Source organism: Schistocerca gregaria, chromosome 11 (assembly GCF_023897955.1).
Source record: "Schistocerca gregaria isolate iqSchGreg1 chromosome 11, iqSchGreg1.2, whole genome shotgun sequence".
NCBI lineage: Eukaryota > Metazoa > Arthropoda > Insecta > Orthoptera > Acrididae > Schistocerca > Schistocerca gregaria.
The window spans coordinates 38,825,227-38,969,405 of NC_064930.1; the positions used below are offsets into that span (position 1 = coordinate 38,825,227).

At 41.1% G+C, this 144,179-nt stretch overlaps 1 protein-coding gene and 1 pseudogene across 1 annotated transcript; one reads left to right on the forward strand and one right to left on the reverse strand.

The window, feature by feature from the left end:
• Window positions 1-5,782: 5,782 nt before the first annotated feature.
• On the forward strand, window positions 5,783-98,145 carry LOC126295175 (zinc finger protein 723-like). Its single transcript, XM_049987481.1, has 6 exons — window positions 5,783-5,859; window positions 8,600-8,688; window positions 35,032-35,094; window positions 41,711-41,803; window positions 81,920-81,957; window positions 92,941-98,145. The coding sequence occupies exons 2-6, from the start codon at window positions 8,617-8,619 to the stop codon at window positions 94,277-94,279; spliced, it is 1,605 nt and encodes a 534-aa protein (XP_049843438.1). The 5' UTR covers window positions 5,783-5,859; window positions 8,600-8,616; the 3' UTR covers window positions 94,280-98,145.
• A 37,178-nt stretch (window positions 98,146-135,323) lies between these two features.
• LOC126295540 (5S ribosomal RNA) lies at window positions 135,324-135,441 on the reverse strand (annotated as a pseudogene).
• Window positions 135,442-144,179: the final 8,738 nt, after the last annotated feature.

Consider the following 144,179-nt stretch of genomic DNA (forward strand, 5'->3'; position numbering starts at 1 on the left):
GATTGTTTTAGTTTTAATATGCAGAGTGCCAAAATAACTTACACGTTTCTAGTTATTATGAATTTTAGGGTGGATTACTGATTTTCTTAGTTGTTTGATGATTGGAAAAAACTAGATGTAGTGCCACCTGTAATGAAGCCTGAGGCCTAGGTTAGGGCTGGAGGTTGATCACTTCACCATGAGTTGGCGAAGCCAACAAATGTGAATGGAAGAAAATGTGGGTGTGCTGATGGGACTCATCTGCAGAGTACTAGTAGTGCAAGACCTTGAAACACTGGAATGTGACAGTGCAGTTGTGAGCTACAAAGCCAATGAAGCTCAAGACAGAAGTATGACTGAAATAAAAAACTGATGTGTACTGTAGGCTGAGATATATGTTTCACATTCCAGTAATCTACCTGCGTGTCTTATTTCCGATTTGGCCAAAAACTGTGACTAAGTGATTAAATTGTAACCTAAGAGAATAAAATACCAGCTAACTTTCTTTAGGGACCATAGAAAATTCCGAATGAGCTTCTAGATTTGCAGTTGACAGCTGGCTTTGTAAGTGCACTTTCATCCAGTGTTTTAATTAATATGTATTTACCTGTCTGCTGCCATGCAAAAAAAGACATATGCCATCTAAACAGTGATTTTTATTTTTTTGTGTCTAGTATCAGCAGGTAACTTTTGCAACTAATTTAGTAGAGACTTCAATTTGGTGCATAATTGGCACATACATCTCTCAAAAAATGAAACTTCATTTTAGATGTAAACTATACTGAGCCTAGTATGAACAGATTGTGGTATGTATTTTGCACTGCGCTTGAACATGAGTACTTTTTTAAACACTACAGAAGAAGGAAACCTATAGCTTAGTCAAGAAAAGGAAATTAGGTAAGTTGGTATAAATGTAGCTGATGTTCCAACTTTCTATTATTGGATTTTGATACTCATTAGTTAATGAATAGACATTCTTTTAAGATGTTCTCTGAGCAATCATTTTGCGAGTATGAAATGAAAACAAAATTTTTGTTAAGTGGCAAAATATACTTTAACTTTGTGAAAGGAATCTGATCTATACTTCAGCAATTACTTTCCTTATCAAGGAGTGCCAATAATTTTAGAAAACACTGAGTACAGGCACATAGATATTTACATTACTGCACAACTGTTAGTATTTTAAGATTTCTTAACTCCAGCATAATAAATTAATTTTCGTTTTTCGGTCACAAATATTAGAATGTAGTGGCAACATAAAAGTTATTAGTGCTTTCAGATGCTTAAAGCTTAATTTGAACTGACATTAGATCCCATCAGAACGAAAAACTGTTCTTATAAACACAAACGACGATTTACTACGATATATCCTAAGCATAACATTTGCTACTTCCGAAAATTCTCGAAACTGCATTTTGTTTCAAGTTGATATACATTTAAATTCCGGGTGAAAGATTTTTTGAATGAGGATGACATTGCTAAAATGGGATCAAGCTTGCTTTACTTGAATTTCTTTAAATTCTGATACATGCTTCAAGATAAAATGTTAAGCTGAGATATCATACCTTAATACAGATTAAACTATTCCAAGGCTATGAGCTCTATTTTGCTCATAATATATTTTGTAACTTAGTATTTTTGTAATATTTTTCCTATTGACATTTTCAAATACTGATGGCTGCTTTGAATAAGGTTATTTTTTCTATTGTGGTCATTATGTCTTTAGCTGTTATACAGTTATTCATAGTATTTCAACCTATCTCTACAATTGCTAAAAATATCGTCACATTAGTACAATAACTAGGTTACTCGATCTTTTTCACGTCTGAGTCATCATTATTACTCTTCCCTCTGCTATAACTAGGTATCTCTCAGGATTTACTGTTAGATCACAATACTCACTTCAACAAATATGCAAATATTATATCAGTGAGCATTTCTGTGCTACAAATAGCTATCTTTAATTGCCCAGGTGTTCCTTAATAAGAACTGTGAATGATATGATAACTGTAATGCCGGAGGCAGATATCTTGAACTACACAACTGTAATACCTGAACTTCATACAGGGAAATATTTGTTGTCTGTAAATAATGGCAACAAATTTTGTGAGTATTTTTCCCCATTCTTTATGGTTTTGTCCTGTTTATGTCATAAAGAGTGAAAAAATCGCAGGTGTTTGTTTGGTTTCAGAGCTGTCTTGTAGTACTAATTTGTTAGTTATGAGTTCCAGAGAGAAAATGTGATGGGATTTGTTCTATAGAATTTGCAGTCTCTTGCTTGTATGTATAACAATATTCTTCTGATAATACTGTAGGTTTGAAATCAAATTTCAACACTTTATTTCTCTTTTCTGTTTCCTTCATTTTCTATGGATCCAGAGAGGAAACTTTTTTTTTAATTTTGTCAAGCTGAAGAGTAAGGAAAGTTTGAAATATAGAATGCACAATATACTAGAATATGTTTCTGTTCTTCTATAAGTACTCTTGATTCTTCATGTTTCTTATGTGAGAAACCACTCATATTAGTCACTTTCCCTATAATTTCCTTGCCAGTGGCAACAATCATGACTCATATTCGCCATCAGATATCTGTCCTTCTATTTTGGAATATCAACTAACATCTGGTCATGAATCAGATGAAGAGCCACAAAAATGAACAAATGTTAATTTGAAGCAATTAAAACCAACTGATGGTAACAAAGTTCAGAGCTATTGTAGACAGCCAATGAAGGTGACATTTCTGATGTGCACCTCTTTAAAGAACAGAATTTAAAGACATAGGAGAAATGCTTTCGAGGACAAGCAACGCCATAAAAAATATAAAAACATTGATAACTCAGGGATATAAATGTTTTCAAAATCAGATACCAGTGCAAAGAATCCTACATTTCATTCAGGGAACTCCATGTTCCAGGAGCTTACATGAAAGATCCATGTTGAGACAACTGCAGAAGTAAATGTCATAAGAAGAATGTCCTTGCAGAAAGGCTGAACATTTTTAAAAATATTACAAATTAGAGATGTATAAAAAAGAGATTTTATTTGCAGTAATTCAAGCAAGATCTTTAATAAAGCTAGCACATGAGTGAACTCCTAAAGAAACTTCACTGTTATTTTCTACTTCCTATGAAGAACAGAATAAATTCAAGACTGCAAGACCATGTTTCTGAATAAACTTGGAATCTGTTAAGGTGTTGTGGTAACAGCGATGAAGAAAAGAGCAGTTGAAAACACAAGTGAAGAAGGCAGAAGAACCATCATCTAAGGAAATTTAATTGACCAGAAATTGGGGATGGTGTGAGGAATCAAGCTGGAAGTTTTTCATTGGCTCAGTCTTACTACTTTCACACTGGAAAAATAATAAAATACCTCATATTGTCACTAAAACATCACACTTTTACAAAACTGTGCATATAGACCATATTTACAGAAAGACAGTTTCAAAGGATTATAGTCTCAGTTTTCATCATCCCAAAAAACAGCAGTGATGTCTCTACATTGCCTAGGGTACCGCTGGGGTCAATAAAGGAGCACTGACACCTAATTATAATGCTCATCTTTTGGAAACAGACAGTGCTCGCAGAGGAGAAGAAACTTATATACGACATCTGTAAGCTGAAACTTCTGTTTCCAGCAAGTTTTGTTGACAGCAACTGATCCCATTAACAATGGTTTGTTTTATAAGCAGCGACTAATTTCTTTTTAATTTTCCAGACAATGACATAAAGTCAAAACAAGAAGAGTGTTGCATGTGCTTGGAAATACAGGGAAAACGAGGAAGATATGAGATAGCAAGCTATTTGTATGGATGTTGAAGTCTCTACCTGCAATGGTAAAGCTCATTTTAGCGAATGTTGTGGAAGACAGAATCCCAACAAATTTGCTGATGTGCTCGTCCGCTATTCAGGATATATCTAACCTATAATTAATCAAACACTGGAAGATCTAACCTAGAATTAATCAAACACTGGAAAATCTAATCTAGAATTCATTGATTTAAAATTCGTGTTTATTCATCACATTGAAATGGAATGTATCTCATTGCATTTGGCTGTCACTACAGAATTTTAAAAAAGTTGGTAAAAGTGGACTGGGCTGCTGAATCGAATGCTATTGCTGAATACGCGAGAAGAAGGGGGTGACAAACCTTATATTGTTCATGAAACAACCCATGAGAAGGATGTCAGTTGACTGTATCATGTGATTTGTTACAATGCTATTCAATCTGTATATTGAGCAAGCAGTAAAGGAAACAAAAGAAAAGTTCAGAGTAGGAATTAAAATCCATGGAGAAGAAATAAAAACTTTAAGGGTTCACCAATGACATTGTCATTCTGTCAGAGACAGCAAAGGACTTGGAAGAGCAGTTGAACGGAATGGACAGTGTCTTGAAAGGAGGTTATAGGACGAGCATCAACAAAAGTAAAGCGAGGATAATGCAATGTAGGCGAATTAAATCGGGTGATGCTGAGGGAATTAGATTAGGAAATGAGCCACTTAAAGTAGTAAAAGAGTTTTGCTATTTAGAGAGCAAAATAACTGATGATGGTCGAAGCAGGGAGGATATAAAATGTAGACTGGCAATGGCAAGGAAAACGTTTCTGGAGAAGAGAAATATGTTAACATCAAGTATAGATTTAAGCGTCAGGAAGACGTTTGTGAAAGTGTTTGTATGGAGTGTAGCCATGTATGGAAGTGAAACATGGAAGATAAATAGTTTAGACAAGAAGAGAATAGAAGCCTTCGAAATGTGGTGCTACAGAAGAATGCTGAAGATTAGATGGGTAGATCACATAACTAATGAGGAGGTATTGAATAGGATTGGGGAGAAGAGGAGTTTGTGGCACAACTTGACCAGAAGAAGGGATCGATTGGTAGGACATGTTCTGAGGCATCGGGGAATCGCCAATTTAGTACTGGAGGACATCGTGAAGAGTAAAAAATCGTAGAGGGAGACCAAGAGATGAATACACTAAGCAGATTCAGAAGGATGTAGGCTGCAGTAGGTACTGGGAGATGAAGAAGCTTGTACAGGATAGAGTAGCATCGAGAGCTGCATCAAACCAGTCTCAGGACAGAAGATTACAACAACAATAACGAAAGGAGATGTGATCAGGAAACCAGTTAGATGGGTAAGACCGAATAAGGTGGTGCAGTGGACTCACAATTGGGAGAACTATGTTGTAAACCAGTATCTGCCCATAGAGTTTTAGGTTTTCCGTGACTTGTCTAAATCGCTCCAAGCAAAAGTTGGGATGTTTCATTTGAAACGGCACGGCCGATTTCCTTCCCCATCCTTAACACAGTCCGAGCTTTGCACTGTCTCCAATGACCTTGGTGTCGATGGAACGTTAAATCTAATCTTCCTTCCCTCTTCGGATGGGAATGTCATAAAACAGCGTCCATTTGTTAAGCGATTTAAAGAAAACTTTGACGAAGAGTGTAGACTCATAACTCTAACAAGAAAAAAAGGAAAATTAACAAGCTCTCACTGTCAAACGGTTTGTACATGCTAGTTCTGCCTGTAACAAAGGAAAATTACGTCGATGTTATGTCCATGCGCAGATCAGTGCTTCCCACACGGTACAGTGAAGATTTAAAATTCTGAGAAATTTTCATAAGCATTTCTTAAATAACAGCTATTTTAAGTTATGTAGTTGTTATACTAAAATAGTGATAAGTATTTACCAAAGGGATAGAGTAGGTATTCTACCTTAACGTAATTTTCGCATTTTATCTTTCCGATTTTTCCGAACTGCTTATCTCACAGCCCAAGGCAGAGTGCTTTGTCTTGCTGCAATATCTTTGCTTTAGCTGGTTTCTTTCAGTGTGTAGTCAGCTACAAGCTCGTGGTTTAGCGGAAAATTGTATATTCTCCAGGTAATTTTTAAGCGCTTATAAACTGCAAGCTAGAGTAAATGAAGAAAATTGTTTCGAAAGTAAATTAGCGCGGAACTTCATTTCTAACACAATAACAGTTGAGTTTGACGAGTGTAATAGTTCGCGAATATCTTGTGATGACGCTGTGGAAGCTATGTTTGAGGATTCTATTTTTAAATTTTTAATGGGTACATAAGGACGAGATTCCATTCTGTATTTGTGATCACATTATCTATAGTGTGCTTTGTGCAGGTGTAAGAGTTATAAATTTTCAGGTTATGTTCATAACAACTATATACCAGAGTTATTATTAGAGCTTGTTTTTGGCCTGTCCGGTAAAATCGCTACGTGTATCTTTGTCAAAGAAATGGCTTATTTTGTGACGTGTAGTCAGGAGCACTTTGTCCATGCAGTGATCTCCGTCATGTACTTAGAGACTGACGAGAAAAGGTGGACAGTGAAATTCAAACATTCGCTATTAGAGGTGGCAAAAAATAACGTGATAGAAATAACCGGTTACTGAGAAGTAACTGTTACTGCGATAACCGTTCCTCTGATACAGGCAGTTATTTCAATAACTGTCTAGTGTCAACAGTGCCTCGCGCCATCTGTTGACCGAAGATCGTAATACTCTTTCCCGTCAACTCCTCGGAGATTTGGATACGAACGAAGGAGAGGGATAGACCATTTGGAAGGCGTTCTATAGGCCATGGGAAATCTGAGACTGCGCGCCATCTGTTGATAAGAGCTGTGTACTATATCGTGCGCCTTCGTTACTTTTAGCACAATTAAATAAAGTTAATAACCGAGCGGTGGCTGATAGGAACTGCAGTACAGGCATTAACAAGTACGGTTATTCCCTTGAGCCACCGCGTCATATGTCAATTTCGCTTGGACGATTAGTATAAAGAGAGCTACCATAAGGAATTTGAGCGACTATGGAAATAACTCAGAGATCGGTATTTTCCTCTGGTAGTTATCTTTATTGGCTACAATTACAGGTAACCTGGAAGTTGGTAACGGAATAACTTGTGTGTCTGTGCTCCTGACACTGACTCCTGTCTAAGCCCTCGGTGATATTTCATAGACGATAGTTACTGGAGCGAACAAATATTTACGTACTTCTTCGGAAATAGCCGCTGCCCATCGCGAATGACATGTTATTTGTCAGAAAGTATAACATAATACAGTTGAATATAATAATTGTCATTTGTCAGAAGATTGTCAAAATATGTGAATATATTACTGTATCTGCTAATATTTACAGAATTGATACTCTGTCAGAATAAAACACAGTTACGTACTTTTAATAAATTTATCATACACAGAATCCTCCATCTTGACTGTTGCTACCAACTGTTGTCAAATCTGAAATAAAGCAGAATTTTTACATAAGCTGGTCTAACAGTCCCTATTACGATATTCATCTACAGAGTAGGAGGGGTCAACGGAAGCGTCTGATTCCACCTGTCTGCTTTGACGTAAAGGTGTTGTGGTGTGTGAATGTCATTACGGCACGGTGTTTGAGTTGGTTAGTGTGTGTGTGTGTGTGTGTGTGTGTGTGTGTGTGTGTGCAGTGCCGGAATTTGCTGGTGGTATTTTTTTTTCCGAGTTGTGATGTTTTGTGTATTTATGGAGTATTGAATGTGATTTATGTAGGGATGATTGATTTGTGGACTTTTGGGATTGTGGTTTTATTTTTCGCAGTTGTAGGTGTTGGTTTTTTGATATCAGTAGGTGTGGTGGACCTACATAGGTAACCAGAAATGACTGAATCCCATTTTCAGAGTTGTAGGTGTTGATGTTCCAGTATCATCTGAGGTTGGCCTATGTAGGTCAAGGGATATGTCAGATTCCAATTTTCGTACTTCAGGTTGTGGGCATTGGTTTTGTAACCTGTGGTTGACCTATATTGTTCAAGGGAAGTGTCCAATTCCTGCAGATTTTTGTTGGTGTACCAGAATGCTGTATTTTTTTCTTTTTGTTCTTCATTTTGTCTTTTGGGATCTTCGTGTGCTTTATTAGCTTGTCCTCACCCTAAAAACCCCAACTTCCCACAGTTGTCCTGTTGGTTTGATTGTATTTTTAGTGTGAGATGTTACTGTATTATTTATATGTATCTTCACATTTGTTGCCATGTGTATGTAGTGATGTCATAGACACACTTAAAATAGCCATTTCCGGCAAATTGATGACGTCCCAGGTCAAAGCAGACAGGTGGAATCACACTTCTGTATCAAAAAGTCTTTCAAACTTATTGTAAACTGTGCTTTATCTGAAACCGAGTTTTTAATGGTTGCTAACAGTTTATTGGAAATGCATGTTCCTGAATATTGGACCACTTTTGGATCAAGGTGAGTGATTTTAGGGCTTTATGTAGATTGCTGTTCCTATTTCTAGTACTGATTATGTATTGAGCTATTGGTTGGAAATACTTGTAACAAATTTCATTCAGGAATAATTATACTAGGAAGCAGTGGTTAGAATATGAAGTTCCTTGAACAGGTTCCTACATGATGTTCTTGAATTTATACCACAAATGATTTTTATTAGACGCTTTTAGATGCGAAAAACTTTTGCTACGTTTGATGAGTTACCTCATCCTTTCTGAATCTGTTTCCTGTGTAATCATCCATTTACTGCACCCATTAGACGAGTGAAAAATACTGCCTTAGAGCTGTACTTCATGGTAACAACAGAAACAGAGTACCACTGTTCTTATATGATTGCTTTTTTTCAGATTGCAGAACTAAAGCAATGGACCAGGAGCCATCTACATGGATAAAAAAAGAGGAAACGAACGAAGTAAAAACAGAGTTACACTTAATAGTAAGTGGCTTACTTGTATTTTGTAACAGTGTTTCGTTAATTTCTGTGTGCTGTATGGTGCGTGTGTACATAAAATAGATGTCATGCTGCTGGAAACACGAGTAATTCTGTTTACTAAACAACTGATGAACTATCACTCTTAAATATGACATTTTGCAGAGTGCATTGAACCAAGCCTGTTATTAAACCTCAGATAGAATTCAGCAATAGTTTCAATTTAATGTTAAGTAAACATGGAAAACTTTTTTAATGCACAATTCAATTATACTGATAACGTGGTTGCCATAAAGTGGGTATATTCTGCCTTGATACACTTCTTTCAAACAACAGCTTTAATGTGCAACTTAAGAATAACTATGACCACAGTGAATCTTAGCAGTGCCATTAAATTTATAAATGGTATGGCTGCAGTTAATGCATTATTGCAGTGTATCATAGTATGGAATAAGAAATGTAATTTATTGATGTTGAAGTGACATATTCATGTCACTAATCTGAGAAGTAAATTTTGTAGTACTTTTAACATTAGGTGTTGACCTTGAATACGTGAACAAAGTGTAAGGATAACAGTCAGCAGGGTCATTCCATGTCAAGTGGCCTAAGGGTCTCCACTAGACCATCTCCAATTTCCATGAAATTTTTGCATGTTGTACATATAGACCTTACATGTAGCACTGCCAAGTTACAGCTTCATAAGTAGTGTGGTGGCCACCTTTTTGTAAAGGCTCAATTTTTGACATTGTGACTATAGTAAATTTATCAAAGTGGCTCATAAATCTTGTTGTATCAGATTTTGACTCTACTTCATTGCCTTGTATCTACTGAAAGCATTAACTTTCTGAAGCTGGTACTTTAGTTATCTCCAGCGTGTCAGCATGTCATAATGCTCTGAAAGTGGCATCCAGATTGCTCAAACAATAACTGAGTTATCTGAGCTCACTTTATCTGATCAGAAAAAGTTTTTATTTTAGAGGCAGACCAGTTTAACATGCTTCAACAATCAGTCTGAGCCACATTGTTGTGTAGTGAAAAGTGTTCAGAAGTTGTGTGCCTTTTCAACTAAAGTAAAGTGTGTTGTCATTACTGGATAAGCATTGTTTCTCGTTTAGTAAAAATTATTTCAAGGTAGTGGGTTTACTAGGTTATTTAATTTTTTCTGATGTATTCTCAAGGAAGTTCCCGTTACCTATGCAAGGTGTATATGACCCGGGAGGTCCTGTAAAAACCCGGGAATTTTTTAGAATTCCGGGTATTTGTCATTGTTTTTGTTTTCAGTTACATTTTTGTAATTTTGACTGGTAAGAATCGATACTCTAACAAAGGATATTACTGTATCCCGCTACTGCAGAGTAATACTGCAGCAATAATACATGAAGGAGAGAAAAAAAAGGAAATAAAACTTAAACTGCAAAGGAAATGTGCCCTATACAACAAGAAACTGCAGTGCTCATACAAGTGTCTGCCAACAGCAAAATGTATCAAAGGCTTTAGGAAGACTATGCAAGGCTTCGTAACAACAAATTGCTTCCAATGAGTGTGACATCACAACTGTTTACATTAGATTCATTTTAGCAGTTATGAGTGGGATCATGCATATGCCCAGTTGAGTAGTAGCTTCTCCCAATTCATGTGTGCGCAGCAGGCGCAGATCTGGGGGGGGGGGGGGGTCAAATTCATATTCTTCAGGGAGAAATCCTTGTTTCACAAAGCACCTAGCATCCAGCGCACATTAGTCTATCATATTACTTTGAAACGTATCCCTGTCAGTTTTTGAACACATACTAAGTTGATTTCTGAATGAATTGTAAATTGATCTGTGCCTGCATGCATAGTGTACATGATTGTTAGGGGAATCCTTGTCGCATGTGGAAACAAACTTTCCTACAGACAAAAGGGGCTATACGAGCTGAGCGGAGTATGGCTAATTGTGTTTTTGATTGGGTTTGCAAATGATGAGCTTTGTTATAATTACTAGTGAAATCTATAGATTCAAACTACCGGAATGGAAATAAACAAATAACAGGTAAAAATATTACATACAAAAATGACTCTGAGAACAATGAGTTCATCTGAGGTCATCAGTCCCCTAGAACTTATAACTACTTGAACCTAACTAACCTAAGAACATGACACATGTCCATGCCCGAGGCAGGATTCGAACCTGCGGCCGCAGCGGTAGCGGGGTACTAGACTAAAGTGCCTAGAACTGCTCAGCCACTGCAGATGGCGATTACATATTATCTTCTTGATGTATCCAAAAAAATGAAATTTTGACATTTTTTGGCCAGATCGCTATACTAGTAAGGGCCATGTGTACAGTCCCCGGCTAGCAGCCGCTCTAAGTTCTGTTCTGGAAGTAGCATGGAAAACGCGTTGCATTGTATGAACACCTAACAACGCCTAACCGGAGAATAATCGCGGGATAACTAAACCGGTGATTCGGCAGAGTTAGTGAAGTTAACCGGCAAATAAGCTTTGACATTGACAGGAATATTTACAGAATTAGTGATAACAAGACTGTTAGAACGAGGAAGAAGAATGGGGGCATCACATAAATTAGGGAACAAAATTACAATTCAAAGTTTGTATAAAAATTTTGTACTACTACTTTTCAATCTCATGCTTGAGAACTGGAGCGTATGAATGGAGTGTGAAACTATTTCCCAAAGTAAAGCTTTTTGCTTATAGTAGGCCTAATAGGCATTTGGTATTGGTACTTTGTGAGTTGTATTCTGTCGTTAAAAAATGACGGTTTGTGTCAAAAGCCTAGCTTATCTGGTGTGTTACAATTGTTGCAGTATTAGAAAAGCCTATTTTGTTTTATCTAGCAGTGTGTGACAAAATGGATGTAGTCAGACCGAGAAACCACACCAATCTTGGGTCCTATTTGTATTAACAGCTTTTTCAGTATTAGACGACGACATGTTGATTTTTTTTCATGTAGCAAAACATTTGACAAACTTTCTTTCGTAGAAAGGAAAGCATGCCATGTAAAGCTGTAGCAAGATTAGAGAGAAAAAATTCTAGGAGCTAAGGATTGAAGAAATGTGAATTGTCTTGCTTGTCTCATGTCTTTACCGGTTTTATGTATCCTATATTTAATTTTATGTCACACAAAGCAGCAAGTTGTTAGCTGCTAGGGAATAAAGAGTGCAACTTTTCTGAAGTTCATTAAAAAAAAAAAAAAAAAGGGGGACAGTATGTCATATTGACTGACTGTAAGCATGAGAGACGCCACAGGACATTTTAATTTTCACTGTCCTGAATATGGTTTTATGGCATCCATTGCAAAATATACACGTTTCAATTCCACAGAGCGAAATACAGTGAAGTGCAATACGCGAATGCTGTGTGAAGAAGTGTGGCACTGCACTTTGGCACACTTAAGACCAAACAACATGCCTTACATTTCCTCGAACACATGTTTTATGCATTACTCTTCAGAAAGATGCGCTCTACAAAACAAATATATTTTTGAAAATTCGTTTGTTTTCTAGTTTTTGACGTCCGATCTCAAACGCTTGAGGGTGTGGCGGGGGTATTGGCCCAGTTCCAAAGTATTGTAAATTTGGGGCTGATGCACAGAGCAGTCTAAGTTATAGTGGGCATGTGGGTAGTCTCCACGTGATCCATGTATACATCTAGTGGTTTTGCTGTTTCCTCTTCGTTTACTGCTCTCACATCAAATGAAAACAAAACAGATTGCTGTGGTGGGAGGCTATCAAGTGAATTAAAATACATACACATAATTACGGAAGGCCAAAATGTGTTGTTAGTTGCAGATTTTATTTTATTTCCACCTTTCTGACAGTAAAGCATATTTTGCTTTGAAGCTATATTTGTCAATTTGCTAAAGAAATTTTCTTTTATTAATCTTTTCTGCTGAGGCAGACAATATATTTGAAATGATGTGTTTAATTCCGCACACTGTTTGCTGCATCATTTCAAGTGCACATTTTCAACTTGCAACGCGTATGGCATAATGCCATAATAAAGAACCAAACATGAGATAACATAGTACTGGTATTATAAGAAAATTTACATTCCAAAAACTACATTGAAAAGCTAAATATCAGGTCATGGCCCACTTCACTGGGAATCTGGACATACGACTGTGCACTTTAAATGTGCACATTTTAGTATGGGTCACGAAATTCCAATGCTCTTAGAGTATCCTCTGATGTCTTGTTTGTTTTATGACATAATGTAAGATGTTTCAATGTTTTACACTTTCAAATATACGAGCTCCCTATGACATCGTAGTTGCGCAAGGCCGGTGGCACCTGTCATCTGGCGCTCTCTGGCAACTGCACAAATGAACCTATTACTAATAGCTCACATGAAAATACTCCGAATGGTGGTTTGAAAAGTGTTACTTTCAAAGTAAATATCCTTTTACGTAAGTTGAACTATGTGTGAGAATGTACGATGAATTTCTGAAATCAGAGCATTTGAGTCTCATTTAAAAATCAACTCTTTTATGATGAGCCATTTAGATGAATTTCGAGCCCAGAAGACAAAACATTTAAGTCGTTGTTAAAAATTTTGCTGGCACATTTGTGTAACGTATATTACATTGTAATTCACGCATAAAAGACCAACATTATATGTGACATCTTGCTTCTCTTGCAAGTCTGAATCTTATAGACCAATATTATATGTGAAAGCTTTGCTTTTTGTGTAGCAACATGGTGTATATTAATTTAAACCATTAGCTTTTTCTGTTTGTGCATTCGCGCTTCTTAACAGTGATGTCGCTATTGGCTGACTACATCACGTATCCTCAGTTCTGAATACCCGCTGTCATTGGCTGGTGAGATCAGGTGACATGAGCTATGACTGGCTTACAAAAGCGCATTTCAAACTTGGATTTCAAAGCTTCAGAAAGTAACATGCGGTGTTTGGTGGAATTCGAATTTATACTTTCATAATATGAAAATATGCAGTGTACATGTTGCTGGTCATCAAAGATCTTTCCTAAACATGTTGTTTTCCCTGTGTTTAGTTTTCTAAAGTGCTCGGAAATTCTATGACCGTATGTAACCATTCAAAAGAATGATGATACACAGTTCCGAGAGAAAATATATTGTCAGTTACTAGGGAAAAAGTATGTTCGCACTCCTGGGAGGAAGTGTATTTTTAACCAGGAAATCCGGGATCTTTTTCCGTGTCCGCATATACACCCTGCTATGATTGTTTAATATTTTTCAGTTGGAAATATACACCAATTCTATTCTATCTAATATTGAAACAAATGGCAATTGGAAGCATAAATTTAATTGTAGTGTAATGGAAATCGGTGAGGTTTCAGTACTGTGTGTCATTGGTCCTACATATAATTCTGCATGTCAGCTGAAAACATGCACACATCAACGAGGCTTCATTCCAATCGAAGAATTTTCAGTAGAGTAATAGGAATTCGTAACTTTCTGTAGAGATATTGTTGTAATCGTTTTGGTGCAAAGAACCATTCTGTTAAAAAGGGTTTACGGATTGTCAATGTGGAAATGGCAAAACAATTGCAAGCTGTGACTAAGAGCAATGATCAAACCTGGTCCGTAGATCTGTCCAACTTGCAGAAACAATTTTAGCAAAGAAAGCAGAAAAATCACAGGGAACCTCAAACCAGTCAAAAGATGGAGCATATCCATAAGTATCAGTCAATTCAATTCTAACTGCTTTTTGGGTCTCCCCTCTAAAATTTCAGAGAATATCCTAAAGGGATGTGAAAGGTTACGCAAAACGAAAAATAAGTGAAGCTCAACAGGCAATTGCGAATAACATTGCTGCTGCTGGAGGATTAGCCCCAAAAGATTTTCAGACACACAGTACAAGCAAGACATGTCCTGATTGTGAAGATTATGAGCAGCTGATTAAGGAATTGAAAGAGAAGTTGCAATTGTCAAGGCAGCCTGAAAAATTGCAGATACTGACACTAGTACCACAAAGCTGGACTATAAAGGAGACAATGCAAGAATTTGGTGTTTCAGAGAGGTTGGTAAAAGCAGCTAGGAAGTCACAGGCAGAAAATAGTGTACTAACTCTGCCAAAGAACAAGTGTGGCAAGATGATTTCAGATGCCATAAAAGAGAGAATGGTAACATTTTTTCAGAATGAAGAATTTAGTCAAATTTGTCCAGGTAAAAAGACTATGTATCAATTAGAATATAAGGAAAACAAAGATTCCAAGACTTACCAAGCGGGAAAGTGCCGGCAGACAGGCAAATGAACAAAACACACACACAGAATTACGAGCTTTCGCAACTGGCAGTTGCTTCGTCAGGAAAGAGGGAAGGAGAGGGAAAAATGAAAGGATGTGGGTTTCCCTCTCCTTCCCTCTTTCCTGACGAAGCAACTGCCAGTTGCGAAAGCTCGTAATTCTGTGTGTGTGTTTGTGTGTTTTGTTCATGTGCCTGTCTGCCGGCGCTTTCCCGCTTGGTAAGTCTTGGAATCTTTGTTTTTAATATATTTTTCCCATGTGGAAGTTTCTTTCTGTTTTATTTAGAATATAAGGAAAGATAGTTTTGATGCAAAAATACCTTCTTCTGAATAAGTTGGGAGAAATATTTGTTGCATATCAACTTCAGCATAGGCCTGAAATTGGATTTGGCAAATTTTGTGAATTGAGACTAAAATCGTGCATTGCTGTGGGTGCTGCAGGAACCCACTCAGTTTCTGGTTGCACTTTACACCAAACTGTGAAACTGATGTTTGCAAGCACTCCAATTAAATAAGATTATAAGAGTCTAACTACTAAAACAGTGTGTGATTTGGAATCCAGACTGCATGCTTCTTCCCCGTGAAATCTGTCCAGGAGAAGAACTACTTGAACAGTTTTTAGAAATTAGCTTTGAAGACAGTGATCTAGATACCATTGAGTTCAAACAGTGGGTGCACACTGATAGATACATTAGAAACAAAGCAGATGACCACTGAGAATTTTATTGAAGATCTGATTTCAAAATTTGACAAACTTTCCACCCAGCACCAGAGCAAGCACCTAAAATGCATAAAAGAAAACTGTAAGCCAACTGAAATGATCATATTAATGGACTCTGCTGGAAATTATCCCTTAATTGTCCAGGATGCAATTCAAGGTTTTCACTGGAATAACAGCCAAGCAACTTTACACCTATTTGTTGTGTACTTCAGAAATAACTTGGACATCAGCAGCATCAGCTACTGTATAAGTGACAGTCTGAAACATAATGAATTTGCTGTAAATGCTTTTATAGTGAAATTAATAGAAGATCTCAAGTGTCTCCTTGGAAAAATGACACACATTTACTACTTCAGTGATGGGTCAGCAATGCAGCACGAAAACTTCTAAAGTTTTCTGAATCTCTGCCACCATCAGAATGACTTTGGAATCTCAGGTGAATGGAACTTTCCTGCTACAAGCCACAGAAAATTTTCAAGTGATAGAATTGGAGGAACAGTGAAGTGTGTGGCAGCAAGAGCAAGCCTTCAAAAACCAACTGATGACCAGATTTTGACACCAACTGACTTGTAATTTCTAAGACTTTCCCGGCAATTTGTTGACATCTCGTAAAATCGGGTGTACTGCCGGTGGTCCGCGTCTTCCCAACACGATATTTCGACGATGTAACTCGGCGTCTTCCCTTGAGGGAACACCTGATGAAGACGCCAAGTTACGACGTCGAAATATCGTGTTGGGATGACGTGGACCACCGGCAGTACACCAGATTCTACGAGATGTCACCAATTGACTTGTTTAAATACTGTACAAAGAATATCAGAGGAATCCAATTCATTTTTGCTTCAAAAGAACAAACTGAAACATTAAAAACTGAGCAGGAAGCAAGGTTAAAAAATGGCTGCACAGTGTCAGGAACAACATACAATCGCCATTGTGTGCCACTAAATGAAAAGCAAGTTTGTATTAGAAGAGTGTTCAATGATACAAACTTTTTTGTTGCAAATGTTGACCAAAGCGTTTCATTCAGAAATACTAAAGCCTGAAAACTGGACCAATACATCGCCTGTATATATGATGGAAAATTGTGGATTGGTAATGTGTCCAAAGTTTCAGAAGAAGGAAAATGTTTGTCATTTTCATGCACCCCAATGGACCTGCACATTCATTCTATTGGCCAGCTTGGCAGGATGCTTGTTGATTTCCAAAGCAACACATTATTTCTGTCATTTCAGTTCCATCAGCAACAAGAATGGGTTGACATTATAGCTTGTTAGAATCAACTGTAATTTGTATTAGTAACAAATTTCAGCAAATGAATTAATAAGAACTGAAATATTTGGCTTGGGAACCATAAAGAGTACAACTGGTACATGTATTTTTTAATGTAATATAAATGTGAATTTATTTGGTACAACAAGATTTATAGAACACTTTGATAGCACACAATGATGAATTTACCATAGTTTGACCCTTTGTACTAAAATGAAGCTATTGTACCCAAAAAGTTGAACAGGATCACAAAGATTGAGCACAACAGGTCTCTTACATCCTGAACAGTGGTAAAACAAAGTTGATCATTTATTCATTTCAGTTGCAGTGAAAAAAACGAGCCTCTATGAAAAGGTGGCTGGTGGCCCCACCATACTATTTATTAAGCTGTAATTTGGCAGTGCTTCATGTAAGCTCTGTATGTACATCCTGTAAAAATCTCATAAAATTGGAGATGGGCAAGTGGGGAACTTGTCTAAATTTAGGCCACTTGACATGGAATGACCCAATAGTAAATTTAAATTTCAGACAAATACCACATGAAAACAGAAATTGTTATACAGCCTGTATCTGCAGAATGAATTTATATGTTGGCAGTGAAGTTTTCATGAAGCAATGGTATTACACATGAAATATTGACAGGTTTGTTCATAACCACTTTGTGTTTGCTGCACATTGTCACACAAATTTTTTGTGAAACTGCCAGAATGTTAGTTACTGGTGTAAATAATCTTATATACACATGTCACTTGGAATCTGATACAGTGCAGCTATTTGTAGGGTATTCAGCTATTAGCAGGAAAACAGATTCACTTGGTGCCACTAGTACTTTCATTCTGCCTACCAGAATTGAGGGTCCTGACACAATCGTGCAAACTACTTGTGTACTGTCTGTGCTGAACAAGTCTGCTTCAACACCCATCTTGGGTGTAACTGCAGAAGTACTGTGATAGCATTAATGCAGCATTTGCCTTTGAATATATGTGAGTGCTTCATTATAGTTCGTAGGAACTATGTGATCAACTTGCAATTCATTTGTCGAGGAGTATCACAACAGTAATACTGAACCATCACTGCAAGGAAACGATAGGAAAGTAAATATACTAAATTTTATTAAATACAGTAAAAGAGTGGTTAGACCCAACATAGTTAAAGCCTTGGCTTTCACCCCTGACACAATGATGGTTTGGCATACAGAATGATATGTATGCACAACACGCATCATGTAAATGAAAAGCAATTTGAAGAGTCATTGACCATGAACCTGAACCTGAGAACTATTCAAAGGTTACAAGTTTAAAATGTGTTTCTAGACCCCCCCCCCCCCCTTCCCCCTAGTAATATTGGTTGAATGAGAGACTGATCCATAGTGGAGCTCAAGGCCTAGCCTAGGTTGAAAGGTGGCAGTGTGGCTGTGAGAGGACAAAGCCTTGCTATGTGAAAGCCAAGTAAAGGATGTGGTAACAAATTGACCAGTAGCACAGCCTAATGTCTACCAAAAAATCCAATCTGTGCCCAGAATGTAACTTTTAACTAAGAAGTCTTCTTTTATGTTGTGTGGTGTGTTAGTGGGACTGAACTTTCCTATGACCTTAACAGATGCATGTAGACATTATGTTAGTTGAAAGCCACCTTCTTGGTCACATTAATAAACTTTGTTTTGAAATGCTGTATATTTTGGGCATGAGCACATGCTGGAAAGTAATGGTGCACAATTTTTATTTGAAAATTATTGAAGCATCTTAATTAATACAAACTTTATTAACATATTACATCTTTATTTGTAGTGTTTAAATATTTATTTCAAACATAGTCACAATGGCACTGAACACCTTTCTCCCAATGAGACACCAGGTTGTTGGTGTCATCACTGTCGAATGTTTGACTTTGTTGGCAGACCCATAGCCTCATCTCTGCTCACACCAATTCACCACTATCAAAGTGAAGTTAAAAAAAGAATGGCTCTGAGCACTATATGACTTAACATCTGAGGTCATCAGTCCCCTAGAACTTAGAGCTACTTAAACCTAACTAACCTAAGGACGTCAGACACATCCATGCCTGAGGCAAGATTTGAACCTGGGACCATATCGGATGCACAGTTTCACACTGAAGTGCCTAGATCAGCTTGGCCACACCGGCTGGCAAAGTGAAGTTCTTGAAGGTGTTCTTTAGGTTTTGCAAATAGTTGAAAATTTACTTGGTCAAACTGGGACACTATGAAGTATGAAGAATAACAATGAATCAAAGGTGTCAGACTGTTGCAGGTGCAAAAAAAAAAAAAAAAATGCGTATGGTCTATCATTGTCATGCTGAAGGAGAGGGTACTCACATGTGGATGAACTATTTGAATTTGTGTTCTGTTTTCTGAGGGTTTTCTGACATGCTGACACGGTTAACTAACACATGTTACACACTGCAGTTCAGAACTCTTAAGCAGGAGGGTGCTGCATATTGTCAGCAAAGTCGTAACATCAACAGAGTAATATGCATGACAACTGATATGAAGAACAGAATCAAAGTATAGGAGGCATTATTTTCTGGTACACTCTTGTAGTAATTTGATTCATTTGACAATTTGCATTGAATGTTGCAGAATGGTTCCCTTGGCATGACCTAGCATCCATTTGGAAGACATAATACTGTATCCATAACATCAACCAAAATATTATGACCACTGATCTGCTATCAGTATAAACTTATCCAGGCAATAGCACCTCGCATTGTCTTCTAGTCTCACACGCACATGGTGATGGAGTATGAGTGAGCATGCTGTCTGGGTGTAAAATAGGGAATGCACACAATCTATTTGAGTTTGACTGAGAGCAGATTTTGATGGCCTGAAGGCTTGGATGAGCATTTTGGAAGCTGCACAGCTTGTTGGGGGGTTTGAGGAGTGCTGTGTCAGTTGTCTTCAACACATGGCAAAACACAGGTGAAACGATATTCAGACATTATGGGGGTTGGGCAAGTACTGCTCATGACAGGTGGTACACATCATAGGCTAGGCAGATGGGTAAAACAAGAAAGGCAGTAAACTGTGGCATAACTAACATCAGGAATTAATGCTAGGCAGAGTACAAGTGTGTCTGCATGCACAATGCTCCAAACACTCCTAATGATGAGTCTGTGCAGCTGATGACCCATGAATGTGCCAGTGCTAATGTCATATCAACTACTACAACTGAAATAGGCATGTATCTGTTGGTGTTGGATGTTGGCACATTGGGAGAGCACTGCATGGTCTGATGAATCCTGATACATTAATCATGCCTTCGGTAGGATGCATTTCTCGTTGTGATCTTCAATCCTGAGACTGAATTGATGCAGCTCTCCATGCTACTCTACCCTGTTCAAGCTGCTTCATCTCTGAATAACTACTTCAACCCACATCCTCCTGAATCTGTTTAGTGTAATCATGCCTTGGTCTCCCTCTATAACTTTTACCCTCCGCCCTTCCCTCCAGTACTAAATCGATGATCCCTTGTGACTTAGAATATGTCCTACCAACCGATCCCTTCTTCTAGTAAAGTTGCTCAAGTATTATGTCATTTTTAGAAACCCAGAATCTACTCTGTAGGAATAAACATGGATTCCGGAAACAGCGATCGTGTGAGACCCAACTCGCTTTATTTGTTCATGAGACCCAGAAAATATTAGATACAGGCTCCCAGGTAGATGCTATTTTCCTTGACTTCTGGAAGGGGTTCGATACAGTTCCGCTCTGTCGCCTGATAGAGTAAGAGCCTACGGAATATCAGACCAGCTGTGTGGCTGGGTTGAAGAGATTTTAGCAAACAGAACGCAGCATGTTATAAATGGAGATACGTCTACAGACGTTAAAGTAACCTCTGGCGTGCCACAGGGGAGTGTTATGGGACCATTGTATTCACAATATACATAAATGACCTAGTAGATAGTCGGATGTTCCATACCGCTTTTTGCGGATGATGCTCTTGTATACAGAGAAGTTGCAGCATTAGAAAATTGTAGCAAAATGCAGGAAGATCTGCAGCGGATAGGCACTTGGTGCAGGGAGTGGCAACTGACCCTTAACATAGACAAATGTAATGTATTGCAAATACATAGAAAGAAGGTTCCTTTATTGTATGATTATATGATAGTGGAACAAACACTGGTAGCAGTTACTTCTGTAAAATATCTGGGAGTATGCGTGCGGAACGATTTAAAGTGGAATGATCATATAAACTTAATTGTTGGTAAGGTGGTTACCAGGTTGAGATGCATTGGGAGAGTCCTTAGAAAATGTAGTCCATCAACAAAGGAGGTGGCTTACAAAACACTCGTTCGACCTATACTTGAGTATTGCTCATCAGTGTGGGATCCCTGCCAGATCGGGTTGACGGAGGAGATAGAGAAGATCCAAAGAAGAGCGGTGCGTTTCTTCACAGGGTTATTTGATAACCGTAATAGCGTTACGGAGGTGCTTAGCAAACTCAAGTGGCAGACTCTGCAAGAGAGGCACTCTGCATCGTGGTGTAGCTTGCTGGCCAGGTTTCGAGAGGGTGTGTTTCTGGACGAGGTATCAAATTTATTGCTTTCCCCTACTTACACCTCCTGAGGAGATCACAAATGTAAAATTAGAGATTCTAGCGCGCACGGAGGCTTTCAGACAGTCGTTCTTCCTGCGAACCATATGCGACTGGAACAGAAAAGGGAGGTAACGACAGTGGCACGTAAAGTGCCCTCCGCCACACACCATTGGGTGGCTTGCGGATTATAAATGTAGATGGAGATGTAGAAATACCTCTTCTCCCCAATTCTATTAAATATCTCCTCATTAGTTACGTGATACACCCATCTAATCTTCAGCATTCTTTTACAGCAATACGTTTCAAAAGCTTCTGTTCTCTTCTTGTCTAAACTTCTTATCAACCACGTTTCACTTCCATAGATGGATACAGTCCATACCAGTACATTCAGAAAATACTTCCTGGCACTTAAATGTGTAATTTGTTAACAAATTTGTCGTATTCAGAAATGGTTTCCTTGCCATTGCCAGTCTACATTTTATATCCTCTCTACTTCAACCATGAGTTATTTTGCTACCCAAATAGCAAAACTCATCTACACCTTAAATGTCTTTTTTTCCTAATTCCATCGTCATATCCTGATTTGAGTAGACTACATTCCATTATCCTTGTTTTGCTTTTGTTGATGCTCATTTTATATTCCCCTTTGAAGGCACTGTCCATTCTGTCCAACTGCATTTCCAGGTCTTCTGCTGTCTCTGACAGAATTACAATGTTGTCGGCAAACCTCTGAGTTTTTATTTCTTCTCCCTGGATTGCAATGCATACTGAAAATTCTTTTGTTTCATTTATTGCTTGCTCAACATACAGAGTGAAAAACACTGGGGATGGGTTAAAACCCTGTCTCACTCCGTTCCCAACCACTGCTTCCCTTTCATGCTCCTCGACTTTCATAACTGCCATCTGGTTTCTGTACAAATTGTAAATAGCCTTTCGCTGCCTGTATTTGATGACTGCCATCTTTAGAAATTGAAAGAGAGTATTCCAGTCAACATTGTCCAAAGCTTTCTCTAAGTCTACAAATGCTGGAAATGTAGGTTTGCCCTTCCTTAATCTGTCTTCTGAGATAAGTCGTAGGGTCAGTATTGCCTCATGTGTTCAAACATTTCTATGGAATCCAAACTAATCTTCCCTGATGTTGGCATCTACCAGCTTTTCCATTCGTCTGTAAATAATTCATGTTAGTATTTTGCAGCTGTGCCACAGGTGTGACACCCAATCACTGACCATTTTCAAACTCAAGGAGTTCTGCAGAGCACCCAATTGTGCTTTGTCATGTTGTCTAATGGTTACTGAGGTCGCTGATATGGAGTGCCTGGCAGTATGTGGCAGCACAATGTGCTTAGTATGAAAAAGTATGTTTCTGGCAGTGTCCGGATACTTTTGGGCACATATTGTATGATGAAGATATGCCCTGTCCAAAATTCTACCAGATGGCTTCCTCTTTCATTTCATATACAGATTCTACATTCATCCACTAATTTTCCTTCTCTGTGAACCGTGAATTTACTTTCAGGACTTTCAGAACTTTTTCTTAAGAATTTACTTTATTTAATAGCGATTCATCAAGAACGTTAACACATTTGATCACATTATGTGAGTGTGGAAGTAGTTGCCAGGAAGTAACTGATGAAATCAAAATTAAATTGCTCTTAACAAATGGGAATTTTATTCCTGAAAGCCTTTGTTTTGAGAAACAGATTTAAAATTATAATCAGAAAGCACCCTCTAAATGTCAAGTTACAATTTATTCCAAACATTTAAAATTATAAGCAGAAAGCACCCTCTAAATACCAAGTTACAGTTTATTCAGAGGCAGAAAGAAACAAATTTTTGAGTGTATGATCTTTCAGGCTGAGAGCATTGCTGCTCCCTTTTGACATGGCCATAGTCATGACCGCTAACAACCACCTCTGAACGACTACACAGGTGCAAATCTGCAACACACCAGATTACTTTAAAGTAAAAGTTTTAACAATTCACACAAGCACACAAAGTATGCACCCCGTAGAATAGATGGAAATTAAAAGATTAACCTGCCACCGAAGGTGCAACTTGATTTTAATTTCTAAGAAAAGTCTTATGGTGGAAGGGTGGCAACTTTATAAACAAAAATGACCATTTAAATAAAAGCCCATGAAATGCAATCTTACATAAAATTATACAAGGCTGGCCAAACATGTTCTACAGTACACATAGACCACCTCTGAAGATGATAGGCAAGATACAAACATGTTTCTGTAGTTAGACCATTACACTTCAAGCAATAAATTCGTTAAGCACCGAATCTGACAAACATGACAGAGGCAGCTATTAACATACGGCAGACTGATAAGGTGATAACCAGACAACCCGAACTGAAGGTTACTCTAACCCACCTCTAGTCCACAAGGGAAAAACGGACCACCCAATTCATAAATAACCACCTTCCCGCGGGTGGGGAAAACGGAGAAGAATAGTGGGACGACCCCAAAACAAGGTGCCTGGTGACCTCACCAAGAAAACAAGTAGAATTTAACAAGTAAATAAAACAACATATCATGAATCACTTAACTTCTAATAAACTGCTATTTCTAGTGAAGACCTGGCGTAGCACCTCCAAAACATCCTCCCGAACTGTGTGCAGCCAGCTGCTTCAACAGACGCAGGAAGGTGCGACAATCTCCCGTCTCACGGCGTCGCAGCTCGCACTGCTGTGACCGGTGTCGTAGGTTGACTCCTGTTGCTCTCGTGTCTGCTGCGAAGCCACTACCCCTCGCTATACAGTGCAGCCCACTGGACTCAGGTGGCAACCTCGCGCTGACACTCAAGACGGACAAGAAATCTTAGGTCTCAGTGCACGACTGACCAACAATTGATCCATCCACCAGTGACCATTGCCTGAGCAACTCGAGCAGACTGATTGTCTAATGTGCATTGAGTTCTCTCATTGCACCACAAATTCCGATGAGAGACAGACTAACAGGCTGGGGACAAGAGACTGACCGCAGGCTCACTCCAGACACAACCAGACTGACCCCAAATGCGCGACTGGTGAGCTCATAGCGTCTCTTAAATGCACACGAACAGGCAACCTTTCCCACCAGAGGGAGACGCCAAAGCTGCGACTGCCACAGTTGCACCATCGCCAGAAACGTAGGGTGACGCCTTTCCCCCGTCTGCCTTTGCCTTTCCCCCCCATCTGCCTTTGCCTTTCCCCCCCGTCTGCCTTTGCCTTTCCCCCCCGTCTGCCTTTGCCTTTCCCCCCCGTCTGCCTTTGCCTTTCCCCCCCGTCTGCCTTTGCCTTTCCCCCCCGTCTGCCTTTGCCTTTCCCCCCCGTCTGCCTTTGCCTTTCCCCCCCGTCTGCCTTTGCCTTTCCCCCCCGTCTGCCTTTGCCTTTCCCCCCCGTCTGCCTTTGCCTTTCCCCCCCGTCCGCCTTTGCCTTTCCCCCCCGTCCGCCTTTGCCTTTCCCCCCCGTCCGCCTTTGCCTTTCCCCCCCGTCCGCCTTTGCCTTTCCCCCCCGTCCGCCTTTGCCTTTCCCCCCCGTCCGCCTTTGCCTTTCCCCCCCGTCCGCCTTTGCCTTTCCCCCCCGTCCGCCTTTGCCTTTCCCCCCCGTCCGCCTTTGCCTTTCCCCCCCGTCCGCCTTTGCCTTTCCCCCCCGTCCGCCTTTGCCTTTCCCCCCCGTCCGCCTTTGCCTTTCCCCCCCGTCCGCCTTTGCCTTTCCCCCCCGTCCGCCTTTGCCTTTCCCCCCCGTCCGCCTTTGCCTTTCCCCCCCGTCCGCCTTTGCCTTTCCCCCCCCGCCTGCCTCTGCCTTTCCCCCCCCGCCTGCCTCTGCCTTTCCCCACCCGCCTGCCTCTGCCTTTCCCCCCCGCCTGCCTCTGCCTTTCCCCCCCTCCCCTATCCCGCCTCTGCCTTTCCCCCCCTCCCCTATCCCGCCTCTGCCTTTCCCCCCCTCCCCTATCCCGCCTCTGCCTTTCCCCCCCTCCCCTATCCCGCCTCTGCCTTTCCCCCCCTCCCCTATCCCGCCTCTGCCTTTCCCCCCTCCCCTATCCCGCCTCTGCCTTTCCCCCCCTCCCCTATCCCGCCTCTGCCTTTCCCCCCCTCCCCCATCCCGCCTCTGCCTTTCCCCCCCTCCCCCATCCCGCCTCTGCCTTTCCCCCCCTCCCCTATCCCGCCTCTGCCTTTCCCCCCCTCCCCTATCCCGCCTCTGCCTTTCCCCCCCTCCCCTATCCCGCCTCTGCCTTTCCCCCCCTCCCCTATCCCGCCTCTGCCTTTCCCCCCCTCCCCTATCCCGCCTCTGCCTTTCCCCCCCTCCCCTATCCCGCCTCTGCCTTTCCCCCCCTCCCCTATCCCGCCTCTGCCTTTCCCCCCCTCCCCTATCCCGCCTCTGCCTTTCCCCCCCTCCCCTATCCCGCCTCTGCCTTTCCCCCCCTCCCCTATCCCGCCTCTGCCTTTCCCCCCCTCCCCTATCCCGCCTCTGCCTTTCCCCCCCTCCCCTATCCCGCCTCTGCCTTTCCCCCCCTCCCCTATCCCGCCTCTGCCTTTCCCCCCCTCCCCTATCCCGCCTCTGCCTTTCCCCCCCTCCCCTATCCCGCCTCTGCCTTTCCCCCCCTCCCCTATCCCGCCTCTGCCTTTCCCCCCCTCCCCTATCCCGCCTCTGCCTTCCCCCCCTCCCCTATCCCGCCTCTGCCTTCCCCCCCTCCCCTATCCCGCCTCTGCCTTTCCCCCCCTCCCCTATCCCGCCTCTGCCTTTCCCCCCCTCCCCTATCCCGCCTCTGCCTTTCCCCCCCTCCCCTATCCCGCCTCTGCCTTTCCCCCCCTCCCCTATCCCGCCTCTGCCTTTCCCCTCCTCCCCTATCCCGCCTCTGCCTCTGCCGTCATCCTCCTCCTCCTCTTTGTTCTCCTACTATAGAATTCCACTCCTCCATTACTATTAAATTTTTGTCTTCCTGCACTATCTGAATAATTTCTTCTATCTCATCATACATGTTTTCAATCTTTTTGTCTTGGGAGCTAGTTGGCATATAAACTTGTACTACTGTGGTAGGCATGGGCTTCGTGTTTTTCTCAGTTACAACAGTGTTTTCTGTAAGCTGTTTGTAGTAGCTTATCTGTGCTCCTATTTTTCATTCATTCTTAAACCTACTTATGCTTTTCCACGGTTCGATATTGTATTGGCCAGCCAGTGTCGGCGTGTAGTTCTAGCCACTTCAGTCTGGAACTGTGTGACCGCTACGGTCGCAGGTTCTAATCCTGCCTCGAGCATGGATGTGTGTGATGTCATTAGGTTAGTTAGATTTAAGTTGTTCTGAGTTCTAGGGGACTGATGACCACAGATGTTAAGTCCCATAGTGCTGAGAGCCATTTGAACCTTTTTTTGATTTTGTTTTTATAGTCCTGTGTTCATCGGACCAGAAGTCTTGTTCCTCATACCATCAAACTTCTCTAAGTCCCAATATATCTAACTTTAACCTATCCATTTCCGTTTTTAATTTTTCTAACATATCTGCCCCATTAAGCGATCTGCCATCCCATGTTCCACTCTGTAGAACGCCAGTTTTTTTTCTCCAGATAACGACGTCCTGAGTTACTCCTGCCTGGAGATCTGAATGGGGGACTATTTTAATTCCTGAATATTTTAAGCATGAGGATGCCATCATTCAACAATGCAGTAAAGTTGTATCCCCTTGGGAAATATTATGGCTATAGTTTCCCATTGCTTTTTAACAGCACAGGCAGATTGTTTTGGTTAATGTTAAAAGTCCAGATTAGTTGTTCATCCCAACTGTTGCCCCTGCAACAATTGAACTATTGAAATGACTGCTGTCCCTCTTCAGGGACCACACATTTGTCTGGCCCCTCAACAGATACCCTCTGCTGAGGCTTCACCTACAGAACAGCTATCTATATCACTGAGGCATGCAAGCCTTGCTACCAGTGGCAAGGTCCACCCTTCATGATGGTCATTTTTTCATCAAAATAATGCACCATTTCACAAGGTAATGAGTGTGATTGAATGGTTTGAGGAACATACTGGTGAGTTCCAATTGATATGATGGCGAACCTGGTCAAACACAACTGGGATGTAATTTAAAATGTCAGAGATCATCCTCTCTTTCAGAATTTATGGGAATGAGATGACTTGAGTGCGCAGATATGGTGCCAACTTCCTCCAGTGATCGACCAAGGCCTCATTGCTTCCATGGCACACTCTCCCTGCTGTTATCTGTGCCAGCGGTGGACGTACCAGACTTTAGATGAGTGATGATAATTTTGGGGCTGATCAGACTATGGCAGTTAACATTATTGAAAGAAGATTGTTTTATTGTGGTGATGGTGATAATGATGTTTTATTGTGGTGATGGTGATAATGATAGTGGCACATTACATTCGGCCAAACAGCACATGCTGCCTACAAGCACACATGGCTCACCCTCCAGTCCTGCTTCAAGACACCGACTGCCCTTGAGATGCACTGCTGTTGCTCTACATCCATTTTGGCTCCACAACGTCCACTGGTGCCATGAACTCTGAGCTGTGACAAGTGACATTTGCCAGGCACATGGGGCTGGAATTCAAAGAGGGATCCCACAAAATCAAAATCCCCCTTCCCCACAATTGAGGAGCCCTCTACATATGACTCCTTGACATGGGTGATGTGCATGCATGAGGCTTTATGCGTGCATAAATTCAGAGGCAGAAGGTTTGTCAGGCTCACCACCCTGACAGTCTCACAGGGTCCCAAGAACTGAGGAGCTAGTTTGTTAGCGAATTCTAACTCCCCTTTTTGAACATTGACAGTTTTGGGCTAACAACTTGTCCCCAGCCTTTGCAATGAACTATTTAGCACCAATTGCAGCAGATGGTTAAGCCTGTGATGGTCAGTTTTGGTATTATGCCTAGCCTGGCTCCAGTTGTGCTGTGTTACTGCTAGGGTGACTTGTTCTGGAAGCAAACCATTGATTGACCACAGGCTGACAATAGGAGAATTGATTGAATGTGCTAGCATAAGGGATACTGGAGCAGCGTCCAGGGCCTTGAGTTGTGCAGTGTTAGACAAAATTGAGCAATGGTACTGACATGTCCCACTTCATCTGAGCCTTGTTGTGAAAGATAAGCACAGCCTTCAACTTGCAGTTCACCTGGTCAGCAAAGTATGATGGTATTAAGGATTTGTGGTCACATCCTTAATTCCAGTGTCAAAGCAGAACCTCACGAATAGCTGGGAAACAAAAGCTAATAAGCATTCTGGGTGGCCTGTAAACAGAAAGAATTCATTGCAAATGCTGGATAGCTACCAGGATGGTCAGTCCTCTGCTTCGAATGAGTCAAAAAGCGAGAAAAGTCATCCATGATAATTAATAGGTGCCTAATACCCACAAATACTAGAAAGTGGACCTGTATAATCAATAAAAATTTATGCATCAGGCATTTCTGATGGATAGACTCCAAAAAGCCCTTCAGGTAGTCCGGGTTTGGCTCATCTCACTTACAGCTCTCACATTCCCCCACCAACCTCTGGGCATCGTTATACAGGGAGGACCAGGTGTTGTGTTGTCTTATCTTGACAACAGTATTATAAATGCCCAAATGGCTGCTTAAGAGGGTGTTAAGGAAATAATGAGCTAAAACCTAACTAAGAGCTTGTCAGTCTCTAAACAACAATCTTGGTGTTTAAAATAAAATCTGAATTTCTCAAGGGCAAACAGAAGCAAAGTTTCCCATTCATACATAGAATATTTCATCTCCTCAGGTGAAAGTTTCCAAGGTCCATAGGCTATAGGTCATCAACCCACAACACCTCCCCTCCCATTCTGTTCCTGCAGGACAGCAGCTTGCACTTTCTACCCTAGAACAATTAGTTGCCCATTTGCAAGAACAGGAGCTCAAAATTGGGTATGGGTAATACTAGTGGGTTACAAAGCGCCACTTTAATGGTTTCAGAAGATTTTTGATTACTTTCATCCCATTTGAAATTTCTTAAATCATTAAGGCAACCCAGTAATTTAGTAAAATTGGGCACAAACTTTCGAAAAAAATGGTCATGCCTATGAACTGTGCCACACTGTTATTATTTCTAGGAGCTGGAAATTATCGCAAATCACCAATATGCTCCTGGACAATTTTAATGCAATCAGTGGAACTAAGATGTCCCAAGAATGAAACTATGTGCCAGTGTCATTTTAGATGGTTTCACAGTCAGTCGCACCTCCATCTGGTAAACCAGGAGTGCCTACAGATGTTGCAGGTGTTCAGACAGAACAGTAAATAACCATGCCGTCTAGGTGTTTATACACACACTTCAATGTGAAATCACTGATAGCATAATCTAGAAGGCAAGACATACTGGCAACTCCTATTGACATCCCAAAGGGCACCCTGTTAATATCGTAGAGGGTTCAGCCTGTACAGAAGGCAGTAAAATACGTTGAATCCTCTGTTAACATGATCCAATAAGAGATTGAGATCCAGGACACTAAAATACTGAGCCCAATTGAACCAAGTTAAAGAAATAAGCAGATTGGGAAGTGGCACAGATTCCAAAACTCCCTTTTCCTTAACCATATGATAACCCAAAACTGGATGAAACACCCTACTGCTGCTCATAGATACTGAAAATATGGGAGAAGCATAGGCTGAGATTGAGGGCCTGATGACCTCATTGAACAACGTATTATTAATCAATGCACATATAAATTTCATCTTTGATGGAGAAAGCCTCTAAAGATCCTGCCTATCTGGAATGTCATTTGTAAGGTGAATTGTGTACAGGAAATTATTGGTGACGTCAAATCTGTTAGTTAACTACCTGCGGTAAACAATCAAGAACTTCCAGTACCAGCTTAACCTCTACTGGGCCAAGATTACTGAGCTCAAATGGCGAACATTGTGGTAATATACTATTAACTCTTGTGGCAACCTGACACGAGCACAACAGGAATTTTTCTGCTGGGTTAAATTTAAAATAAACAACCCTGCCTTGACAAACTAACACAAACCCACTACCACTTACAAAACACACCCCAAAATTAAGTTTACTGAAAATTTTTAAATTACTATCCTCTTCACAGGCCAAGAAAATTTTTCAGTACTCAGTTTTACCAATCAGAGGCAACATCTGCCCAGTGAAAGCTTGGCATTGGGAGGATGGATGCAAATGAGGCAGTTCACAGGTATTGAGGAACTCCAAATACCACAGATAATCTAAATGAGTAACTGAACTACCAGAGCTGAGGAGTGTGTACACTGGTTCCTGGATAAGTTATACCCAAAGGTAAGGCAGGCATTCCCCTACCTTGGACTTGGCACAGAGACAGCACTTTGGCAGTAGAACACTACCATGCCTCTTCCATTCCTTGTGATGCCAGCTGTTTGACTCTCCTTCCATGGTACCAGACATTGCTATACAAAATGCCCCTCTTTGTTACACTGGAAACAAATCCTACACTTGTTCCGTATGGGTGGTCCCCTTTTAAATTGCCCAGAATCTCGATCCCCATCCTGATAATGACACTTAAACCCAATCACTGCTGGTCTGCAAAATTCAAGCTTCAATAGCAGACACCAAATCCTGTAAGTCAGTAAAAGATGTGCATTTATTAGTGAAGGTAATCCATGAACGGTCCTGTGGCTGCATTTTCTCTAATATAATATTGAGTATTTGTATCTCACAATTCCAAGAATGAAATGACCATTTGCATTCATCTGTGTACCTATTGAAAGGTTCATGAGGAAACTGCACTAGCCAAAATGTTCGTGCTTGAGCAGCCTCTAAATATGAGGTGAAACTTTAGCCCAGTAATTGATTCCCACAACTTCCTCAATGTTGCACTTCTGTGTAAAATTCAACTGAAAACATGACTTAACACAGGGGATACAATGCCACAACAACATTATTGGAGATGGTCAAAGTGTCAGCATGAAACATAAATTTGGTGATCCACTGAATGGTCTTCACCTGTCTTTAAATTCTAAATTGAAAGTTCCATTATAGCTAGAAGCAGTAACATATTTGGTAAGGTAATTTCCCAAATGAATTCCCTTCTCTTCCTTAGAGGTGTGTCTAGCATTACTACTACTTACAGCAGTTATCTGTTGGTGGGAGAATCTTGTTCTCCACATATTGCTCTTAATTTGTCTAAATGAAGGTGGCTGACCCCACTTAGCAAATCATGCACCTGCCCCTTTAACTGCAGAGCTAATGTAACCTGCTCAGGATAGAGATTACATTGTGGAATACCCCACAAGTGATTATCCCATTGGCTCTATTGTGCCTGGATTGTATGTATTTGCTTATGATGGGGCTGACTACTTTCTAAACACTCTACATTCTGACACAAGGTTTTCATGGTCAGAGCTCAGTCAGCTAGTGCAACATATACCTTCCCGGTGCAGTTGGTACTAATCACCAAGGGTTTGTCCACACTGGCATGCAGACGAGCCACAAGTTCTGCCACACTGCCCTTACTACATGGAAGCTGACATACTTTTAATTCATAGATAAACTGTTGCTTCTTCAATAACAACAAATTGACAGTCATGGGACCCCGTGTTCAGCAGTGGATACCTGCAAACACACACCTCATGGTGAATGACAGTATGAGGATAACCTCCCCCTTTAGTTCCAGGAAAATAACCATCCTCCATTACCAACCAAACATCCAGCAGGAAAAAGGGAAATTAAGTGGAACGACTGGATGGATTGGGGTCCACATGCATCTCCATTGTTTATGAAAATGTTTTTACTTAAGATTCATTAGCAGGATTACAAACAACTCTGAAGTTTCAAATTTAAGACATTACAAACCTTAGTTTAGTGACAATTTAAATAAGGCAATAGTTACAGACAAAAGCTGTGTCTGACACCAGTTTTTAGATTTTAGATTCAAAATTTCCATCTTCACAAACTGCAACTCAGAAAATGCTTCAACAAATGGACAGATAATTATTTGGAAACAGATGGCTCTTTAAGACAACACAGGAGCATAACTCATCTCAAAGGTTAAAACTGAAGAGCTGTACTGGAAGACAGAGCAATTTATAGCTGTCTCGGGACCACTAGAACAAGGAAATTCTTAAAATACACCTCAAAGTGCATCTAGATAATTCATTAAAGTAAACAGGTGCACTGATTTCTGGAGCTGTCTTCAGCAGACAGGACAAGTTGCTTTAAATCTTGCCCCCAATGTGCAGTTAACTAATTAACTGAAATTAGTGTGCACAGATTGGTATAACTGGCTTCAGACACAGTGAAAATTCTATTAAGGTGTACTGTAGAAGATGCGTAAGTAATTCAGTAAGTGAATGTGCATGCATAGGAGCTCAGGAATGCCCTTTAAAAAGGAAATTCAGTAATTAGTACTCAGAACCAACTTTCAGCAGTTAATAAATAAAAGGTGAGGAAAGGTCACCCCATGACAACCTTAAAATAACAAGCAGTTGGACAATTAAATCTATTAAACAGTACCTATCCCTGAGATGGAATAAATTTCGTTCACTCTCCAGCTCACAAATGGCCAGTGAACAAACACACAAAAATGTTCCGAGCTGAGTAAGACTTAGTTTTACACATTTTTGCTTTCTCCAGCCCGTGAGCCTCAAATGTGCCAACAGGCTATATTTTCACAAGTCTGGATGACATCTAAATATGACATGAGTGATTCACATAGAGCTGATCGGCATGTGGCCATTCTAACAGTGCTCAGCGGTATGTACAAGAGCAGCACTCATCCCATCAAACCCCCAAACATGAAAATGTACAAAATTTTAGTACACATTTCAAATAGTAATTCACATAACTTGAGTGAAGGCAGTCCATCGGTAGCTGGCAGTGGTGCATTCCGTGAGGCTGATGTACAAAGGCAGTATTAACAGCCACAGTATGATGAGCAGGCCCTAAGAGTCTAGGTCCTAAACAATCAGTGTGACAGAACGGTAGAAAACTGGAGCAGACTAAGGGAGCATCTCATCAAAAACTTAGTCTAAGGCTAAACATGGTCACACTTAAAATGGTGTTCAGGATTACCAAATCATAGAATTCACTGCTGAACGTGAGGAATTGAATAGCAATAAGAAACTGGTCTGGTTGTGAGACATTACCCTAACACCTCCAAGACAATGGCACAAAGTATTAAGCTGTGCAACAAAATCTAAATCAAGCAGTTTTGTGGATGAGAGAGCTCCTTGCATAATGTGACTTCCACAGGAAACAACCAACAGCAAATACAGATAGCCAAGACCACACCAATGTTCCATCTTTTGTTACCACTTCAGTCTGCAACTATTAACTTGACAGAACTTTTAAAGGACTACCAATGCCAGATACTGTCGATGTACCCTGCGCGGCTGTACCATAGCCCATGGCACCACAAGCTCCAAGGAAAAGGAATGACATACACCAGGTGCGGGGCAGGAAGTCAAAGAGGGAGCCTGTCATGACTCAGATAGTAATAATAATTAAATCATATTATCATTATTTGTACTAATATGTTAGTATTATTGTAGGCAGTTAATTAATAGAAAGATCAATTAATAACATGGTGTTGCTGTATTTTTTCTTTCTCCTGCCCAGGTTCTCTCCAAGGCATCCTCTTCGCATACACAATGTTGCTTCATTATTATTTTGTCGATATGCTCTTTCTGAAAGTTAAGTGGTCCACTTTATTTCTATCAGTAACATGACTTCCAATCAAAAATTATTCTTTGGCTGCTAATTATCTACCATTCTCAACAGATGTTATCAGTTTCATGATTTTCTTCCTATGCTATCACTGTTTCATTTGTTCTCATTCCAGCACTTACTTCAACATTACAGGTTTTTCAGTCGTGATATGCTGGTGCTGCTCCATAAGTAATCTTTCTAGAACTTTGTCTTCTTTTGAGATCAGCAAGTAACACCCATAGTTATGATCCATAGAATAGGGCCGGTTCAGCCTATCTGTAGCGTACGCTCTTTTTGTACTGTTACAGACATACTTGTCCCACCAAAAGGGATTAATTAATGAAGTTAGAAAAGTAGTAAGTAGTGTGCTAAGGTAGGGTGTGTGCGATTTTTAATAAAATAAATAAGCGTTCTGTGAAAGAAACGGTTTTGATGTAACTGTTCCAGACATTTTATGATTCTGATTGTAATAGTAGTAAGAGTGATGTGTCACTTGACAGTCGAGTTCCGGCTTCCCCACACAGTTGATGTACATTGTATTGTGTCATTTGATATGAATAACATTGATTTCATTGTTTGAGGTAGTAGCTGCACTATTTTATTTAATTACACTACCATTATATGCATATGAAGATAATGAAGATAGAAAATATGATTGAAACAATGGCATAGGAAGAAGGCTGAAGTTGAAGATCGCAATGAATTTTCAAAGGTGTTGTCATTAATCAGTCTTAAAATTTTTTGCTGCCTCCCATTGAAATATACCATAGTGAACTCGTCACCAAGAATTTGGAACTCAAAAGATAACAATTAACCAGAACTACTATTTAGTTGTTAGGAAGTATGACGGTTGAGCTTCATATATGTTATACAGTTTATATAATATAGGAGGACTGTGACTGCTTAAATGTATTAATTACAGTTTGTTATTTTTACCACAGGCCCAAGTTTACCCATTCAGCATGGATGTAAAAGAGGAGTTGGAGGAGGGTGCAAATAAAGAGGTAATTATAGAATTTATATGACCACATGGAATTAATCATTGCTGAGTTGTGGTAAAAATAATGAGCTGGTTATAAATTGTGTGTGTATTCACTTTAGCAGTACTGTGCTTACTTTAAGGTAAAGATGACAAGACTTAAGGTATTATAGTATGTCACAGGTTGGAAATGAGGAAACAGGTAAAGTAGAACATTTTGTTACAGTATACCCATATGGATTTAAACATTGCCTTTGAGTAGGTGAAGTAGTTTAGCTTGTGAGTTATTAGAATTCCTTCTTTACGTTATAAGCACAAATAAGATTTACGTGAGATTGCATTGATGAAGTTATATGAAAATTGGTACCAAGTCCCAAGTTTTAAGCTATGGTTTCCTGTATTAATGAGTAGTTCTCTTCATAGTTATGTGTATGTGAACTCCAGCATTGTATGTTTTTATATTCCATGCGATACTGCTGTGACTGTTACAGAATTATTCAAGGAAAACCTACGCAAAGTTGTGCAGAAAAGGGAGGTGATCATAACCTACTGAGTAGAGACTAAAACGACTGTGCATCACTGCAGGTGTTGCGGCCAAGCAGTCTTGTGAAGTACTTTCGAGCAGTTTTCTGAAAGCTGTGGTAAGCTGCTAGCATAGTAGCCCACACAAAATTAAAATACTTTAGACCTTGTAACTATTAACAGGCATGTCCTTACAGATGGTATTAGTGCACAGAGGGGTTAGTGATCATGATGCCAGTGCAACAATAATAGTAAATGAAGTTCCTGAATCTTTCAAGGAGGCTAGTTGAATAGATTTGCTAGAAAGAGCAGGCCTAGTAGTTGTTACCATCCCATGTAGGCAATGAGTGAATATCATTTACTACCAGTATGATTTACATAGAGAAATATTTGCAAATTTTAAATGGTCCGTAAATCACACACTGAAAAAGTATATGATGAGTAACTGAATTACCGACAGAAAAGACCCACATGACAAAGTGTAGTTAGCAAATTCAGTTCTGCAACAAATGTTGCTGAACTGGCACCTCTCTGCCATTCGATTTATTCATTTATGGAACAGTGGTTTGTCGCATGTGTAGAAAAAGGCAGAGGTCAGTCCAGTTTGCTAGAAAAGTCACAGTAAATATGTGCAAAACTACAGACATACGTAGTTGGTGTAAAAATCTTCTTGAATGATTTTGTGATTCTGTATGATGGTTCTTGAAAAAAATATTCATCTGCAAGAATGGAAATAGATCCCATAACTACTGGTCATGTGAAACTATTTAATCTGCTTATTCAGTGCTGCCAGAATGCAGTCAGCCCTTAAAATGAGACCATAGTTCTGAAACAGTATCTGCGGGAAAGCTATCAAAGTTGATGTGCCTTTCAATGTCACAGCCCTTCTGCTATGCAATTAGTCATTACTTTATGCCTTAAATTACATGAAAACAGTAAGATACATTAGAGCTGAATGGTACAAATTGATAGGTGTGAAGTACCTGCCAAGTGTGAAGTACCTTCTCTTGTGCTGATGTCCAACAGTCATAGCTAACACACAAAATATATGGAATGAAAATGAATGTTTGCATAACTGCCTACTTATTTGTGGCAAAAGTATTTTAACTATAGTTATATATTGCCAATATAAAAATATGATTGAGTCTGTGAATCCTACTTTCACTACTGTTTGGGCTTTACCACCAATAGCATAGGCTTTCATTTATTGCACAAATTTCATTCATATTCATTCTTGCCCTTCGTCTCTCCTCCACTCTTCTGATGCTACCATACCAGAGGTGTGTAATCTGTCCTTTCAGTGTACATTCCATGGCTTGCTAAATATTTCAAGGGTTTCTGCTCAAGGTATCAGCCAGCTTTGTTCCAAGAGTATTTTGAACATCACAATTTTCTTGGAGGGCATTACATTCAGGAACTACAAATACATCAAGAATTTATTGTTCAATATTTTGATGGCAGTATGGTCTTTACTTTTTATTCAGTCTGTTTTCTGTATCTCCGCACTGTCTAGCTTGCATTCATCAGAGGACCTCAAACTATTGCCTAGCCTAAAAAAGCTTGCTTTGTGTAGTGCATCCCAGACCCATCAAGTATTCCTCCAATTCTCCACGCATGTCTAGCAATCTGCAGTCGGGATAGTCAAAGAATCGATGAAGCCTTTGGTTGAGACCCTCCGCTCACTCCAAACCAAAGGACTCGAATCAATTATGGAAATGCTGATACAAACTGTGTACTGCAAGCACTCCATGTGTGGCTCAGAGGCTCTTTGCCATTTGTGCTACTTGTCTATATAAACTGAAGATCACATCAGAACGCAAATGACAGGCATTATTGGTGCCAACATAAGCCACAACTTGGAGACAGCCACACCCTGCATGTTTGATAGCCACAGGCAGGACATTCTCCACATCTCGGATGAGGCTCCCTGGCAGACATATTCAGTACAAGTAGGATTCATTTCCAGTCCTGGACACCATTTCCCTAAGGAGTTCCATAATTAATTTAATGTTGGAGCTCCTGATTAACAAGCAATTCCCTCCTCAACTGTTGCTGTTTGGATCCTGGTGAATGAACACCTGCCAGTTTACTCACAGGATCAATGGGTGAGGCCAGCCTTCATATTCACTCTCTGCTTCAGTGCTAACAGTTACCACCCATCCCTCACCATTTGGTGAGGATAACTTGACCACATTGGGTACACCACAAGGTGTCTTGACAGCAGAGCCATTGGGCAAAAAGGTGGGACCTTAGGCATCCCATCCGACTTTTCAGATTCTTGGCTACTGCTACTGCAGTAGGCAGCAGCCTGAATGCTGCTGAACATGGCAAAAAGCATCTTCAGCCTCTCATTAACTGAGGTCAGCTTCTTCATCTGCACACAGCGTGCACACGTTATGTCCATTCCAGCACTACTATTAAGAATAAACTATAAAACACACAGAGAAAGCAATATTTCTAACTTGCTATTGTTCTGACGTTTCACCAGTGGAGGCTAATGCATTACTGCACTGTGTAGTTGTTCATTCAAAAGAATTAAGCTGAGTAACAGACCGTGTATACACTTTAAAGTTACTAAAATATGGGATTGCACCTTTTGACTACAAAGACATGGAAGGAATGTAATCATAAAAAAGAGAGGGTGTGAGGGGGAGGAGGAGGGTGAGGGAAGCGCTACATATGTATCTTGATTCTCAAACAGCAATTAAATTACAGTGTTGTTAGCAGTTGAATAAAGTACTCGCTTAATCTTTGTTTTAAGTAACGGTAACTTAATGCGTACATGCTAATTGGTCTTGATTGCTGTGGGTGTAGTTTCAGCCAGAATTTGGGTGCTCGATAATGCTACATTCAAGGAGCAGAGATTTTTGACTAAACAAAGTCATGAAACGTTAGCCCTAAGTAAAGTTACTTATTTTTGATTAAACATAAATGGAAGGAGTCACTATCACTGCAAAATAAAGTTTTATTCATAACCAATCTTCACACATCAAACATGCATGTGTTGTCTATTCTTTTGAACATGTCCAAGGGTACAGACAGTATTTTGATCCTGCAGCCACAATGACTGAGGGGACAAAGCAAGTAGACTCTTGGGTTGTCTGTGGGCATTAATTTACATAAATGGAGAGGGTTGCTAGTTACTATAAAGAATGATACTACTACTTCAATAGTACCAGGTGAGTTTCTCACACTTGCAACTTCGCAGCTGCGAGAGGCAGTGAGGTTGAACTGATCTGATGACTTAGATATGGTGCTACTTCCACGTTGATAGCTTTCTTTTTTATTGTAGCCATAGCTCCTTTTCATTCTAGCATATTAATTGAACAATCATCACAGCCTATACCCACACAGTTCCGCAGGGACAGAGAAAGGCTTTCCATTCTCCTTAGAATTGTTGTACCTATACTTCACTAGTAACACTACGCTCTTCATCTTGACACACTTGAGGTTTATCGTCTTCCACTACAATCCTTGTCTTTATTGATGTCAATGAAACTCAAAAATCTTTTGTGTAATTTGCCATCACCATCAACATATCTTGCAGCTAAACTCGGTTGGGGTGTGTGTTCTATGTCCGTAGCCTCATCGAAGATTATGCTGTAATAATGAGAATCTTTGATTTCCTCCAGTAATCTTGATAACATCACTGTTTCACAGCATGAATTAAGTTCCTTACATGCTGTTTTACGTATGTAAGTGGCATTTGCTTTATTGGTCTCACGGTGATGGTTTGGTTGCAACTCTCCAGCGTCAATTCTAAATCTTAAAAGAGCTCTAAAGTTTCCCATGTTACTCACTATACTTTCACGATCATTATAGTTTTCTAATAGACTCCCATCATCTATCAATTGGCAATTAATAGGTTGTATCACCATCAGGATATTACTGATGATATAAAACACAAGCTTCTCACAGCTCCAAGGAAACCTGGAAACGGTTGTCTTCATGGAGAGGAACCTGAGAGGTGTTATGATACGGAGAAAAATCAAGGTAGGTACATAAATTCAGTTGTAAATTACCTTGTATTTGACCACACTAACACACCCATTTAGCTGATCCTTCACTGTACATTATTATAGTACTCCTTTACAGTGATTGCGCAGTGTGGTGGCAACTGCAAGTCGGTAGGCGGATTTGCAGACATAATTGCTGGACTCTGGCCTTTCGTGGTGGCGATGATGAATACCAATTCCAGAGTCGTTCCAGCTATTTATCCATCCATCAGAGGCATTGGAAAGTAGCAGAAAAAAATACTCTCTCGGAACCAGGACAATGTGCAACTATTACATGGCAGTGCACAGTTTGGTGGCTCGCCCCCTACTGACTCTTGTCCCACCTTTTCTACCTAGACCAACCACAATTTGTGTGCGCTACACAGGTCCATCTCCGAGGGGAACCACAACATCTTTTACATACAAACTAACTAAGAACCCTAAGTGAGGATCAGCAGTTTACATAACAGCAACCAATTCATTCAATAAAACATAATATTTGCACATATTGACATTCCTACGAGAAATTATTCACACAGAAATTACAATTACATACAGTAAGATTTGTTCCCTCCAAATGAAACAAAGAATTTAATGACAGATATACTACACTGCATAGAATCATATCATGACATCGAAGTTCTTACAAAGAAAGGAGTATACAATTCTGTGTTATCTATTCAATCAAAAATATTTACAGAAGCTTAACGATGTAATATTAAATGAAACAAAAACCAAAATAAATCATAGGAGTATTAGAGCTATGGTGTTACAAGCTGCTGTCCTAATTACTCTCCCAACTTTCACATCTCCCATTTTTACTGTTTACACTCCATCGTCTTCACCCTTTACTTAGGCAGACATGATACAACTAATTGCTCAGCTTACTACACCATTTTTGTGGGTTGGATACTTTAATGCCCACCATCTCCTGTGGGGCTCTCCAGCATCCTGCCCCAGTGGCTCCCTCTTCGCAGACCTCTTCAACCACCTCAATCTAGTCTACTTAAATACTGATGCACCTACCTTCCTTTTGGATGCAATGCATACCTATTCCCACTTGGACCTCTCAATATCCACTATCCAACTTGCACATTGGTTAGAGTGGTATGCTATGTCTGACATATACTCAAGCGACCATTTCCCCTGCATAACACATCTCATGCATCACACGTTTCACTACCTGGAACATCTCCCCCGCAGGCCCCCCCCACCCCTCTCCCCCGCAGGCCCCCCACCCCTCTCCCCCGCAGGCCCCCCCACCCCTCTCCCCCGCAGGCCCCCCCACCCCTCTCCCCCGCAGGCCCCCCCACCCCTCTCCCCCGCAGGCCCCCCCACCCCTCTCCCCCGCAGGCCCCCCCACCCCTCTCCCCCGCAGGCCCCCCCACCCCTCTCCCCCGCAGGCCCCCCCACCCCTCTCCCCCGCAGGCCCCCCCACCCCTCTCCCCCGCAGGCCCCCCCACCCCTCTCCCCCGCAGGCCCCCCCACCCCTCTCCCCCGCAGGCCCCCCCACCCCTCTCCCCCGCAGGCCCCCCCACCCCTCTCCCCCGCAGGCCCCCCCACCCCTCTCCCCCGCAGGCCCCCCCACCCCTCTCCCCCGCAGGCCCCCCCACCCCTCTCCCCCGCAGGCCCCCCCACCCCTCTCCCCCGCAGGCCCCCCCACCCCTCTCCCCCGCAGGCCCCCCCACCCCTCTCCCCCGCAGGCCCCCCCACCCCTCTCCCCCGCAGGCCCCCCCCACCCCTCTCCCCCGCAGGCCCCCCCACCCCTCTCCCCCGCAGGCCCCCCCACCCCTCTCCCCCGCAGGCCCCCCCACCCCTCTCCCCCGCAGGCCCCCCCACCCCTCTCCCCCGCAGGCCCCCCCACCCCTCTCCCCCGCAGGCCCCCCCCACCCCTCTCCCCCGCAGGCCCCCCCCACCCCTCTCCCCCGCAGGCCCCCCCCACCCCTCTCCCCCGCAGGCCCCCCCCACCCCTCTCCCCCGCAGGCCCCCCCACCCCTCTCCCCCGCAGGCCCCTCCCCCACTTGGGGGGTAAGTTGGATGATACTCATAGAGGAATAGGTAGAGCTGTCATATACACACAGAAGTTACCAAGCAGCTATAATTCAGATTGTTTCCTTCTTTCAGTCCATTGAAGATCCACTGGGAACGTCATGGTCCACTCATTTTATCAAGGAGGATCCTGAATTAAATTTGGAACTGAGTGTAACTGAGAATATTGTGAGTATTCACATGTTTGATATATTGCCTGTAGTCAAGTAATAAGTGTTTGTGTCGAGTAAAAGATTCATTGCAGTGAAATTGTCACAGATTCAGTTTTCTGGAACGTGGTGCTGATGATAATTGTAGAGTATTCTTGTATTTCTGCACTTAACTTTCATTTCACCTGTTACGTGCTGACTGTTTTAAATATAAATGGAATGGGACTGGTGGCTGGTATAATCATGTTTTTGTAGCCCTTGTTGATATCAAGTGTATTGGATAATGGCTGTGTGCGATGTCCACAAAATTCACATTTAGATGAAGTGTAAGTTCTAATAGTGTAGGTCATTTGAGAAATATTCCTACTTTCAATAACTTCTGACCAACACAGTTCAAAAGATCATTGGCTGTTCTTATCTTTTGTGTGAATCATTGTTATTCTTACATTTGTCCTAAAAAAATTTTGAGTTACGAAAAAGAGGAAAAACTTTGTGTGTTGTAAATCAGCCCCGATACTTTGCGCAAAACCTGGTCATATTGTGGCAGTTTCTGTGGTGCCTGTTGTATTGGTTATAAAATTTTGAGTAATATAATAACTCTGTATATAGCGTTTGGTGAATGATTGTACATAGATAAAGCCGTGTATGACCTCACTATTAGTCCTGCCAGATCTAAAGAAGGAAAGATTAATTTTTTACATATGCTTTATGACCTGGGTAAGAGAAAGAGATGCTCACATTGACCAATATGTCACAGGAATGAAATTAGACAAAGCTGGGGAACATTTAACATACAATTGTAGAAGGTTAGGCACTGGCTCACTCTTGATCTCATTGTTCATACACAAATTTGTTGCCAGTTACAAAGCATTCTTCAGGCACAAAATGTTGGCTTCTTCAACAAAGAAATGTGTGGTGATCATACAAGCATACAGGTCAACAAACCAAACGATCATGCTGGAAACAGCTCACATTATGTAAAGGAGTGTGACAGAGACTTATGTTATGCCATTTTAAACAAATTAAAGGGATGCATTGGCATCACAAGTAGGCAGGACAGTAAGTGAAACGGTAGTAGTGTTGTTCTACAACAAGAGTTTTACAGAAAGAGAAGTCAGGCATATGCAAACGAGAAGCTAGGCCAAAACAACAAACTGTACAGTGTCATGGGGCATAGCTGTAGTTGTCAAAGTGGCTGGATTGTAGTTGGTGACCACTTACCATGAAAATACAAAAGGCCATACTGACCTTCGTATGCAGCCCAAGAGATCACAGGTCAAACAAGATGCACCAGGGCCAGAGGTTCAGGGATACTGTCCACTGCATGGAGTGCTGCTCCCATAGCAAGTGTGCAGAACAGTGTGTTTCTAATTGTGTGGTCTGGAAAACCATGTCATGTGGTTGGCACTGAAATCACTGATATTGTACTCGCCACCCACTTGTTGCTTTGAAAATATGTAACTTAGGTTAATAGTGGTAGACACCTGAGCAAACAAGCAAATACGATGTGTGACGGTAACAGTGATCCTGAGTGGCACATGCAGTTTTGCAGTGAACATCTTAGCTCTGTCAGCTAGTGACATGCAGTGTTTGTGGTCTCAGGAGCATAAAATGCTAAGGCTTAATGATGCAGAAAAATTGGGCTGACCATTTCGATACTGGCACATGGACAGGAATATTCTGCATTAATTCTGGAATTGGGAATTTTTTAGGTAATTACATGAGAAGCTAGAGCAAGATAGCAAAGTAATACTTTGCTGGAGAAGCAATTAAGTGACCGGCTGCCACATCTGTCATAGGTAGGTTCAAACAGTACATAGGTGTTATGGAGATGCTTCAGGAACTCAAATGAGAATACCCAGAGGGAAGGTGATGTTCTTTCTAGAAACACTATTGAGAAAATGTAGAGAACTGCCATTTGAAGCTGATTGCTGAAAAATTTTGTTGTTTCCAACATACATTGCACATAAGGACAATGATGATAAAATTTGAGAAATCGGGGCTGATATGGAGGCACATAAACAGTCTTTCTCCCTCATATTTGCGAGTGGAATGGGAACAAAAATGACCAGCAGGGTTATGGTTTACCCTTCCCAATGCACCATTAGCTGGATAGCGGAGTATCAATGTATGTGGAGATACTAGGTAAAATAAGTAGCTGACTAATGTAGTAGGAGCAACAGTGATATTTTTCATAGTAGTAAATGTTCATTAACACACATACAAAATAACCCATTAGCAGTTTACATAATTAGCAGTGTCAGTAAATTAGCACTAGTCACAAACAGCTGGTTGTCAGTATACTTGAGAGGTAAATTTCCTGTGGGAGCTTCTGCCTTAAGATTTGCAGACTGGTTCACGTCACTTCCATCCACATCTTCATTTATGGAATGCAATGTGTAAATCAAGGAATGAACAAATGAATAACATTCGCTTCCCATCTCTAGCCAGAGCAGAGGTTACAGTGTTGAAAGCAAATTTAATTTTATGGAAAAATTTCTGAAACATAAGACGCGACCCATCAAGACAAATTATCATATTTTACTGAAAGAAGGAATACCTGTATAAGCGATTCTTCAGGATGTTTAAAATCATCAGATTTCACAAAGCTATAATATTGTAATCAATAAAGGTACAGAATTGGTGTCAGCTTTTTACTTCTATATATGCCTGCAAAGCCTTTATTTACAAAGCAGCCATATGATCTTCCCATTGATTACAATTTGTGTGTATGCACATGTGATATTAAGGTGGTTTTCACAGCTGTGTTTAGAATCAGATTCATTATTTACTGATCACAAACATTAAAATTCTTTTAAATTCATTTAAGCATCCAGGCAATAGACTTGATCCATGCATTTTCAAGCATGTCAGTTTAGGAAACTCAATGCTGTTGGCATGTAGTATCATAGTTCATCCAATGATGTTGGAAGAGGAGCACATAGGTGGAGCCTTTCACAAACTCCCACCAGTAAATGAGATAGCATACTGTGAGATGAAGCAAATTTCCAGCTCAGGTCTGCAGCACCTTTAGCTGATCAACCCCTCAGGCAGCTAACTGTTCAGAAGTGCTCTTTTGTGCAGGTTCCAGTGCAGTGGTACACAATTCATATGAACAATTATATTTCTGATAATTATCCATCTCTTCTGTTTTTGATCGATCAGTGTTTTTTTCTCTAATATTGTCAACTTTCTTCAGTTTGTTACAGAATTCCCTTCTCTTCAGATTCAGTTCAGTGCCAATCCCACTAAACTGTTCATCACATCCCATAAGTTTGATAATAAATCATGATCACTACCAACGAACTTCCTGTCCCATGTTGCACAGCACATTACCATTAGTAATGTTGCAGCTACCAGTTAGTCATCCCTTGATGACTCATTTTATAACATGCAATTTAATTAGAAATGACCTGATACTGGAAGATGTAGACATTATTGGTCACAGGCTAAATGAGGCATACTGCATACAATTCCTCGGAGTCTACTTGGGATTCAGTTGAAATGGGATCAACAAAATGGTAAACTTCTCAAGTTGATCCCCTCAACATTACCCATATGGAGGCAATTATGATGGCGTCTTTTGGAGTTTTGACTTGTTTTTGTAAATATCTTCTGGGACAGCCAACTGCAAATAAACAACAGATTTGTTACTTAATGTAAAAGCCAATAGGGAGCTCCATAGTGAGATGTAGGAGCAAGATTCCCTAGGTCAATGAAGAGGTTTATGCAAGGTGTTCAGTTATCATCACATCATTGGTACTACAAGCTTGTATAGGATAAATACTAATTTGTTCATAGCTGCCATGTCCTATAAGATTATCCTCTAGGATAGTACTGAGTGAAAGCATGCTAGGAAGCATTTCTGCAAGCTGACACTCTGAAAGAAAATTAATTAATTGCAAGGCAGAGAGATACGAGCTTTTTGGTTAACTCATTCTCTTGCTGGTGCTTTCTTAATTTAATATCCATCCAAATGCCCATGAACTTCTCATGTATCCTCATTCAGTGCCTGTCATTGATATCTTCTTGTATCTGTAAGTAATTTGGATTTGTTTGGAATTGCATCAGGTGTGCTTATGTAAGTATAAAGGTTGAATTTTTGTTACGTTGCCTGTAAACTAGTTGAAAGCATGTTCCTTTATTTTCCTGGCTGTTTCTACTATGAATATGCTTGCCAGTTATCAGTGTATTTGGTGTCATCAGCAAGTATTGCAGTTTTTGAATGCACCTGCAATTGTTTTAGCTTTATGTAGGTCAGGATAAATCAAATGCTGAACCCTCTGGGACATGGTATGATTGTTTCTCCATTCTGTTTTCCTCTCAAGGTATCATTTATTACTATGACCCAGTTTTTGTTGCTAAGGTAAGATTCAGTTCTTGTAAGTGTAAATCATTTAACACCGTAACACTGTAGTTTCACGAGTAAAGGGAAGTTTGTAATGTGATGCCAATAAGGTTTCTACACTTACACTGCATATTTCAGTCATGCTGTAAAGTCAGCACAATATTTTAGTTATTATATTGTTACAATCATAACAAGAAGAGTTCCTGCTTCTGTCAGCAGATGATTCTTGTGACTGATTTGACCATTCATCTGATGTCTGGTCAAGTATACACTTCCTGACTGAGTCTGATGAATCTAATTTCAACGGTCACTTGCCCCTCCCCACAGTTTTTCCAGCTACTGTTAAGAAATTGTTTTCATGGCCTGATATTATCTCAGTTTTTCCTAAATACTAGGCTGGTGCATAAGTTGATAGACTTAAGTGTTGCATGTTGGTATTCCTGTTGCTGAAGGTTTATTTATCAATTGTCATTTTTTATTTGTAGTTCACTGTTGCTCTTAATTACATATTGTCATTTTGTCATTTGAAGTACTAAGTGGAACTGTGTCCACTAGATAGTGGAGTGTCCAGTGGAGAAATAGGAGCACTGTTGGGTTCTATATAGGTGTAAAAGCAATGGAGGCAGTCACACATTTGCATCCTGTTTGTGTTTAATATCTTTGGACAGAGCTTGGCAAGAAAATTGTTTTTACATTCTAAGGAGAATTGTTTTTCCATTAGTGACTTACCTTCAGGGCTTGATGGAGATCATTTAATTGCATTAATTCACAATGATCCATGTCACTGTACTTCAGAACTGGCAAATTCGATGAACTGTGATCTCTTCATGACTTTCCAATATTTGCATGCAATGGGTAAGGCTCAAAAATTAGGGTGTATGGATGCCACATGCACTAAACCAAAATCACAAAAATGGATGGTCACATGAACATTCTTGCTTGCCTGTAATCAGTTAATTGTGAACAACACTAATCACTCCTGCCCTCTATCGTTATGCTGATCAGAAATGGTGACTTTGTGCTAAAATAATGAAAAGAAAGGAATGATTGAGCCCAAACAAAGCAGCAACAAAAAGCATCCACAACAGATAATGCCCCTCAGGGGGCTCAGCATTTAGTTGTTGGGTACGTGCTTTGTGACCCTGGGGTCCCTGAGCTGGGGACTGGGAAGCACCACCAGTCCTAACTGTAAGCTCTGAGCGTGCCTCCATGACCACCGTAAGGCGTGACAGTGGAACATTGTACAGTACAGAACCCGGGGATCTTGGCTTAACTGGCTGGGCCGTGAGGATGGTATAAACCTCAATAAAAAAAACCTGATCTCAAGGTGTGCTGCATGCCTAGGAGATGCATGGCTGTTGAGGTAGAACAGTTGCTAGTAGGCGACCTCTGGGGAACCAGCTGCCACCCCAACCCCCCCCCCCCCACCCCCCACCCTCTTGTATTGAGCTTACTCCAGCCAGCGGGGCTCTTTCTGGGTGGACATTCCTTACCCTAGCTGCTCGTGGGACCACCATGAAATGAAATACGAATAGTGTGCAAGCATGAGTTTCTAAGAAAGGAAAGTTCAATGCTTTACAGTATGACCCCCCCCCCCCCCCAATTGTTCCCTTCCCTGTCCACACCAGGGAGGAACGGCAGTCTAAATTACCTGGTGCGACGTATTCTCCTCTATTTCTGGCTTGTAGCCAAACAGATGGGGACACATTTCTGACCACAAAGCCTCAGTTTTTGTTGAAAATGTAGAGGATAGGTTTGGAGAAGTTGAGGGCATGTCTAAAATTAGGTCTGGAGCAGTCCTCATACAGACAGCATCCCCAGCACAGTCATGGGCAATGCTTGCTTGTGACAAGCTTGGTGATGTTGCAGTCTCCATTACACCTCATAAGAGCCTCAATATGGTTCAGGGACTTACTTTTCATCGTGATTGTTTTTGCAGTCTGATGATGATCTCTGTGCAAATCTGGAATGCCGCGGTGTCCACATTGTACGACGTGTCTTCAGGGGTCCTAAAAATTGTAGGTTCACCACCAGCGCCTTCATCTTGGCTTTCGAGGGTGACACCCTGCCAGAGAAGGTCTAGGTGGTGATATATCGATGTGATGTTAAGCCTTGCATCCCCCCTCCCATGTGCTGCTTTAAGTGCTGGAGGTTTGGGCATATGTCACCGAGATATGATGCCAACTCTACCTGTTGGGATTGTGGACGTGCCTCCCACCCCAACGTCCCATGTACGCTGCCCCATGCTTGTGTCAACTGCGGACAGAAACATTCACCTTGCTCGCCAGTCTGCGTGGTTTATCAAAAAGAATGGAAGATTATGGAGTATAAGACCTTAGACAGGCTCACTTACGCAGAGGCCAAACACAAATACCACCGACTTCACCCTGTGCTCATTTCATCGACGTTTCCTGCAGCTGCTTCGATGTCGCCATCCCTGGTCACAAGCTCAGCCACTTTTTGTGGGCCCTCCAGCCCAGCCGTATACACTCCTGGAAATGGAAAAAAGAACACATTGACACCGGTGTGTCAGACCCACCATACTTGCTCCGGACACTGCGAGAGGGCTGTACAAGCAATGATCACACGCACGGCACAGCAGACACACCAGGAACCGCGGTGTTGGGCGTCGAATGGCGCTAGCTGCGCAGCATTTTCGCACTGCCGCCGTCAGTGTCAGCCAGTTTGCCATGGCATACGGAGCTCCATCACAGTCTTTAACACTGGTAGCATGCCGCGACAGCGTGGACGTGAACCGTATGTGCAGTTGACGGACTTTGAGCGAGGGCGTATAGTGGGCATGCGGGAGGCCGGGTGGACGTACCGCTGAATTGCTCAACATGTGAGGCATGAAGTCTCCACAGTACATCGATGTTGTCGCCAGTGGTCGGCGGAAGGTGCACGTGCCCGTCGACCTGGGACCGGACCGCAGCGACGCATGGATGCACGTCAAGACCGTAGGATCCTACGCAGTGCCGTAGGGGACCGCACCGACACTTCCCAGCAAATTAGGGACACTGTTGCTCCTGGGGTATCAGCGAGGACCATTCGCAACCGTCTCCATGAAGCCGGGCCACGGTCCCGCACACCGTTAGGCCGTCTTCCGCTCACGCCCCAACATCGTGCAGCCCGCCTCCAGTGGTGTCGTGACAGGCGTGAATGGAGGGACGAATGGAGACGCGTCGTCTTCAGCGTTGAGTCGCTTCTGCCTTGGTGCCAATGATGGTCGTATGCGTGTTTGACGCCGTGCAGGTGAGCGCCAATGCACGTCTGCATGTATCCCGTGCCACCCAACGTGCTGTAGAAGGTGTAAGTCAACTACCCTGGCCAGCAAGATCTCCGGATCTGTCCCCCATTGAGCATGTTTGGGACTGGATGAAGCGTCGTCTCACGCTGTCTGCACGTCCAGCACGAGCGCTGGTCCACCTGAGCCGCCAGGTGGAAATGGCATGGCAAGCCATTCCACAGGACTACATCCAGCATCTCTATGATCGTCTCCATGGGAGAATAGCAGCCTGCATTGCTGCGAAAGGTGGATATACACTGTACTAGTGCCGATATTGTGCATGCTCTGTTACCTGTGACTATGTGCCTGTGGTTCTGTCAGTGTGATCATGTGATGTATCTGACCCCAGGAATGTGTCAGTAAAGTTTCCCCTTCCTGGGACAATGAATTCACGGTGTTCTTATTTCAGTTTCCAGGAGTGTATTTCTGCACCCCATGTAGTTGGGGAACACCTTCTTCTGTTGCTCCCCTGTTATGAACAGCAGGAGTAACAACCTCTCCTTCTTTGGGGACTTCTGAGCTGGAGAAGTGCCCGCCTCCTCCGGCTCCCCTATCGTGGAAGGGATAACTTGGTGCCCTCCCTTCCATGGTTACTGCCCCCTCCAGATGTCAGCCAGTGGCTGAAAAAGCCACCACCTGAGGGCCGTAGGGCTTCCATGTCTTCATCGGTCCATGAGACTGTGTCGGAAAAGCCCACCCAGCCTGATAAACTGAAGGACAAATGGGACCCTACCAAAAAGAAGAAGAAGCAAAAGGAGAACGACATAGAGACAGAAATGGAGTTCACCACAGCACCTGAAGATGATGTGGAGAAGCTAGAATCCACTCAGGAGCTAGATGTTGCTCGACCCACAGCTCCTATGGAAGTTGATTGGGCTACTTCGCAATTGGTGGCAGCCAGCTTCCCCCAGCCCCCCCTCCCCCATGTTCTCCCATGTCTTCACAATTGGATACCATTATCCCTCAATGGAATTGCCATGGTTTTTTCCACCACCTTGCTGAGTTGAAAGAGCTTTGGTGCTGCTTCCCTGCCACTTGTCTGGCCCTCCGTGGCTACCAGGGTTACTATAAGAACCGCGTAGAATATGACAGGGTGTCTGGTGTGTGTTTATGTTCTTGCCACTGTACCTAGTGCCACAGTGCCACTTCACATGGCTCTCTAGGCTATGGCTGTTCGAATCTGGGCAGGAATGGAGCTTACCATCTGTTCCCTCTATCTTCCTCCAGATGAGGTTGTCCCTCTTGCCGACCTAGCTGCCTTGATCGTGCAGCTCCCCCCACCATTCCTCCTTTTGGGGGACTGTAATGCCCACCACCCTTAACGGGGTGGGGCCCAGATCTTGGGCCAGGTAGCAATGTTGAGGTTCTCTTGGCACAGCAGGACATTTGCCTCCTGGTGCTCCTAGATATTTTAGCTTGACTCATGGTACATACTCGGCCATTGCCCACTCTTAGTAGCCATGTTCTTCTTCCATACCTCAGTTGGAGGGTTCACGACGACCTCTGTGGTAGCGACCACTTTCCTATCCTGGTTTTTCTTCTTCAATCCCAACCCCCTGACCAGCTACCACAATGGTCTCTTCATGGAGCTGATTGGGCAGCCTACACCTTAGCTACTATGGCCATTGCTCCGCTTCCTGGTGATATTGATTTGGCAGTGGACGAGGTCACTATGGCCATTGTTCCTGCAGCTGAGGCAACTGTCCCCTGCTGTTCAAGTACCCTAAGGCGTAAGTTATTTCCTTGGTGGACACCAGAGACTGCAGAAGCTATCCGGGACCGCCGGCGAGCCCTGCAAATGACACCGGCGTCATCCTTCCCTAGAGAATTTGGTTGCCGTTTAACGGCTGCGGGCCCGAGCTTGGCGGTTAATCTGGCAGAGCAAACAGGACTGCTGGGAACAATATGTTGCCACCTTAGGTTCTCACACCTCCCCATCTCAGGTGTGGTCGCAGGTTCGACACATTTTTGGCTTTTGCCCTTGTGCATCTGTCCTTTGCCTTTCTCTTCGGGGTACACTTTGTACTGACCCAATCGCCATCGCCAAATATCTGGCAGAGTACTTCGCTCATATTTCCACGGCAGCAGGCTAGAGTGCAGAACTACGCACCGTTGGGAACGATACATTTAGTGAATAAGAGGTCCAAAGTGCCCTTACAGCTTGCCCCGATACCTCTCCACAAATTCACAACCAGTTTCTTCGCCAACTCTCGGCGCACTGTCAGTGTGAATTACTCGCCCTGTTTAACCGCATCTGGACGGAGGGTGTTTTCCCAACTCGTTGGCAGGATAGCATTACCATACTAGTGCTGAAACATGGTGCAGGTCTGCTGGTGGTTGATAGCTATCACCCTATCAGCCTTACCTACATTATTTGCAAACTCTTGGAACCGATGGTGACTCGGCGGCTCATGCGGATGCTTGAAGCTCGGGGCCTCCTAGCCCAGCAATAGGGGGCTTCCGTCAGGGCCGCTCAGTGATCGACAATTTAATCTCGCTAGAGTCCGCTATTTGTACAGCTTTTACTCGGCAAGAACATCTAGTTGCTGTTTTCTTTGATCTTCAGAAGGCATACAATACCACCTGGCACCATCATATCCTTGCTACGCTGCACGAATGGGCTTACAGAGTCCACTTCTGATGTTTCTATGGAGTTTTTTCTCCAATCGCTCCTTTCGTGTCAGTTAGCTCTGCTCATATTCAGGAGAACAGTGTGCCACAGGGCTCGGTTCTTAGTGTTCCCATCTATATGGTGGTGATTAATGGTCTTGCGGCTGTTCCTCTCTATATGTGAATGACTTTTGTCTGTATTACAGTTCCCCAAGCATCAGTGTCTATAAACGGCGGCTGCAGGGAGCTGTCTGTAAGGCACTTTTTTGGGCGTCCAACCATGGTTTTCAATTCTCAGCCTCCAAGACCCGAGTGATACATTTCTGTCATCATCAAACGGTCCACCTCCATCCAGAGCTCTACCTTGCCAATGAACTCCTTCGTATTGAGGAGATGCATCACTTCATTCGCATGCTGTTTGATGCTCAGCTCAGTTGGATACCTCATCTTCACGAGCTTGAACAACAGTGCTGCCGGCACCTCAACATCCTTTGCTGCCTCAGCCACACCATTTGGGGGTTGCGGAAACAACCCTCCTACAGTTCTATAAGGACTTAGTCCAGTCCCGTCTTGACTACAGGAGCGTGTTTTACGACTCAGCAGCACGTTCAATGTTGCAGATCCTCGACCCGATTCTCCATTGTGGCATCAGCCTTTCGACAGGTGCCTTCCGCACTAGTCCGGTGACTAGCCTTCTTGTAGAAGGTGGGATCCCACTGTTTCTAGTCTCGCCGAGTGTGGTAGTTCAGTGACATTTGTGTGGACTGTGGGCCACATCGGCATTCCAGGAAACGAACGTGTCGATTGGCCAAGCACACCACCACTTCGCCACCCCTGGAGCTTAGTCTCGTGGAAAGAGACCTCTGGTCAGCCCTACATTGCATGGTCCATGATGTCTAGAGCTCTGAATTGTCTGTCTTGAACACTCCAAATAAGCTTCGCATGGTAAAGTCATCCATGGCCATATGGAACTCATACTTGAGGAGCACCCCTTTTGGGACTCAGTTGTTCTTTGCCATCTGCGAATTGGACATATGCGGTTGACCCACAGCTATCTTCTTTGTTGTGAGGACCTGCCCAAGTATCGCTGTGATGCAGAGCTGACAGTGGTCCATCTTCTGATGCACTGCCCCCTTGCGGCAGTCCTTTAATTTACCAGCTGCACTGCCTTTAATTCTCGGTGACGATGCCTCTATAGCTGATTTAGTTTTATGTTTTATCCGTGCAGCTGGGTTTATCACTCACTCTAGTATGGGCATTATAACATGATTTCTCAGGCTAGACCCACTCCAGCAACTTTTAAATGTGACATGGATACCAAAATAGTGTCTTTTATGGTAACAAGTTGTGTTGGCACCTCTATCAACACTTTCCAACTGGAGGTTCTTTGTTACTTGAGTGGTTGACCTTTAACCTGATCCACCAACAACTGTAGTCTGTTTTACTCTAGTCAACTATTTGCTCTGTTCCTTTTAAGTCTCCTCTGTTTTGTGTTATTGTGGTGTTCATGTTAGCTCTGTACCCCTGGGTGTTCCCTCCCTCTGGGTGCAGAAGTTACGCTTTTCCTGTATAGGCCTTTTAAAAGTATGTCTGTTTTTAACTGGGGATTGATGACTTCGATGTTTAGCCCCCATCAAACCCCAAAACCAACCAACCAACCAACAAAAGATAATGTACATGCTGTGTAGTTTACTATGAATTGCATCCTTGAGATGTAACCACTGATTACTGCTGACATTTGCTGTCAACAACTGAGATTGGTTGCAGATGCTGTACATGAACAATGACCAGGAAGACACTACTCCAGGATAATGCCTGCCCACAATCTGCTAGACTGATTAAAAAAAAAAAAAAAAAAAACAAACAGTAGACAGGAGTTGGGTTTTGAAGTCATTGCACACCTACCTTATTCAACTGATCTTCCACCCTCAGATTTTCTCCTTTCCTGCTCTCAATTGAACAAACTGCAAGGAACTTCCTATCCAGATGAAAATGCGCTCATAGCCTTGCTTAATGAATTCTTTGCCTTAAAACCAGGTGACTTCTACAGTTACAGAATGAAAGTCATCCCAGCATGGGGAGACTGCTGTAAATAGTGAAGGAGAATATTTCGTTGATTATTTAAGTTTTTCGTATTTATATCTATTATATATTAAAATTAGGGAATGTCATGAACCATATACCAACTAAGTGATAGCTGCAAAAGGGTACATATGCCTTATCATTTTTTTATTTTACTGGTAAATTGTTTCCTTTCATCTCTGTCTAACCAGTATGTATAATGAAACAGTATGTATAATGTTCAAAATAATACTTGGTCGGTTAAGCGCAGTGTCTGTGCACACATGTTGCTAACACATATTGGTATTGTACACATCTTTCACAATGCAGTTAACTCTGTGAATGTGTGCTAAGTCTTCAGTGATGAATCATATAGTCTTTAGTTGTCGAGCTTATAAAGAATTAAATATTTTCTCAAAATAATTTTGATCCTCCAGTAAGGTTATGGCTAAGTAAATGACAGAAGATTTTTAATTTCTTGTCACAAAATGACATGGCTCTGTTGAGAGGTTAATGTAACCTGTGCACGGTTGTTTCTCAGAAAATTTTAGTAGTAGTGTCGAGGTCAGCTGTGTTGTGACAGTTATCCAACATAAAAGCTAATTACTCTTGTTCTGAGGTATTGGTTTAAATAATTTTAATGAACGACCCAAAGGGTGCATTGAAATATTATCAAAAAATGAGCATAGCTTCTGAAACTAATTTTGTATGAAGAAAACATAATGAAGAATTGACAGAATCTGTAAATTAGTTAATAAATTTGTTTACTTCAGTGTAGAAATGACTGAAGCACTAAATATCCACCAATTGATGTTGTAAATAATTTGAATTTGTTGTATAATCAGTATTCCCGGTAGTTGCAGTGGATAGAGATGCAATTATTTCTTTATGGAATACAACATTATACTTACTCATTAAAGGTCAGTTGAATCAAAAGTAGAATTCAGCTGAGGAAAGAGTGATAAGTTTCCTCTTGGGCATCACACATATGAAAAGTGAGTTTCATTAATTGTTATCGTAACTTTTTCCTTTCTAAATGGATGTGTTCATACAGTTGGCTGTGTGTAATTAAAGATAGCACATGAAATAATTTTTTGAAATTATATTTAAATCAGAAATTGTTTGAATTGCACCCTTGCTTTAAAATACAAATACATAAAGAATGTGTTAAATTAGGCATGCAGTCAAAAACTAATTGCATTTGGGGCACCATAGATTCTATACATGGCTCGGACAAATAGTGTCATTCATAGTGCAACTTTTGATACTCAAAAGAACGAAAACTATACATAAATCATATAATTTAAACACACAAGTCTTTCAGTTTTTCATTATATTACATTTTCTTCTTAAAAAAAGGAAAAAAGATTCATGTTGCAACAAAGTCGTTTGTTCCAATTCTAAACACATAAGTAATATCTGTTGCTTTTTAAATAATCATTAGTTGATTTATTAATGTTCAGATTTGTTCTGTTCTAACAAAAAGTGCTGTTAGTTTTGTATTGTGTGAAAAAAATTGTAACCTTTGGAATGGGTTTCAAAAACATTACCATAGCTTCTGCATTTTCAGAGATTCCATAGAAATTGTTTTATACCTCTCTCATTTAAAATTTCTACAGTGACAAACAATCCATGATTTATCAGATCAACATGCACATCTTTGACAGCATCTGTTGCAATTGTCTTCATCTGCAGCATTTGGTCCCCACAAGAATAGTTTTACACCGGAATACCTAGCACATCTTTGATGGGTTGCATCCTTAGTTATGAGAAGATGTTTGGTTTTATTCGAGCTTCAGGTTGGTTGGGTCAACAGTATTATGATAGCTTAAGGTAAGAAATGATAATAGTTTTGAATATGAGCAAAACGTTTGACCTGAATTTAATTTATGCTCACTTAGTTGTCCAGAAACCAGCTTCCAGTACCATAAAACGTGGTTTCTCCTTGAATCTGAGTTTGTGCGCATTCATAAAAATCAGCCAGCATGCCATTTTCTTTGTTTCGTCTGGTTCCACAATCCTCTCCTCATTGTACTACCAATAGCATCACAACTTTGCCTTGACATGCAGCAAAGAATAGCAGTCTATTTCCACTTTAAATACTTTCGAATGCAAACTGGATAACATGTACTTGTTTTCAAATAGGGGAGTACAGCCATTTCAACAAACTGTCAACTTTTTTGACACATGACATCTTCTTTAAATCAGCTGTAATCTATATAGGAACACAGCAATAGAAACTATATGTAAGCACACAATTAAAATATAATTTCCTGAACCTTATCTTTGTTTTTGCATCGTGGTTTATGTGTAGTATCTATTTTCCTGTCTGAGGAGGAAAAATAATGTGTTAGATCTCATTAGTGATGATGGCATGATAAAATGTTTCCACAGCATCTAGATTGTGAGTTTTGAATGAAGCAGTGAAATGTTAAATATAAAATTTGTTTATCAATTTCAGACACTACATCAGTGATGATGGTACCATTAACTACTTTATATTTTTGTTGCCTGTCAACATCGATCCATTTTTTCCATTTTACTTCTTTGTCAATGAACTTCATTATTTAATGTGGAGTGAAGTTTAGGAGTTACAGCTTTTAAACTTCTTTCATGAGTTCATAGTATACATGAATTAACAGTAGACCACATATTCCAGTAACTCGTTACCCAAGAAAAAATGCTGTTAAACAGATAAACAGAGTTGGCATGATACCTACATGCATACATTGAGGTGTATTCAAAACCAAAAAAAAAATGTTTAATGAATAAAAGAATGTTTTATTTGCCCTATTTCTGTGTCTGCATAAAATTGCTTACAGGGTCCTTAAGCTGAAAGTACTATGTAGTGTTTTTGCTGCACTCTGTGCATCTTAGTCTTTGGATCTTTAAATAATTTAGTACCCCATCTGTCAGGTGCTTGACAGCTTGTCATCCCTGTTGCAAAAAAATTCAACTGTTTGCTTCTCTTTTTCTGAGACCTTGTTATTCAGTTTGTGTTAATGTTTGCTTCAACATTATGGAAACTGTTGCACTGGAACAATTAAAATATTTGTTACTACAAGTTGGGCTGTCTGGATGTAGCTATTCCGATCTTTTCACTGCCTTTCCTAAAGTTTATGGGGATTAGTATGAACCGAAATAGGGTTCTGATGATTAAACTCCAGTGTCATGTGTCGTTGCACATTTATTTTCTTTGTACACAATCATCCCAAGTCTTTCTTCCTCTTTTCCTTTAGTTTAAATTTAGACATTTGCTAAATTTTCTCTTTCCTTTCTTCTGAAGTCTTGCAACATTTTATTATCTTTTTCTCTGCATTGAACCAGTTGTAACTGATTTGAATATAGTTTTGCAAAATTTATCTCAGTCTCTTAAACTTTCTATCCATTACCTTTAACAGAAAGGTAACATTAATAATGTGTAACAATGCACCAGCCTTCATATACAGGTGTATTACTCTGTAACTTACTTAGCAAATGAAACTTTTATTGTTTCATACACAAAATATTTCCCCTCATAAATTCTTTGGTTTAATGTACATTTTCTTAAAAAAATTGTCTAGATTAAAGTTAACTAACAAAAAATTTAAACATTCTTCCTGACCTACCTTCTGTGCAGTAAGAATCCTTGATGTTATATTCTTCTTTTGATATCGCAACTTAATCAGTATTTTTACTTCCATATCTGGCAGCAAACATTCTAAATTTAAACTGAAAATGCCTCTAACACTGTAGCCAAACACAATGTATTTTGTAACATTGGTCTGTGCAGTTTAAATCAGCATACAAGAAGTGTCATACTGATGAGTAAGTTAGGTATATAATGTTACGACAAAGTGTCTTCATATCATTGTAACCTCTACTGGTAACTTTCAAAAAGTAGATGTGGGAAATTATTTACATTTTTCCTCCTCAGACAGGAAAATAGATACTACAGATAAACCAAAGATAAGGTTCAGAAAATTATATTTTAATTGTGTGCTTACATTTTGGAATGGCTCATAACTACAAATTGGTCAGACAAAATGGCTGGCCTCCACTTAACTTCTGGAGGTGAAATAGCTAGTACTGACAATACATGCACACAAAAGTACAAGGAACTTCCCTAGCTTTCGGAATTATTAGTTCCTTCATCTGGAAAGGGTTAGTATCAGATACAGGAAGGTTGGGAAAGCAGAGCAGGCCACTGAAACCCAGAGAGTGTCACTCACAAGGAAACATCGTCAATTTGACCTTGTATTTTAGAGAGAACAAAAGCGTACCATATTTTATGGAGTACGACACACTTTTATCTTCAAAAAATTTCGTACAACTTTCAGGTGTGTCTTTTACTTAAAATGTAAAAATGTCTATTGTTTGATGTAAAATTTCTGCAGGCTTAAAACAGGCCATATATTCAATGCTGTGGGAACCTATCTCTATCTGGCAACACTGGATTGAACTGACAGCAGCAGTGCACTGATGCGACAAACATTAGTTTCGGATCTTCACAAGCTTGCTAACACTGCCCCTCTCCTGCCCTACCATCACAAACCCAGAAAACTGTCTACCCTATGAAGTGTCACTGCAGTCTACAGTGCCAGTGAAATTGAACTGAAACTCATTTGTATTAATGGTAACAGAAGAGTATTTTCTTTAGGAGTTTCCTAATGGAAAAAAATAGGGGTTTCATATGATGTAGGCTATAAATTGAAGGTAATAGCATATGCAGAACAATATGGAAACAGAGCAGCTGAGTGGCATTTTGGTCCTCCTCCAACAGGAAGAGCCATTTGTGATTGGCATGCTAGTATGGAAGAAGTGGAAAAAATGAATACTACATGTGGAAATTGAGGACTGAATACAAAATGGCCAAAACCACACTGTTATCCAAAATTAAAGCAACAAACCACAACACCCCTGTCCTGCATTCAATTCATGATGGTCCTAGAAACTGTCAACCACACATCTGTAAGATCATCTTCTGCACGGAAGATGGCATTCTGGTCAACTGACAACTATGCCAATGATGTCAAGGCACATATGAAATCAGGTAGTGTTTGTTGGGTAACCCTACATCCACAATCACCATGTACACAACTACAGACAGTGCAGTTCGACACACAGAAACTGCCTACTAGACTTGGCAGTGGAGTGCCATAGAATGAAAGAAAGCAGGACAGTCAAAAACTTGATGTGTCCTGATGGCTTAGTGTGAATGGTTCTGCTGTTTCTTGGGTGGGGCGACAGCTCATAGAGACGAAACTGTATCCCAAAGTCCAGGGTAGGATCGACCATGTGTGACTTCAGAAGAGAGGACTCTTATTTGGCTGTAAGGTCGCAACAGACTGCCTTAGTACTGCACGGCAACTGGCATATGAGCTTGAAGCATCCACTGGACGTGTTGTATCAAAGTAAACTGTGTGCATATGGCTTTGGCAGAGTGGCCTTTATTGTTGGAGACCTGCTGTATGTCTAGCTCTGACACGTTTTCACAGAAGTTAGCATCTAGAGTGAGCAGGCAGCTTGCTTGTGACTCAGGGCAGGCTGCCCTGTCTTGCGTTTGTGGTGGACCCCGTGCTGCATTCCAGGATGTCACCCTTGTGTGTCACAGGCATGTGGTGTAGGCTGTAATAGTGGGGCAATAATCATGTAGTATACAAACTGCTGAGTACTTCAGCATTCCAGAGTGTTTGTTTAGGGTTTAAGGCATGCTTATAAATAGTACTCTGGTGACAAGTGATGAAAAACGTACGTCTTTCTACTAGCATGTTACAGCATTGGCTGTTGTTATACTATGCCCTGCTGGCTCTGCTTTGCAAAGAAAGTAGGCTATGTTTTGCTTTGCAATGCATACCACTCTCACCTGTCTGCAGCTGGCTCTGTTTCAATTCACTTCTGCTCTGGCTTTTTTTTTTTACCGTTGATGGTTGATACACTGCATTAACCTTTCTAACAAGTCTCTGTCCCTCAGGTTGACCAAACTATACTACCCATTACATCAGAGTTAACTGGCGACAGTTATTTCTAGCCTTATTTTCCCTCATAAGTATCATTCTAACAATTAGTTACCTTAACCCTTTCAGTGAAGCTTACACATTTCCATAGGGCCCCTTGTCCTGCACCTACACTGGAACACCATGGTACTAATTCATTACTATGCTTCTTGCACAGTCATTTCTAACACTCTACCCCCCACTTAAAAGCGAAAATAAATCAATTATTGTTTATATTATATCACTGTGCATTTTGCTTCATTCTGCTGCTTTTATGTTTTTGTTATCCAACGCAGTGCAATCTGAACCATGGCTGGGTCTGAACATGGTGGTGTTCTTTATCTTCTATGTACCAGAACACCACCAGGCTCATCATAACTAGTGCTGCTGTGGTGGTTAGTATGATAATAGTCAGTGTTCTCTTTCCGGTGCTGATTGTCACAATATGAATTTATATGATGCATTAAGGTTTCCATGGAGATTGGTCCCTCCTGCTGGTTCAGAACTGTGTTTATATATTACTTTAGTATTGGCCCTAGAGTTTTATTTAAGCTGGTCAGACTTGTGGCAGGTGGCATTTCCATGGGCTTCTCTGGCCAGTACAAATGTTACTGGGAAATATTCAAGTGAGTTATCCCTGCAGCCGCAGTGGACAGGCAGAAAGTAGGCCCCATTATGTTGAATGCTGTTCCATTTAATACGAAGACATTCACCTTTCATTCTACCCTTGTTAATGTACCCCTCCATTTCTTGAAACAAGTGGCTGCTACTACCATCTTCTCAATGCTAGGGTACAATCCATGTGCCTTGACCTGCTGAAAGTACGATTGTGGCTGGACCACTTTTTATTTGCATTATCTTTCCTACTTTGTCCCATTAGCAATTTCGCTGCACAGGAATCCTGCCCCACTCTTATTACCATACTCGGACAGACTGATATTCTCTCGGTGGCATTTTTGTAACTTTGCTTCCTCCATTCCTCCATTTCTACGTATCTTCCTTCATCTTTTGCAGTTAATAACAGTCGATGAGTTTTTACTCTTACAAATTACTTCAGTATTCCCCACTTGATGAGATGTGTGTGAATTATGTAGCACTCATGATGTGCTTGTTTCCCTGCTATTTTTACAGAAATGGAAACTTTTCTTCCATCAGTTTTCGCTCTTGTTGTGGCTACTCCAAATTAAAGGGGAAGTCTTTGCACTCAGGTTCTGAAACCAACCTCATGTTTGGTGACAGTTCCTTCTGTACTTTCCTTAGACGCTTTAAATACTGCTTTTCTTGCAACAAATTTACACCTAGCTGAAACACTGTATTCTATGGACGGCAACCATTGTAATAACTACTTCTGTATTCAAGACCTCTACTTGGATTTATAGTTCCCTGATACTCTGAGCAATATGTAATACTGCTGCTTTTCTACTTCAGCTATCTGCATTTCCATGCTTCTTCTCAGTTTGATGCACAAGTTCAAAATCTTAGTCTTGCTGTTCATCGTACCAACCTATAGGGAAGGATTCTTTAACTCCAACATCCATTTTAATGCCACATGATCTGTTATTACTCTAAATGCTTATTGTACAGATAAAATTTGAAGTATGCGAGTCCATTCTCCATTGTGGAATAATTTCATTCTTCAGAATTCAGTTGCCTTGAGCATAAGCTACTGAATGTTCTGCACATGCCACCTCTTCTGATGAGACAGAGCCTGGTGCATGGTTTCATGCATCACATAATAAAACAAATTCACTATTAAAATCAGAAAACGCCACAATTGAAGTCAATGTTAAAGCTTCTTTTAACTCATCAAAAGCATGCTGGCACTGTTCTGACCACACAAACTTGGTACCCTTCTTTTAACAATTGAGTAACCTTCTGGCAACATCGGCATATCCTTTTGTCAACCACTGGTAATAGTTCACAAGTCCAGAATGATTGCAACTCTTTTACAGGTTAAGGTACAGAAAATTCCCACACAGCTCTAATAAATCTTGGGTCTGTCTTAACTCCACCTTGTGTTATGTCCTTTCTGTGCTCAGTGTCCACTTCACTGCTTTTAACCTTAAGAATACTTCCCTTAATCGCTGCATATGCTGTTTGATATCACTTCCATAGACAATTATGTCACCAATATACAGAGAGCGTTGCCATGGTTTCAGACTTCTGGGTATTGCATCCAACAATTTCTGAACTGTTACAGGTGCATTTTTAATGAGGGTGGCATCCATCTGGTTTAGTAGTGGCCCCAGGGTTCCAGAAATTCTGTTTTGTGTCAGTCCTGTGGTGCAGGCCCTATCTGGTGACAATCACTCTTCAAATCTGTTGTTGAAAAATATTAGCAGAGCTCTAAATTATCCATAGTTTCTGTGATGTTTGGGAAAGAGTAGGCATCCATTATGGTTTTCGCATTTAGGTGTCTGTAATCAAACCAAAACCTATATTTTTTGCACAACTATTCCTACCCACCGCCGACATTACAGTCCATCTTTCAACTGTTGATCTCTAATAGCTCCAAAATTGTTTGAAAGTTCCTAGCTATTCTGTATGGTTTGTGGTAGACTGAGGATTTATTTCCTATTGGTATGTAGTGTTGTGTAATATGTGTACTTGATAATGGTTCATTTGGAAAAAATAAATCATTGAATTCCAAAAGTAGTTTTGTTGCCTGTTTCCTATTGCTTCCCTCTAGATGCTTAACTTTTGCTGGCAATTCTCCATGGCTGACTCCCTACACGTCCCATTCTTCTTCTTCTTCCTCCAAGATATTCATATTAGCAATTAATAAATGATTTGTTAATCATATGCCCTATGTGCTTAAATGGTACATAGAAACAGGTATTTGCATGATATGTCTGTTAAACAACCAACCCACTTGATCTAATACTTCATTCTCTTCTAATGGTTCCATCACACACAAAATTCCTACCAGCAAGCTAAACTCAACAGTGACCCAAAGTAATTTCCCAGTATCCTCAGATACATAATCATGTGAATCAAGTCTTTCTACAGGTGTTCATGGTTCAATTGATTCACCTTTCGCAACACTTTCCTTGCCGCCTCTCTCCATTGACTTAACCTAAATGAACCATTTTTCTACCACGTTCCACCCCGTGTAGCTGGGAGTTGATTATGGCACAATGCTGATAAAAGAAATCTAATCCCAGAATCATGTAATAGCCCTCAATTTAGTGTGCCACAGTCTCTAATTATTGTTTCAATTAAGCTGTATCCAGGTGGATGCCTAAGTCCACTGTCCTAATGGTGTGATGTCTTTATTCCCACTCCTTGCTGTCTGTGCTGTGGTGGGTCCAATTGCTTAAATTCCATCAGATCGCTACTGGTGTCTGAAACATGTTCTCGTGTGTCCCATAATATCATGGAATCCTTTTTCCCTACTATTCTTCTTATCGCATCCACTCCTGCATACAGTTTTGTAGCATCTAGTCTTACTAGGAAGACCATAGGTGGACCAGGGGTCCCTACCTTTATAACTGTTACTTATTCACATCACCATGACACTGGTGACACTTTGTCCTTACATGGCCTGATTGTCCAAACTTGAAATGTTTCATATTAGTTGCAAACACTGTCCATTTGCCCTGCATTCCAGTCAACAAATCGATCTCTTCACACTCTGGAGTTAACCGCACTGCTGTGCGCAAATCTGTGGCACATCCTGTACACACACACTTTGTTATTTCTGCATGCAGTCCACTTAAAAAAGAATTGAAGACCCTCTGCTCTGCTTCTTGCAAAATGTCATTGACCTCAGCATCCTACCTTAATGCATTAACTTTCCTCAACCTATCTGCAAATTATTCCACAGTTTTTATATTTTTTTAGTTACTGGCGCTAGTTGTTCCCTGTAGTGTTAGGCAATATTTTGCTCCATATATCTTTGAATTAACCAGTATTTAAATTCTTGGAATGTTGTGGCTCCCTTCAGAGCTCCTGTATACCCTAAATATGTTTATACTTCCCCTGTTAGTCTCTTTGGAACAGTCAATAATTCTTCATTAGACCAACCCTGCACCTGAGCAAGATACTGAAGGTGAAGAGCTGCTCATTGTCAGTTACTTTATGCTTTACCAGGACAAGTAGCAATTAAACTTTTGTCTGACAGATTTACACTCTGTTGAACGATCGTGATCTTGTCAACCCACAAAGTTCATTATTTTCTGCTGGTACTTGTGCTAAATTTTCTAACAATATGCATACTGCTTCTGGTTATGATACACCTGATGTCTCTGGTTTTATTGAAGCTTTGTCCTTGACAATAATCACTTTGAGAACTAACGTTCACAAGACAAGAAGACAAAATGCATTAATTTTATTCTTATGTGTAATTATGAGCCATATTGACTCCCAGCACTGTCTAGTCGTATGGTCCAAGTGATTACATGTGTAACCTTTTCCTAGAAGCGATTTCATACATTGCACTTAGTGACCTTTGAGGTTACACTGTGCACATCTAACAGTCACAAACTAATCATACCTCCCATTACCTCTAAGCATAGAAATAACAATGTGTTCTCTATTTGCTATAAAGTCTTTTTCATAATATTCACGACTGTCAGATGTCTTATCCATGACCAAAATGTAAGAACTTTCTTTTTCTTGTTTTTGATTCACTGTAACATGGTGTAGGTTCTAACATAGGTCTACAAAGAGATGACACAGTTATGACATCAGTGTTCCATGACTCTTAGATTGTCAGATGTGGAGAGTGAAATGAGACATCAGGGTGACTGTAGATATGTTTAATTGCTTTAGTTTTTCCAGCCCTTAGCCATAGTACATCAGGAACAGCTTGGTAGAGGCTTCCAATTGCCTCTCATGTGAAACAGCAGACATCTGGCATTGCTGACAGTGCAAGGAGCAAGGCTGAATATGGGGTCACTCAATGCCGCTGTCAGCAGTCTGTGGCTGCGACAGTGATGACGCCACAGTGGTGCAACTGATTGTGGCCGTGAACTTCCTCCAGTCAGCAGCCTGCTCCGTCATGCCTCATAGCAGGCTACCCTGTGTAGTGTTGAAACAGCTGACCCCATACTGCATTATAGGATGTTCTCTGGGTTTCACAGGCTTGTGGGTGTTGTTTGCTCTGATATTGCGAGAAGAATCATTTAGTACATGAATGGCTGAACGTTTATACATTCCAGACTATATTAGTTGAGGGCTTCAGGCAAATATTTTAACATGACTGTTGGCAGATGAGGAAAGGCTCCCGAACTTCCACTAATGTACTGCAGTGTTGTCTGTTGCTATACCATTCCCAACATGACTGTCATGTTTTGCTGTGCAGCATGTGATACTCCCACCCACCTGCGGCTGGCTCTGTTGTGGCTCAGTTCTGCTCTCACGTTTTTTCTGACCAAATTCAATTGACATGCTACAGACAAAACCCAACAAGGACTATCACCAGAGAGAGCATTCAAAGTACCTACAATCAAACAAGTGTATCAATGGAAAAGACAGTCATGGTGTAGAGTAAGAGAAGACATTATGGTCAAATATTTCAAGAAGTACAGCACAAGTAATGCTCTGATGGGCAGTGAAGACCATCTCTTGTATGACAGTAGTCATGAAGGAGAAGGAGAAGTTAAATTTTGATATTCAGGGGCCTTTACATCTGTTTGGTTTTATATTTTTTTTTAGGCTGGCTTTGCAATCTAATATTAATATTTGTAACAATGTTACTTTTAAAAAGTGGTTAAAATTGAAAGTGTACTTTATAGACCACAGCCTCTTAGTCTAAAATATACTGAGGGTCTCACTGAAGCCTTAACCGATCATAATTATCCTCCCATTCTTGTACAAAAACAAATCTCTCATGTCTTATCTTTGCAGTCTCCCACAGTTTGGCCACAGAGGAGCACTCCAATTGTAACTCAGTTACACTCAGAACTGGAGCAACTGAATTACATTCTCCACCATTGTTCTGACTACCTCTCGTCATGCCCTGAAGTGAGAATTCTTCTGCCCACTATCCTTCCCACACCTCCCACAATGGTATTCCACTGTCCACCAATCTTACACAATCTACTCTTCCATCCCTACACAACCCCTGCTCTCAACCCATTACTTCGTGGCTCATACCCCTGTAACAGACGTAGATGGAAGACCTGTCCCATACATTCTCCCACCATCACAAGCATCACCTATCCCATCAAAGACAAGGCTACCTGTGAAACCAGTCATGTGATCTACAAGCTAAGCTGCAGCCATTGTGCTGCATTCTATGTGGGTATGACAACCGACAAGACATCTGTCTGCATGAATGGCCACAAAAAAGATGACCACGTGGTTGCTGAGAATGCTGCCAAACATGACCCTTCATTTCAATGACTTGTTCAGTCTGTGCCATATGGATCCTTCCCACTAACACTAGCTTTTCTGAATTGTGAGGGTGGGAACTTTCCCTACATTCACATAACCCTCCTCGCCTCATCCTTGGTTAGCCATTGCCCTCACCTATTCACCCTCCAGTTCCATTGCAGCACCATACAGCCCTCATTCCACCATCACACGCAGTCTTCTTTTCTGGTAGCCTCTTCCCCACCTCTCCCCTGCCCACTGTGTAACCCCCTGATAGCACATAGCTGCCCTACCCTCTTTGCACCTCATCCATGTACTCTCCCCAGCAGCACTGTGTTGTACATCACCACTACCCTACTATCCCTCCCCACTCCAGCCTCCTCATTACCCCCTGCCCAGTCACCACTCCCATCTTGCAGTAGTGGTGCTGCCACTCACAGTGTGGTTCAGTTTGTGTGTGTGTGTTTGTGTGTGTGTTTGTGTGTGTGTTTGTGTGTGTGTTTGTGTGTGTGTTTGTGTGTGTGTTTGTGTGTGTGTTTGTGTGTGTGTTTGTGTGGGCGTTTGTGTGGGCGTTTGTGTGGGCGTTTGTGTGGGCGTTTGTGTGGGCGTTTGTGTGGGCGTTTGTGTGGGCGTTTGTGTGCGTTTTTTTGGACGAAAGACTAATGGGCCAAAAGTTTTTTTTGTTGTGCCTATCAGCGACTTAGCATCTCTGCAATATGACGAGTGTCAACTTTGCTTCCCCTGCTGGTTTGGATTAGAATAGTCTTTAGGTATCCCTGCCTGTTGTAAGAGGTGACTAACAGGAGTCTCTCACTTTTTGGCTCTATTAGTTCAGTTACCATTTTATGGTTTGACCTGCCTTTCCAAATTCTATTTAAGCACAGGCCATATGGGGAGGACGCCTTATGTGGTGCATGAGTTACCCGTAGTGCCCTTAGATTTGATCTCCTGAGCCTCTTGTCATGGCTTTGCATCTCCACCTGCAATTCAACTATTTGGATGAGTACGCTTTCTGGGGTATGTTATCTTCTTACATTGTCTCCTGTACTCTTTTGCCCCCATGACAGTATTAGATTTCTGTGAGCCCAATATCCAGCATGGTGGCCAGTTTGTTGGGGATGGGGCCATCATGTACCCATTTAGTGGTAGTCCCCTGACAAACAGGGATGGCACTGCTGATGCTTGGGCTGCAAACTGCCCATGTTTGCCAAGGAGTAGATACCTGTCTTCCTGGGGCATCAGTACTCCCAGCAATGGTCATCATGCCAGGTGGCCTTTGCTGTGGCTGGGTGCTGCCCATGGGGAGAGCCCCTGATCGGAGTTGGTGGCATCAGGGTGGCTGACACACAATGAAGTGTACTAAGTCATCTCTTGCTGGTGACTGTACAGCCCCTGCAGTCACTAAGAAGGGCGAGATCTAGTACAATGCTGACAGATATGATCGTAAATCATTTCCCTCCCTTGCTGCACAATGGGAGGAACCTGGCAAAGATGAGAAACGGTGCAGCCTCGATTCAGACAGCATGCACAGCCCACTCCCAGACATCACTTGCTTGTGACCAGCTGGGTGATATTCCTGTTTCCATTACTCCCCATAAAAGCCTCAACATAATCCAGGGGATTATTTTCCACCACGACCTCCTCTTCGCAGTCCGACAAGCTCCACGCCACTCTAGAATGGTGGTTAATTTTATCTGGCAGGTTTACAGGGGACCCAAAGGTAAAAGGGTCGCTACTGGTGCCTTCATCTTGGCCTTGGAGGGCGATTCATTGCCTTAGAAGGTCAAGGTGATGGGTTACTGCTGTGATATTAAACCATACATCCCTCCTCCTATGTGGTGCTCTAAGTGCTGGAAATTTGGGCATATGTTTTCCTGTTGCACTTCCAACGCCACATGTTGAGACTGTGTATGTCCACTGCATCCAGATACTTTCTCTGCACAGTACTCCAAAAGGAGTGGAAAGTCATGGGAGTACAAGACTCTCGACCATTCGACTTATCAAGAGGCTAAACATAAATTTGAACGATTACACCCCACTCAGTTGACGTCCACATATGCTGCAGCTACATTACCATGGCCATTATAAGTACCTACTTCAGGAGCAAGGACCACACACACAGGGGACATCGGTCCTGTGCCCCAAGCTGGAGAAGCAACAGCATCCTCTGGCTCATCTCGCGCAGAAGAGATCCCTTGGGACCATCTCTCCCAAGGTCTCCACTAACGCCGCACCAGACACTCGCCAGTGGCTAAAGGAGCCGAAAGCGGCTAAATTAGGAGCTTCACATTCTTCCTCTGTGCCTGAAGCTATTTCAGAGAAGTCCTCCCAGCAAGCCCCTAAAGAGAAGTAAGAAGGCAAACAAACAAAGAAGGCTGCTAAGAAAAAGTACCCTACAGTGGCACCATCACCACCACCTGCGTATTCTGCATCTATGGAAGAGGTGGAGATCTCAGCATCTCCTGAGGACCTGGATGCCACTGATGCCTCATCCACAGTAGGAATGGATACAAATGCTCAGTCATTGGCAGCAGGTGACCCTGAGGCATAACCTGCCTTCAAGCATTCTTCATACCTTCCCAGCATTAAGATAACGTCACCCTCCAATGGAAAGGCTGCGGTTTTTTCCACCACCTGCCTGAGCTACAGCAGCTGTTTGGCTTTACACCTGCTTTCTGCATTGCCCTCCAGGAAACCTGGTTCCCGGTAATGCAGACCGCTGCGCTTTATGGCTATAGGGTATATTAAAAGAACCGTAGTGAATATAATAGTGTCAGGTGGAGTTCGTGTCTGTACCGCACTCAGTATGCAGTGAACCTGTGACCCTTCAAACCTCTCTTGGAGCTGTGGCTGTCAGGATAAGGATGACACAGGAAATAACTGTCTGCAACATACATCTTCCTCCAGATGGTGCAGTACCCCTGAACACATTGGCTGCACTGATTCAACAACTCCCTAAACCTTTCCTACTTTCGGGAGATTTTAATGTCCATAACCCCCTTGTGGGGTGGCACTGTGCTTAATGGCAGAGGTAGAGATGTCGAAACTTTTGTGTCTCACCTCGACCTCTGCCTTTTAAATACAAGGGCCCTCCACACATTTCCATGTGGCTCATGGCACTTACTCGGTCACTGATTTATCACTCTGCATCCCAGGACTTATCCCATCTGTCAACTGGAGAGCCCACGATGACTTGTGTGGTAGTGACCACTTTCCCATTTTCCTGTAACTCCCCCAGCGCCATTACCCCAGACGTCTACCAAGATGGTCTTTAAACAAGACAGACTGGGAAGCTTTCACTTCTGCTGTCACCATTGAAACTCCCCCACTTGGTGCCATCAATGTGGTAGTTGAGCAGGTCACTAGGATGATTGTTTCATGTGTCAGAAAACATGAACCCTTGTTCTTTAGGGTGCCCGCAATGAGTCAGTACCTTGGTGGTCGCTGGAAATCGCTGAGGCCATTAAAGAGCGTTGGCGAGCTCTACAGCAACATAAGCAGCACACTTCCCTAGAGCAGCTAATAGCTTTTGAAGGGCTCCTGCCCACGTTCACCATCTTATAAAAAGACGGAAACAGGCGTGTTGGGACAGGTACGTCTCGACCATTGGGTGCCATAAGTCACCTTCCCAAATCTGGACGAAGATCAGACTGGCATTAACATCAATGGCGTGTTATCTACCAATCCAAATGCAATTGCTGAAGACTTTGCTGAGCACTATGGTTGAGCCTCTGCATCAGAGAATTATCCCCCATCATTTCCCACCCTCAAATGGCAAATGGAAAGGAAAGCCCTCTAGTTCACTGAATGTCACATTGAACCTATAATGCTCCATTTACAGAGTGGGAGTTCCTCAGCATCTTTGCACATTGCCCTGACACATCTCCTGGGCCAGATAGGATCTGCAGTCAGATGATCAAACATCTTTGTTCGACTACAAGTAATATCTCCTCTTCATCTTACACTGGATATGGTGCAATGGCATTCCAGTACCCATACCTGGCAAAAACCCACTTGATGTGGATAGCTATCGGCCCATCAGCCCCACCAACGCTATTTGTAAGCTGTTAGAATGTATGGTAAGGCAGCAGTTGTGTTGGGTCCTGGAGTCACATGGCCTACTGGCTCCATACCAGGATGCTTTCGGTTACCATCTTTTTAGATTTACGAATAGCTTAAGACACAATCTGGCGACATAATAACCTTGCCACATTATATGAGTGGGGTCTTCAGACCCCACTCCCGATTTTTATCCAAAATTTCCTATTGCTCCATACTTTCCATGTCCAAGTTGGTGCCTCTCCACAGTTTCCAGCATGTCCAGGAGAATGGCATCCTGCAGGGCTCTGTATTGAGTGTATCTGTATTTTTAGTGGCCATTAGCGGTCTTGCGTAAGCTCTCCGGCGATTGGTCTCAGCTTCTCTGTATGCAGATGACTTCTGTATTTCGTACTGCTGCTCCAATACTGGTGTTGTTGAGCAGCGCCCCCAGCTTCCAGTTTTCAGCTGCAAAGTTACGCGTCACACACTTCTGTCTGCATCATACTGTTCATCCGGAACCAGAACTTCACCTTAATGGTGGTCTACTCGCTGTAATGGAGACATATCTATTCTTATGACTGGATTTCGATGCCCGATTGATGTGGCTTCCTGATCTCCATCAGTTGAAGCAGAAGAGCATGCAGGATCTCAATGCCCTCTGCTGCCTGAACACCACCAACTGGGGTGCAGATCACTCTACAGTGCTGCAGCTCTACACCACCCTTGTTCAATCCTGTCTTGACTATGGGAGTCTGGTTTATTGTTAGGTGGCACCCTGAACATTACATTTACTCGACCCAGTGTGCTACTGTGATTTTCAACTGGCAGCAGGAGGTTTCAGTACGAGTCCAGTGGCCAGGCCAGAGTTCCTACATTGAAGGTTAGGCTTGCACAACTGCTCGCCAGTTAAGTTACACACATTCGTAGTTCTCCTGAGCATCCAAACTACCATCTCCTTTTCCCATCCACGGTGTTTCATCTCCAACATCGGGGGACCAGGTCAGGGCTTAAGATTGCGGTTCGCATCCGATCTCTTCTGTCTGGAATCCTTGCTCCTACCACCTATGCTGTAGGTCCATTCACGTACACCTCCATGGTGTACACTGAGGCCGAAACTTGGCCTGGTCCTTCCACAGGGTCCTAAGAACTCAGTCAACCTTTCAGCTCTGTGCTGTCACTTCCTCTCAGTTCTTGACATGTACCAGAACCATGAAGCGGTTGCCACTGACAGCTCAATGAGTGATGGTCAATTTGCCTTCGCATATGTTCGTGGAGGTCATATTGAACAGCACTCCTTGCCATATGGCTGCATTGTTTGGACTGCAGAGCTGGCGGCCATTTCTGGTGCTCTTGAGCACATCTGATCATGCCCTGGCGAGTCATTTCTTCTCTTGAGGAGCCTACAAGCTATCGACCAGTGTTACCCTCACCATCCTTTGGTAGCGACCATCCAGGAGTCCATCTGTGCCCTGGAATGATCCAGTTGATCCCTATTGTTTGTGTGGACCTCATACCACCTTGGAATCTCAGGTAATGAACTTCCCAAGAGGCTAGCCAAACAGGCTACATGGAAAACACTTCTGGAGATCGGCATCCTTGTAACTGACCTACGATCATTATTACCCCTCATTGGGAGATGGAATGGCATAAACTTCGTTCTGCTAACACATCGCTACCTCCTCTGTCGTGAGGACCCACCTCAGTGCCACTGTGGCTCACATATGACTTGTCATGGACATCTTATTGGACTGCCCACATCTAGTCACTCTGCGGTGGACTTTTAACGTTCCCAGCACCATACCTACAGTATTGGACAACAGTGCTCAACAGCAGATTTAGTGTTACATTTTATTAAGTGAGAGGTTGTTTTATCATATCATCTAGGGTGGGTGTCTAGCCTTCTCCCTGTGGTCGCCACATTCCCTCCATTTAAACTCTGTCGCACTTTCTTTGCATTTATTTGTCTTTGTGGTAGTCTTTTCTCTACATGTATTCATCTCGCCTTGCCTTTTTGGTGTGGAAATTTTAATGTGTTGCAGAGTGGCTGGATCATCGTCTTTTATTATTGTGACCAGCCAGCCTAGACCATATGCTCTGTGATTTTAATACCTTCTGTTTCTCCTTGTGGTGTATGTTTTTCCCATTTTTTCGTTACATTTGTTTTATTTTTAGGTGTGGTGTTGGGTGTTTTTGTACCTTGAGCCTTGCTTGTCAAGAGAGAGGGACTGATGACTTTGCAGTATGGTCCCTTTATACCCAAAACCTACCAACCAACCATGTTCTTCATAATATTGTTACATTCCATCAATGGTTTTCCATTACTTGAGTCTATACTTGCAGGACATAAGTGCTGTAGTTGATGAGATATTGAAATTTGGGCCATAATTCTAATATTTTGCAGTTATGACCAACTGAAAGGACAGCTTTTAAGGATAGACATTCTCAAGTTGTCTGTTACTCCACTCCACTGGAGCGACATAATGCCTGGGCAACAAGGGCAACAATTGAATTATATAGGTTCACATAGCAAGGTTGAACACTTCAGACTGAAGATAATGCAGTTCAATTATGTGAATAATTAAGAATATTTGACAGATTCCCCAGTTATATAAGCTACTTTGAAATCAGAACTGAAATCTAAGTTCCAACCTTGGGTCAATATAAGTTTATCTTTCATGCTGTGTCACGGTCTGATCAAAATTCAGCACAAAACAGAAATATCAGTTGCACAAAGTGAAAGTTCTTCAGTCACAAAAACATACAACAATGAGAAAATGTGAAAATCCTTAAGTTTTGCTCAAAATCATATCGTCCATACAATTTTAGAGAACTTAAATCGCACAACTGGTTGGCTGCCCAGAGACTTCAGTTCAACTACTGTCAAAACCTATGCAGGCTTAACAGAAACTGTTCACCAGCCCAGACTGTGAGAGAAACACAAATATATTACCAAAGAGCATGAGGCACAGCAGCACTGCTTATTTAAAACCTCAAGAAACCATACAATGCTAGTCAGCTCCAAAGCATCTTACAAAAGTAAATGGAAATAACAGTGATCGAAAGTACATGGTTTTTGTTGAAACTAAACAACTTGAAATAAACACCGTCCCATGATGTTCACTTTGAGGCTTATCAAACATTCTAAGATTAATTTTACATTAAATATCAGTGAAGAAACGTTACACTGCCATCATATGCAACTGTTAAAATAAACAAATCTAAGGAAATATTTCTGTACAAACAAGTTCGTCATATCAGATGATCATAATTTTATGCTCGTGTGCATGGTGCTTTAGGTTACTATGTAGCACATACCAAGTTTGAATTACAACCAACTGAACTGGACCCATCTTGATCTCACTGCATAATAGTCAATTTGTCAAAAAAATACCTAAACACAAATTCACTAAGGATGATTGATTTGGTTTGATTTTTGTAGGGAAGCTAAAACAGCTTTGATCTATCGTGGCACTGCCTGCACTGAAACAGTTTGTGTGGTATTGCTCCCTGTGTATCTAGTAAAGCCAACCAGTGCCCTTAGGTAGTGCAAGGAGTCCCTTTACCAGTTCTTAATTAGACACAGTTTCTCCCCTTCTAGTTGCCCCGAAATTTCTGCCCCTCTTGCTGTGGTACGTAGGGGCTGTTTTGAAATTTTCATGGCTGGTCATCATCCCAACCATAAGTTTAATCTTTTTCCTGTTCAAGCCTAGGATTATTGGGTTTCTTTTAAATCATGGCTTTGGTATCATTATCTTACCATGTTTTTGCTTATAGACCTTGCTCCAGTATTCTATGTACTGTCTTGTAAGCCAGTCCTGTAGTCCTGGTTTGATCATGGTCATGGTGATTGTAAGGACAGGTTAGGGACCAATGAATGGAGTCTTTGTCCCCATCCTGGCCAGTCTTTAGGTTTGTTCATTGGCACCGATCCCTGAGTGCCCAGGGACCCACATTAGGTTTACCCTGTTGCTTCCTCTAGCTCCCCCAGAGCACTGTGATGTACTACAGTAATCTTAGATCTAGTTGCAGGAGCTACCAATGATTTCAAGGCTGCCTGGCTGAATAGATATAGATGCTATGGTCCTTGTAGCACCTATGTGTATTCTCCTCCACACACGCCCTGATTTCAGTAATTTCAGCTTGGAATACAAAGGCCAGATTTCCTAGAGTGATGATGCCATCCAGTCTTCGCTGAATGCGACACACCCTGACCCCAGCACCTTGGTCTTATTTCTACCCATATGGTGTCGAACTGTTTTCTCGCACTGCTCCCTGCTTCCAATTATTATATTGTAAGGCTTAGTGAAGCAGTTGGAGTGCCTGCATTTCCCCAGCCATTCCTATATTTGCCCCACTCACACTGTGAGAGTGTGGAGAGTGTGGAGAGTGTTAGAGAGAGTGTTAGAGAGAGTGTTAGAGAGAGTGTTAGAGAGAGTGTTAGAGAGAGTGTTAGAGAGAGTGTTAGAGAGAGTGTTAGAGAGAGTGTTAGAGAGAGTGTTAGAGAGAGTGTTAGAGAGAGTGTTAGAGAGAGTGTTAGAGAGAGTGTTAGAGAGAGAGAGTGTTAGAGAGAGAGAGTGTTAGAGAGAGAGAGTGTTAGAGAGAGAGAGTGTTAGAGAGAGAGAGAGAGTGTTAGAGAGAGAGAGAGAGTGTTAGAGAGAGAGAGAGAGTGTTAGAGAGAGAGAGTGTTAGAGAGAGAGAGTGTTAGAGAGAGAGAGTGTTAGAGAGAGAGAGAGTGTTAGAGAGAGAGAGAGAGAGTGTTAGAGAGAGAGAGAGAGAGTGTTAGAGAGAGAGAGAGAGAGAGTGTTAGAGAGAGAGAGAGAGAGTGTTAGAGAGAGAGAGAGAGTGTTAGAGAGAGAGAGAGTGTTAGAGAGAGAGAGAGTGTTAGAGAGAGAGAGAGTGTGAGAGAGAGAGAGAGAGAGTGTGAGAGAGAGAGAGAGAGAGTGTGAGAGAGAGAGAGAGAGTGTGTGAGAGAGAGAGAGAGAGAGTGTGAGAGAGAGAGAGAGAGAGTGTGAGAGAGAGAGAGAGAGTGTGTGAGAGAGAGAGAGAGTGTGTGAGAGAGAGAGAGAGAGAGTGTTAGAGAGAGAGAGAGAGAGAGAGAGAGTGTGTGTGTGTGTGTGTGTGTGTGTGTGTGTGTGTGTGTGTGTGTGTGTGTGAGTGTGTGAGTGTGTGAGTGTGTGTGTGTGTGTGAGAGAGAGAGAGAGAGAGAGAGAGAGAGAGAGAGAGAGAGAGAGAGAGTGTGGGTGTGTGTTGTACATCAAATGCATACTTCAGGGTCTTAGGCCCCAGTTTTTGCCATAAGCCCTTCTGGTACTCACTAGAGTACAATTTGCCTTTGAGTATACAATCTTAATGCGAGGAATTCATGTTAGTTTCCCATCTAAGATTACCCCTAGGTGTTTCACTATCCACTTCACAAGTAGGGTTTCATTGAAAAGCTTTACATTCCGACTTGAGTGTTGGATGTGCTTCTTTGTGATTGATGCAACAGTCTACTTAGGATTAACCTGTAAGTCCTGTTTAATGCACCAGTCTTCCTTGTGCCAAGTATTACTGTGAAAAGGTCATCTGCTTATCCTTGGCAAAAACATTGACTGGAATTTAGGTCCTAAATGAGTTCATTCTCCACTAGATTCCACAAAGTGGTTAAAACTTCTCCTGGTGGACAAACTCTAGTGGCGTTAATTACCATTTCATTCATTATTGTGGCCTCTACCCTCCTTCCACTAAGTGTGGCCCTAGCTCACCCACATATAGGGGTCAGTAGATCATGCACCTTCGCTGCCCTAACCATGGAATCGAAGGTTGAATTACTAAAAGCCCCTCGATGTCTAGGAAGATGCAGAGGGCTATTTCTTGAAAGCAATGTGCTTTCTCCACCCTCCCAACATATACATGGAGAGCTGTCTCACTTGATACACCTGGTTATGTGTGTTGGGGTTTGAATGCAGAGGAGCCCTAGTTAACCTCCTCTCCCCAACATGTACGTTAACCAGACTGATTGGTCTCATGTCCTTGGCCTTGTCATGATCAATTCTTCCTGGCTTTGGAATAAAGACAACTTTCACTGCCTTTAAGGCATTGGGAATGACTCCTGGTGCTAGGCTAACCCTGAATTACCTGCACAGGACTCTTTCAAGATTCTCTCCTACTTTTTTCAAGAGAGCTGGAAAGATGCCGTCTGGGCTAGGTTGCTTGACCAGTTAGAATGTTCCCACTGCTCACTGGATTTTACTGAAATTGACACACTCCTTAGCCAATTCCCAGTCCTCTGTTCGATTGCCTGAGAACCATTGTCTTTCAGGGGTCACGTTCTGGTCTATGTTTTCAGCCAGAGCATATTGAGGAAAGTAAGTTTTGCGGAGCAGTTCCACTGTCTCGTGTGCTGTCTTTGTATATTCCCCTTCTCCTTCCTCAATGTACCTTCTGGATTAGTTAGTACTCTAATGAGGATTTTGTGAAGCCTGACTTGAGATAAGCACCTCCACATTCTGGTGACTTTAGAACCTTACGAAACCTTCTAAGATAAATACTACATTAAATATAAGTGATAACATGATAAACTGTCATCATATGCAAGTGTCAAAATAAGTAAGTACAAGAAAATATTTCTATACGAACAAGTGTATCATATCAGGTGAGATAATAATTTCCTGCTCATTTACATGGTGTTTTTGGTTACTATGTAGCATATACCAAGTATGAATTACAACCAGTTGAAGTGGACATATCTTGATCTCATACTGCATAATAGTCAATTTGTCAAAGAAACTACATAAGACACATTCACTAAGGATAAAGGTGAGGGTTTAGTGTAAAATATGCTGTCTTTTTGTGTATGGAAGTGTGGAGTGTATTTAACTCTGGTCAAATTAATTGAGTAGTTTGTCAAATTTTAGATACTCTGGATCCAGTTGAGTTCCAGACAAATTATGTATTCACTGTACAGTTTGATGTTTTGGTTATGCTTGTGGCAGTTTTGGCTTACCAGTAGTACAGTTTAGTGTTATTGTAATCAATGTCTATAAAAATTGATATATTAGTGTTGAATTCAATTTTAGTGGTTTTCTATGTAATATTTGTGAATAATATTTTATAGCTGGAAAGTGACAAATTAGCAGTTAGCTATGAATCTGGTTATTTGAGAGAAGGGTCAGCAGAGTTAGAATACTTCATTTGTTAAATCCTTTGTTTATTTCTGTTCCTCAATTATTTTGGCCACATTCCTCTTTTGTTCATCAGTGAGTTTATGAGTATATTTAAATGTGTGACAAAAATTCTACTTGTTATCATAGCATTGACCTTGGAAAAGTCCTACAATTCCACAAAGGTACTATTGCAAAAGTTGTATGAATGTGAATTTAGATACTGCCTTACAGTCATTAGCTTACTCACAGGAAGGTATTCCCAATGGATAGCAGATTATTGGCATTTCTCTTGGTATGCGTGGAATATAGTTCACCAGAGCAAAATATTAAGTGTATATTTGTTTCTGTTTCAATGTTAAATGAGAAATGTTCACTGTCAATCGTTTGAATTTAGATCCAGGCTCTGGCTTAGGCACTCAAAAAGTTTGGTTTTGGTCTGAAAAGAATTTTTTAGAAAAAAGACAGGTGTGTTTGATATATATAATCTCCTTTCATCTTTCCTTTTCCTGCCCTCTTTCCTGACGAAGCAGCCGCCGGTTGCGAAAGCTCGAAATTCTGTGTGTGTGTGTGTGTGTTTGTGTGTTTTATTCATTGTGCCTATCTACCGGCGCTTTCCTGCTTGGTAAGTCTTGGAATCTTTGTTTTTAATATATGAAATCTACAGTAAAAAACACAGATGCTGTGACTTACCAAATGAGAAGGCACTGGTAGATAGGCACAATGAATAAAACACACACACAAATTTCAAGGTTTTACAACCAACAGTTGCTTCATCAGGAAAGAGGGAAAGACGAAAGGATGTGGGTTTTAAGGGAGAGGGTATGGAGTCATTCTAATCCCGGAAGTGGAAAGACTTACCTTGGGGGAAAAGAGGACAAGTATACACTTGCGCGCGCACACACACACACACACACACACACACACACACACACAGATATATATATATATATACACACAGACACAAGCAGACATATGTAAAGGCAAAGAATTACAAGGGTGAAGACAATGTTGGTGATGTTTTCCAATTCTGCCAGTATTATGCATCATGAATCCACCCCTGGAGGACAGACAATTAACCAGGAATACTACAAATGTGTCCTTGACCATTTGTATGAGAAGGTGCAGAAGAAAAGGCCTGCATTGTGGAAAGCCAGGAGTTGGGTGCTACACCATGACAATGCTCCAGCTCATCGTGCCTTCTCCATCATTGAATTTTTGACCAAATTATATATATGCATTGTTGTATGATCGTGCTTGTTCACTAGATATGTAACCACAGTAGCATGAACCTCTTGCTGGAGTGGCACATACATGTTTTGCTCTTTTGTGACTGCATGCAAGCAGTACTGACAACATAACACAACTGCAAAGTATTTCTGAGCACTGCTGTAACCTAACAAAACACTCCAAATACTGTCCCCAGCATATTTGCAGAGACACTTTGACCTACTTGCTGTAATATGTTTGCAGTGCAAATAAAATTGCTGTGCTTTACTAAGATGATACTATAAATGTGGAACAATATTATATATTATTTCCCTTTTCAATTACAGGCCAGCTAAGGTTTTACATTTCTTTATACTACTCCATCAACTGTACACTTTCTTGTTTCTACTCACTTGACATCCAGTTTCTATCTTCTCTTTTTGGAACTATTTTGCTGTGGAGTATTTATCAACTCAATTCTGTTTCTGTATTTGGTTTTAAATTTCTTGCATATTTATACTAGTTTCTTGTAGGTCTTGGTGCAATTCTGTAAACCAATGAGTTCTTTTCTTAAGCTTTTAGTTCTGCTGCACAGTTTTTCTTTTTAGTAAGAAAGATTCATTAGCCTCCTTTGCCAAACTGTCTTCAGTTATTTTCCTACATATTTATCAATACTTCTGTATTGTTTCTGAATTTAAATGTTTGTGCTGGTGATTTGTTTCCTAATATTTTTTTTCTTTTTCCATAATTTTCACTATTATTTGTTGATTCTAAAATTAGTGTTTGTGATGCAGATCTGTATTCTGGCCAAATGACTGTCTTGCAAATTGGAGGTACTGCAGTTTTGGAGAAAGAATTTTTACTGTAAACATCTTCTGTTAACAGAAATGCAAAGACCATCTTTTGTAGTATACCTTTTGTGGCTCCATTTTCCCCCACCATTTGGCTACATGACTTCTCATAGATCCTTAAATCTTTCTTCCACTGGTAATTCGTATTTGATTGGGATATTGCAGTCCTGTTGTTACCCATTACTGCTTCTTACCAGAGGAGATGAGTAGTCGTGCTTCTCCTTCCCATTTTCTTTCTCTCTGTTTTGTACTTTCTATACACTGTGAGTATTGATAAATTATCTACAAAAGTTGAACAGACAATTTTGACATCCATTTTCTAACCAGGTATTTCATTCTGGCAACTGCTCCATCTGTTCTAATGTTCACTTTTCTAGTATGGTCTGAAACAAGAATGGAGTTAGTCCTTTGCCTTGGCTAAAGTCTGTTGTTATCTCAAATGAGGCTGTAGTTCCTTTAAGAGGACCCGTGTTGTCTTCTGTATTTCAGATTCTTTAAGAAGTTTGATTAAAAGCAGTCTTGCTTTATAGTCATAAGCCTTCTAAAATTTGAGATGTATTCCAATAGTATGTTGCTCCTTTAGTCCTTAAGAATTTGCCCTTCAGAGGACCATCCTGTCGTAAGCTCTCTCTGATATATCTCCTATTTTGGAATTGTTAGTGTGGTTTTCTCCTTGAACTTTTCATGGAAATATTTTTAATCTCCTGTGGACATGGTGATCTGTTATTACAGGCCAGAAATCTTACTTTTAGTAAGGGTATCAATGTCTGACTCTGGAAATCATCACCTTCTAGGAATTGGGCTTCGTTATTGGCACATAAGCTATCTGATATTCTCAAATCATATTATTGTTGACCAGATATCTTTTTAGTGGTGTATGTGGGTGGGGGGTTATCTGCCAACAATTCAGCTAAATGTCTTTTTCTTACATCCACAGTCAGGCAGACATAAACATTTTCTCCCTGGACTGTTATGGAATGTATTTATTCAAAATTAATTTGGAAGCTGTACAATTCTCAAGTGGTAGCCCAGTGTGACACCTGCGTCCTTTATAATTCTTTATGAGGTAATACCTTCATTGTGTTAACCATGTTGACAAATTCCATATTCATTATAAGACAGGAGTCATCGTAATCTGTATGTCAAGACAATGGTAGTATTTCATGTACTAATTTCTGTCAGTCATGTCATACTGCACATCTTAATATCCACTCCCTAAGCACTAGGTATGACATTTAATAATTTTGATGTAGTTCATAGTAAAATGTCACTGGAGAATGGGATAAGTCAAAATTCTAGTTGTGAATAAATACATTTAATAGCAGTTTAGGCAGAAAATGTTCTCATCTCCATCCTGTGCCAGTCTGAGGATAAAAATTTTATAAAATTTGTGTATTTTGCTCTAGCACTTCATCAGATGCTTTTCAATATTGTTCCCAGGACTGTTTTACTTTCTGCATTGTCCTTGTTACCCTGATATATTATTGCATGTGCATTAATTATTGTGTACTTCTCATTTAAATATTGAGTTATTGCAGGGAGAGTGTCTTTCTGGAGGTAATAAAAACTTTGGTACCAATCGCAAAATAGACCTGGCATTTATGAATGCAGAGCCTAGTACTGGAGCAGTTTCAAGAATTTCTTCTGTGTTCTGTGAAAAATCTATAGTTCTCTGAATGTGGTATTTCTTCATCTGTGAATGCCCTTTTTTGTAATGCCCGTTTTAACTTCTTGTCCATTTACAATGTCTGAAAGTATTTTGAGTCTGCCAATATTTATTAATGTTTGTATATTTAATGGTCCAAGTGTATATGTAGTTCTGGGTGTGAACTTACGGTTGGGGTTAGAAGTTACACCTCACCTCTGCAAGTTGGTCTGGGCTGCCCAGAGCACAAAGGCCAAAATGTGTCACTTACAATGATCGATTCATCAGTCACTTTTCATAATAAAAAAAATGAATGAAAATCCTACACAAGACATAAGTACATGACAGATGAAAGATGTTTTGGTCACTTTTCTTTGTGAAGTGTCTAGTAGGAAGTATGGCTACAACCAAATTACTGACTTGTGTAGATATTTACAGTACTGAAGACAGTGAGGAAATGGAGAGTGAATTCTCACTAACATTCTGTTTTATTAACTGCAACTGTTTATCATGTCCTCTTTAATGATATTTTCAAGCCTCACTTACAGCATTTTGTGGACCACTCACATGTTGGTGGGCATTAATTGAATTATATTTATTTACTGCCTCGTCTTTTGTAAGTCACAGGCAATTTCTTCATATATTTCAGGTGGAAACCTCAACAAAATACGCATCTGATAGTGCAAGGTAAGTTTTCATAATTCTCTGCAGAACTTTTTGAGAAATATAAATTTTTATTGCTTAAAAAAGTACCTCAGATATAAAATGCCCTACTGTAATTACTCAGTATTACTGATAAGCAACAACATTACAAGGCAGTATGGTCAGTAATGCTATTCTCAGCAACAACCATTATGTGACTGTTCCTGGATAAATAGAGCAAACATCTAATATCTGTACAGGTAAATAAAAGTTCAGGTGGAATGTCAGCGGCTGTATTGGGCTGAATTCAGAATGTCACATGAAAATCACTGAAGTTCAACAGATTCATCTTGATTAGCCCAAGCTAATATATTGCAATAGAAAAGTAAGAAGGAAGGGTGAGTGGCTATATATCCAAAAATTGGAGCCGATTCCTGGCCTTCCAGATTAATGAATATAGTGTTGAATAGCTCTTTCAATGCTGGTCCAGAGTGGTGCTCAGGAAGCACACAAGCTTGTAGTGGTGACAGTGTACTGGACACCATCAAGAAGAATCTTAAGTAGCTGGTGAATCCTCATTCTCTTGGTTTCTCCTTCGTCCTGGTGTGTTCCTGAAGGCTGGCCCATTCATTAGACACATTACAGGTGACAAGGTAATGCATAATTCCAAGCTCCAGGTCAACAGGTAGGGTTCGCACATACACTCTGATACAGTCCAGGGCGAGAAATAGGTAACAGCCTAACCTGTTACCTTCCCAAATCCCAATTGTTTCCTCTGTCAGGAGTTCGGGAGGTGTGAACAGTCATTTACGGTCGGGTGAATCCCCCTCTGAGGGTGCCCCCAGTTGGAAGTAGCATGCCATTGTAGATGTTGGCAATCATGGGGATTATTTTTTTTATTTATTTATTTATTTATTTATTTTTATTTTTTTTTATTTTTTTTTATTTTATTTTATTTTATTTTTTTTTTTGCAATGACTCTCAATCTTAATGTGTGTCTACTAAATGTAAACAGAATCAGGCTAAAGATTTGAAAGATGGTGCTGCAGTTGTAGGCCCTGTGAAATCCTATTCCCATTTATGTAATACAAACTTGCTTCTGAAGATGTATTGTGATTCTCAAGCTCAACTGCTGATAGCATCACATACAGGGTGTTACAAAAAGGTATGGCCAAACTTTCAGGAAACATTCCTCACACACAAATAAGGAAAAGATGTTACATGGACATGTGTCTGGAAACACTTAATTTCCATGTTAGAGCTCATGTTAGTTTCGTCAGTATGAACTGGACTTCCTCGATTCTGATGATCAAATTGTAAATTTTCACAATGAACATTTGTGGGCTGGTGAGAATCCACACGCAATTGTGCAATCACATCATCAACACAGATTTTCTGTGAACGTTAGGGCAGCCATTGTTGATGTCTTGATTTGGCCCCATCTTCTTCCACCTACGCTCAATGGAGCACGTTATCATGATTTCATACGGGATACTCTCTGTGCTGCTAGAACATGTGGCTTTACAAATACGACACATATGGTTCATGCACAATGGAGCTCCTGCACATTTCAGTCAGTGTTTGTACACTTCTCAATAACAGATTCGGTGACGTATGGATTGGTAGAGGCGGACCAATTCCATGGCCTTCACGCACTCCTGACCTCAACCCTCTTGACTTTCATTTATGGGGGTATTTGTCTACACAAACCTGGTACCAAAGGTAGAGTCTCTTCGTGCTCATATTGTGGACGGCTGTGATGCAATACGCCATTCTCCAGGGCTGCATCAGCGCATCAGGGATTCCATGCGATGGAGGGTGGATGCATGTATCCTTGCTAACGGAGGACATTTTGAACATTTCCTGTAACAGTGTTTGAGGTCACGCTGGTACGTTCTGTTGCTGTGTATTTCCATCCCATGATTAATGTGATCTGAAGAGAAGTAATAAAATGAGCTCTAACATGGAAAGTAAGTGTTTTCGGACACATGTCCACATAACATATTTTCGTTCTTTGTGTGTGAGGAATGTTTCCTGAAAGTTTGGTCGTACCTTTTTGTAACACCCTGTATACAGAGCTATCCTGTTCGTGTGGAGAACCATCTTACACTGAACTCTTCACAAAGTGTTATTTACATTCTGATGCTTGATGGCCTTACTGAGTAATGTTTGCCTCAAAGATTAAGGCAGGCTATGAAGTCATCACGGTCCAACCATACATTACAAACCAGATGAGTTCCTACAAGTGTCAACATTATAATAAAACACGTATCCTGTCAAAACATGTCCAAATGTGTTACTTTTGGCAGAGATGCTCACGAGGGCAGCAGTTTGCCGCCTCCTCTCTGCTGTATCAATTGTAATCCCATGAATTTCCCATGTGTCTTAACAAGCAAGCCGTATAGGAGACTTTGTTACTCACAGTTGTTAGCTAGTCAAAATCTGTGAATTTTACCATTGGGATTTACAGTATTGTTTTTGCTATGCTAGGCATAATGGTGGTTATGCCCACACAGACTTGCAACCCCAAGTTCAGTGTTGCAGTAGTGAAGTCACCCAGGTCACAGTAGCATTCCCATCTGCTCCTACAGTTGTGCAACAAGCCATAAGATCTTTGCCCCCTGGTGGTGAAATAACCTGTTACACAACTGTCAGGCTGAAAAGACAAAAGCAGTACTCCTGCAAAAGACTTTCTACAGTTAAAAACAGTCTTCATCTGCCAACTAGAAAGTTCTAAGAGCTCAAACAAAAACAGACTGTGTTCTCCTTACCTGATTTAGAGATCGTCTTCAGTGGTGTTACAACATATACTCTCACCTGGTTGATCTCCATTTTGCTGGTGCCCACTGCCTACTGGTTTTCTGCCATAGAATTCACAGGCTGACAAAGGGAGAATGCCAATATGTTTGCAGAGCTCATGGAACAGGATTCTCCAGCCTCTGCCTCCTGTAGCAGTGGATTTTTGAAGGCTGGCACTTAGCAGCCACCAAGGTGACTAACCTTCATTTGTTCCCTCCTCCCCAATTACCATTCCCCATTATGACTCTTCTCCAATGGAACATTCGTGGCATTAGATCCAACAAGGAGTTGTTACAGGTGCTCTTGGAATTTGTGTCCGCTTGTTTTCTTCTTCCAAGAAAAAAATTGTCCTCACAACCCCTTTGATAGCTCACGTTTCCTTCTGGTCCTATGTGATGTTCCCCCAAGGAGCCATGCTGGTCATCCATCTCATTGAACACTTGACTGCTAGTTGTTGCAATCTACATTTTCCTTCCTCATTTCACCTTTTCTCTACATAACTTCTACACCCCTCCGTCATTTACTGTTACTAAGTCGGACTTACTCCAGCTCATTGGTCAGCTCCCTCCACCTTTTTGCTGCTTGGCGACTTCAATGCCCACCATCTGCTTTAGTGCTCTGGGAGAACCTGTCCAAGAGGTTCCCTCTTAGCTGACTTCCTGAATCATATCTTAGCACTGGAGCACTCACGTTCCTTTCAGATTCCAAGCACATATATTACCATTTGGACCTCTCGTTCTGCAGTGTCCAGCTCGCTCATCTTGAATGACCCATTCCCTCTGACACATACTCAAGTGATCAGTTTCTGTGTGCTATCCATTTGCCGACTCCTATCCCACCTGAGTGCAGATCCAATTGGCAGCTTTCTAAGGCCAACTGGTGGCTTTACCCCCTCTCACGACATTTACATAGCTGTGATGACCACGTAAAGTATCTTCCAAACGTTATCCTTACTGCCGAAGTATGTTCCATACCATGCACTTAGTTTGCTGTAGCATGTTCTGTTCCCTGGTGGACTGAGGCATGCAGCAATGTGTTTCGCTTGTGGAGATGTGCTCTCCACATTTTGAACACTCATGGTGATACATCTGCTGGAGTTCTGGTATCCTGTAGTCCATACATCTGGGACTTCAGAGGCCATCTGCCACATTTACTTGAAGTTTTCAAAGACAAAGTTGTCTCAAGTTTTACATGGTTCGGATTTTTCACACACATTTATCCAGGAAAGTGGGATGCCTGAATGCTCGTTATATCATTGCCTTTTTTTATCCCCATTAACCATATGGACTTTCCCTCCAGGCATCTCATCTCCCTTTTTGTCAAGGATTTTACAATCAGTTTCAGTTCTACATCAACTTGTCTCCTTAAGTCAGTGACGTTAGCTATGGTTTCATGTGTTTCCAGCCAGTCAATGCTGTACATAACTACCCCCTGCTCATATATTGCAGGAAAGTAGTTTGCTTTCAATTTAGCCCAATTAGGATTAGAGTGAACGTCAGTACATCAAAGCTTCAAATGCTGCAGAGATTTGCATACTGCTTGTTTTTATGCAATTTTCATGAAAAATATCACTCAGAAATATCCTCAGACGTACGAACTGAAGTCATGGTAGTGTCAAACATTGTACAACAGCTGGCTCCTGTTGATGAAGTGACAACACAATTCTTCATTTGGCCTTAAATCACCAAGAGTTCCATACCTCGAACATCTAAATTTATTGTTCGACCTTTTGTGGTTTTGCACATTGTCTCAGACAATGTATCCTACATAAGCACGCTGTAAAAGCTCATGACTTTAAATTTTCTGACGAATCTAAGCAGATCTATGCTTTTAATCCTTCTTTCCAGTACCATTGCTGTGGGCGTTTTTTAATGTACAACCCAAGCCATCTTCTGTATTGTAAATAGAGACCTTTACCTATAGCGATGGATCCATGGTCATATTACGCCTTTTAGTTGCTTGTGATTACTTTTCACTTTTTCAGGCATTCTTTAGTGCTTGAAATATATCAGCTCTCCTAGGTAATGAAACCAGTGTCTGACAGCCCAGCAAATGTAGGTATCAAAGCCAGAATTATTCCACCAGATGTCTTTGGTATAAGTAGGAACCTGGGTGTTTTAACACGTCGTTTCCTTCCTTCTTTCTGCCTCAAGGCACCTTTTGGAGCTGTCACCAAATTTTTAAACATCCCATAGGTTTTTCTTCTTCTTTAGTATGCAGTGAGATGCATTCAGTATTGCTTGAAGGTTAGTTCGAGCAAACATTGCCTTATCAACAGCATATGCAGAAATAGGTTGTCCTACATGAATATCCGTCCCTTACCAGTGAATATTTGGTGTGCAATATGGTGACCTTTACTTGTATTGTAGGCGATGATGTGCTCTTTGCACACATTTTTTAATCTTGGTGCTATTTCAATTTTGTTCCAGCTCCACAGAAATTATATCCAGAGATACAAACTTCTGATAGCAGATTCTCGAGAATACCACCTCCAACTTTGTTGATACATTTCCTAGCACTTCTCACATTACTGCATGGTTTGAGCTTTGCTTTTCGTATTACATAGCAGTTTGTGAGTGTTCACCCAACTGTTGAGCTTTGATGAGAAACTAAACCATTTCATCAAAGCCCTGTTCCCTCAATAACATACAATCTGCTCTATGAGAAACATAATGGGTTTAAAGCTATCCCGTAGTTCGTTTGTGACATCAATAGGTTTGTTCTTAATTCTGTGGTGAGTAATGCGATTGTACTTGTCAGTGATCTGTGGCTGTATGTTCAGCCATTTGCACATACGTTGAAGATTAAATTGCTTCCAAATTCGGTTTTTGATGGTCCAGTTCAATCATTTGGCAATACTAGTTTCCAAATGGGAGAATGTTGAGTAGTTATTTAACCAACATCATTCCAATTCTGCTGTGAAATGCCTGTCATAAACTTCACTTCAATCATATTCCTCAAGGTTGTTGTGGAATCGAGTTAGTCCTGTCTGCAACCATTGTTTAGAAACCTCTCAAACCTCCTTCCCTGTCATTACTTTCAAAGGTAAGGCCCAAGCAAATTTGGAATGTGTGTCTGTGACCATGAGAATGTACTTGAAACCATTATTTGATTTTAAGTAGTCTTGCGTATCTGAGATCAGCCTGCCATGAATAATCCATTCCTTGTATTATCAGAAATATTCCTTATGCAGATCTGTAAAGCTCATGGACAACTCTCTCCACAATTACTCTACGATGCATATTTTTCAAAGCTTAGGTAAGATCGATAGTATTTTGCTTATGTGATCAGCATTCTCTTCATCAGCTGAAGCTGTAAACAGTCATAATCGAGCTATGATTTCATCTAGTTACCACAATTTGTATACTCTAGAAGTAGGTTGTTAAGTCTTTCAGACTAAACTTCGGTTATTTTACCTGCACTATGTGGAATTGCTGCTGCTGGTACAGTTACAATCCTGTATTTGTCACTCTATGAAACTTCCATGCATTTTTTGCAAAGTGGGTCAGGAGTCAACTACACAAAGGAAGCAGTTCCATGAGTATGGGGATGTGTAGAACAGACTGGGCTTTATTTAGGTTAGAGGGTCTCAGGTAAGTGCAGAAGGGGCTTCAGTTTCAAAGGCTGCAAGTAGAACACCAAAAGAGGGTAAATACAACCACAATGAAGGTATGGAAATAAGTTACACAGAAATATTTCAAGAGACCTAACCATGTTCACAAAGAACAGATGAGATACAGTTAGCTGGCCGCGGTGGTCTCGTGGTTCTAGGCATGCTGTCCAGAACCGTGCGACTGCTACGGTCGCAGGTTCGAATCCTGCCTCGGGCATGGATGTGTGTGATGTCTTTAGGTTAGTTAGGTTTAAGTAGTTCTAAGTTCTAGGGGACTGATGACCACAGCAGTTGAGTCCCATAGTGCTCAGAGCCATTTGAACCATTTTAGATACAGTTGGTGGTGTAGTGTTCATTGCTGGTGGAAGTAGTTTACCTTGTAGTTAAATTTAAGTAGATAGTTCCTTTGAGGTATTATGGGTAGTGATCAGTTGAAAGCTCTGGCCTGAGATGCCGTTTTTGATCTGTAAAACTACTACTACCTAGTGTTTTGTTGCCAACTGTGGGAACAACTTTGCAGGTGAGTCAATGATGGCTGCCAGGCAGTGGAATTCCCATTCATATATAGGGCACCAATATACGTTCAATTGGGACCAACTGTAAGTCTATCTCTGACTAGCGTCATTATTCTCGATCGAATGTAATCGATCATCAAATGGTTGGTGGAAAGGCAACCACCGTATCCTGTGTAACTGTAAGCCTTCCTCTGTTCCTGTTGAAATTATAGTGGTGTTCTCGAATCTCTCTAGCTTTCCTATACATACATGCATAATAATAGATGTCCTGGCTGACATGATTGTCTCACTAAATTTTATTTCATGGTCACCGTCTTTAAAAACTTGTTCCACTACAGCTGATTTGTCAGTATATCCCAGTCGACAGTTTCTTTTGTGTTCTGGTTAGTGAATATTGACATTTCTTATCGCTGTTCCCATATAAACCTTCCCACAGCCACATGCAATTTTATATTCGCCAGTCTTATACACTCACTAATCTTGGTCAGTAAAAATCTTTTGGGTTTGAGGAAGACGTCTTGCAACATTCGCCGAAATGTCAAAATTTTATAGTTCTCAATGCGGCTTCAAAACAAGAAGAATTTTATTGACTGTGACAACGGGTGCGGAAGTTTACGTTTTCACTCACTAATCTCCTTTGTAGGTCTAAAGATTGTTTAAACTTGAAACTAGGCCACAAATTTACCAATACAGTCCGTAATATTGCGAATAATTGGAAGAAAAACTACCCTCGATATACCGGCGAAAGTAAATGTTTAATGTCAGTGGTAGGCAAAAACGTCGTCCGAAACCGTACTGAATGGTGTCTCTGAAATTTATTTTGAACAATGGGTACAGAAGCGCACTCAAAGTGTAAATACTTGTGAAAACATCCTTGACATCTTAATAGCATTGACCAAACAGAGATTAGTGACCACAATGCTGTTGAGCCATGAAGAGTTCACAAAATGAATACTGTAACATAGAGACTCACCTAAATAAACGCAAAATTCACTCTTAAAGCATTCCAAACAGACAGTTTCCACTCCGTCTGATAAGTCTTTCTAAACTTAGTCCAGATGCAGTTTAAAGTCAAATGAGTAATAACTGAGAGATATGGGTCAAATTAATAAAATGTGGTACTGGCAAAAAATAGGTCAGACCACTGGTGCAGAAGCAGAAGCAGACTCTCTCTCTCTCTCTCTCTCTCTCTCTCTCTCTCTCTCTCTCTCTCTCTCTCCCTCCCCCCTCAAACTCTCTCCCTCCCCCCTCAAACTCTCTGTCTCCCCCCCCTCAAACTCTCTGTCTCCCCCCCTCAAACTCTCTGTCTCCCCCCCCTCACTCTCTCTGTCTCCCCCCCTCAAACTCTCTGTCTCCCCCCCTCAAACTCTCTGTCTCCCCCCCTCAAACTCTCTGTCTCCCCCCCTCAAACTCTCTGTCTCCCCCCCTCAAACTCTCTGTCTCCCCCCCTCAAACTCTCTGTCTCCCCCCCTCAAACTCTCTGTCTCCCCCCCTCAAACTCTCTGTCTCCCCCCCTCAAACTCTCTGTCTCCCCCCTCAAACTCTCTGTCTCCCCCCCCTCAAACTCTCTGTCTCCCCCCCCTCAAACTCTCTGTCTCCCCCCCCTCAAACTCTCTGTCTCCCCCCCCCTCAAACTCTCTGTCTCCCCCCCCTCAAACTCTCTGTCTCCCCCCCTCAAACTCTCTGTCTCCCCCCCCTCAAACTCTCTGTCTCCCCCCCCTCAAACTCTCTGTCTCCCCCCCCTCAAACTCTCTGTCTCCCCCCCTCAAACTCTCTGTCTCCCCCCCTCAAACTCTCTGTCTCCCCCCCTCAAACTCTCTGTCTCCCCCCCCTCAAACTCTCTGTCTCCCCCCCCTCAAACTCTCTGTCTCCCCCCCCTCAAACTCTCTGTCTCCCCCCCCCTCAAACTCTCTGTCTCCCCCCCCCTCAAACTCTCTGTCTCCCCCCCCTCAAACTCTCTGTCTCCCCCCCTCAAACTCTCTGTCTCCCCCCCCTCAAACTCTCTGTCTCCCCCCCCTCAAACTCTCTGTCTCCCCCCCCTCAAACTCTCTGTCTCCCCCCCTCAAACTCTCTGTCTCCCCCCCCCTCAAACTCTCTGTCTCCCCCCCCCTCAAACTCTCTGTCTCCCCCCCCCTCAAACTCTCTGTCTCCCCCCCCTCAAACTCTCTGTCTCCCCCCCCTCAAACTCTCTGTCTCCCCCCCCTCAAACTCTCTGTCTCCCCCCCCTCAAACTCTCTGTCTCCCCCCCCTCAAACTCTCTGTCTCCCCCCCCTCAAACTCTCTGTCTCCCCCCCCTCAAACTCTCTGTCTCCCCCCCCCTCAAACTCTCTGTCTCCCCCCCCTCAAACTCTCTGTCTCCCCCCCCTCAAACTCTCTGTCTCCCCCCCCTCAAACTCTCTGTCTCCCCCCCCTCAAACTCTCTGTCTCCCCCCCCTCAAACTCTCTGTCTCCCCCCCCCTCAAACTCTCTGTCTCCCCCCCCTCAAACTCTCTGTCTCCCCCCCCTCAAACTCTCTGTCTCCCCCCCCTCAAACTCTCTGTCTCCCCCCCCTCAAACTCTCTGTCTCGCCCCCCCTCAAACTCTCTGTCTCGCCCCCCCTCAAACTCTCTGTCTCGCCCCCCCTCAAACTCTCTGTCTCGCCCCCCCTCAAACTCTCTGTCTCGCCCCCCCTCAAACTCTCTGTCTCGCCCCCCCTCAAACTCTCTGTCTCGCCCCCCCTCAAACTCTCTGTCTCGCCCCCCCTCAAACTCTCTGTCCCCCCCCCCCCTCAAACTCTCTACTTTAATAAATAGAAAGATATTTGTTTCAAACCTCACTTGCACACCTTTTTATTTATTCCTTAATTATTTATATTCTTTTACTTCACTTCCATATGTATGAAAACACATATAACTGAGTTTTAAATAAGTTACAATGTTTAGTGATTCAGTTGTGAAATTCTACAATCTGACACACAACGATACTGGTTACGTTAAAAAAAGTGTGATCCCACTTAAGAGTTTAAAAACATTCGAAATTCACCAGATACCATGCCAAAGAGAACTATATACCAAACACAATGCAAAAAAAGTTAGAAGTTACAGTCAGAAGAAGAGAAAACACTGGAGCATGCATGACTTCAGTAGTTTGTGATCTTTCATGTGCAACATGATGCACATGGGTACCTGAAAGGCATCACAGTTCTGTTCTGTGGGAAAGGGTTTAACTGCAGGTGGAATTATGGGACCCAGATACTACAGTGGTAGCTCATGCATCAGCCTGCAGTGTTTAATGGGTGATGATGTGGTATTTATGTGTGTGTCCTTAAGTCATTTGTGTTCTGTAGTGTCGGGTGACCAAATGTAAAAATTTCCAAGACTCACTGCAAATATACTGGAAAATTTACAACCATTTCAATCTTTCTAGACAGCATTTCCAGTTGTACAAGGCTTCATATAAGTTGCAGTACCAAAAATATAGTCTTAGATAAAAGCATCTGCAAGTGTGTCATTCACATTCATTCATCATTATGCATTTATTCCATAGATTGTGACATCGATTATTGTCCATGAACAGTCATCATCCAGCTGATTAACATCCATACAAGATACCTAATCCAAATAATAATGCTTGCACTAGTTCTTGACTCTGTTTGCTAGATGAAATAAGTTTCACAAAGGTGAAAGTGTTTGCCAGACAAAGGAAAGCCATTTACAGAGCTAAGATAATAGAAGAGGAACATTTAAAAATTATTTCTGTTAGTTAAATCTTATTCAGTTAAAACATTTAACTGAAATTTTTTCTGATACCATTAATAAATGGGTGTAGACTAATAATTTGTAGCACTGTATTTTAAAAAGACTAACATTTGAAAGTGAATTTTTTGCCATCTAAAAATTTCAAATCAAATTGGCAATGACTCAGATTAATCATTATTTATACCTCATCAGTTCCTTCCTTCTGGTGGAATATTGTAATTTCAAATCTCTAACAGTTACTATATATGTAATTTTTTCTGCACTTTTATGAATTCTCTTATAGTACTGGATTTACAGACGCCTAAATATTCTTTTTTTTGTTGTGTGTATATCAGTATTTAACATCCGCCTCCTTACTCTTCAGATTGACTCAGTGTACTGGTGGGAGCAGTGGCATATCATGTGAAGAAACTTGTCACCATAGACTGGTAAAGGATGAGTTGATGATAGACATGGAGAAGTCAACACACGAGTTTGGTACTGATACAGGAGATATGGCTGTTGATAAGAACTGCTCAGTTGCCACGCGATATAACTGTAGTATATGGGAAAAGGAATTACATGTATATAGCTGTAATTTCTGCCAACAGAGCTTTCCTTCAAAATACAGATTCATAAAGCATGTGTTTATTCACATTGATGGTATGCAACCACCTTTGTATGTTTGCAAGTGGTGTGGTGAGGTATTTCACAGTAATGTTAGTTTGAAAAAACATTTGAGAATGAGTGAGAATTACCGTTTTTCAATTGCTGGCAACTGTGAAAAATATGGCTATAGTGATGAGCATCAAAGCACTAGCTTCTCGGATGGTGAGCCAGACGTTTCTGTCGCAGAACTCGACAAGCTGAATTCATACAAGGAAACAAGGAAAGCTGCAAACAAGTCTGCTAATGACATAGGTAACACAATTATAACAAATGATACAGCGGAAACAAATCATTATGGAACTTTATCTACTACTGTTAATGTCAGTTTCCAGGGTAATCTGCTTACTGCAAACAGAACCCACAAATGTGATATTTGTGGCAAATCTTTTGCTGGTGCAGGCAATCTCAAGAAACATGTATTAAGTCACACTGGAAAGAAACCTCACAAATGTGAGATTTGTGGGAAATCTTTTGCTTTCCCAAGCTATCTCAAGCAACATGTATTATTTCACACTGGAACGAAACTTCACAAATGTCATATTTGTGGAAAATCTTTTTTTGTCTCATGGGATCTCAAGAAACACATATTAATTCACAATGGAAAAAAACCTCATAAATGTGAGATTTGTGGGAAATCTTTTGGTTTGTCAAGCGGACTCAAAACGCATGTATTACTTCACACTGGAAAGAATCCTCATAAATGTGGGATTTGTGGACAATCTTTTGCTGGTGGAGGAAATCTCAAGAAACACGGATTAATTCACACTGGAGAAAAACCTCACAAATGTGAGATTTGTGACAAATCGTTTACCCAGTCAGCTAATCTTAAGGCACACACATTAATTCACAGTGGAAAGAAACCCTACAAATGCGATATTTGTGGGAAATCTTTTGCGCTGTCAGCTTATCTCAAGAAACATGCATTTATTCACACTGGAAAGAAACCTCACAAATGTGAGATTTGTGGGAAATCTTTTGCTTTCTCAAGCGATCTCAAGAAACATTTATTAATTCACAGTGGAAAGAAACTTAACAAATGCGACATTTATGGGTAATCTTTTGCTTTCTGAAGCGTTCTTAAGAAACATCTCACTTCACACTGGAGGGAAACCTCGTACATGTGAGATTTGTGGGAAATCTCAAGATGCACATTAATTCACATGCAAAGGCACCTCACAAATGTGAAATTTTTGACAAAACGGTTGCCCAGTCAGGATATCTCAAGAAACATACATTAATTCACAGTGGAAAGAAACAGCACAAATTTGATATTTGTGGGAAATCTTTTGTTAGGCTGGCTATCACAAGACACATCATTCATACACACTGGGAAAAGACCTCACAAAAGTGATGAAGTGATCATTCTTAGATCAGCTGACCTCAAGACAGATGCATTAGAACACATTGGAAGGGGACCTCACAAATCTGATATCTGTGACAAAAGTTTCACTCTGTTGGGCACACTCAAGAGACGCATTACTTCACATCAGAAAGAAACTACAAGCAAGTGGTAGTTTATGTAAGTAGGTTTTCCTGGTTGGTGCCCTCAAGGCCTGTAAAATAATGGATGAAGCAAGGGGTCAATAAATTATGCCTGTGAAATCTTTAATAGTGAAACAATGTGTACTATAGATTGGTAACAGATAATCTGATAATATAAAAATCAATATCTGCAACTTAGGACATCAAGAGATTGTATTACATAATACTCCACCAACAGGACGCAAATGCATATTTGTCATTAACACTGCTGTTCTTTCCGATCAGTCTCGAGATGTGAAAATTGTGTATTGTGATAAGTCCATGTATGTGTCAGTAATCATAAGTACCATGCAACATTCAGACCAAGGATGTGTGATGACTTGCTTAGTCATCATGTATTACTTATAACTCTGTATTTTTGAATTAGTGACAGTAAAAATACAGAGTGATTCAAAAAGAATACCACAACTTTAAAAAGGTGTATTTAATGAAAGAAACATAATATAACCTTCTGTTATACATCATTACAAAGAGTATTTAAAAAGGTTTTTTTTTTCACTCAAAAACAAGTTCAGAGATGTTCAATATGGCCCCTTCCAGACACTTGAGCAATATCAACCCGATACTCCAACTCTTTCCACACTCTCTGTAGCATATCAGGCGTAACAGTTTGGATAGCTGCAGTTATTTCTAGTTTCAAATCATCAATGGTGGCTGGGAGAGGTGGCCGAAACACCATATCCTTAACATACCCCCACAAGAAAAAATCGCAGGGGGTAAGATCAGGGTTTCTTGGAGGCCAGTGATAAAGTGCTCTGTCACGGGCTGCCTGGCAGTCGATCCATCGCCTCAGGTAGTTGACGTTCAGGTAGTTACAGACAGATAAGTGCCAAAGTGGTGGCGCTCCATCCTGCTGTGCTTCTTGTTCGAGCTGAGGGAACAGCCAATTCTCTAACATCTCCAGATACTGTAATCCAGTTACAGTAGCACCTTCGAAGAAAAAGGGACCAAAAACTTTATTGGCTGAAATGGCACAGAAAACGTTCACCTTAGGCGAGTCACGTTCACCTTAGGCGAGTCACGTTCACCTTAGGCGAGTCACGTTCATACTGAGTTGTTTCCCGCAGATTCTCAGTGCCCCATATACAGACATTGTGACAGTTGACTTTCCAGTTAGTGTGGAAAGTTGCTTCATCACTAAACACAATCTTTGAAACGACAGTCATCTGTTTCCATTTGAGCAAGGATAAAATCACAGAAATCGATTCTTTTAATCTTATCAGCTGCAGAAAGTGCTTGAACCAATTTCAGACGATAAGGTTTCATAACTAACCTTTTTCGTAGGACTCTCCATACAGTTGATTGTGGAATTTGCAGCTCTCTGCTAGCTCTGCGAGTCAATTTTCCTGGGCTGCGAACAAATGCTTGCTGGATGCGTGCTACATTTTCATCACTCGTTCTCGGCCGTCCAGAACTTTTCCCTATGCACAAACACCCATTCTCTGTAAACTGTTTATACCAACGTTTAATATACCACCTATCAGGAGGTTTAACACCATACTTCATTCGAAATGCACGCTGAACAACTGTCGTCGATTCACTTGTGCTGTACTCAATATCACAGAAAGCTTTCTGTTGAGCGGTCGCCATCTTAGCATCAACTGATGCTGACGCCTAGTCAACAGCGCCTCAAGCGAACAAATGTACAACTAAATGAAACTTTATAGCTCCCTTAATTCGCCGACAGATAGTGCTTAGCTCTGTCTTTTGTCGTTGCAGAGTTTTAAATTCCTAAAGTTGTGGTATTCTTTTTGAATCACCCTGTATATTAATGGCACTTCCTTCATTCGTGCTAGTACACTCAATACTGGAAAAACATGGTTATAACAATTATTTCACTCAGATATGCTTTCTCAAGATATGTCATTAATAGTATGTACATTTATGTTCTGTTAGTACTAATCCTGTATCAGTAAACGTAACAACAAATATAGCAATGTGCTTAATAGCATGTTTGACCACCTTTGGAACTCATTACTTCGACAGTTCTACATGATATGGACTTGACATGTCATGTATGTGTTTAGGGATGTATGTTCTACCATTTGCATCCCACATGTTCAGATCAGCTACATGGTGTGGTCAAGATGTGTTAGGTGCCATGCTACTCAGATCACTGTGGAGTCATTCTGCACATGTGACATGTTCTCCTGAAAGATGCCTTCACCATGGGAGAGCACATCCAGGCATGAAGCAATCTATGCAGTGGCTACAAAGGTCACATAGTCAGCAACTGTCATGATCCCTTCAATTACTACCAGATGTCCCAAAGGAGGCTGAGTGACTGTCCCCATAGCATAAAGGGCACTCCACCTGGTGCCATTCACCTAGATATAGCATACCTGGAAGTGGCAACTGACCTGGTGTAACAGGAAATGTCAACCATCCTAACAGTTGACATTTGCATTTACCTTCATTGTTGCCTCAATGATTCCTGCAGTTGCAATTGAACATTTCGGATGATTGGTATGGAAAAATACAGTTCCCATATGTTGTGGAGTCCTATGTTAAACGATGTACATTGAATTGTGGGTTCAAAAACGTGCATGGCTGCTCAAGCATTGTTTTCCATAATTAGATATACCACATATTCCTACATGTCCAGCTTCACAGAGCAGGCAAGCCTCTGACCTCCCTGATTTGTGATGGATAGGTGTAATACATGTTTTCATAAGGTTATCGATTTATCACCTTTCAGCCACTTTCCATAGATGTTCACAACAGTACCATACATCCAGCCTACCAGCTTCACCACTTATGAGGTTCTAGTTCCCAACTGCAATGCCACTGTAACCTGCCCTGTGCTAACGTCACTTATTTCATTGGGCTTACATGTTCGTGACCCATGTAATTGGTAGAACAATTCCTTGTTAATTTCTGGTCTGCTTATATACTTGTAGTCTGCTTATTGCATCATGCATGTACAACATTTGGCATTCATTCTCCTCACAGGGAGTATTAATGACATTTTTGCTCATCAGTGCAGCTTCACATAAATGGGTCAGATGCTAAAATGGGTAATCTAATAAATACATTGTTCTTGGCTGCCATTTACACCAGTGTACAATAGCTATATTTTTTGCAAATATAGTTTCACAAAGCTCTTTACATGATTGAGAGATGATGTAGATATGTGTTATGCACTAAAGCTCCTAATTTTTTCAGTATTTATACCATGTAAGTTCTACACAAAATGAAATAGGTATACAAACATTAGGTGTTATGACTTGATTCCAGTTATTCGTATACACAAGAACACCACTTGGGAGAGCTCAGAACATGAGTACTAAATATTTCCTGCATTTTATTCAAAGATGTTTCCATTGTGGATAGTTTCCGTAATGTGTGTAAATAAACACGGCATTTTTGGAAATCTGTATTCATGCTTAATTTTTATTTCCAGAACGATTGTTTTTATTTTTGATTTCCTACCTATTTCTTATTGGTGAAAGTGCATGTGCAACAACTGGACATAGTTATAATTGATTGCCACTGTTCTGTTTTGCTACACTTCAGCTATGACAATCTGAAGTGATGATTACATTTTATTCCATCTTTCTCATGATAGGATATCCACAACTGCTTTATAGAGTATTCATAATAGGCAACATCCACATACATTTGTATTAAATATTATTTTCCAATAAAAGGAAGGAAAAGCTGGATTTTGGGACAATAGCCTTATATTCCGATGAGTTTGGCAATACACTACTATGTGTGGCGAGTATACATATTATGAATCTCTAAGAAAAACAGTAAAATTATTAGTAACGTGTTAAAAAAAATCACAGTATGAACTGAATAACTGTCTGAGCTAAAGATGGGTCATATATCATTTCTCTGGTACACAAGATGTAAGCAGAAAATGAACATATTCAATGGTTGTGTGAAAACTACCTAAATAACTGAGTCTACAAAAACAGTACATGCCCATAAATTAAAGAGTGTAACTGCACCTAATAAAACAATAATGTAAGCTAATCATGACAGAATATTCTATTCTACAAGAATAGTCAAGGACAAGTAAATTTTAATGATGTGGGTTCAATACAAAATGAGGTTTAGCTCAATCATATTGATAAGATTCATTATTTTTCCTATAATCTTTGCAGGTTGTAGTATAAAAGTTTAAATTGCAAAGTTATTGAAGGATACATTACAAGCAGATAATATAGCCATAATAAACTAATCTTATTAACACAACTGTGACACTAGCATTGTTCTATTAATTCTTATTTCATGTAATTAATTGATATTGATTCTTAAGTAATATGTCATTGGTTTCGTCCTTAGCTAAATGGAATGTAATGCTCTCACATGTAGCAAAATGAAACAATTATACAATAGAAACAGACTAATGCATACCAGCATCCCATCTCCTAATGCTTAGTTGTAAACAAGTCATGACTGAATTGTGCCAGGATGCAAAATCCACTTGAGTATAAAATTACCCAACAGCTGCTGCTCGTGCAGCACATGATCTGAATGGTTCACAATATCTTTGATTACATATGATCCATATAACCACTGTGAGGACAACTACAGTGACTGGAAGAGAGATGACACTGGGTCAACCACTCTTTATAGGTATTCCAGCTTACTCCTCTGTGATGTGTGCAGTGCCATGGTCAATGGTAACTTTGATTGTCTTTAGTTGTGTAGGCAGGCTGTCAGTTGGGTGCCAGCACAAAAGGTGTTTTAGGCAAATTAGCAGAAAAGTTCAAAGCTGTAGTGTGTGTAAGTTAAATGAGCAGATAACCTAATGGTGGGTGTGATATGTATACAATAAGAAAGTTGAAAAAACGTATACCATTAGAAAAACTCCATAAGTCTGAAGTGTAAATGCATGGTCACAGCAGAGAACTGCTACTATAGTTGACTGCGCTACCAAATATGGTAATCTGTTCCCAGTGTGCCTAAATAAAAATTTGTGCATTCCTCAACAGTGCAAGAGGAAGGGAATTCTTTAGTTTCTTCTAAAAGCAATGCAGTTTCACATGTGCCACTAGTGTAGAGTAATAAGGTAGGATGCCTGTAATAATTAGTGTTTCATCACAGATGAATCTTGAACTACGTGACAGTCTGATGGATATCCGTTGCAAACAGACAGGATGTCCGTTTGCCGAACATTGCGTTCATAATTAGGTACATAGGTGACAGGGAAAGAGAATGTGATAACACTCAAATTTGCGACTGGTGCAAGTTACGGTCAGGGATATCTGTATATTTAACAATCTATAGATGATGGCAGTTGTGCAATAGCAGCAGTGCAATATGGCAAGGTTGATACCTACATCGAGTAGATCATTTGCATGTGTACTGATGCTTGAAATGAAGTATTAGTTATGGTTTTATGGAAGGCTTCAGAGGGCACTAAGTTAGGAATGAGTCTCTGTTGCTCTCTTGGTTGAATGGTAGTGTGCAGGGTGTTAATATGTAACTGTTGTGTGGGTGTTATACAACAAGATCTGTAAGGCTTTGGTTACTTCCAAAGTAGCAGTGAGTTTGCACAGTTCCCTGCGTATTAAATCACGTTTTTAAGTTCCTAATATTGCAGTATTAGCACAGTAGCTATATTATGAATTTGTCAGGTGGTAGCCAAAAGTTGGTCTTTAGTGTGATTTAGCAGCACATGTTAGCCTACTAGGATTTCGTGATACTGCATAACAAAGAATGAAGCTCATAGGAGCCTTATCACAGCAATCAGCATCAGTCTGAGAAGGGATACCAAATTTGTTTTCAGCACAGCTGCGCTTCCATTAAACCAAACTGTCATAGCGTTGTGGAGTGGTTCTGTGACTGGTTGTTCACAGGATGAACAGTGTCTATAATTCAGTGAAGGAGAATTAGATCAAAGTGAAAAGACACAGATGTACACATGGGTCGCTTCTGCTTACATGCTGCAAGAGTTAGCACTCATGTAGAGGCATTTACAACAGGGTACCAAGGTTCGATGGCTTTGCAATCAAGATGACTGATCAGCAGTATTTATAGTCTGTCACAGGTGCTAGTTGTCTTGAAACTTTGCACAAGTTTGGCGTTTCTTATTCTTTCGACATATAGTGATGGTTTATGTTAAGTAGGGCTGAATGTTGAGAGGACTGAATACACAGCCAGTTGTTTTTGGCAGGCGTTTAGAAAGAACAGAAGACGTTATAGCCGCGTATATTGCAAAATTAGGTCAACATTTGGCCAATATGTATGATCTATTGTAGTTGTGCTAATTCTATGCTTCGTTAGGAAACCAAAAGTGAGTTTCTATTCCCACTTTTCTGAAAATCTAATGAGAATGAAACCACATTTTGGAAGTGTCTATTATGTAAACTGGCGTGAATATGGAGATGTTAGATTTAGGACAAGGATGTCAAAATAGGAGCCAGTAGACCTACACAGTAGTGATAACTTCCCTGGTGAGCTATGGGAAAGAATAGATGGCTTAGCTGTTAGGAAAATGGGCAAACCAGCTTCAATTGTCTGTAACGAAATTAAAGTTGAGACTATTCGTTACATTTATAATGTATTAAAATATAACAGATGGTGCAATAAGGATGGGATGTGAACTAGGAAAGGAATCACGATCAACTGTCTAGACTCATGATGTCTCAAGAAAACTGGCATGTTGTACACCACACAGGGTAGTCTATGTAATGAACTGAAAACAGGTGTTCACAATAGCCAATTTTTGAAAAGGCTTGTAATCGTGACTTTTGAGGGACCCAACTGGTTCATTTCGGTCCTAATTAAATTAGGTGAAAAATACAGATGGCAGAACATGACAATATGAAGTAGAAAAATAAATACATTGACAAGAAAAGAGGTGACATCATGCACTGCAATTACTGAAACCTGCATTTAATCATAAAATCAAGCAAAAGGAAGGGCAGGAGGTAGTTGCTAGATGAATCAGACATTTCTCGTCATCTCATCAGCCTATCAAGGTGTAATGAACCTCCGAGTGGTAGGAATCGAAGTATCATATAAGATTTGTTATGAAGCCATAGAATTTTATTCTGCTGCTATAAAAGTATGTCAAAGGTAAAGGTGGTAAGGGAAGGTAAAATGAGTGGAAACGCCTATAGATACATGAGGTAAGTGAATGAGTTAAGAGGCAGAGCATTTAAAGTTTTTCTCAGTGATGCAGTGCTGGAAAGTGGTAGATTAACTTTTTAGATGTGTAAGGCACTGGGGTGTGTCCAACTGTGTAGCTATTTAAGTGTACTGCATGTGAATGCAAAATGTGGTATGTATCAGTGGAAATTAAAGGATCACAAAATTGACCTGTATCAGTAATGTATCCAGATACATTTTGGTTAGTGCCAGGGGGTGGGTGGGGTCCAAGCAACATCCTCCTGTCTCATTTGCGTGGGGTAGATGTTGAAAGACACTGCCTATCTAGCGAGTCCCATTGGTTCTTCTCACACACAAATTGTTGAGCAGTTAATGATATGGAATAAACAGGAGGGCTGTACATCGAACAAGGCGTGTCACATTTCTCACACTATATAGTTGTTCAATGGTCTTACATCCTTACTTTAAATGTAAGTGGTTGTAAGAGATAGCAGTGCTGTTATCTTTCAGATTACGATGTACACAGGAAGCAGATCTAAACTAGGTGGAATCATCTTTGTGGGAGAGTTGCAATTGAAACATACTACATGAATATCTTAAAAGAATGATCAAGGTTTCAGATACACTCCTGGAAATTGAAATAAGAACACCGTGAATTCATTGTCCCAGGAAGGGGAAACTCTATTGCCACATTCCTGGGGTCAGATACATCACATGATCACACTGACAGAACCACAGGCACATAGACACAGGCAACAGAGCATGCACAATGTCGGCACTAGTACAGTGTATATCCACCTTTCGCAGCAATGCAGGCTGTTATTCTCCCATGGAGACGATGTAGAGATGCTGGATGTAGTCCTGTGGAACGGCTTGCCATGCCATTTCCACATGGTGCCTCAGTTGGGCCAGCGTTCGTGCTGGACGTGCAGACCGCATGAGACGACGCTTCATCCAGTCCCAAACATGCTCAATGGGGGACAGATCCGGAGATCTTGCTGGCCAGGGTAGTTGACTTACACCTTCTAGAGCACGTTGGGTAGCACGGGATACATGCGGACGTGCATTGTCCTGTTGGAACAGCAAGTTCCCTTGCCGGTCTAGGAATGGTAGAACGATGGGTTCGATGACGGTTTGGATGTACCGTGCACTATTCAGTGTCCCCTCGGCGATCACCTGAGGTGTACGGCCAGTGTAGGAGATCGCTCCGCACACCATGATGCCGGGTGTTGGCCCTGTGTGCCTCGGTCGTATGCAGTCCTGATTGTGGCGCTCACCTGCACAGCGTCAAACACGCATACGACCATCATTGGCACCAAGGCAGAAGCGACTCATCGCTGAAGACGACACGTCTCCATTCGTCCCTCCATTCACGCCTGTCGCGACACCACTGGAGGTGGGCTGCACGATGTTGGGGCGTGAGCGGAAGACGGCCTAACGGTGTGCGGGACCGTAGCCCAGCTTCATGGAGACGGTTGCGAATGGTCCTCGCCGATACCCCAGGAGCAACAGTGTCCCTAATTTGCTGGGAAGTGGCGGTGCGGTCCCCTACGGCACTGCGTAGGATCCTACGGTCTTGGCGTGCGTCGCTGCGGTCCGGTCCCAGGTCGACGGGCACGTGCACCTTCCACCGACCACTGGCTACAACATCGATGTACTGTGGAGACCTCACGCCCCACGTGTTGAGCAATTCGGCGGTACGTCCACCCGGCCTCCCGCATGCCCACTATACGCCCTCGCTCAAAGTCCGTCAACTGCACATACGGTTCATGTCCACGCTGTCGCGGCATGCTACCAGTGTTAAAGACTGCGATGGAGCTCCGTATGCCACGGCAAACTGGCTGACACTGACGGCGGCGGTGCACAAATGCTGCGCAGCTAGCGCCATTCGACGGCCAACACCGCGGTTCCTGGTGCGTCCGCTGTGCCGTGCGTGTGATCATTGCTTGTACAGCCCTCTCACAGTGTCCGGAGCAAGTATGGTGGGTCTGACACACCGGTGTCAATGTGTTCTTTTTTCCATTTCGAGGAGTGTAGTTATCCTATGGAGTGGTAAGGCCATAATTAACAGGGCATACATCTAATTTGTGAACCACATGAATGGAGTGACTATATTCCCATTGCCAAGATGAAATGAATAAATCGTAAGTAGAATTAGTGGGGGCCACGGAGAAATGCTTAGCGATATTCCTGTCACTGCTGAAACACTTACTGTTTGACAACTGATGTGCCAAATCATTTCTCTAGAAAATAACACTGGTTCCTTGCTTGACTAACCAACTGAGAGACGGCACATATCATCTAGTAAGTCTATGGGGCATAGCTAAAGCGGACACTGCAGCAAGGCAGCAGTGATAACTCTGTAGTATTGGCTGGAATACTGAAATAGAACTATGAATACTATGGTACTAAGAGAGTGACATAGTCAAGATGAGCTCAGACTTCTCCTTTACGAAAGAACAACAACTGATTCAGGGACATGGTGGTAGGGGCAGCTTAAGAAGCCAACTTCAATGATATGTGACTACAGAATTTTTCCAGAAGTAGAAGATGACTGTTAGTCACGCATTCGCAGTAGTGTAAGAAACCATGTCATTGAGAAGTTGTCTCTTCCTCCTTGTTTACTGAGAATGAGAACCAATGACTCCACATGGATTTTTTAGCAGATAACCAGGTTAAAAGAGGCTAGCATAATCTTCATCATAAAATGCCAGCACTAGTGGATTGTCTAACAGCGAAATGGTACAAGCATGGATCCATGCATATGTTTGTTCATATCTGTAGGGTTGTACCAAAATTATGTCCACTTGGACATTAAGCATTTGTAATACAGGCAACTAGCACCAGGTCTTGTGGGAAAAACTCGTTTTAATTATGCCTACACATTTGAATAGTGGTAGATGCGCAACTATAGTTAAGAAATACTACTATATTACTTGGCCAGAGTACACGCAGTGTAATTCACGATACCAAAAGTGGATGGAGAGGTAACATGCGTCACTGTAGTTCACGTAATAAGTAAGTTTTCCCAGGAGGATATTAAATCATAATCACTGGGTTACCCATAAAAGAAAGAAAATCATTATTGCATATGAATGATGCACATTGACTGATAAAGAGTATTTCAGATAAAATACTGTTGAAGCTTAAAGGAAGGTAATCCACCACATACTAGTACAACAAACTAGCTTACTGGTTTTGGCTACTGTCAGGTGAGAGTGACTACCATGACATCATTTCTATCACACATGAAATAACAGTAAACAAAATACAGAAAAATGACACAAAACATAAAAATAGGTACTCGCAGGAATATTTTAAGTGAAACGCAAATGAACGTTTATGAATGGCATGCTGTCAGAGTAACTGTCACAGTGACGAGAGCAGTTGGCCCATCACTGTGTAATTATAACAAACAATGCGTCTACCCTTCTTTGCAGAAACATAAGTCTTATTCACCCATATGACAGTGAAGGTGCTACTGTTGTTTCAAAATTGTCTCTTAACTTCATATAGAACTCTGCACAATTAAACATTACCTCTCACAAACCACTGCTGGGAGACTTCGGTCGACACCCTCTGTCTCTTTAGTGCCTTTGAAGTATCATTGTTTGGCGATGAGGTTAAGTCATTTGTGACACACAAGTAGTACATAATTAAACTTACCTATGCTTTCTTTCTCCTGACCTGCCATTGATACCATATATTTTTAACATGCTGGATTTAGGGTCTCGACATGTAGCAGTGGCTTCTGACAATGGACTTAACCTGTGATGTTCAGGACTTCACGTCCGAATTCTATAGTAAATTAGGTGGAAAATCGAGGAAAGTGTAGTTTTTACAGGAGTAACACATTTCCTATAATGGCATATGGCAAAACTCGTAAGCATAAATCGCGTGTTTCACAAGATCAATCCACGGGAGTTATGATACATTTCACCACTTATTACGAAGACGAGGACTAATTTTTGTTGTGTTATCCATTACATACAAGGAGTATAGATCATCTGATGTGCAAAGATGCTGCAAAACAGTAACGTCTGCATGCATTGGCCTGACTACTAGTAAATTGTTGCAGTAAGAGTTATTCTTTGTCTACAAAAGGCTAACTCAACTTCCAGATAATAATGATTTATCCAACATAACTTCTCACTAGTGTAATAACTGTTAGTCTTAGCTAATTTTAAATAGCTGTTGTTTGCATATTTTAGGCGAGTTTGTCAAGTACTTTATCTCTGTAGGTAACTCATTGCATGAATTAGTCTTTAGTGTTAACTCCAAACACTTGATATAGAGGTCCTCTGATTGTTGCAAATTTTGTTCCTAATTGTTACATAAATGAATGCACTTGTCTCTTGTCTCTTCATGTATTTAATTAAGAAGTTTACTTGCCTGCTGTGGACGAGAGAAATATGAATTCTAAAGAAAATTTTGATAGTAAAGTGGTAATATGATATGTGAAAATTTGGTGTATGTATTTTTTCGTACTGTAGAGTCTCTTTTTATTTATTTCTTGTTATTCTTATTATTTGTCAGGCATGGAGAGCTGGACTACATGGGTTCTTCCCTTGGCTCAGAGGATGAGGTACAATAAAACAACCCTTACTCCAAGAGTTATTTATTGACAAACATTTCCTTGACAACAGTGCATTCAGCGAACTTCAACCGGTTTACTTTACTCACTTGGTTCAGTGCTTCCGTAGCAACACGGCGTAGTGGCCCCGGTGCTGGCGGCGGCGAGAGATGCTAACGTAGACTGCAAGGAATGCCCCAGAAACAGCAGCTGACGACGGCCGCACGTGGTGAGCGCTGCTTACGCGGCAAGACTGTGTGCCGGCGAGTGTACTGGCTTGCAATTCCGGGCGGCTGGCCGGCCACTGCGATGACGAAAGTTGCCCCGTGCTAGGAGCGAACCTGTGTTCTCAGATTCGACGGCTCTGGGTGACGTCCATTGAACTGGAGTTCTTCCCAATTCACGGGTGACTTCACTGGTTCGACCGCATCCCTTCGTCCGAACCAGTCACCCGGGTTATTCACTATACGTCTTCCTCCGTTGCTATTGGTGAGACTTCGACTTTAATGACTTGACTCAGAACGAAGACTCGACTTCTTTGACTTACTGGCGAAGGGACGATATCTTCTTCTTTCTTCGTAAGTCGTGGTAACTAGACGCTGCTATCAGGTTCGATTCTGTCCTATGACCTCCATAGCTGCCGCTTCTTCCTCATGCGTACCGTCGGGAGCACATCAGCACGCCCAGCAACCATCACGAGGCGTCCGGAACATGACAAGTGTACTCCACAAGTTGACCAGCACTTCCAGAAGACTTCGAGCAGACTCCCAGCAGACTTCAGATGAAGCTGCAAACTTCGAGAGTGAGTTGCCTCTTTCCGGGGTATTTATTTCGTGTTCCTGCTGACCGCGTGACGTTTGTAGCACAGTGACTGACCTCTGTGGTTCGATGCTAGAAGGTTCCCTCGTGTTTCGTACACATGACTTATGCTGGCTCCTGATCCGTTTGCCCTGCTTTCCAGCGGGGTGGGCAATGTCCTCCGGACGATGTCCCCAGTAGACTGCTGACTGCTTGGTTCGCATACTCGATCGGACGATTACCTCTCCACAGTCCTGCTCCACTTCCGTGTATCTCCTAGCGTGCTTGAGTCCCTGTAACTTCCTTCACCAAGTCTTTACTTAATTTTATAACTAATATTTACACATACGATCACTACACCTATTACAATACAAAACTCGGCAAAAGAAAAATATTTATTGCTGTAAAGAAAACATTCGATTAATTGCAACTACTGGAAAAACACTTTATTACTCGGTCTCCAATTATCTACTTCACTTCAACGCTGCTTGTGAGCTGGTGTGTAAAAGCGTTCGTAAAAAGTCCATTTCACATGATGTAAAATCTTTAGTGTACATAACGCAAAACTCAGTTATTTCATGTATCACCACGGTGTGTTTCTCACTTAAAGGAACGTCTAAAGCTTTACTTAGTAACATAGTAACATCCTGATGATGTTGAATAGTAGCCCATCACGTTCTCTTACTGGTACATTATTATTATTATAAAACAACCGATCTCTTTCAACTCATGTCCACTGAATAAGCAATTACTTCTGGTCACACTTTAATCATTTACACTATCACTGCTCTCGTTACTTTGCTGTTAATATACAGTATTTTGTAATACAGCAAGGTGTACTCCTATTTTAGAAAGCAATTCTTGCCGCTTCTTGCATAAAAAACCTGCAAAAGAAAGATGGCAAAATTAGCCTCAACTGGATACTGGTTCTACAGTATAGCGCAATTCATTTACAATAGTCAGTCAGAATGACTGACTGAACGACAGAATTATTACTCAGAATCAAATCAATAAAATACATTTCTTCCCATAGTGAAATCACTCCTACACAGAATAAAATACCACATGAAACTCTTTCAAACAAACAGTACCTCAATCCCATGACCTCAAGGCATAGGGGTGTTTATTTCTCAAGGCATACTCAGAATGTGCTGATAGCAACTTGTCCTTTTTTCCTGGATTTCTGCATAATAGTACATGTGCCTTCTCATAAATTATTTTAAGTGGGACTAAGTGACACTGCAGAGGATGGCAGAGCTTGACCATGGTACAGCCGTAACCAGTCAGAATGTACTACCACTGTATGGTCAGACAATGAATATCTGCATTGACAGAAGTCACTCGTATGATGGAATAAGGGGTTTCGTATTGAAGCATGAATTTCTTAGTCTTTCCTTTCTTAATCATTGGTTACGAATCAAAAATAGGTTCCCAGGTTTATACTGAGAAAGCATAGCCCCTTTGTTACGAGGGATCATCTTGTTTCTGGGTAGCTTGTATTTATTTTGTTTTATCTGCTTCCAGATAGCCTTGAGGTGATAACTTCTGCCAGATCTCCGACAGATTGGAGTTTATCATGTTGAAATTGGGAGCTCATAGGCCACCATGTACTTCCTCATGCGATTTATACCTAGTTGATTCATGTATATGAATATTTTATGCAGAAGCTACACAGGCGACCTACCTGTCCCAGTCACTGAGTGGTTTATGTAGTAAGACAAAATTCGAACTGTTTTTTGATGTACACATTGGAGGTTGCTATTAGCTTTTGGATGGAAAGGAGTGTTTCTCAGTTGTTTGATTCATAGTCATTTGTACACTTGTAAAAACAGGATGTACATAAAATTAATCCTCTGTTTAGTCAGATGATGATCAGGACTTCTGAATGATAAAACTTAGCTATTGACAAAGGCACTTGTTACTGTTCCTGTAGTCATATCTGCAACTTGTACTAGAATTACATATCTAGGAAAAGATCAGTGATAGATAGGATGTATTTATTATTTTGTGAGGTCTGTGGGAACGGTCTGACAATGCCTAATACAAGATTCTGAATCGGGTTTGTAACATCTGTAGCCCCTAGAAGTGTTAGCAAGGCAATTTAAGTTTATGGTGGGACTGACCTCTGACCACAAGGCATGTAGTTTTGTATGTACTTCTGGACATCAGTGTGTCTATCTTCCCATCAATGCTGTGTGTATATTCTGGCACTCATGCCTTTTGTCCATTATGAGACACCTGCAAACTGTCATGATACTGAGCTATTATACATGTTTGCAATTCTTTCTGCAGTTATGACTCTGTTGCTCAGGGGGATTTATGTGGCATAGCATATAATGAACTGTGACAAAATGTGGAATAGAATTGTACCAGCGACTTTGTAAATCTCTCAATTCTTCTCTTAAAACATTGTCAGTCCGAATCATTTTGACCTTATGACTCAGTGCATCAGCATTCAGATGTGAACAGCCTCGTTTGTGGCATACGTCATAATCTTGTTTCGATACTTTTGATGCCCTACGAATCAAATGACTGCTGGGATCCTTTAAACTGAGCCTGTGCAAAAGAGCAATATAATCAGAGACCATAAAGAATTTTCTTCTGTAGAAATAACATCTGAAATAGTTGACTCCGAATTTAAGTGCTGGCAATTATTCTTAACAAAGAACAGCACTGATAGCATATTTGAGGTGTCTGTTCAAAGGATAAAAGCTTTTCAGAATCAGTATATTAATGTGAACCTGTCAAATAATATTTAAGTTTCCTCATAGCCAGTTCAAATCCCTCTGTCCGCTTAAGCACTGCACCATACTTTAACAACTTCGTTAATCGTTTGGCTGTCACAGCATAATTCTTTACAAAAGACGGTAACAACTAGTGAGGCCAAGAAAAGTTGCATCTCCTTAATGTTAGTGTGCCTGGAAGAGTCTCAACTGATTTGGTTAGCAGTGGATCTGTCTCAATCTCATCTGAACTGATATGTCCCAGGTACTTAACCTTTGACTGAGCAGAACAAAAGCGTTAAATTTAAATGTGTGTGCTATAACCTTGATAAAACGTACCTCAATCTCACCAAACGTTCCTCAGTACTTCTTGAAAATATATCAGCCAAATACACTAAAGCCGCTGTAGGCTTCAATCATCTTAGTAACTAAGTCAGTGAATCTTTGGAAAGTGACAGGCGCATTTCTAAGGCAGAAAGGTATGTGTAAAAACTCATACAACCCTCATGGAACCAAAAATGAGGTTTTATAGGTATTCTGGTGCAATCGGAATTTGGTGGTAATTAGAATACATGTAAAAGGTGGTAAAATACCTACAGTTTCCCAGTATATCCAATGTTTCTTTGATATGGGGTACAGGGTAGGTACCTTGTTTTCTGCTTGCACGTTAATGCATAGGCGATAGATTTTTTGGGTACCACAGCGCTAGGGACCAAGCAGGGGTTCGCAGAGGATTGATCTATATCTGCAACCAGCTGATCTTGTGTAACATCCTGACCAACGGGTTGTAGATAACATGGGAATCAGTCCAGTTCCGAGTCTGTCCAGTTTCTACGCAATTGGCCTAATGTCTTAAATTTGAATTTCGTGTTTGCACAACGTTAGTGACTGACATATACTGCGGTTTCTCGAACAACGAAGCATATTCCTTTAATAGCGAGTAAAAAAGATTTCACTGACACTGGCAAATGTGCTAACTTCTCATAGGCCTGGTTTTTAAGTAAGGACTTTACTGTGCAAATTCTTCTTCTGTCAGCTGCTTCTTGCTCTTACACTTTAACTTATTTTCACACTGAAATTCTTCCTCTACAACTTCCTGACCACAAACAAGTATTGTTCAGCGTGTAATCTCTATATCTATTTACCGAAAGTCGTCAATAAGTACTGGAGCACAAAACTTTTTTACCAGCGTCTCTATTTTATTTACACTTCTTCTCGCATGAATCAATGACCTGTAGAGAACATTGTTTAGACAGAGTGTATCAACGAAAAAGTCCACTCTAGGCAGCATTTGGATAGTGAAGCCTGTCCTCTGCAACCGCTGACTGTTACCAGTTGTATGAATTTCAAATGCCCATGTATGTGGTTCTGTTGGAAGTTGTGGAAGATTCCTCATTCCATAAATTCCTAGAGATTGAAGGTCGCGAGTTCCACCGAAATAGTTGCCTCACTGATTCGAACAGTATGCGTCCCATAATATACCACCATCCAGTACCGGTGTAGGAAATCCTTCTCTAGAATGACACTTAAATCCCTTCTGCGTCTTCTCCCAACTTTCCTAACAAAACCATAGTTCTTACCATGCATCTGTAGGTTTACAAAACATATTCCTGTGGCAGTGTTACTTCTTCACTTAATCCACTAATGTAACAGCGCAACGATTTAACTGCACTCTTATCATTAAGAGAAACAAATAATGCTCTAATTTGAGTCCCTGTATCTACTGACACTTTGTCAGCTCTTCCTCTGATAGTGGCCTCTAAAATTATGTTACCCACCTCATTTACACTTTTTTCTTGGGCTGGATACATTACCACATTACGTGGACGATGGGTGGTGGGGCCTGATTCCTGATCATTTCCCCTGCGTGTACTCACATTTTGTCTATTATCACGTGGAGAATTCCGCTATTGAAGATTCTGTCTCTGATCTTTTTGGCAGGCAGTACTTGTATATCAGTGGTTGTAATTCGTGTCATTTACAAAAGTGTGGCGCAGCTTATTGCTTGGCGACAGAGAAGAGACGAACGTCGCAGCCACGTTGCGAGAAAGAGTCAATCTTACTGCTTCATGTAGTGAAGTAGGTGAGGGCACCTTCACATTACTACATATCTGCAGATTTATTCCACATATGAAAACACCAATTGTTCTTGCTCTGGCTACCTCAATTAACATGTAATTACATATGACATCCCACCCTAACACATATGCGCCACCCAACACAGCTCGTATTTAATTAGCAAAATCTTCATTTAGCTTGTGCCTTAAAGTGGATAAATGGTCTCTGTAGTAGCTGGCTTCTCATTTGTCAGAATAGTGCTCTGCCAGTTCGTAGGACTGGGCTTCACAGAAAGGTAATTAAAAAGATTACCAAGGGCTGTCCTGAAAGTTCCGTAAGTGGTCTACTGGTTTGGGATCTTAGTATTGAACCCCGTTACATCTGGGGCAGATTGCTATTGAAGGTGTTGTCGCATATGCAGGTGACATCCTAGTAGGTGTGTCTGCAGACTCCAGAGCAAGACTCTGCTCAAAGGCGAGCGATATGCTTGCTCAGACGCAACGTCAGTGCAAGAGCAACAACTGACGATAGCTGTTCAGAAGACCACATACATACTTCTGAAGCGAAGGCTTTCTCCTATTAGGAACCCTTCCCTGGGGCTTGACGGAATACCTGCAAAATGCATCACTGCTGGTAGGTATTTAGGCTTTCGTCTTGTCGAGGAAAGAAACAGTCTAGATCACTAAAAATCTGTTACTCAGAAAGCGGCCAAAATGATGCATATTGTTGCCTATGCTTGGACTGGTGACTATAAATTATCATGTCATGTGGTGTGGTCATATCACGAAGCTAACTTCGGCACTATTATAGACTTCACTGTCAGCATCTTGACACATCATCTTAGACTAGGGAGCAACAAAACAATAGTGCGACGAATTCAGTGCAGCATACTTCTGCAGCTCAATGTGCTTCTTGCACTACACCTGTAGAGAGTTCATTGGTGATAATAGGATATGTCTGCTGGGTATCATGATATGTTACAGGGGAGCACTGTTTTGGTTAAGGTGTGAGCAATATGATCATGTGTATGGAGATCACAAGATTGCATATTACGGATAAGACATTTATGAGCCTGTAAGTTAGATGAATAGCAGTGTGGTTGAGACACTAGGAGCACTGCAAGGAGTGTTTAACGCATATTTTCAAGCATCATGAAAAGATTCAAATTGCACAAGGAGGTATGGGTTGCACAAGGAGGTATGGGGCACGAGGTCGAGGGCACAGTCCATATCCCAAACGTCTGAACCATGTGATATGTAGTAACACACGAATCTGTAAATGTAGAGAGGAAGATTATGGTGATCATGTCGTTCTCAGATGTCCCCCTTTTCAGGTAAAGAGAGATTGCGGATAATTAGACTGCAATCTGCAAACAATTGCAAGTGACCAAATTTTTTAGGTCAAAGTCAGCATGATAGCGCATCAGATATAGAAAAGGCAACTGCTTAACTTTCAGTCTACAAGATCAAGTGACCGTTGTGAGTATCAAAATAATGTCAACAGTTCACAAAAAGCATTTTCTCAGTTATAGATAATAACAGGCACATACACATGTAATTAAGGGACCATACACACTTGTATGCATTGATATGAGGTTTGTTGAGTAATACACATACCAATTTGGGTGATGTAGAATAGTGTAGCAACGATAGATTCAGAAGTAGGTGTAGCTGTAGTTAGTTGGCAAACTTGAGGTTCTTAAGACAGAAGTCATTGACTTGGATCTTGAGTTAATTCCCATTATTTTAATTTTTTTAAATGACTTCTTATTTTTCAAATGTTGTGTTTCAATTCTACGTTAATATTACCAATGGTTGCTGTTAACATTATTTACTACTACACAAATAATATGAAACTGGCGTTCTAGGGATCAGAGCATGGAATGTCAGATCCCTTAATCGGGCAGGTAGGTTAGAAAATTTAAAAAGGGAAATGGATAGGTTAAAGTTAGATATAGTGGGAATTAGTGAAGTTCGGTGGCAGGAGGAACAAGACTTTTGGTCAGGTGACTACAGGGCTATAAACACAAAATCAAAAAGGTGTAATGAAGAAGTAGGTTTAATAACGAATAGGAAAATAGGAATGTGGGTAAGTTACTACAAATAGCATAGTGAACGCATTATTGTGGCCAAGATAGATACGAAGCCCACACCTACTACTGTAGTACAAGTTTATATTCCAACTAGCTCTGCCGATGACGAAGAAATTGAAGAAATGTATGATGAAATAAAAGTAATTATTCAGATAGCAAAGGGTGACGAAAATTTAATGGGTGACTGGAATTTGGTAGTAGGAAAAGGGAGAGAAGGAAACGTAATAAGTGAATATGGATTGGGGCTAAGAAATGAAAGAGGAAGCCGCCTGCTAGAATTTTGCACAGAGCACAACTTAATCATAGCTAACACTTGGTTCAAGAATCATAAAAGAAGGCTGTATACATGGAAGAAGCCTGGAGATACTGACAGGTTTCAGATAGGTTATATAATGGTAAGACAGAGATTTAGGAACAAGGTTTTAAATTGTAAGACATTTCCAGGGGCAGATGTGGACTCTGACCACAATCTATTGGTTATGACCTGTAGATTAAAACTGGAGAAACAGCAAAAAGGTGGGAATTTAAGGAGATGGGACCTGGATAAACTGAAAGAACCAGAGGTTGTACAGAGTTTCAGGGAGAGCATAAGGGAACAATTGACAGGAATGGGGGAAAGAAATATAGTAGAAGAAGAATGGGTAGCTTTGAGGGATGAAGTAGTGAAGGCAGCAGAGGATCAAGTATGTAAAAAGACGAGGGCTAGTAGAGATCCTTGGGTAACAGAAGAAATATTGAATTTAATTGATGAAAGGACAAAATGTAAAAATGCAGTAAATGAAACAGGCAAAAAGGAATACAAACGTCTTAAAAATGAGATCGACAGGAAGTGCAAAATGGCTAAGCAGGGATGGCTAGAGGACAAATATAAGGATGTAGAGGCTTATCTCACTAGGGGTAAGATAGATACTGCCTACAGGAAAATTAGAGAGACCTTTGAAGATAAGACAATCAATTGTATGAACATCATGAGCTCAGATGGAAACCCAGTTCTAAGCAAAAAAGGGAAGCAGAAAGGTGGAAGGAGTATATAGAGGGTCTATACAAGGGCGATGTATTTGAGGACAATATTATGGAAATGGAAGAGGATGTGGATGAAGATGAAATGGGAGATACGATACTGCATGACGAGTTTGACAGAGCAGTGAAAGACCTGAGTCGAAAAAAGGCCCCCTGGAGTAAATATTCCATTGAAACTACTGAGGGCCTTGGGAGAGCCAGTCCTGACAAAACTCTACCATCTGGTGAGCAATATGTATGATACAGATGACATACCCTCAGACTTCAAGAAGAATATAACAATTCCAATCCCAAAGAAAGCAGTTGTTGACAGATGCGAAAATTACCGAACTGTCAGTTTAATAAGTCACAGCTGCAAATTACTAATTCGAATTCTTTACAGACGAATGGAAAAACTAGTAGAAGCCGACCTCAGTTTGGATTCCGTAGAAATGTTGGAACACGTGAGGCAATACTGACCCTACGACTTATTTTAGAAGCTAGATTAAGGAAGGGCAAACCTACGTATCTAGCATTTGTAGACTTAGAGAAAGCTTTTGACAATGTTGACTGGAATACTCTCTTTCAAATTCTGAAGTTGGCAGGGGTAAAATACAGGAAGCGAAAGGCTATTTACAATTTGTTCAGAAACCAGATGGTTGTTATAAGAGTCGAGGGACATGAAAGGGAAGCAGTGGTTGTAGTCTCTCATCGATGTCATTCAATCTGTTTATTGAGAAAGTAGTGAAGGAAACAAAAGAAAAATTCGGAGTAGGTATTAACATACATGGAGAAGAAATAAAAACTTTGAGGTTCGCCGATGACACTGGAACTCTGTCAGAGGCAGCAAAGGGCTTGGAAGATCAGTTGAACGGAATGGACAGTGTTTTGAAAGGAGGATATAAGATGAACATCAACAAAAGTAAAACGAGAATAATGGAATGTAGTCGAATTAAGTCGAGTGATGCTCAGGGAATTAGATTAGGAAATGAGACACTTAAAGTAGTAAAGGAGTTTTGCTATTAGGGGAGCAAAATAACTGATGATGGTCGAAGTAGAGACGATATGAAATGTAGACTGGCAATGGCAAAGAAAGCGTTTCTGGAGAAGAGAAATTTGTTAACATTGAGTATAGTTTTAAGTGTCAGGAAGTCATTTCTGAAAGCATTTGTATGGAAGAGAAACATGGACGATAAATAGTTTGGACAAGAAGAGAATAGAAGCTTTCGAAATGTGGTGCTACAGAAGAATGCTGAAGATTATATGGGTGGATCATGTAACAAATGAGGATGTATTGAAAAACATTCGGGAGAAGAGGAGTTTGTGGCACAACTTGACTAGAAGAAGGGATCGGTTGGTAGGAAATGTTCTGAGGCATCAAGGGATCACCAATTTGGTATTGGAGGGCAGTGTAGAGGGTAAAAATCGTAGAGGGAGACCAAGAGATGAATACACTAAGCAGATTGAGAAGGATGTAGGTTGCTGTAGGTACTGGGAAATGAAGATGCTTTCACAGGAGAGAGTAGCATGGAGAACTGCATCAAACCAGTCTCAGGACTGAGGACCACCAAAACAACGACATATAACAAGAAACATTCCGTGTCACCATTATTAAAGAATATGTACGACCTGTGTAGGGTTTCCAAAAAAACAGATCTAAAATTCTCAGTAATGAACTGAATTGAAATGAATTGCTTGAAATTTTATTGTATCTTATAATGCATCAACATATTCAACGTGCTTATGTCTGTTATCTGAGAGTTTTAACCTCACTATGTTTAGAACAATTCCATTCGGCCAAGTCCAAAGATGCCACAAATCGTGAACATTCTGTAAGAATGTAGTGACACTTCCATTCTGCTTTCACGAAAATGTAGGCGTTAAGGAGACTGCAGGGGAGTTGCTTTCAATGGTTGCTACAGATGCTGCAGAAGTATCTTTAGGGGTTCCTGAAAACTTGGAGCTGTCCGACAGGCATTGTGCTCAGTTTCATCCTTTGCGCCAGTTCTTCACATTATTCCTGTAACACTAACTTCTGCCAGGAAAGTATATTCATATGTTCAGCTGGCGTATGGAAAGGGTCCGTGTTGGCATTCCCAGCAGCGGTTACTTCCGTCGCTCTTGCACTCGAATCCCTCCAGAAGGAAAAACAGTTACTTGAAAACCACGAAACTTTGACAGGAACGATGTAACAACATTCGAATGAAAATCAGGTCCTAACTACAACGATTTACAACGACGGTAGCTCGCAGAGAAGCAGCGCCGGAGTGTAGGTAAGCATGGCTAGCGGGACTTACTTTAATTTCTCGGCAGGGAAAGAAGCCCCAACGACGGCATCGACGTCAACAACGGCTCGTCGACAGCAGCAGCGACGACGACGAAGACCCTCGAAAATGTGGCACCGACCCACGGTGGTAACTGGACCTCCCGCTGTAGGAAGGCACAGCGACGGATGCGGTGGCTCGGGCGGGGCGGCCACCCCCAATATGTGGTGTCAGTGCGGTATAGAGGACGTGCCTCTGTGGTCAGAACGTTGGGGAGTAGCGGCCCACGTGAGTTTTCGCGCAGCGCAGCATGTGGACGTATCTGAATGACAAGAAAAGTTGGAAAAAGTGTTCACAGCATAGTCTGGTCGAGCTCATCACGTGTATAGGACGCCGCAGTGTTACTATACGTAATTACCTGCAGCTAGCTCGATAACTGAGACGTGGCATCCATCGGGAAAACAAAATATTCGTATGTCGAAATGAACAGTGTATTCGAATCCTGCAGATGACATCTGCGTACAGGAAGGCAATTTTTGATGTGAGCGTATGGAAATGCATGAAAATTTAGGGAATTATTCAAAAATGACAAGTGGATTGTATATCGACACAAGTGTTTGCTTTTTATTTCTGAAATCAACGTCTAACGGACACAAGTGGTGCTTGGGAGGCGACTAACAGATTGAGGGTCATATTGTTCAAGAGAGGGATGGCTGATCCAGTCGAAGGCTAGCTGCCAAGAGGGAGTCAGGTCAGACCCCACATTACCATTTGCAGCTCTCTGATTGGTTGCTGGAGGGTTTTCAAGAAGAGTTCCCTTGTCAGCAACGCTTCACCTAAGCATCGCCTTGTCAGCATCCTCACTGTCAGAATGATATGAATGTCACCAAAGTGTGGGCTGGTGACCATATCCAGTGGTAACTGGTACCAAACCAGCAATCCCTGCCTAATCATGGCTCTGCAGAGAAACACAGCTTGGCTGTATAAAGAACGAAACTTTTAAAAAGTTAAAATATTACCACACGCCATTGTAGAGGAGAGAACTAATGTGAGCTCCAGGGAAATGATAGTTGGCAGAAGCAAGAGTAAGAATACGTTCATATAAATCTAAATACTGAATATTGTCACACCTAATGCTTTGTGGAGAGTATACATTTCTCTATTAGAAAGCATTACTCTGAAAACAGTTTACACAGTTTTTTAAACACGCCGTAATGCCTTAACTTAGATGGGTCCTTAAGGGCACTCTTTGGATAGATGGTTTTGCATTTTACGGTTTCAATTTCTTTCAAGAAGTTAAACATCAGACCTCTAGGTTGTATATGCAAGTTTTCTTCCCTAATGTCATGTAAGCTGTGGTTGTGAAATCCTAAGTACAGAGAAAGGACTGACAGGATTATTCACTACAGTGTACTCTTTATATCTGGTATGCAACCTTCTTCTCATTGGTCTACATATTTGCAAACACACTATAGGCACTTAATCTGATAAACACGTATGTTACCATAGGCTGAACTGGCCAGTCTTCATGTATAATCTGTTGTTCATTTTTCTTGAGGATAAAATGTGCAGGCGTGACATTTTTAAAGCACCCATTCACATACCTGCCTTACCCAGGATCGATCTACAATACGTTAGTCTACAATATTCTTTCTTATCATCATACTAACGATAACCAACAGCTTGTTAAAATTATAAACAAGAATGTATGTGAGAATGTGGCTCTCTGCAATTAGTCAGTTAGGGGTGTAACCACTGTGGTAGTGTCTCAGGTTGAGTATAAACAGAAAGCAGAGGCGTTTATTGTGTGAACAATGTATAACTGATTAAATGTGGTCTTATTCACAGATACATGGAGCAAATCAGAAAAGCATGTAAATGTATCAAATTGATGTGCAATCGGTGCCACCACATTAACAGGTATATTCAAGAAACAAAACCCCTTCAAGACCTGTTGTTAACATCAGTGATAGTCTGGGATGTCAGCTGGCTAAGGACCTCAATGACATCCTTAAACAAGGAATTTTTTTCTGGAATCGAATGTAGTTAAAAAACAGAAGGAAGTTACTGAGCATGAGCAGGCAATGAACATACCTAAAGGAACGGTAATAGCGCCCTTTGATACAAAAAGTATGTATTGCTACATCTGAAGTCATGAAGTTCTTGAGATCATAGGCAGTAATCTCTAGACTTAGAATAATCTCATCTATCACTAAAACGGCGTGCTCAAGAATACTGTCTCAGAATTATTTAAGTTTTTAAATAAAACATACTTTGTTAACATTATGCATCTTTATCCTTCATTTTTCTCAACATAGTGGCCTTAGTGATGAACATATTTCTCCCACAAAAGAGGAGTTTCTTGATCTTATCACTATAGAACATTATACATTGTTGATAGAGCCACGAACCCACTTCTGCTTGCAATTCATCAATAACAAATTGGTGCCCTGGATGGCGTGTTTTTATTTCTGGAAACAGTTGAAAATCAGGTGGGACCAGGTCGGGACTGTGTGGAGGATTATTGATTATAGTGATCCCAAGGCATCGGATAATCCTGGGTGCCACAGCCCTCGTGTGTGGTCTGGCTGTGTCATGCTGAAGGTCGTGCTCCATGTCAGGATGCTCCACGTGCAGACAAAGTCTTGAAATTCGTGCTTCCTGTTTTTTTAGGAATTTTCACGCATTGACATAGTTGTTACATGCTGTCATGCTACATGCTACAATTAGGAATTCTCTAGTAGCAGAGGTTTGCAGCTTGTGTCAGGAAAGCAGGAAGGTTGACTGAGTACTATGAATGACATATAAAATCTCAACCGACATTGAGAACAGAATAAAAGATTTGGAGACACTACTTTTCAAGACGTCGGCGAACTTTGCTGCCCTCAGCAAACTATAACTGGTAGCTCTATTTCTAATTAGGGGAACAAGCTTCCGAATGAAATATGGTGTTGGCCGAGGGGTCCCCCACAGCAACTGCTTCACGTGGCACATTTTGAACAAAGAATCTTTACTGCAAAGCCACAGTTTAAGGACAAGACAATGGGCTATAAGGGGTATACTAAAGAAATAATTGCGATTTTTGTGGTAATAATGATCAGGTAGATAAAGTATGTAAGCCACTTAATAGCCAAAATCCTTATATTTCATTTACTGTCGAATTATCACAGGAATATAAGCCACCCTATTTGGATTTAAACATCTCTCTGACTGAAAGGAAAATTCTGTTCAGTACTCTCATCTGACCAGCACAACAGATAATTTGATGCAAAGTACTTCTGGAAATCCATGTTCCCTAAACATGTTGCCTTTAGAGCGATTCTCTACAGAGTGCACGAAATTCCGTTGAGCAATAGAGAGATAAAGAGAGAACTATATACCATTAGATATGTGGACCAGGTGAAAGATTATCCTTTGGAGATGTTTAACAAATAGAACAGAATATTGACACACGGGGTATGAAAAAGGGATCAGAGGATAGTGTCCTCCTTAATCAGGATGTGGACGATAAGAAGAAGAGATATTGCAGAGTGTCTTGTCATCGACCTGTCTCAGTTAAGGTGGGTCGGTGGCTGAGAGCCTTAAATGTCATAGCTGCATATTTAACACCCAAGAAAAATGGTGAACGGTTTATACATCATTAAGAATGACAGGTTCACCTTATGGCAATATGGGTGTTCATGAGATTCGCAGGCCAAATGAGTGAAGCTTCCATATCAGATATAAGGAGCATGATGCAGTGAATAAGCCTGTCAGTCGTTTCCTTCCACCTAGCGCTCAGTAACCAAAACTTACAGTATGTTAGCGAAGATTCAGATACCTAGCGCAAGTGACCTATAGGCCGAACACTGACACCTTGGAAGAAACTGAAATCATGAAATGTAAAATCAAGCGTCCAGAGAGTAATGTTAACAAACTGCATTAAGGCTTTACAGAATGCTTCGTATCTATATATAATATTTTTGAGGTAGTGTATCCCAGTAGACAAACCCTATTTTCTGTACAAGGTAAAGAAGCTCAGTGTTTTGCGTTTAGATTTATATTACCATATATTTTTCATTTACTTCCGCCACGACCTCTTTCTCTGGAGCTTGCGCTAAGGCACTTGTGTATGTTGATGTGTAATTTTATGAACAAGAGAAAGCCACTGTCTCTTTATGCTGTGTAGATGAAGTATAGTTCGAGTGCCTTCCCCAGTGTGAATCCAAAAAGTGTAGTAAGTATTACAGGGGGTTGTGGACTTGATCACATCAGCACATTTGATTAGTTCTCATTTATGCATTTGTTGCTTACAGGCCTCCTTGCTGAAGGTTCACCTTTCTTATGTTCTTATTCATACATTGATTCCTAATATGTGGTTGTTAGTTGCATTTAAATTGATGTTGCCACTGTAGCAGTGATCTTTATAAGTTGGTTGTTTTAAAAACTTCATTTAAGGTTTGGGTCGAAGAGGTATTAGCTTTCTGAAAGCTTAGACTCGGTACATCTCGGTGACAACCTTTTGTCTGTGTTGATACATTGTGGTATCTGACCTAATTAGTGGAGTTACATGATGGTATCTGCAGTTACTTGTGGTGTTACATGGTGGTATCAGATTCTATTGTTGGCATTGTAAGAGATATGTCCACTTACCTACTTTTTATCACATCTGTTAGTGGTGCAATTGGATTACTGCAGGTGTTGCTATACATAATAATAGTGCATCTCTTGTTCATGGGCCGCTTTAGTGTATTGTTGATGGTGCTTTTTCCTGACGCTTTAGATAAGATGATAGCAGGGATGCTAGGTTACCAACACCTCACTAAGTTTATACAAGATTGTGTGACTGGGCTATGAGAAGCTGGATGTTCCTTTTGTGATATTGCTGAAAGACTTGGCAGGAATTTTACCACTGTACGTGATTGGTGATATCAGTGGTCATGGGAATGTATGGTTGTAAGTAGACTGGGCCCCAGATTGCCATGTGGCCCTAATGAGGGAAAAGACGATCATGTTCGGCATATGGTTGTTTGCCATCATACTGCATCTGCAGTAGAAATACGAGCACCATTTAGCACCACATTGACACAATGAACAGTTACAAATCGGCTACTTCAGTGACAGCTTGGAGCCAGCTGCACTGTAGCATGCGTTTCACTGACCCCAGACCACCACTATTTGCGACTTCAGCAGTGCCAGCGATAGCTCATCGGAGAGCAGGGTGCAGGTCTCTTGTGATTTCTGATGAGAGCTGCTTCTGTCTTGATGCCAGTGATAGCTTTGTGTTGGTTAGAGTGCGGCCAGATGAGGGCCCGCAGCCAACCTGTCTGCGTGTTAGACACACACGACCTAGAGCTGGAGTTATAGCTAAGGGTTTGTTTTCGTATGACAGCAAGAGCCGTTTCATCGTTATCCCACACAACAGTGCAAATCTGTACGTCAGTCTGTTGATTCGAGTTGTTGTGCTGCCATTCATGTATAGCGTTTCAAGGGGTGTCTTTCAACAGGATAACGCCTGCTCACATAAAGCTGTTTCAACCCAACGTGCTTTATGGTGTGTTGACATGTTGCCTTGTTCTGCACTATCACCAGATCTGTCTCCAGTCGATCACATATGGGACATTATTGCACGATAACTCCACTATGACACACAACAGCATTAACCAATCGTGTATTGGCCGACCAAGTGCAACAGGCACCGAACTCCATTCTACAGACTGACATCCGATTCCTGTACAACACAATGCATGCACCTTTGCTTGCTTGCATTCAACATTCTGGTGGTTGCAACGGTTATTAATGAGCTGGCATTTCACATATGCCTTGGATTTTGTTGCACTTACAATAACCTGTGATCTTGCAATATTAATAAATATGCTACCTAGATAAATGTTTTCCTGAAATTCAATAGCCTACATTATTTATTTAATGTGTTACAATTTTTCCGTCAGATTACGTTTGATCTTCAGATTTAGTAGTAATTTTTCAGGTGGCTTAAAGATGGAGCTGTTGTCCTGAAACCTGATTGTGTATTTCTTTTTTGGAAAGTAAATTTAATACAGTTGCATTTAGATTTAAGTAAACATGAATAACACTTACATTTCATTGTTTTTGTTCTTGAAATGTAATACTGGGTGCTATTTCAAGTATTACAGTAAGTTTTAGCTATTGAAATAATGTTCACCAGCTTGCTATTTTTGGTGTCTTTCTTTGTTCACAATTGATAATAAATTTTGACTGTGACTGGGAGGTGAACTGAATAGATTTTTGTAATGTTTCTTAATGTAATATTGTTACATTATTGCGTCCAGTTATTTGAACACAAATTTTTGCTTCAGTTCTTGTTAATACAACACTACTAGTGGGTAGTGTACTTCAGTAATAAGGCAAATGGATGTTGTTCTCTCAGTACTGTCATGTTGAAACAATAAATATATCCATAATTTCTCAAGTAAAAACACACAACCCCTAATTGACACACGTCTAATGCAACATCCCACTATGAATGAAAAATTTTGACTCATAACTCTTCAATTTTAACAATCTCTACACTGAAAATATCAATATGAAGTTTCTCAGCGGAAATTAAATAAAGTAACCCTAAATGCAGTATTAAAATAGATACTTGAAATGACAAAATGGATTGGAGTTGTTAACATTAATTTTTGTAGTAAAATTACCATTAATACTGCACATTTTAAAGTGGTATTTAGAGAATAGGACTAATCTCAATCTCATTATGAATAACTGTTAATTACTAGCATCATCATCATGTGATGTTCTTGCCCTTTTTGGATTCTTTTCTTTCGAAAGAAAGTGAAGGAATATCGTTCACATGTCAAAAATTCTTACCTTGCACTTCATGGCATTATCCATCGTTGGAATGTTGAATGAGCCCTAAGACTGTTGAGAGTGAAATGAGGCATCAGGATGACAGTAGATTTGTTATATTGTATTCTCTATTCTGGCCTTGGGTCATAGCACATCAGGAAAAGCTTGCTCTCATGTAAAAGAATTGACGTCTCTCATCTCTGACATTACGAAGAGTGTGGCCGAGCATGGTGTCACTCCAAAGCCACTGTCAGCGACATCTCTGGCTGTGATAATGAAGACAGCGTGACGGCGCAGCTGATGATGGCGGTCATGACTCAGATGGGGCGGCTCTTTCTTGTGGTTGAACAGTGGAGTCAATACTGCACTCTGGGATGTCACTCTGGGTGTCACAGCCTCATGGTTTAGGCTGTGATTCTAAGACAAGATTCATTTACTACACTAATGGCTGGGCACTTGTTTGCTGTAGACTATGTTCGTTTAAGACTAAAGGCATGTACTCTAAACATTTTCATGGTAGCAAGTGAGGAAAGGCTTCCATCCTTCCGCTAGTGTACTGCAGTGTTGCATGTTGCTATACTGTGCACAGTGCCACTATGCCGTGTTTTGCTTTGCAACGCATAACACTCTTGGCTCTCTCCTGCTGTCTCTGTTGCAAATCACTTCCGCTCCATAGTATTTTTTGACCAAATATGCTTGATACGCTAGACTGCCCTCCTTTTTATCAGGTCCCGTTCCTCACGTCAGCCAACCTAGATTATCCTTTACACAGGAGCTCCTGCCGACTTGCTCTGTCAGGCTTGTTTCGTCTCTTAAGAGTTATTCTAACAATTGTTTCCTTTAACCCGATCACTTAAACTTACTCATTTCCAGAGGGCCGCTTGTCCTAACCCTTAAATCAAACACCTCTTAGTGTGCCTTTCAACATTTTATTGGGCGATTAAGCTACACCCATCTTCTACATGCTCCTCAAAATCGACAAGTCCAACATTCCTGGACATCCCATTGTAGCAGGCTATCTTGATCCCACTGAAAGAATTTTCTCTCTTGTTTAGTGACATCTCCAACCAGCTGCATAAAAACTAGCCTCCAACATCAAAGACAATAACGTTCCTTCACCAACTCCCCACCATCCCCACTCCTTTTCCTCTGGGATCCATATTCCTCACTGTTGCTGCTACCTCCAGATACACCAATATACCTTGTGCCCATGCCCTTCCCACTATTGAACGCTGCCTACATATCCCATCGTCCTTTAGACTCCCAACCCACCACCCCATTTCTTACACACCTTACCAATTATATCCTGAATCGCAACTACTACTAGTCCCTTGATGGGACAACCCATGGCACAACCATGGGCACCTGCATGGTACCCTCCTGTGCCAAGCTGTTACGGGCCATATAGTGGAAACCTTCCTAGCCTGCCAAAAGCCCCAATGCCTAATCTCCTCCAGATCCATGATCCACACTCCAGCCCATAACACCCTATCCTCATTCTTTCACAACCTCAACACCTTCTCTTTCATCTGCTTCACTCGGTCCACCTCAATCCAGCGTGGTACCTTCCTTGATGTTGACCTCCTCATCTCTGATGGGTTGATCCACACCTCTATCCACAATAAATTCACTAGCCACCAACAGTACCTGCATTTTGACAGCTACCATCCCTTCCACATCAAAAAACTCCCCCTCTACATCCTAACCACCCATGGATGACGTGTCTGCTGTGACACGAACTCCCTTGCACAATTTCCTGAAGGTCTCATGACGCCTTCGCATTCACAGAAAGGCACCACTCCCCAAACGTAGTCCACATACTAATTTCTTCTGCCGTATCCCCACAATGAACCCCCCCCCCCCAAAAAAAGAAATCCTCCCACCATCCTCAGCAATCAGCTACAGAGGAGTGCTTCTCACTCTGTATCACCCTTTCCTGGATTGACAGAACCATATTCTTCATCAGGGCTTTGATTATCTACCAGCAAGCCTGAAATGAGGGATTTCCTACTCAACATTCTTGCCACCCCTCTGAAAGTGGCGTTTGTGACCTACAACACCCTAGTCCATCCCAATGAATCATATGCCTGTGGGAGACCAAACTTCAAGACATGCCCAATCCATCCATCCATTACTTCCTACTCCACTCCTGTGAGAAGCTTATCCTACCATATCAGAAGCCAGGCCACTGGGGAAAGCAGCCATGTCATATATAAACTCTGCCATAATACTAGATATCTTTGTATGTAGGTATGATTACCAAACAGTTGTTCACCAGAGTGAACAGCCATTGCCAAACTTTGACCAACTGCAAAGTAGACCAGCTAGTGGCGTAACATGCATCTGAGTACAACACACTCAATTTCAATGGTGAATTCAGAACCCAGCCCATTTGCATCCTTCCCTCCGCAACTGACGTCTCTTAACTACGAAGGTGGGAGTTACCCTTGTAACACATCCTTTGCTCTCATCATCGTCCTGGCCTTAATCTCCCACACCCTCCAACCAACAGTTTCCCACTCCTCCACCTTGCCAACCCCTCCAAATACATGAACTCACGTCACCTCCATTAAGTGCTGCACCCTACAGGCTCCACCAATTATTCATCACATAGCCCATCTACCTGCCACCTCTCTCTACATCTACATCTACAAAGATATTCTGCAAGCCATTCTGTATGGTGGAAAGTATTAAGTACCACTACTGGTCATTCCTTCCATGTTCCACTCGCAAATAGAGTGAGGATAAAGGACTGTCTGTATGACCTCGAATTTCTCGTATCTTATCTTCACAGCCCTTATGCACAATGTATGTTGGCGGCAGTAGAATCATTCGGCAGTCAGCTTCAAGTGCTGCTTTTGAAAGCATCTCTGTAACACTTGTGTGTTGTTCGAGCCTACTGGTAACAAATCTAGCAGCTCGCCTCTGAACTGCCTCGATGTCGTCCCTCAACCCAACGTGGTACTGAACCCAAACACTCAAGTAGTGCTCAAGAATAGGCCGCATCAGTGTCCTGTATGCGGTCTCCCTTCCACTGTTCTCATGTGTTTGTTCCATTTCATATCGCTTTGCAACAGCCCACACATTTAAATGGCTTCACTGTGTCAAGCAGGACACTATTATTACTGTATCTGAACATTACAGGTTTGTTCTTGCTACCCATCTGCATTAACTTACATCTTTGCACATTTAGAGCTAGCTGCTATTCAGTACATAAAGTAGAAATTTTATGTAGGTCGTCTTGTATCTTCTTACGGTCACTCAGCTTTGACATCTTACTGTACACCACAGCTCATCAGCAAACAACTGTAAGTTGATGCCCACCCTGTCCAAAAAATCATTTATGAATAGAGAGGAACAGCTGTCCGACCACACTTCCTTGACGATAAGATTGTCTCCATCAACACTTGCCGTCAAGGACAGCATACTGGGTTCCATTACTTAAGAAGTCTTCAAACCCCTCAAATACCTGTGAACTTACTCCATATGCTAGTACCTTCATTAACAGCCTTCAATGGGGCACTGTGTCAAATGTTTTCCAGAAATCTAGAAATATGGAATCAGCCTGTTGCCCTTCATCCGTAGTTCACAGTTTGTCATGTGAGATTAGGGGAAGATGAGCTTCCCACAAGCTGTGCATTCTAAAACCTTGCCGATTTTTGGACATCAGCTTCCCAGTCTCAAGAAAATTTATTATATTCAAACAGAATATGTTCAAGGATTCTGCAGCAAACTAAAGTTAGGGATATTGGTCTGTAATATTGGTCTGTAATATTGGTCTGTACGTTTACCCTTCTTATACATGTGAGTCACCTGTTATTTTTGCAGTCGCCTGGAACTTTGTGCTGGGTTAGAGATTCATGATAAATGCCAGCTAGGTAAGGGGCCAGTGCTGTGGAGTACTCTTTGTAAAACCGAACTGGGATTCCATCTGGACCTGGCAATTTATTTGCTTTGAAATCTTTCAGCTATTTCTCTACACCAGGGATACTCATTATTATGTTAGCCCATATGGGAGTCAGTCTGATGGTCAAATGACAAAATGTTTATATGATACTCCTGTGTGGACGATTTCTTGAATGTGACATTTAAAACATCTGCTATTGTTTTGATACCTTCAATAGCCGCACCAGACTGGTCAACAAGCGACTAAATGGAGGCCTTAAACCTGCTTAGCGATTTTACATACGACGAGTTTTCCTCAGATTCTCTGCCACATCTTTTTCCAAAGTATGATGGTGGTAGCTGTTATGTAGCCTCATGTACATACGTTTTCACTGACACACGAATCTCTACTAATCTTCGCTTGTCACTATTTTTGTGCATTCCCTTTTGAATCATGAGTGCAACAGCCTCAGCCTGCATTTTTTTGTGTTACAATGGCAAGACACGTACAATTGCTTGATAAACCTTCACACTCAAAGAGAAACTGTACAGCTTGGCCATCAAAATTCACTCCTGAAAATAAATCATGAAAAAGTATTTGGCATGTTGAGTAACCATGGGAAAAAACTTCATATTTCATTTCGTTATACACTTTGAAGTGCTTCATAAATATTAGCCATCACCCAAGCGATGCTCCGACTTCACAGGAACTTTAACCATTTGCAGCACAAAATCTGAGTAGAACAAAACAACACTTCAAACACAAAAGACAAATTTACAACTTCATTCTGCGGTTGTGTAAAGTTCACATGATTCCATATATTCGTACCGATGTCCATTAATTCTACACTCGATACCACTGCTGTCGACTACTCTTAGACTACTCTTAAAACTGAGATTCCTAGCATTCATTCTGTAGTTTTCATCATGTAGATATGTACCAGGATGAAGAACTTTCGATTTGCTGAATAATAGTACCTGTAATCGATATTTTAATTCAGGACTCTTTGTACCTTTGCGCATGTTCAGACAGAAGTAGACTGCGTACTATTTGTTACATAGAGGTGCCAGTTGCATAAATCGACAGAGGATATAATAAAGTTTCGCTTGATGTGTAATAAGTGGGGTTTTTAATACAAAGCTTTTCCTCAAATATGGAAAAATTGCAGAGTCCCAGATGTATTGACATTTTTTCCTCGAATTCACTGTACTCTTAAAACTGCGTTTCCTAGCATGCATTTTGTAGTTTTCATCATGTAGATATGTACCAGAATAAAGAACGTTAGATTTGCTGAATAATGGTACCTGTAATCGATATTTGAAGTCAGGACACTTTGTACCTTTGTGCATGCTCAGAGGGGAGTAGACTGTGTACTTTTGTCACATAGAGGTGCCAGTTCCATGAATCGATCGAGGATGTAATGATGTTTCGCTTGATGTGAAACAAGTGGGGTTTTTGGACACAAAGCATTTCTTCAAATATGGAAAAATCGCAAAGCCCTGGGTGTATTCTCATTTTTCCTCGTTTTCACTATACTCTTAAAACTGCGTATCCTAGCATGCATTTTGTAGTTTTCTTCATGTAGATGTGTACCAGAATAAAGAACGATCGATTTGCTGAGTAATTGTACCTGTCATCGATATTTAAATTCAGTACTCTTTGTACCTTTACGCATGTTAAGACAGAATTAGACTGCGTACTATTTGTCACATAGAGGTGCCAGTTCCATGACTCGACAGAGGATGTAAAGACATTTCGCTTGATGTGTAAAAAGTGGGTTTTTTGGAAAAAAAGCTTTTCCTCAAATATGGAAAAATCGCAAAGCCCCGGGTGTATTCACATTTATTCCACGAATTCACTCTACTCTTAAAACTGCGTTTTCTGGCATGTATTTTGTACTTTTCATCTGTAGGTATCTACCAGGATAAAGAACGTTCGATTTGCTGAATAATAGTACCTGTAATCGGTATTTGAAATCAGGAGTCCTTGTACCTTTGCGCATGTTGAAACGCTAGAAGACAGCTTACTATCTGTCACATAGAGGTGCCAGTTCCATGAATAGACAGAGGATGTAATGACGTTTCGCTTGTAGCGTAGCAAGTGGGTTTTTGGAAACAAAGCTTTTCCTAAAATATGGAAAAATCGCAAAGCCCCGAGTGTATTTACATTTTTTTCCTCGAGTTCACTGCACTCTTAAAACTGCGTTTCCTAGCATGCATTTTGAAGTTTTCAGCATGTTGATATGTACCAGAACAAAGAACGCTCGATTTGCTCAATAATAGTACCTGTAATCGATATTTGAATTTACGACTCTTTGTAACTTCGCGCATGTTCAGACGGAAGTAGACTGCGTACTATTTGTCACATAGAGGTGCCAGTTCAATGAATCGAAAGAGGATGTAATGATGTTTCGCTTGATGTGTAACAAGTAAGGTTTTTGGAAAAAAAGCTTTTCCTCACTTATGGAAAAACATTTTTTCATCGAATTCACTCTACTTTTAAAACTGCGTTTCCTAGCATGCATTTTGTAGTTTTCATCATGTAGATATATACCAGGATAAAGAACGTTCGATTTGCTAAATAATAGTACCTGCAATCGATATTTGAATTCAGGACTCTTTGTACCTTTGCGTATGTTAGACTCAAGTAGACTGCGTTCTATTTGTCAGATAGAGGTGCCAGTTTAATGAATCGAGAGATGATGTTATGACGTTTTGCTTGATGTGTAGCAAGTGGGGATTTGGAAAAATCTTTTCCTCAAATATGGAAAAATCGCAAAGCCCCAGGTGTATTCACATATTTTTTCGAATTCACTGCCCTCTTAAAACTGCGTTTCGTAGTATGCATTTTGCAGTTTTCATCATGTAGATATGTACCAGTATAAAGAACGAGCGATTTGCTGAATAATAGTACCCATAATCGATATTTGCATTCAGCAGTTTTTGTACCTTTGCGCATGTTCAGTCGGAAGTAGACTGCGTACTATTTGTCACATAGAGGTGCCAGTTCACTGAATCGATAGACGATGTAACGAAGTTTCGCTTGATGTGTAAAAAGTGGGGTTCTTGGAACCTGAGCTCTTTGTCAAATATGGAAAAATGGCAAAGCCCCAAGTGTGTTCACATTTGGTCCTCGAATTCACTGTACTCTTAAAACTGCGTTTCCTAACATGCATTTTGTAGTCTTCAACATGTAGATATGTACAAGGATAAGGAAAATTCCATTTCCTGAATAATAGTACCTGTAATCGATATTTGAATTCAGGAGGTTTTGTACCTTTGCGCATGTTCAGTCGGAAGTAGACTGCGTACTATTTGTCACGTAGAGGTGCCAGTTCCATGAATCGACAAAGGATGTAATGTCGTTTCGCTTTATGGGTAACATGTGGGGGTTTTTAGAAACAAAGCTTTTCGTCAAATATGGATAAATCGCAAACCGCCTGGTGTATTCACATAATTTCCTAGAATTCACTGTACTCTTAAAAGTGCGTTTCCTCGCATGGATTTTGTAAATTTCATCATGTTGATAAGTACCAGGATGAAGAACGTTCGATTTGCTGAACAATAGTACCTGTAATCGATATTTGAATTCAAGACTTTTTGTACCTTTGCACATGTTCAAACAGAAGTAGACTGCGTACTATTTGCCACATAGAGGTGCCAGATCCATGAATCGACAGAGGATGTAATGACGTTTCGCTTGATGCGTAACAATTGCGGTTTTTGGAAACAAAGCTTTTCCTCAAATATGGAAAAATCGCACATTTATCCTCGAATTCACTATAGTCTTAAAACTGCGTTTCCTAGCATGCATTTTGTAGTTTTCATCATGTAGATATGTACCAGGATAAAGAACGTTTGATTTGCTGAGTAATAGTTCCTGTGATCGATATTTGATTTCAGGACTCATTCGACCTTTGCCCATGTTCAGACGCCTGTTTTCGGGGCTACAAGTAGATGAAGGCATGTTATGTAGAGACGATCAGTATATCAGTTACTCTCTATATTTATTGTGTACCATGGATTAACTGTCACTAAATTATTAATTTATTGCTGTGACTATAATTTCCTTCCTCTTTTACTATTTCATAGAAGTGGCAGACAAATCATTGATGTTTTAAAGCAAATGAAGCATTGCACTTCATCGGTACGTCACCTCGTAAAAATATTTCGAGACTAGCGTCGGCGCCATTCGGCACCACAGCGGATGTCTGCGGACGGCAGCGAGGAACTGCCGTACAGACCGCGTGTGGCTGAAGTCCTGCTCACTGCACGCACACCGCTTGCCTCAGGCCGCGACACAGGGCAACAGGCGCAGCACCGTCTCAGCGCCGCCGTACCGGCTCTCATGCCATGCGTTTGCTGCTCCTTTCTGGCGGTATTGTTAATAAAATAGTACTGATCGGTTTCCCGGTTTTCTAAAATAGCGCAATATTTGCTACCAGTGCCAGATTCTCAATTAAAAATTATTTCTTTTTTTAAAAAAAATGTTTGTATAAAACCGAAACAACTGTTTCACTGCTGCTAAGGGTAATTCATAAGTCATTCATTTTGTTCGGCCATTAATAAAAAATAAAAAATTCCTGTGATTACCGAGACCAAACATATACCAAAAAATACTGGCTATTCAGATCTCAAATAACGGCATCGGCTTTAACTGATCGGCTTTTCTCATCCCTAAAAGTAAGCCTCAAAACAGGATGGTTAAAATCATGATGCCCTTGTCTCAGAAAAGGATTAAAAATCGGGAAATAAAATACTCAGGCGCTGCTACATAGAATATACCCTCATGGAATAATAAAGGGCAGGAAATTGTTGTGGAAATGGAACAACATAAAATAAGCGTATGCCCACTGACCCAGATGAAAAGAAAAGAGAAAGGCTCAACCGTAAGAGGAAGTTACCCACACTAGTCTACTCTGGTGCTGATAAACATCTAGTAGCACATGAAGGAGTGGGAATTCTAATTCAGAAGAAATTTAATAATAACTTTACTGCCGTCAGCCGTGTCAATAAAAGGATAACAAAGATGACAATAAAGGAAAATAAATCTGTATGTGCAGTTGATGTGGGAAGACTTAAACAAGAGACAATGAGCTATAATAATCTTCAAGCTGTAATTGACAGCCGGCCGGTGTGGCTGAGCGATTCTAGGCGCTTCAGTCTGGAACCGCGCGACCGCTACGTCGCAGGTTCGAATCTTTCCTCGGGCATGGATGTGTGTGATGTCTTCAGGTTAGTAAGGTTTAAGTAGTTCTAAGTTCTAGGGGACTGATGACCTCAGAAGTTGCCCCATAGTGCTCAGAGCCATTTGAACTTTTCTCACCGAATGTATCAGGATGATCAAAATGGTGATTCGATTACCCAAGCCTCAAGTAAAGATTTAACAAATCAGAAATAAATAAAAGTGGGAGGAGACCTGATTGATTTTTGATCATCGTAGTAACTGTGTATTAATATAGTAGTATGTAAATGATGTAGTAGTAAGCTTCGTGTGCCGTTTACGTCGCTTCCCTGCCAACATTTACGTATTACATTTTTGTTGCTACGTTTTATTGCAAGATATAGGAGGATTTTGGTACGGGAGGCTAGCGAGTTGGTAGGATCACCAGACAACGCGTCAGATGGTCAGTTTCAATATACCGCTCCAGCTGATGACTTTACTTGTACTGAACACTTGTTAATAATAACTTCATCAGAAATGATAATTATAAATTTCAGGATGAAGCAGACTGTTAAGACCTCTCTCGACTGGTCGACGATCGGTTTCGAAAGCAGCAACACGCGGACTGGTGTGTCAAGTGCAAGTCCGCACAAATATAGAGTAGACTGCTGCAGCTGTCTCGGAAAAGATATAGTTCTGCGATTTCACGTTGATTCTAATATCGTCTGGAGCATTTTTGAGTCTTTGGCGGTGTTTGCGAACTAATGAATAATGACCAGGAAGCTAGTGTTAATTATTAACGGTAGACTGGCTCTAGAAATCGTCTTACTAATTTTGCGATTGGTGAAACAAAACATAATTAGTTGGCATCCTAATATTTTACTGTTCTTATTATGCTTAGCATTTCGACCTACTCACTCGTCACATTATTATGCACTGTTTATGGTAGAAACGTTACAGATCGCGACCGAAGGAGAAAAAACCTACTGGGGCAACGTCTATGAGACGCCAGGTAAGCAAGCCGACTACAAACTAGTTGCGAAAAGTGTGGGGTGGACGTAAATCACACGTAGCGTCACAGTGCATTTCCGGGTACGTATTGTGGCGGAAGACATTTCTAATACTCACTCCCCTGTCGTCTGTGCGTGGATGTGTGACCAAAGTGGCAGACTACATTTTGAACAAGCGCTTCTGGAGCCCTCATGTGATAGTGTTACAGCTGGAAGCTCTTTCACACTGTTTGTGGACGATGCGATTGTGTATAAGGAAGTAGCGACGCGAGAAGACAGTGTCGATTTGCTGAAGGACCTGCAGAGGACTGATGAATGGTGCAGGCTGTGCCAGTTGAGCTTGATCGTAAGTAAACGTAACATACTACGAGTACATAGGAAAAGAAATCTACTACTGTACAACTACACTATTGATGACAAATTGCTGGAAACAGTCTGGACCATAAAATATCTAGGACTAACTATCCACAGCGACCTTATGTGGAACTACCATATAATCCAATTAGTAGGAGAACTGGACACGAGACAGATTAATAGGGAGAATGTTAAGGAAATGTAACTCACCCACGCAAGGCGTGGCTTACAAGACGCTTGTGTGACCGATTCTTGAGTATCGTTCATCAGTCTGGGGGACATACCACGTAGGACTGACGAAAGAGACGGAGAAGATTCCACAGAGAGGGGGTTCGTTTATTCCGCGCGAGAGTGTTACACAGGCGCTCAACAAATGCCAATGGCAGCCGCTGCAAGAGAGGGGTTGTGCATCACTGTGAGGTTTCCTATAGGATTTTAGAGAGAGCACTTTCCATAAGAATCTGACGACATGACAAGGGGAGATCAGTTAGTGGTACAGTAGCTGCCGTCGGCCACACACTCTTACGTGGCTTGCTGAGTGTGATGTAACTCCGTCCGAACAGGCATTGGAAGGCCCAACGCCACCGACCGGCCGTCGTGTCGTCGTCAACCCACAGGCGTCACTCGATGCCGGATATGAAGGGGCATGTGGTCAGCACACCGCTCTCCCGGCTGTATGTCAGTTTACGAGACCAGAGCCGCTACTTCTCAATCCAGTAGCTCCTCAGTTAGCCTCTTAAGGGCTGGGTGCACCCCGCTTGCCAACAGCGCTTGGCAGATCGGATGGTCACCCATCGAAATGCTAGCCCAGCCCGACAGCGCTTAACTTCGGTGATCTGACGGGAACCGGTGATACCACTGCAGCAAGGCCGTTGGCGGAGTATGACGTAGATGCAGATTAATTTTATGTGCTCGTTCCAGTTCGTATCGCTCTGTAAGCATACTCCGAGATATTCTACGGTGGCAACTGCCTCCACTGATTGTTCTTTAACTTTGGAATCACTCACTAAAGGTTTACTGATTGTTCTTTAACTTTGGAATCACTCACTAAAGGTTTTCCCTCTGTCTGTATTCGCAATACGTCACGTTTGTTTGTGTTCAGAGTTAACTGCCAGTTACTGCACCTAACGTCGATCTTTTGTTGGCCTTTCTGCATTTCGCTACAATTTTCTAGCGTTTTGACGTCTCTGTCTATATCATCACCTGCAAAAAGCCTCATTGAACTTCCGACTTAATGTACTAGGGCACGTATACCTGTATTGTGAAAAGTGACGGTCCTGCAACATTTCCCTGGGTAACACCCGAAGTTTGTTTTACGTGTGAAGATCTCTCCCAGTTAAAACTGATACGTTGTGTTCTTTTTGTAACAACTCTTCAGTCCAGTCACACAGCTGGACTGATATTCCGTGCTCTCGTTATTTTATTGATTAGGCGGCCATACGAAACAGTATAGAATGATTTTCAGAAGTCAAGGAAATTTTTTTAGTTAAAAGCAGATGCTTTTCTCTCATACTAGGCAATGATTTTGAAAGAAGTAGTAGATGTACGAATCGCACCTGTATGCCTTAATTTACTGCAAAACTGACATATGCATTGTGATTTGCATTTTTCATACACAATCCTGCTGTTATTTTATAATTTGTATTTCTTATCATGATAATAGTAGATCTATTTTATTATTTGAATTGTAACTATGCATGTTTATGTGCCAAATATCGATTATTCTGGCAATATTTGATTGGCGCCAACCAGCACACACAGTTTTGATGTCTTCAAATGCTGACAGGCAAGCTTGAGCGTCTTTCAATATTTTTGTATTTTACATTTATAATATGAAAAGTTACATTTATAATCAGGATGTAAGGACTTAGGATCACTTCTTAACGAACATAATATGTATCCTTATCTTCTGCACTCACTTATTTATTTATTTATTGTATGATCGAAACAAACATGTGTATACAACATCTGTAAACAAATGTGCACAATCACTGGCTAGCACCATCCTACATCTCCAGGTCTAGTTGTCTCATCTATTAGATTGCTTCATGTGATGCATGGTGAATGTCCATTATGGTCCCTTTGTTTGCTCAGATATAATGGTCAGCAGCAATACGGTGGACTGACTGTATGGAGCTACCACATTCGTAATGTGCACAACTAGCTCATCCCCAACTGTCAGTTAGATAATAGAGCAGAAGTGTTCTTTTAAAGACAATTCAAGGTTCATTTCTAGTTACGCCAGTTGCAGTACTCTCAGTACTGTCATAGCAACAACAATGGCACACGTTGCAACACCTCCTGAGTTGGCTGACCTCCCCCAGCCCCCCCCCCCCCCCCCCCGTCTGCCGGTGTGTCACACAATGGCACAACTCTGCTAAGTGGTGAGACCTCTGGATCCTCAGATGTTTTGGTTCGATTACCTGCATGTTTAATTATCAAATTATGTTGTTACCCTCCTACTATGTATGGATCTGGATATATATGCCATCATTTGATCAGGTAATTATGTAAGATATTACACACGCCAACGAAAAAAGTTTTTTGAAAAACTTTTTTTTGCTTTGATAGCAGATCTTCATAGATTTTTAAGAATTGAATCCAAATCTAGCCTTAGTTTTTTCGAGCAATATGCTTCTTATTATATAGTACAAAAATCCTATGCTATATGGTAAACAGAGAAAGTAGTGAAATGCTTTGTTACGACATAAGCATGGTTTGTATTTACAGTAAGCTACCTAAAACAATGTTATGAGTTAATAGAGGTTTCACTTGTCAGCTGGTATTGGTTTTTATTTTCTTTCTCTTTTCCCTGTGAAGCTTCTTGTGTAACTTTTTCTACGATGAGTGACTTGCAGAACTTCTCAGTAAAGTGGCCAACAGTAGTCCTCCATCATCTTGGTGTTCCAGCGGCCTTGGTAGCATTCTTCCATCACTTTAAGGTGCTGGTGAAAACCATACTCATTCATGAGACTGGGAATGTCTGAGCAGTACACTAAATCACCATCGTGTTTAAAAAATTTGGAAAGTTGCTGCTCTCTCTTTCTATAGATGTATATGCTGGTTCCAACTGCCAATAAGTTCTTTTCTTTTAATCTGGAGCCAAGCAATTCAGCTTTTCCTTTTGTTACCCACAGATCCCTAACCAAATCGTTAAGCTGGGTCTGAGTAAATAATTTGGGCTCAAGACTTTCTGTATTACAATGGAATTCATCATCGTTTGGTTCATCTAAATCAGATTGTACATCAGAAAATACTTCTGTTGGAATAGAGTTTAAATCACCTGGTGGTTCAGGAACTGGTAAATGTACACCATGCCCTACTGGTCGGATGGCAGACGGAAGGCTAGGGTAGCTTATTACCTTCATTTTTTCGAATTGTGACCTGTAATATCAACAGCGCTAAGGTAGCAATCATTGGATTGATTTCTTGGCTCCCTCCACATCATAGGAACAGCAAAACTAAAGGTTTTTTTCCTTTTTGGACAATTTTCTCAGATCTTCAACACACACATAACATACCTTATGTGGCGCCTAACATTTTTTTGATCACCAAGTTTATATCCAAAGTATGATGGACAAACCTTTTTCACTAAGTCTGTAATGTTTCTTTGTTGTTTCTTAATCACAAATTCACCACAAATATAACAAAAACTGTCAGCAGAGCTTTTACAACCACGATTAGACATTGTACTTAGCACAGTACAGGAAAGGGGAAAGTGAGGTTAGGTTGACCGTAAACAAGACACCATCTGTTAACAAAAACAGAATCAAATGTTTTTCGGCAGTTCTATCAACGTCATCTACATTCATTACATCTCCTTTTTAAATTATTTTAACTATATAAAAGCTGTTAAATTACTTAAGAATCGCTTAATTTGATAAATTTAGCTGTAAAACGTGAAGAAATGGTGAGTAATACAGTTTTTTAAGTATCATATTTGGATTTCCCTCCCTAAAAACAAAAGAATGAGGTATTTTAAGCATAAGAGTTATTCCATCGTTGGCCTGTGAATTATCAAACAATTATGTTGCTCCTTGGGTGCTGGGATTGCGTCCTGAGATGTATGTCATAAGTGTGTCAGATAACTATGCTGACCATAATGTGATATTTCCAGTTGTACTCTTTGAAAATGAAATACATTTTTCAGTTTCTTGACTATAACATTAACCGAATAATCAGGCAAACGTAATTCACTCAAGTGTTCAGTGAGGAAATGAACATGTTATCTGCTCAAATTGTATGTGCCAGGGAAGTTTATAACTCAAATTACGCAAATTGTGTGCTGTACCACACAATTTAATAATTAAATAACAGTGATCTCTAACAACTTTTCCAGTTGTTTTATCTTACAGTTGACTGCAAACGCATTCTCATATAATGAATGACTTTCAGGTGTCTCGAGTATATGAACAAAGGTATTATAAAGCTCATCAGTCTCACTGCCAGTTCTTCCAGCTCAGAGAGCAACCGTCTTGCAGGACCTGTACCAGTGTACAATTCGATATGGTGAAGAGATGGATCGTATGAACATATGGCTTTCTGTGCCACTGCAAAGAGTACATGTTGTTCTGTGATAGCGGTTTGTGAAATATTGGGATCTTCTTCAGATTGCACTACTGACGTGAGTACAAATTCCAAGTCTGAGAAGACAGTGAATGGTAGTCGCTGTTTGAGGAGAAAATTTTTTAATTCTGTGTATTTATCATCACCTGTCTACACAATGGGGAGCTTTTATAGAACTGTCGTGCTACTGCTCAGAAATATTCTCACTCTTGTCAAATGTAGTGAAATATCTACTGTAGATGGTCTGTACACCATGACGTTTATTCACCTGTGATGAAATAAGATGTGATGGCAGGTTTGTCATGAAACAGTAGAGCTGCTTTGTATTTCTTCATCAAAAATGATCGGCAAATATGTATGTTTTTCACGCTGCCTGGCAAATTCTGAAAAATGCAGGCAGCCAACAACTTTATGAGCAATCTTACGATCACTATCCTTGCATGCATCCAAGGTGTATACATGAATAGGGATATGCATATTCTGCTCTTCAAATTTATCGATGTCCTGAATTTTCATTGGATAACCAATGCTTTCATCTTTATAATGACTGGGAACATCTTTCATGCCATATTTATCAGAATTCTCCAGATGATCTCCAAATTATTCTCACAGCCCACACTATGCAAAACAGAATTCATCTTTATTTATTACTTTAATAGCCATATGTTTTGACACAGTACCTCCTGGAAGTTTTATGTATGAAGAACTCTCATGACGTTGATGATGAATGTATACAAAAACGTCCAAGAGCAGCCTCTTTCTTCGAATTCTGATAACCTTGTTCGTAATCTGTCACAGACATACTTCTCTTACCAATCAGTGAGCGAGGTGCTTTGCAACACTACATTCATGCTGCTCTACAAATGTATGATTGTCATCTCAGTCACAATATGATGTGCAGGAACTGCAAACTCATAGCATAGCATAGCATTGCTTAAACTTAATTGAAGAATACTGAGAGTTCTTTAAATTTTAGACATAATTTAGGTTTACGGTCTGGATGATTGCAAACAGTTGGTCTTTATTACTGGAACTGCTGCTGGTACTTCTGTACTCCCCACTGACGGAACTCTACTGCAGTCGCATCGTTTGCACCGATTGTGCACCTCCAGGATGGGTGAGAGGTGGGTGTGTTTCCCAGAGTGAACATCCATGTTGAGGTGACGTCACGGTGCTTCTGCCACTGCTATGGGATGTAGGCGTTGGAGTGAGAATAGCAGCGGACTTCCCACTGACATAATGCTGCTGCCCCCACCATGGCCACCTCTTTGCTTATGCTGATGTAACGAGTTTACACGCAGAAGTGTTGCTCTGCAATGTGCATGTACCACATTTCTAGCATATCCCCATCACCTTTTTTCAAATGTAGTTGTTAGATTATTTCTTCTCCACAGAAGTTGCAAGTTGACTCTCTTGGTCAACAACATTCACCTCAAGCATATGCAATGTTTGAACAGTTACAGGGAGATACATTAGATGGAGTCTCTAGCACTTTGTATCCAGCACAAACGACAGGAAAAAAAACCAGATATTATATGTAGCAGCTTATCCTTTAAATACATAACTCATGTGACATTGCATTAAACAAGAATTTTCAGGAATGTATTTACAGGCAGGTCAGATTTGTAAACCTTTTCAGCAACCAATGCAAGTTGTTCTCCTCTCAAAAGCCTAAAAGTTGTATTACTGAGCCTTCATTTGCAAAGTCAATACCCTCTTTAGTTACTCCTATCTCTGCTTTAAGTGTCTTGGTATTTTCGAGTAACGTTAACCCTTTTCATGCTGTTTTAAATGTGTGTTTATATTGTCAAAACTTCTTGACTCTCTGGCACACTCTAACTATTCACTCAGTGTGAGTATATTTATGTATGTATGTTTGAGTTTTTGCAGAGTAGTATGACCTGTTTATCATATCTGCAAGTATCTTGCATAACATTTGTTTTCCAATGCTTTTGTTGCAATAAAAAAGAAGTATATATTGTAAATAATTATGTTTATTAACGTTTCTACATACGTTCTGCCTTACATCTCTATAGTATTATTGAAATAGCATTTTTATACCCTATAAATGTTGCTTGCATTGTGTTCAAACCAACGGGATGAAGGATATATTTCGGTTCTACATCTGTAAACCATGTTCTACAGATTTAATATTTATAGGAGTTGTGGTAGGAGACTTTGGTACTGCATGCATTGGTCTAAATGATTTTGTAGGGTATATTTCATGTACATAACTTATAACATCGTTAAATAACGCTTTCACATATCGTTGCCACCGACTTTGCTGTTGCAATCGATACTGCACTTTATTGCCAATACAATTTCATAACACTTCAAAGTTTTAAATAAATACATTGTGAAATCCTGTGATGATGATATGAACTTCAATATGATATGATGGTTGCCTTATTTCTACAGATGTTCATGTCAGGAGGAATTTGAGATGGAACATAGTCTGTTGTCATCGACTTCTTAGTGTGCTTCATCGATTACATTGTTCTCCCTACTTCAACTCTGTAATTATGTTTTAGCATTATGACGAACATTCTAAGTTTCTACTATAATTTCACATTCACAAAGATATACTAATCTTACATTTGCATGTTTGGAATCATATGCTGCTAACATACATATCCTGATAATTAAACACAATTGGATCATCATGTGATGTCATGACAGGGGGCAGGGCATGCACCCGCCTCAGAGGGTGTTGTAACATGTGACCTTTTTGTTGTTATGATAATATTGAGTCTAAGGTAAATGGAATAGTTAGAAAGTGGTATTGAATTGTCTGTAAAAGAACACTGACTCCCTACTTTTTTTAGATTAACATCAGGCTTGTCCAGTGCTAATCCATTTCATGATCCTCTACTGACGTCTTGGAAGATCGAATCCGTCTATGTGCATGAAAGGGTCCTTGATTAGATGTTTTTTGACTACTGATGATTGCTCTTACTGAATTTTCCATGAATGATTGATAATGAAAGAAGACACAACAAGGTTTTTTTGCTGTGCACCATGAGATTTTCCTAGATTTCAAGCGTTGGTACTCTGCTTGTGCAATATGTCGATGAATGGGTAACTGAGAATTCCTGTGAACCTTTAGGAGAGATGATCTTCTTACAGCTGGAGGTGGGGTGATGCTGAGAACAGGAAGTCTTGGAGTGTTTGTACTATGAATACATCTCGTAATGCCTGATTGAGCTGCACATCTATCTTCTTAGTGTGAGCACTGTTGATCCTGGTCGAACAATAATCTTCAGTAACCGAGCACCTACATACAATAAGTTTAAAGCTGTGGATCTTAAAACACTAGCATTAGTTCACCATAAGGTACCACCAAATTTTTGAAGACTAGCTTCTCGTTTTGTCTTTAGCTGCTACAACCGAAAGATGCTACTTTTGAATTAATAGTTCTGCCTAGATCTATTGGCCTCTGAATCTGACGTCTGGTACGTAATCTGCCTGTCTTGTGCATAGATTTAATGCAGATGGAACTGTTTTCTGTGGATTTAGGTGGAGCCACCATTTCCTGAGGTATACATCAAAGACTTCCAAATCAGTGGATAAAGAGGTTTCATCATTAGAAACTTTGTGGCTCTGGGCAGCCAACCTAATGTCATCAGCACAAATCAATATTCTTCAAGACGTTCTGTTAAGCTATGAATGTACAGACCAGAAAGGTGTGACCCCAGTGCAGACACTTGAAGTAAACAATAATTCAGTTTAAGTACCATACATCTGTCTTTGTCAGAGTAAATATTAAATATATGCATTGCTTAACATGTTATAAAGTAAGTTCTTAAATTTACGACATGAGATAACAATAGTGAATTCCTAAAGATGTCCTTCTCAACAAGCAGTGTTGTAAGCAGCTGATACGCCCGAAAAGGCAGCTACACTTCCTAATTTCTGCTTATAACCATTTTTTATATAAGTGCGAGAGGCAGTCTCTCTTCATTAAATTAATTTCGGTTTTCAAGCTGGTCTACTGTGTTTATTTTTATCGAAAGAGTGTGTTTTGATTGTCCCTATACGTTCAGACAAGATATGCTATTAGGTGGTATCGGTCAAGCCTGCGGAATTCTAATGTAGTTATATCAGTTATTTCACATATTACAGAAATGGAAGTGGACATAAATGTAGATGAGATAGGAGATGTAATACTGCGAGAAGAATTTTTACAGTGGTCTGAAACAACAAAACTCTTCGATGTGTGTATTAGACGTTTGAGAAAGGAGCAATGCCCTTGGTCTTTAACAAGAATGTAATAATATCAATTCTAAAGATGGCAGTTGCTGACAGGTGTGAAAAATACTGAACTGTATGTTTAATAAGTCATGGTTGTAAGGGATTAACAGAAATTCTTTACAGAAGAATGAGAAAACTGGTAGAGGCCGGCGTCAGGAAAGTTCAATTTGGATTCCAGTGAAATGTGGGAAGACGCGATGGAGTAATAACCATACAATTTATCTTAGAAGATGCGTTAAAACTTACATTTATAGCATTTGTAGATTTAGATAAAGTTTTCCACAGTGATGAATGGAACACCCTTTGTGAAATTCTGACGGTATTAGGGATAAAATAAAGGCAACCAAAGGCGATTTACAACTTGTACAGAAACCAGGGAGCAGTTTTAAGTGTCGAGGCGCATGAAAGATAATTTGAAGTAGTAGTTAAATTTCAGGAAGAAGAAATGAAAGCTTTGACGTTTTCTGAAGAATTGTAATTCTGTGAGATACAGTAAAGGCCTTGTAAGAACAGTTGAATGGAATTGACAATGTTTTTAAAGGAGGATATAAGATGAAAATCAACAAAAGCAAAATGAGGATGATGGAATGTAATCGAAGTAAATCAGATGATGTCAAGGGAATTAAATTAGTGAATGGAGCACTGAGAGTAGTAGATGAGTTTTGCTGTTTGGGCAGCGAACTGGCTGGTTGTGGCCAAAGTAGAGAGGATATAAAAAGTAGACTGGCAACAGCAAGAAAAGTATTTCTGAGAAAGAAAAAAATTGTTAACTACAAATATAGTATTAAGTCTTTGGAA

Excerpts from the sequence above, each read along its gene's own strand:
- LOC126295175 (XM_049987481.1), top strand. The coding sequence starts at position 8,617 with ATGGACCAGGAGCCATCTACATGGATAAAAAAAGAGGAAACGAACGAA. Across the intron at positions 8,689-35,031 it reads AAACAGAGTTACACTTAATA|GCCCAAGTTTACCCATTCAG; the intron begins GTAAGTGGCTTA and ends TTTTTACCACAG. Across the intron at positions 81,958-92,940 it reads TACGCATCTGATAGTGCAAG|ATTGACTCAGTGTACTGGTG; the intron begins GTAAGTTTTCAT and ends CTTACTCTTCAG.